The sequence below is a fragment of the Crocuta crocuta genome, unplaced genomic scaffold (assembly GCF_008692635.1).
Source record: "Crocuta crocuta isolate KB4526 unplaced genomic scaffold, BGI_CrCroc_1.0 scaffold235, whole genome shotgun sequence".
Lineage (NCBI taxonomy): Eukaryota > Metazoa > Chordata > Mammalia > Carnivora > Hyaenidae > Crocuta > Crocuta crocuta.
In genome coordinates, this window is record NW_027531285.1 from 9,112,445 (window position 1) to 9,256,623 (window position 144,179).

The window sequence follows — 144,179 nt, forward strand, 5'->3', positions numbered from 1 at the left end:
AACTTAAATTGATCTACAAAAGAGATGGATTAGCTGCTAGAAATAAGAGTTTACAGTCAGTTCTCAACTATCCATACTCATAAAAAGTGGCAGAGACAATCGAACATGGCAGGTAATTTTTAAATAATTACTATTTGGCTTTAGAACCCTTTATTTATGTATTTGCATCAAAGTTACTTTCCTAATAATGTTTTGCTTATATTAACATTTAAATGAGGATGGGGCTCCATTGCAAGCAGCAACTGATCGCACAGGAAGATAAACCCATACCCATACCAGCTAAGAGTAGTAGAAATCAAATGAAAGATTAAAATTTTACTCTGCATTAAATTTTCCAAACTCAAATAATTGAGAATGAGCTCTAATCCTCTTGAACATGACCTCTTCAGAAACCTCTCCCTGACCTTCCAGTTAAATACCCCTGTATGTGCCCCTCAATTCATACTCTGTAGCTTCAGAATGCCTACCACACCAATTGTAATTATTTGTTAAATCTCTGTTTTCCACACTAGAAACTGAAATCCAAGGAGGCAGAACAGAATCTGTCTTGGTCTACATAGTATCCCCGCACCTGTAAAGTTTCTTGGTACCTAGTAGGTGCCCAACAAATTGTTCATTGAATGCATAAAATCTGCATCATTCTTTTAATGAGAAATGAGAAAAATTTATTTAACATTACATGGAATATGTAATCAGGTCCCTAAGAGAAAGCTTCCTCTGGAGATGGATGCTTCCATGAGCTGAGGGACCCCAACTGGTCTTGTTCACTGCTGTGTACCAGCTTGAGGTGCAGTGCTTAATATCTTTCATGTGTGCCGTAAATACAGTATAATCAAGCCAGTGGCTCTGTCACCTCCACTCACCCAAATCATAGATGTTTTACCTCCACTTGAGAGGTTATCTCAATTGTGTCCCTAGCCATGGCGTCATTGGCCAGCTAACAGTCACAGAAGCTGTTTGGAACAATGAATGAGAATAACCAAGAAAAAGCTGCAAGTCTCTGACTGCACATCCTTCCCACCAAGTTGCAGAGAGACAAAAGGGAAACGTGACAGAATTTTAAAGAGGGCTGGTAAGTCTGAGAGATAGCATAGATTTGCCCATCTGGGAACAAACAGAACTTAGTGTTACTAATGCTTTTTTCTGTAGAAAAGGCATTAGGGTCTATCTGTTTCTCTCTCTCTCTCTTTCTCTCTCTCCTTCCCTCCTTGCCTCCCTCTCTCCTTCTCCTCCTCCCCTATCCTTTTCCCTCTCCCCTTGCCTATCTCTGTCTCTGTCAAAGTTAGCCTAATTTCTATTTATCTGCACTTGAACTATCTTCCTTGGGCATATCAGGACTTCTGAATCTGTGCAGCCAACCTATCAAAGTATTCTTTTTTACAAAATGTTTTGTTACTATCCCATCTTAGTGCTTCCTTCATGTGAAGTTTTCATAATGGTAACCTTGACATCAGAATAAAAGGAATCAGTGGCGTGCGGGCTTCTGCCCTGGAATCCAGGGGGGGACCTGAGAACAAGTCAATAGAGGCCTTACTAGGGAAATGAATGGCCAGGAAACTTCCATTCACCAAAACAATCTTGGAGACCCCCTAGTATAGTGTTGTTACTTTACAAACAAAGGAAATTGAGGCCCAGATGTGCAAAACGACTGTAACTTTGCAGAACTCATGTGAGAGAGGCCAGTAGTCATCTGGCTGACAAAGGAGACACTTTCTATTTGTGGCTACACTCTGACTCAACAGATAGCTCCTTCCCCTCATCAGTTAGAAAGACAAAAGTCGACTCAATATTGAAAGGGTACAAAAAGGTAAAAACCTGAACCTAGCTTCCTCTTCTAGCAACCATCCTAGGTATCCAAACTTTCATAACCAAACTGCTAGAAGTAGAATTTGGCACCTATTGATTTTATTTTCTTCCCTCAATCTATGGCCTTATCCAAGAATAGCTATTCTGAACCTCCCACTCCACTCCCAGCTCTTGTCCAGCTGCTAAGAGATTTGCTTCAGATTCCAGAATTTAAGTTACCACCCCCCTCCTTCCAGATATAGGGATTCACTTTTCCCCTTGGAAGATCTGCCAAAAGCCTAAGTATCAGTCCTAACAACCTTTCAATTAAGTAAGATAATACTTATTAATTTTAACCTAAACAACTCTTGTTCAACAGGAGTACAATTTCACATCTGTGCAGATAGGACCCAGCTGACAGTGGACTCAATAGATTGAGGGAGTCTTGATAAAATCACCTTCCTCTTCCTGATGTTTGAACAGCCCCCTTCTCCTGCCATATATAGCCAAGAAAATAAGTCAGAGCCTGGTGCTCTAGTGATGAGTTGGCACGTGGCTCCTGGGTTTGTCTCCCGAATAAGCAACTTCTTTATTCAAAAAAGTTTCTTTATTCTGCCTGCAGAATAGGCAGGGTGTCAGTCAAATAAATCCTGGCCAGTTATTCACAGCATTCAGACTATGTGACATCCTTGCTCTATCCATTGTCGTAAAGTCAGAAAGGAGAGGACAGGTCAGCTGTCGACCAGAAAAGTCCAAGCTTTGCTGTTGATATTTTCACAATGACCATCATCCTAGGTGGGCAAGGGAGACAAAGAAATGCCTCAGCCTCGACTCCATTGAAAACAGAGCCCGGACAGCAGTGCCTCATTTGAAAGGTGAAGTCCTGAGGCAGTGAGAGTTAATGAAAAGAGAAGTGTGACAAGGAAGGTTAGAGAGCCACTGCATGTCACTGTACTGGCCACTGCTTTACCATAAGCCTCAAAGACACACAGCTGGTTGCTCAGCAGGTGCAGCTACTCAGCCACCTGGGATGTCTCCAGACAGGCTGTGCATTGAAGCTGTGCAAAGCAGTCCCTTCAAGGAGGAAGGAGGGGGAATCTATCTGCATGGCTACTTCCCTTCGCTAGTCTCCTAAATTCATTACAAAGGGAGTTTTTTCCCCCAAATCCCAAGTCATGTCACCTTGCTCCCTCAGTAGCTGCTGAAGAAGCCCATCCCAGGACTGCAGAGTCCTGCTGTTTCCAAGCCTGGAAGTGGCTGGAGAGGCCAGAGACCCCACGAGTTCAGCTGACCTGCCTCAGGCGGCAAAACTGCACAGGCCCATGAAGGACCAACCAACCTGTGTCAGTGGCAGCTGGGGGGCTGGCAAGCAGGTGAGATTGGAGATGCTGATGCAGTGTTTCAGTTTATAGCAGACAACAGAAGCTAGGATCGCAATCATATTCAAAGCATAGAAATAGATCTTCCTTTGTGCTGAGAGCCTGGACTATGTTCCTAATGACAAAGGATAGCAGACATGCCAACCGAGGCATTACAAAATCTTAAGTCAAAATTATTTGTTCTGCTGGATGTGATGGTGTTTATGTGCATGCTATACCCTAGAAACAGGCCTTGTGATCTATCACAAAGACCACCAATGAGCTCCTAAGCACCAAATCCAATGGGTACCTTACACTGTTTACTTAACTTGACCTCTTTATAATATTTCACACAGCTGCACATTTTTTCAACAGGAAACATCATCCTTCCTCGGATTCCAAATACAGATCTCTTCTGATTCTCCCCTACCTTTTTTTATCTCCTTTGGTGAGTACCTTTTGTCTACTGACTCTGTGAGAACTGGTCTTCCTTGGGTCTCCTTTCTCATCCTGATGCACTTTTTAGTCTACATGTTCTTCCTAGGGAACCTCATTGTTCCTCTGTGCTGAGGATTCCCACGGCTCCAGACTTGTGAGGAAGACATGATCCTGGCCCTCCATGAGGAAAAAGACAAAAGATATCAAGTATTATGAGAGTGTGTATGAAATGCTATGCTAAGAAGTTTTAGAATAGCATGTGCATATGGAACATACTCAACCAGAAGAATTTTCTTAAACCAATTCTGAAAGGATAAGAAGGAGTTATGCTGACAGATGAAAAGAGGAAGAAAATTCTGGGGAAAAAATCCAACGAAACATAGGCCTAAGCCAGCATGGGATCTGAGAATAAGCGATGATTCTGAAAGGAGACCTGAAAAGGCTACAGATATACAACTAGAAAGGCAAGCAGGGGAGGGTCATAAAAGGCCTGACGTGACAAGCCACGGCGTCTGGACTTCATCCTGAGAGCAAGATCGAGGCAGGGTCAGTTTTTCATTTCATAAATATTCCTCTGTGAAGACTGTGGCTTGGAGGAGATAGCAAGGAGACCCACTGGGAGGCTGGGGACCCACCCAAGCAAGGCACTCTAAACCATTAAGAATTTGGCAGTAATGACCTTTGTTTCTCCCATCTAAAGTAACTTGCACAAGGTAAATCCTGAGCTAATTCCAACATTTTTGTCTGTATACTAATGGAATAATGAACTTCCGTCTTGACTCTCAAACGTGTACTTGGTTTCTGGGTATCCCAGGCAACTATTCGTTCAGGGTTCTCCAGCAACTCTGGGAAACAAAAAATATTTTGTAAGTGCCCAGATCATCTATTTTTCTATCATTTTTTATTCATTAAAAAGTGTTTATCAAATAGTTATAGGAGGAAAATTCCTCTTTCGGTTACTGTGAGTTATAGAAAGATGACTAAGACACAAGTCCCCAGGAAGTAATATTTCAGAAATACAGTCAGAAAGAGCATAAATTGTGAAGTGGGGCAAATAAAAGAGCAAAGAGAGACCAAGAGAGAGGTTCTGGCAGTGTGACATACATAGCTGCAGAAGAAGAAGGGGTTAACTAGGTTTGGGAGGTTTGATTTAGGCTCAAAATGACTAGGATCTCAACTAGGCAGAAATGAGGGGGCAGATATCCCTGATAAGGTCCCAAGGGCCTGACAGCACTGCTGAATGACCAGGTTTGGTCAAAGTAGCAGGTATATAAAGGAACACAGTAAAAAAAAAAAATGGTGGACAGTTCAGGAAGACCTTAAGATCCTGCTTAAGACAATAGCAATTGAGCTGTTTGAGCAGACATCTTTTGAAGCATCTGGGTGTCTCCATGAGGGACCAGAGCCATTTGCAGTGTACTGACTCAGCAAAATTATTCCTACAACTGCTTGAATGCAAGCAAATTGAATCCATTTTCACATGGACAGCACTGCCTTGTTATTAACCTAAAGAAGAAGAGAGCTTCTATGCAAGTACTACTGTCAGAGCAGTTACCTTGGTACATCCTCACACTTCCCCAGTCCCCTCATGATGCCTAGATACAAGACAGCTCCAGGTGCCTACCACGTGGTCCAGGTGTGTTATTGCTTCTCACTTAGAGGAAACTCCACTACTTTAAACTTTAGAGTCCAGGGCCACCGTTTTATGAAGTCTATGTAAAGTCCAAATCACCTAATAACACATCGAGATGTAATCTACTTAAATTCATGGGGCTGAAAATGCACAGATTAAGAGACAAGTTAAGAGGTTAAACCACCATCCTAAACTGAATTCACTGAAGAGACCTAGAAATAAATTTAAGGGGCTCACGCCCTTTAAGGGAACCCTCAGAACCCTACCTGAAAGGTATAACTATAGAGAAAAAAAAGAGAAAGAGAGAGAAAGATAACAGAGAATTAGAAACCAAGAACAATGTCTCTGACTTCAATAAAGGTCAAAACAATATACTCCAAACTGTTCCAGACAGATAAAATAATCTGTCCAAAATTAAATGGTATTATGTATAGTCATTGTGGTGAATCTTTATACAACTTGGCATGACAGAGAGAGACTATTTCATCTCTTAATTTGATGGCATAGTCTATCTACTTCATGAAATGTTAAAGTGAAAAAGTCTCATTAACTCTTTAATTGTTCATTTATATCTATCCTGGGTTTCTGTCTGGTTTATTGTTGTTGCTGTTTGTGTTTATTTTCAAGATTTCTTCATCTGTATACTGTAATTATACGTTTTTATCAGAGTAGAGTCCTTACTAGGTTCAGCTTACTCCTTACTCTGTTTTAATTCTTTCCTCCTTTTGTGTCTCAACTGCCTTCCTCTCCCCCAGGCCAAAATGGTGGACAGGAGGCAAGTACGAAGGAATCAGAAAGATACTGTGGTAAGTGTGCAGATAGAAATAGTTCCTATCTTCCCTCATTTCAAAACTAAAGATACCTTTACAATCTTGGATTTGGAATTTGGAACTACTTTATCCATCTTGTTTTCTCCCTTTCAGTGAGTTATTATCACCTCATGTGAGTGTAGAAGGATAGAAGGTGAGCAAGCTAGACCATGTTATACATGGCACCCTGGTTGTTGTTGGTGGTGGTGGGAGTTGGGGGGGGGTGGTTTGTGAGAGAAAGAGAGAGAGAGAGAGAACAGATAGTGTACACAAGCAGGAGAGGGGCAGTGGAAGAGGGAGAGAGAGATTCTTAAGCAAGCTCCACGCCCAGCATGGAGCCCAACGTGGAGTTTGATTCCATGACCTGAGCCAAAATCAAGAGTCAGGCGCTTAACCAACTGAGTCACCCAGGTGATAATTGGCAACCTGGTTTTACTTTGGTGTGTAGGAACCCCAGAAGTTAAAGGTTGCTATATAAGTTTTCTGTCACTGCTATAACAAATTGCCATAAACTGGCTGGCTTAAAAAACAAAACTCATTTTCTCACAGTTTTGCCAACCAAAAGTTCAAGATCAAAGCCACGTTCCCTTAGAAGGCTCTAAGGGAAAATCCTTCCTGGCCTTCCCCAGTTTCTGGTGGCTGCTGGTATTTCTTAAGTTCCAGGACTTGTGGCTGCATCAGTCCAATCTCTTCTATGTCTCATCATTGCCTCAGCTTCTACGTCTTTTCTTCTGTCTGTCTCAAGTCTCCCTCTGCCTTTCTTTCATAAGAATATTTGTCATTGGACTTAGGTCCTACCCAGATAATCCAAGATGATCTCTTCATCATCAGATCCTGAACTTAACATCTGCATTGGCCCTTTTTCCAAATAATATCCACAGATTTCACAAATTAGGACATAAACATATCTTTTTGGAGGCCACCATTTAAATGGTTTTACAACGTCCACATACATAGAGATAACATTCTTGTTGGCTACCAGAGCCTTGCCTCAGGGAGTCAAACACTCTCCCAAGGCAACTAGTGCCACAAATATCATCCCAAGTCTGAGTCAGAACACTAGACTAGTTAAATGTGTCCCCAAGAAAAACAAATGGCAGCCTTCTCCTATTTGAGAATTTAGACAAAGCCTGAGAAACATCAGATGAGCAATTCTTTCAGCAGAACATCGAGGCACTTTGAACACTAGGATTTAGGTACTTCATTTACATGCCACTTGTAAACTATTTTAATATGTATAGTCTATTGTTAGTGTGAAGTCTTTTGGAAAGAAATATGCTCAAAATGGTAACATTTTTCCCTCAAAACCCTTTGCTTTCATGTACATTACATTTCAAAAGAAGGTAGATATTATACTGTCTTGTACCAAATGCCCTCAAGACTTTTTTTTTTTTTTTTGAAACTGTAATATAAAACATCTTTTTCTCTGGCTCTAATCCAATTTCTTTGAGTGATGTGTAAACCTTACAATTGTTTGTAGCTCTGTGTCAGTATCCATTACTTTTGAAATGACCCCTACATTTCACATTCTATATAACATTTTCCTGTCCTCTCTGGGAATTGCAGAAGATCCTTCGTAGACACACTAATTGCTTGTGACACCCACAGTCCTTTTGAACACGGATGTTTTCTTGGTGAACCAGTAAATACTCTGTTATTTGGAGGGGACATTGTTGCCAAACACTTTCCCCGAATCTTGCTTTCTACTTAAACATCATAATCACACACGGCTGAGTTATAGCTTCACTGCTGCCCATGCATATTGTACTCTTGGCATTACAGGAGCTTCAGAAACTGCTCAGTCTGTCAAAGTACCAGTAATGATTTCTTTTGTGGGTATATTAATCTCACAGAAACTAAGCATTACGTTTTAGACAATAAAGCTTGCAAAAGACCTGTCAAATCTATATTTTTTAAATGCTTTCTATTATATTCTTCCAAAACACACCCCACTGCATTGACCTTTAAGCACATTAACCTCTGCAGGGAAATTTCTTAAATCCATATTATATGCATAAAACCTCTAATTCAGCATTTAGTGGGGAAAATAGATTGTAGTTGGTGCTAAAATGTCAGCGAGTCATCCACATCTGACAGTAGATTTGTAGAATGACAAACAACGGCATTAAGCTTGTCTTAAAAGAAAATGTAGCGTGGCTAAAAACACTGGTAGGTCCAAGGCAAATGTTCAAAAAATAGGCACTCTCTAACATACCAAAATCCAATTTACAAAGATTCCTAAATATAAATTGGAGGTTGCAGTCTGTCACCAGCACCAAGCACCATGATCTACTCAGCATTGCTTCCCCCCAACGCAGCTGCAGTTTCTGGTTTTTCCTCCTTTTGGGCCAACAAATAAATACCCTTGTTTGCTCAATCACTTCTTGGCTTTCAACTCCTCACAATTTGGTGGATTTTAGACAGGTCTTCTTTCTTATTTTTTTTAAACCGAAATATATTTCACATACAACACTCTTTAAGTTTAAGGTGCTCAACATGTTGCTTTGCTGCATTTAGATATTATAATATGATTGTCCTTGAAGTCTTGGCTAATACCCCTATCATCACGCAATTACCATTTCTTTTTTGTGTTGGAAATAATTAACATCTAATCTCTTAGCAAGTTTGATGTTTATAATACAATATCGTCTGTTATCACTGTGCTTATGCATTAGATATGCAGGACTTATTTACCTACCAGTTGTGTATTGGGCCCTCTCTCTGAGGTATCCGCATATCCTTATCTCCCTCAATCCCACCCTTCTTCTCAGCCCTCCTTAAAATCTTTCATGGTGACTTCAGAAACTATCCATGCCCTTTTTTTCTTCTCCTTTTACTTTGTTCCATTTACGAGTCAAATAAATTCACTATAGTCATGACTGGGAAGCATTAAGTGTGGAGTCCTGCAACATTGTAAAATCAAAAGAAGGGAAAGCCATACATTCACAAGTGAAATATGGCATAATAAGCAATCAGCATCTTGACCACTGAGCCCTTCAAAACACCTGCAAAGGCTTCTCTCTCTAATTTAGCATCAAATGTTCCTCTGGTTTGATCAATCTGCTTCAAGTGCAGACATTCGAAATAAATTCAAAAATTTTCTTGCCTATTTTTAACTTCTCTGTTTTATTCACTAACACTGTACACATATTGTCTTCTCTCCACTTTTTAAAGTTTAACTATATCCTAACTTGTTTCACTGTGCTAATAAAGCGTTGTAAGTTTTCAAATTAGTTCCATCACATTTGGGGTCTTTTTCCTATCAACAGACTCGGGTCAAGATGCAAATGAATGCCTAAATAGTGACCTACTGTAAGTCAATGCTATATTATCAGTGTTTTCCCATAGACAAACTTCACCTATTCAATGCTGTATCTAAGACTATGAGTTGCTCGTTTTTGCGTGTAGATTTTTTTTTTTTGGCCACCCAAATTTGAAAGAGTTAATGATTTCAAAGATTCAGAATTCCCTAAGCCCCTTCAAATTATTTTCTCTTCCTTGTTTTCACATAGGCAAACAGAATTCTGTAAATCTGCTTAAAAGGAGATCCTCAATTGGAAATCTGGGTATCTAGAGGAGGGCAATGTATGGTTAATTTGGTGAATCTAAAAATCTCCTATTTTATAGTACATGTGTATAGTCAACATTTCTTTATTCACTTACTTGCTTCTTTGTTGTCTTGTCTACTAAGGAGTGAGCAATGTAAGAGTGAGGATCTTGTCTATTTTGTCTTCCGTGTCCCCAGTACCTAGAACTTGTATAAAGTTGATATTCAAGAAACAATTGTTGGCCAAATAAAATATGTAATTAATCAGTTAATTATTTTGATTATTTAGGTTCTGGTTGGCTCTGCCTTTGCTATTTTATCATTTTAAAAAGAAAAAGAAGACCTGAGCATGTATGTATGTTAGATTTAGAATCCTAGAAACTAGAGCTAGAAAAGATCCTAGAAATTGTGTCATTTAAAATATTGATTTTATAGCTGAGGAGATAAGGTGATAGGGAAATAGGCTAAGTCATATAATGCCCAAGGCCCACCACAGCTAGGGTAATGGCCAGGATGCTATCCTAGCCCTTAAACCAGTGAAGTCCCATAGAATTAGCCCTCCTGGGGGACACTGAACTCATCCTTCCCATAGGAGGAGCCGGTGTGATCCTGTTCGCTCAGCAGAATATATGTAGATCTCTATTTACAAAATAAAGCAAAGAGTGAGGTAAAGGACTGTGTGATGGGAGTAGAACATTGTCTTGCATTATTTTCATTCAGCCAAAAAACTTTTATGTACTGGGCATAGTGGCTTGTGGGAAAACCCAAACAAAGAGCACAAGCACCACCATGTGCATGAGCCTTGACTAGGTCCAGGTCTTAGACACATCTGAGTTCAGGAGGGAATGCAGGGCCCCAACACATATACACAGCAGATTCCAGTAGACAAAGTATTTTCATAGTCATTATTTCAGTTCATCTTCACAACTACCCTGTAAGGCAGCAGGGAAGACATTGTGCCAATTTTACAAACAAGGAACCTAAAGGTGAAAGTCGTTGGTAAACTGCTCAAGGTCACACAGGTAGTTGATGATAAGAGATATAATTAAGTCCTCTTATCCCATGAGAGTTCAATGTATGTTTTCACTACTCAAATGCATGTACTTTCTTCATCTCCTACTGTCTTTTTTTTTCTTTTTTCTTTTTCTGAATTAGTTGGACTTAAACCTACCTTCTACATGTCTATCTCACCTGTCCCCAGATCAGGGTCTGAGCTCCTGGCTAAGATGTTTATATACTCTTTATTTTTTTTTGTCTGAAAAAAGAATAATAATTTCCTCTCTTTAGTGCTCTGCATAGGGAACACAGTTCTCTTCTTAGGAGTCTTCAAATGGTTAATTGAAAAATATCATAAACCCTAGAAAAATATGCAGCTTCAAGATTCTGTGGTTTCAAGGTATGCATTGCAAAATGTACACTGAACATTCCCCTTCTCTCTCTGCTACCCATAAACACATATATACACAGTGTGATTATACCACACTTCCCTTCCACTTGAAACTGTTATCATCTCAAGATAAGTGGATTAGCCCAAGGCAAATATAATAGAAGCCATCAGTGGGACTGAAGTCGAAGATCACTGGGGGTCTATCACAAGAAAATCCCTGAATAGATGTTGTGGTAGGAGAGATGTAATATACAATGCTTGGATCTCTGAAGTGGGACACTGGCAGAAAAGGAATATCCAAACAGGAGAAACCTTAGGAGATGCTAAAATAGGAGACAAGTTGCTGAGACTAGAACAAAAGTAGAATAAATAGTGCAATTACCCCTTGTTGTCTCTGATAATCTCTGCATTAAAATTCCAAACTGGGTACTTCAGTTTTTGAAGAAAACAACTGGAGAATGTTGGTAAGGAGGCAAGTTGTGTCTTCACTGTCTTTTTTCAGGGACCCAAGGCACAGACAGCTCTTCTCATGTGGCCATGACCAGGGCTGGCTACAGCAGTTGGCAGGGCCAGCACAAATAGAGATTCCTAACTGTGTGACAAGGCTAAGTTGTCCCATCCTCCCTACCCCTATCACTTGGCCCCTTTGAGATGCTGGGTGCATCCTGCATATCTTAGCTCCATTCACTCTTCTCCCCACTCTCACTCTCCCCCCCCACCTTGTCTACTCCTTAGATCTGTAGATGCACACACCCACTGTACCACATCCACTCTTTAAGAACAAATTGTTACCTTGAAAGCCAGCTCACAGGTTTAATCAGGAATTTTGAGTTCCCCAGAGCATGGTCTAGAAGAGGAACTAGGCACTGGGTGGGCACATCCCCTTGGCCATCTCCCCACTGTCTCCTGTCCCCAGTAAGAGCAACCAGAATATATCCCTGAGTATTATGGGACCAACGCAGGATCCTGAATGCTTGGATCTAGGGGTCCCATTGAAACTTGGAGCCATATGTGCAAAAGAGGAGATTTGTTGGTTTAGAAAACCAACAGTCGGAGATTTGTTGGTTCAGAAATCCTGATGTCATCTTCACAAAAACAGTCATTGTGACTTGCAGGATTTCTGACCCTGCCCCGCTTCCTACTGATACGATGAGGGGGGTAGGGAAATCACAGAAATTGTGAAGGATACAGTTAACCTGTAAACAAGTACCCATCTTTCAGACTTAGACATGAAATAGGGCATGAATGAATCCCCCAAATTAAAACAGATGTCTTAGACAATCATAGCCTAAAACTAAATAATCTCCCCAGCTTTATTATCGTATGCTTCTATTTTCCATTAATTTGAAGAGAAACTTTCAACTTTTGCTTGTAGAACAATTATGAGAACAATGGATGCTTCCTTTGGCTCTTCCCTGGAGGTAAAAGCATAAAAGCAGAGCTTTACAGAGCCTATCCAGCTTGTTTGTTAGTGTGGGGAAATGGAGGTTAATTAATCTAGTTTGGGGAATGCTAGATAATATCTATGTTCAGTTGCTTATACGTTATGCTGTCCAATTAATTCCTCCCAAGGACTTTTATACAAGATTATTCAGCTCAAAACTTCTGGCTTGAAACTTTTCAAGGTCCTTGGGGTGACCACGTGAAAGAACACATTTAAGAAACTATCACCTTCTTTTAGTCTTTCATCCTGGTTGGAAGCTGTGCTCTTCTCAAAGGTTAACGAGGTTGGAGAACCTTCAGGGAGTGTGGCCAGGACACCCATTTCAATTGCTCTCACGTGCTTCTCTTATTCAATTCTCAGAAGCACAGTCTGGAGCTTGTGTTCCAAGATGCCTGCCGTTCAGCCCACCAGGGCTCCCGTCAGAAGCTGGCTGGGCCCAGAAACAGTCAGACGCCCTTGGAATCTTTAAGCGTTTTTCTGACAGAAGGTTTGGCCATTTCTTCTCCCAGTGCTCATTTTAAAGTTAAGCACATGAACACACATTTTTTGAATCCCAAAGAAGACTTTTAATTGATTCCCTGAATATTTTAAGGTCTACTAATTCCATTGATGTTGCAAACACTGCAATTCATTCCAGCTGCTGTTCTAATCACATTCATTAACAAGCTTATTTTTACCTGCCAGCTAATATTTTACCTTGCATCAATAAATCTTCAGCTTTCTAGCAAAACTGTGTACAAAATAAAATGGATTGCCCCACCTTCTGATTGTTCCACAGGGGCTGGCTTAGCCAACATCCCTCCTTCTGAGATGATAAACTAAAGAATGCATATGCTACACATTTGTGACAGACAAATACAACATTAGATTCTTCCAAATGCAAGTTTTTCTCACATAGTCTACCCAGTTAATTTTTTCTTTTGTATTACATAAAGTAAAAAAGGAACATAATCACTCAGTCAGATGTAAATGAAAGATCTTATAGTAGGTTAAAATAACTCATATGCCAATGTCCTCTAGAGAACATGGTTTCTTTTCAGTAATGATGTTTAATTAGGATTTAACCATCCATGATGTCTTTGTCCATTCTTGTGTACTGGCAATAGGTTTATGGGGGAAAAAATGGCCCAGAATCAAATGTGTAGCATGTGTCATTAAAACATAGAGCAGGTAAATGACCCACGTGACAAACCAAACAAGTGTCTTGGGATCATTTGCTAATGCTGTGTGTACTGAAAGAAGAGGAAGTAGGAAATCCCATCCATAGAGTTCAGAGCGAGATTTCTCCAGGTGAACTCTCATTAAACAATAGGGTCCGAGAAATAACTGAATTCTGGTTAAGAGACCACATGGCCTTGACTTCCAGAATTGCTACATATGAGCTATGAGCTTGGGTAAGACAACCTGTGTGAAACCTACATTCTTATATCAAATATAAAATAAAATTTTGCTTCTAAGGTGCTTAATACATATAATAAATATGGTATATAATAAACCCTTTAAAAATGCAAGCTAAAAGGAAATAAAAGTTATATTTTGCATTCAACTACCATCACGTCTCTTAAACTGGGTTTTATGTCATAATCACAAGCCAAAAATTTTTCTACAAGGCTATAGAGACATTATTTGACGCCCAACTCACTACCTCATTATAAAAAACATCATTACCCTTCTCATTATCCATTTCTGCCCTCCCATACTCATTTAACTTCAGTCACACCAGCTTCCTACCTGATCTTAGAACATATCAGGTACAATTCTGGCTGAGAGTCTTTCCACGTACAGTTCCCTGTGCCTGGAAATACTCTACTAGCAAATTCCTTCATGGCTTATCCCCACAACTCCTGTATATCTTTGTTCAAACTTTAATTATTTAAGGAGGTCTTCCCTCATCAGCCTACTTAAAATTCTACACCTAAATATAGTAAAAAGAACTAAACAGATAAGAATAGAAATTAATAAAATAGAAAAATATATGATAAATAGGATTCACAAGACCAAAAATATTTCATTATAAAATCAATGTATGGATAACATTCTCCATAATATGGATCAAGAAAAAAAGAGAAAAGGCATAAGTAACCAATGTTAGATATGAAGTAAGAAACATCACAAAACATTAAAGAGATTATAAAACAATACTGTAAAAAAATCTTAGAAAAACATTGTTGGAAATATAGTGAAAAGCTTATCACTCCTTTTCAACATTGTACTGCCAATCCTTGCTAATGCAATAAGGCAAGAAAATGAAATAAAAGGTTCATAGATTAAGGAGGAAGATATAAAACTGTCCTTGTTCACAGATGACATGATTATCTACATAGAACACCTCAAAGAATTGACCAAAAAACTCCTGAAACTAATAAGTGATTATATCAAAGTTGTAGGATATAAGGTTAATATGAAAATATCAGTTGCTTTTCTATATTCCAGTAATGAACAAGTAGAATTTGAAATTAAAAACATAATACCATTTACATTAGCACTCCCCAAAATTAAATACTTAGGTATAAATCTGACAAAATATGTACATCTATATGAGAAAAACTACAAAAGTCTAATGAATGAAATCAAAGAAGAACTAAATAGACAGAGAGATATCCAATGCTCATTGGTAGGAAAACTCAGTATTATCAAAAATTTCAGTTCTTCACAACTTGATCTATAGATTCAATTCCCAAACAAAATCTCAGCAGTATTTTATGGATATTTACAAACTGGTTCCATAGTTTATACAGAAAGTCAAAAACCTAGAATAACAAACACAACATTGAAGAAGAACAAGGTTGGTGGTCTAATGCTATCCAACTTCAAGACTTACTATAAAGCTGTAGCAGTCAAGACAGTAACATATTGAAAGAATACATTAATAGATTAATGAAATAGAATAGAGATCCCCAGAGTAGAACTCCCATGAATATAATAAACTGATCTTTGAGAAAGGAGCAAAGATAATACAGTGAAGCAAAGATAATCTCTTCGACAAATGGTGCTGGAACAACTAAATATCTACATGCAAAAAATAAATAAATAAATGAAGAGAGAGAGAGAGAGAGAGAGAGAGAGAGAAAATGACACACACACTTTACTCTCTTTATAAAAATTAACTCAAAATGGATCACAAACCAAACTGTAAAATGCAAAGCTATAGAACCCCTAGAAGATGACAAAAAAGAAAATCTAAATGACCTTGAGAATGATGATGCCTTTTTTGACACACCACCAAATGTATGATCTGAGAAAGAAATAGCTGAAAAAAGAAAAGAAATAACTGATAAGCTGGACTTCATTAAAATGTAAAGCTACTGTTCTGCAAAAGACATTCAAGAGAATTGGAAGACAAGTCACAGATTGGGAGAAAATATTTGCAAAAGATACATCTTATAAAGGACTATTAATCAAAATATACAAAGAACTCTTAAAACTCAACAATAAAAAACAGCCAGATTAAAAAATGGGCCAAAGACCTCATCAGATACCACACCAAAGAAGATACACAGATGGCAAATGAATACATGAAAAAATGCTCCATAGTGTATGTCATTGAGGAAATGAAAATTAAAACAACAATGAGATACAACTAGATATCTATTAGAATAGCCCAAATCTGGAACACTGACAAAACCAAATGTTGGTAAGGATTTGGATCAATAGAAGCCCTCATTTGTTGCTGGTGGGAATGCAAAGTGGTACAGGCACTTTGGAAGACCATTTAGCAGGGTTTTTTGTTTCTTTTTACCGAACCAAACATAATTTTACCATGCAATTCAGCAATCATTCTCCTTGTATTTACCCCCCAAAAGGCAGGATTTATGTCAACACAAAAACCTGCACACAGATGTTTATAGCAGATTTATTCATAACTGTCAAAAGTTGAAAGCAACCAAGATGTCCTTTGGTAGGTGAATGGATAAACTGTGGTACATTCAGACAGTGGAATATTATTTAGTGCTAAACAGAATGAGCCATCAAGCCATGAGAAGAAACTTAAATGCATATTACTCAGTGAAAAAGGTCAATTTGAAAAGGCTACATATTGTCTGATTCCAACTATATGATATTCCAAAAAAGGCAGGCCTATGGAGACAATGAAAAAGTCATTGGCTGCCAGGGATTTGGGGGAGGAGAAGGAATGGATAGAGCAGAGAGAATCCTTAGGGCATACTCTCTATGATAATATAGAGACATACGTTATATGTCATTATACATTTATCCAAACACACAGAGAATATACCAAGAGTGAATCCTAAGGTAAACTATGGACTTGGGCAATTATGATGAGCCAATGTAGGTTCATACTTGGTAATAAATGTACTATTCTGGTGAGTGATATTAATGATGGGGAGGCTATGCTTGAGTGGAGGCAGGGGATACATGGGAAATCTCTAAACTTCCTCTCAATTTTGTTAAAATTACTGCTCTAAAAATAATTTTTTAAAAAAACATATACAATAAAAAGTCCAGATCCAGGTTATATTGCTGCAGAAATAACTACAATTCTACACAAACTCTTCAGAAAGTATTAAAATGGTTCATTTTTATGACACTGGCATATGACTAGCATTTTTATGAGGCTTGATGCCAAAGCCTGACAGAACCATTATAAGAAAGAAATTACGGACTAATCTGACTCATTAACATATGATTCCAGTAGTATACATAGATAGCAAGACTCAATATTATAGAAATATTGGTTCTCCCTCAAATTTTTTATATTATTCAAAGATCATGTTTAAGACTCTAACATTTAGAGGCACCAGGGTGGCTCAGTCAGTTGAGCTTCCAACTCTCATTTTCAGCTCAGGTCATGATCGCAGGGTCGTGGGATCCAGCCCCAAGTCAGGCTCCACACTGAACATGGAGTCTGCCTAAGATTCTCTGTCTCTGTCTGCCTATCTGTCTGTCTCTCTCTCTCTCGCCCTCTCTCTCTCTTCCACTCTGCCCCTGCCTCACTCCCTCAAAAAGTCCAGCATTTATTTCTGAAGAAACTAAAAAGACATTTTTCAAATTATATAAAAATGCAAGTGGGTAAGAATATGCAAACTGTCTTGAAGAACAAGACGAGAGAACTTGTTCCACTAGATAGCAAGACTTATTTTAAAGCCACTATAATTAAGAAATGTGATATTGGTAAAAGTTTCACAAATAAACCAATAGAACAAAATAGAAAGTCTAGAAGTAGATCCCCAAGTATATGGGCACTTGATTCATGACAACATAACAAGGCAATTAAGAGGTAAAAGGATAGTCTTTCCAGAGCATGGCACTGAATCAGCTGGATATTCTTTTGTTTTTTTAATTTTTTTTTTAACACTTATTCATTTTTGAGAGACAGAGCATGAGCATAGGAGGGTCAGGGAGAAAGGAAGACACAGAATCCAGGCTCCACGTTCTGAGCTGTCAGCACAGAGCCCGACACAGGGCTCCAACTCACAGACTGCAAGATCATGACTTGAGCTGAAGTTGGACGTTTAACCAGCAGAGCCACTCAGGTGCCACTCAGCTAGATATTCTTGTAAGCAAAAGGAAACTTCACTCCCACCTGCTGCCATGCACAGAAAATCAATTTCCCAAAAAATAAAGACAAATAATGACACTTTAGTATATGATATAGGAGAATACTTTCATTAGATTGAATTAGGTTTTGTTTTTGTTTTTTTTTGTTTTTTTTAGCAACACACATACCACAAGGAAAGACAAATCACCATGAAGGGGAAATCTTTGAATTGGACTGAATAAACTAGGAATTTTTGGGGAGAAGGAGGCAAGATGGCAGAGAAGTAGGGAGCTCTGTACATTTCACTCGCCCCCATCTCTCAAACGGAGAAGGCCTGAAGCCATAGAAACCCTTACAGAATCCAGGAATTTGAGGTGAAAAGGAGACAGAGTCCACTGAGAAAACCTTATAGCCTGAATGCAAACTAGGGAAGATAAAAATGGGCCGGGACCGGAGACAGGAGGGAGGGGTGGGAGCCCCCGTTGCAGGGAGCCACCGTGAGTCTAGGGGTAAAAAGAAAGAGCGGCAGAAACTCCTCAAGACACTGTCCCTGTCACTGGAGAAGAAAAAACCTTGGCTCGGACACAGAGGGATCCGTTTTCCTGCTGTCCAGCTGACCCTAGGCGGATGCACTTGTCCCAGGCGACCCCGGGAGAAACTGCTCCTGCTCGCCAGCTCGACCCGGAGGGAACGAGGCATTGCCTAAAGCTGCGCCTTTGTGCTTCTGGCTCGGCTCGATCCCCAGTGGGGAGGCGAGAGGCTTGAAACTGCTCTGAGGGACTCACCTGCAAGTTTATATTTCAGGCGATATCAATGGGGCGCGCGGACTAAGATCTAGAAACGAGGTGTGGCTTGAGACATAGAGCATGGCCCACCCTGGCTACGCCCACAGCACAGGGATATTGGACCCAAAACAGTGAGTTGCAATGCTTGGTTCGAGAAGGGACTGGGACGCCACCATTTTCCTCCCCACAACCACCAAGGTGGGACCTCAGGGAGTGGCCTGCAGGACGCAGTGGAGGCTAAGACCTGCCAACACCAAACCACGACCATCCCCGCTAGAGAGCTGCTTTTTTTTTTTTTTTTTTTTTAACCACTAATATTAAAAAATGTTTGGGGTGCCTNAAGACCTGCCTACACCAAACCATACCCATCCCTGCTACAGAGCTGTTTGGTTTTTGTTTTTGGGTTTTTTTTTTTTACACTGGAGTCCATGGAAAGACCAACATGGATGCACTGCTCTGATTAATTAATTCTGGTCACAGGCTTGCTTAAACAGTCACATTTAATCCATTCTCTAGATGTATATTCTACACTTCCACCTCTACCTTTCTATCTCTCTCTCTCTGGACTAATCAGTCTATATAGTTTCTCTGAGTAACATTATCTTCATTTCTTCCTCACCCTAACCATATTCTCCTCTTTCTCTCTCTGAATTAAGTCTCTTAGTGTCTCTGCCTGGTCATTTCATTTCCGATTTCACTTCCTCCCTGCCCTGTCATTTCTCTCTTTATATATGCTGTTCCATCAGCACTGCATACACCTGGCTCCTTATTTGTAGCTGGGAATTCTGGTTCTATGCTTTTAGGCTGTCCTTTGTCTTTTGGGTTTTTTCTTTTTTTCTTTTCTTTTCTTCTTTTTTATCTTTTATGTATTTTTATTTTTATAATTTGTCTTCTCTCCTTCCTCTTTTTTTTGGGGGGGGGTCCTTTCCTTTTTTTCTTTTTTTTTTTTTGTCCTTTTCCGTTTGCATGTTTGTTGTATTCATTTGTGCATCTGTGTGCCTTTGTTCCCTGTGTGTTTGTCTGTCTGTTTTCTTTTCCAGGGCTACCTCAAGAAACAAGCCAAAGTACACATGGTGGAGAGTCCCAAATAACACTGCGAGTAGGGAAATAAAATTACCAAAGTCTCAACAAGAGAGACCAAAAGACACCATTCAAAGAACATTTTCTCAAAGGACAGGCCATGGACAGTCAAAGAGCTTTCTTTGGTACAGCAGCACTCGCAGGTGCAGAGTGCATAACAAGCTTTTAAAACTAACTAGAGATAGAAAGCTAGCCAAAATGACAAAATGGAAAAACTCTCCTCCAAAGAAATTCCAGGAAGAAATGACAGTTAAAGAACTGCTCAAAACACATATAAGCAACATAACTGAACAAGAATTTAGAACAATAGTCATAAAATTAATCGCTGGACTTGAAATAGGCATGGAAGACATCAGAGAAACTATTGCTACAAAGACTATGGATCTTGAAAATAGTTTTGATGAATTAAAAAATGCTATAAATGAGATGCATGATAAAATGGAGGTGTCCAATGCATGGACTGAAGAGGCAGAAAGAAGAATAAGTGATTTAAAAGACACAATTATAGAAAAAGAGGAAGCTGAGAAAAAGAGAGATAAGTTGATCCAGGAACATGAAAGGAGAGTGTGAGAGCTCAGCGACACAATCAAACAGAACAATATCCATATCATAGGAGTTCCAGAAGAGGAAGAGAGAGGGAAAGGTGCTGAAGGAGTCCTTGAGCAAATTGTAGTAGAGAACTTCCCCAATCTGGAGAATGAAAAGACGTTGAAATCCAAGAGGCACAGAGAACTCCTCTCATATGTAACTTGAATTGTTCTTCTGCATGACATATCATAGTGAAACTGGCAAAATATAAGGACAAAGAGAGAATTCTGAAAGCAGCTAGGGATAAACGGGCCCTAATATACAAAGGGAAACCTATCAGAGTGGTGACAGACCTCTCTACTGAAACTTGGCAGGCCAGAAAGGAATGGCAGGAAATCTTCCATGTGATGAACAGAAAATATATGCAGCCAAGAATCCTCTATCCAGCAAGCCTGTCATTCAGAATAGAAGGAGAGATAAAAGTCTTTCCAAATAAACAAAAATTGAAAGAATTCGTCACCACTAAACCAGCCCTACAAGAAATCCTAAGGGGAACTCTATGATTTGAAACCCATTATTGAAAAATATGGGTTTAGAGTCATTGTGCCCTTTGTAGGATTCAAAAGACACTTCAAAAGACATAGGGTAGCAGAATGTATAAAAAAACAAAATCCATCTATTTGCTGCCTACAAGAAACTCATTTTAGACTCGAGAACACCTTCAGATTGAAAGTAAGAGGATGGAGAAATATCTATCATGCTACTGGAAGTCAAAAGAAAGCTTGAGTACCTGTACTTATATCAGACAAACTGGACTTTAAAGTAAAGGCAGTAACAAGGGATGCCTTATTATATAATAATTACAGGGTCTATCCATCAGGAAGAGTTAACAATTATAAATGTCTATGCACCGAATATGGAAGCACCTAAATACATACAACAATTAATCACAAACAGAAACAATCTTATGGGGAAAAAATGTGTTAATAGCAGGAGAATTTAATACTCCACTTACAGCAATGGATAGATCAACTAGACAGAAAATCACTAAAGAAACAATGGACTTGAATGAGACATTGGACCAGATGGATCTGACAGGTATATTTAGAACTCTACATCCCGAGGCCATGGAATTCATTTTCTTCTCAAGTGCGCATGGCACATTCTCCAAGATAGATCACATACTGGGACATAAAGCAGCCCTCAACAAATATAAAAGAATTGAGATCATACCATGCTACTTTCAGATCACAGTGCTATGAAACTTGAAATCAATCATAGGAAGAAGTCTGGAAAACCTCCAAAAACATGGAGGGTAAAGAACACCCTACTAAAGAACAAATGGGCCAATCAGGCAATGAGAAAAGAAATTAAACAATATATGGAAACAAATGAAAATGAAAATACAACAATCCAAACTCTATGGGATGCGGCAAAGGCAGGCCTAAGAGGAAAGTACATTGCACTCCAGGACTTTTTCTGATTCAAGAAATTAGAAAAAGCGCAACAAAATCTAACAGTGTACCTAAAGGAATTAGAAGGAGAGCAACAAGAGCATCCCAAGCCCAGTAGGAGAAGAGAAATAATAAAAATCAGGGCATAAATAAACAATATAGAAATAAACAAACAAACAAAAAACCCAGTTGAACAGATTAATGAAACCAAGAGTTGGTTTTTTTAAAAAATAAACAAAATTGACAAACCTCTAGCCAGGCTTCTCAAAAAGAAAAGAGAGAGCACTCAAATAGACAAAATCATAAATGAAAATGGACTTATTACAACCAACCCCTCAGAAATATGAGCAATTACCAGGGAATACTATGAAAAATTACATGCCAACAAACTAGACAACTTAGAAGAAATGGACAAATTCCTAAACACACACTCACTACCAAAATTCACATGGGAAGAGATAGAAAATCTGAACAGACCCATAACTAGTGAAGAAATTGAAACAGTTATCAAAAATCTCCCAACAAATAAGAGCCTTGTGCCAGATGGCTTCCCAGGGGAATTCTACCAGACATTTAAAGCAGAANACCCCTCAGAAATATGAGCAATTACCAGGGAATACTATGAAAAATTACATGCCAACAAACTAGACAACTTAGAAGAAATGGACAAATTCCTAAACACACACTCACTACCAAAATTCACATGGGAAGAGATAGAAAATCTGAACAGACCCATAACTAGTGAAGAAATTGAAACAGTTATCAAAAATCTCCCAACAAATAAGAGCCTTGTGCCAGATGGCTTCCCAGGGGAATTCTACCAGACATTTAAAGCAGAATTAATACCCATTCTTCTCAAGCTATTCCAAAAAATTGAAATCGAAGGAAAACTTCCAGACTCATTTTACAAAGCCAGCTTCACTTTGATTCACATGCCAGACAGAGACCCAGAAAAAAAAGAGAACTACAGGCTAATATCCTTGATGAATACGGATGCAAAAATCCTCAACAAGATACTTGCAAATAGAATTCAAGAGCACATAAAAAGAACTATCCACCATGATCAAGTGGGATTCATTCCTGGGTTACAAGTCTGGTTCAACATTCAATGTGATANACACATCCCCAAAGGCAAGGGAATCAAGAGCAAAAATGAACTATTGGGACCCCATCAAGATAAAAAACCTTCTGCATCACAAAGGAAACAATAAATAAAACTAATAGGCAACCAACGGAATGGGAAAAGATAGTTGCAAATGACATATCAGATAAAGGGCTAGTATCCAAAATCTATAAGGAACTCACCAAACTCCACACCCTGAAAAACAAAGAATCCAGNATGGTGTAGCCCCTCTGGAATACAGTGTGGGAGTTCCTCAAAAAATTATAGAACTCCCCTATGACCTGGCAATAGCACTGCTAGGAATTTACCCAAGGGATACAGGAGTGCTGATGCATAGGGGCACATGTACCCCAATGTTCATAGCAGCACTCTCATCAATAGCCAAAACATGGAAAGAGCCTAAGTGTCCATCAACGGATCAAGAAGATGTGGTTTATCTATACAATGGAATACTACATGGCAATGAGAAAGAATGAAATCTGGCCATTTGTAGCAACATGGATAGAACTTGAGGGTGCTATGCTGAGCGAAGTGAGTCAGGCAGAGAAGGAAAGATACCATATGTTTGCACGTATAGGAGGATTAGGAGGAACTTAATGGAGGACCATGGGGGAGAAGAAGGGGAAAAATGGTTGGGGAGAGGGAGGAAGGCAAACCGTGAGAGACTCTTGAATGCTGAGAACAAACTGAGGGCTGATGGGTATGGGGGAGAGGGGGAGGGGGGTGATGGGCATGGAGGAGGGCACTTGTGGGAGATGAGCACTGGGTGTTATATGGAAACTAACTTGACAATAAACTATTAAGAAAAAAACTAGGAAATTTTTTCACAAAAAGATAACATTAAGAAAGTGGAAAAGCAATCCATAGATTGGGAGAAAATGTTATATATACGTACATATATATCAAAAGGCTTGTATCAAGAATATATAAAATGCTCTAAGAGCTCTTTATAGCCTGAAAGAAAAATGGGTTAGAGACATTGACAGATGCTTCACAAAGAGAATATTTTAATAAGGAAACATATTCAAGACCACTTTAATAATCAGCAAAATAGAAAATAAAACCCCAATGATATACCACTATGCAATTAGTAGAATGCCTAAAAATAAAATGCCATTATTGATATTTGAAAGAACGTGGAGCAATGAGAATCTTATGCATGCCAATATGAATATGGTTTGCGGAAACATGTTGGCATTACATACCAGAATTTACCATACATGGAATCCATGATACTACAACCCACTCCTAGGGTATGTGTGTACCCCACAATAACGTATGCCTGGCCACATTATTCTAAACAGCCAAAGAACCCAAATGTCCACTAGCAGAAGAATAGATAAATGAATTGTGATGTATTCATTCAATGAAGTAATATATATCAACAAAAATCTCCATTGTCTCTCCAGAGACAATGAAACAACATGGAGAGCCTTCACAAATACAATGAGTAAAAAAGCCAGACCCAAAACCCACACACTGTGTGTGTCTCAGTCCATGCCAGCGGTATAACAGAATAGCATAGCCTGAACATCTTGCACAATATTTATTTCTCACAGTTCTGGAATCTGGAAAGGTGCTGGAACATTCAGTGTCTGGCGAGGGCTCTCTTCTTGGTTCATACAAGGCAATCTTCTCAACTATATTCACATGGGAGATGGAGTGAGAGGCCTCCCCAAGGTCTCTTTTATAAAGGCACTAATCCCATCATGCAGGCACCAGTCTGGTGACCTCACAACCTCCCATAGGCCCCACCTCCTAACACCATCACATTAGAAGTTAGATGTCAACCTGTGAATTTGTAGGGGACACAAACATGCAGGTTATAGCACTGTGTAAGTCAATTACACAAAGTGCAAAAGCAAGAAAAACTAATACGTAATGCAAGTGGAAGAAGGAAACAGGTAAGAAATGGAAGCCGCCAGGAATGGGCTCTTTCAGGTGGTGGCAAGTCGCTTTTTTTTTTTTAATGTTTATTTTTCAGAGAGAGAGTCAGGGAGGGGCAGAGAGAGAGGGAGACACAGAATCCAAAGCAGGCTCCAGGCTCTGAGCTGTTAGCACAGAACCCAACGATGTCAGGCTCAAACTCATGAACTGAGAGATCATGACTTGAGCCAAAGTTGGACGCTCAACCAACTGAGCTACCCTGGTGCCCCAGCAAGTCTTTTTTTGACCCAAGCAGTGGTTCTATGGGCGTTCCACTAGCAATGACTTATTCACCTTTCTTAAGTGTGTATTATTGAAGTTTTGTGATATATCCATAAAACCTTATTTCTAATAATTTTGTTTTGTAGATACAATGCAAATGCCTAAGCATATTAAAAATAAGGTGCAAGCATGACTTATGAAATCAAAAAACTGAAAACCAGAGTAAGTGCTCATCAGTTGATGACTGGCTCAATAAATTATGACACATCCAGGGACATGACAGAAATTTTAAAGGAATAAGGCATCCCTATGTGCACAAATATGGGACAATCTCCAAAATCCATTTAAGCAAACAGTAAGCAGGAAATATAAAAGAGAGCAGAGATGTCATCATTTGCTTTGTGTGTAAGGATGAGGTATAGCATATATGCATGTGTGTTTATAAATGTATATATTTCTAGAAGAATGGGTAAAATATAAAACCCAGAAACAGTGGCTGTCTCTGAAATGGGGAATTGGAATACCAGCGGTCAGGTCATGGATGGGAAGGAAACTTTCTTTTCAGTGTAACTATTGGCAATTGTGAACTTAGAATAAATTAAAAGGTGATATATGCATATACATATATATATATATGTATGTATGTATGTATGTATGTATGTATGTATATGTAGTAAGTTGAAATAATTTTGTGAGCCAAGTTCCCAATTGTTACATTTGGACATTTGTATGTATCATCACACCCTTTCTTTTGGGAACTGACATTGCCTGGAGAAGCAGGGAGACAAGTATGCATGAAGAGTAACAAAGACAAGGGGCAAAGCAAAGACAGATTCGAGAAGCCAGCGCAAGTGCAAAAGGCACCAGTCTGAAGAGGGCCAGTGACAGGGATGACAAAGCTATAGGAGAAGCCAGGATGCTCGGGTCAGGCATGCTGATAGAAGCAAATGCTTACTATGCAAAAGACCCAAGAAGGAATTCTGCACAGGAGGGGAAAACCCCGTCAATAGTCACTGCTTGCTCTCATGGGCCTGGTATTGCTGGCAAAGCTTAGCAGGTCAAGGAAGAGAAGATATCATGCTCTTACTCATTTATTTGTATTGATCCAAAATACGATCAGCCCCAGAAATGAAATCTTTCTCTCTTCCACAATACCTGTTTTATAGTGCTGTGCACACCATGGTCTTAAAAAGGAGCTGTTGATTCACCCCCATTTCCTCAAACATAAAAACATAACCCTTTCTTCCAAGTGGTTTAGTAGGTTTTCACACCGTCAGCCTGGCAGCAAGCCTGAGCCACTGGCTGATGGCCACATGAGCACATAAAAAGATACTAGCTTGGGGCCCCTGGGTGGCTTAGTCGGTTAAGCATCTGACTTTCGCTTAGGTCATGATCTCACGGTTCATGGGTTCGAGCCCCGCGTCGGGCTCTGTGCTGACTGCCAGCTCAGAGCCTGGAGCCTGTTTCAGTCTGTGACTCCCTCTCTCTCTGACCCTCCCCTGCTCACTCTGTCTCTCTGTCTCTCTCTCTCTCTCTCTCTTCTAGAAATAAATAAAAATATTTAAAAAAAAAAAAAAAGATACTAGCCTTTGACTATCTTTGCTTTGTGTCCCTAATCTGATCATTCCATATTTCAATTGCATATTCCACACTATTTCTGTTAAACAGATTCATCCTGTTAACAGCCATTATGTCACCATTTTATCTTGAAAATTTGTTGAAGGGATGGGGCTTTTGAAGAATATATTCCGGGATATCAAATGTCACACTAAGTGCTTGGATGCATCAGTCTCCAGGACCCTACAGACTCCCATGAGGGCAGAAAAGCATGTAGGGGAAAGCAACTGAAGAGAGGTACAGTGCCAAGGCCACAGTACAAAGGAGATCCACTTTCCAAGTTATCTTCTAGCCAGCAGGGTCCTTTTGCCATTTAACACATCCATAGCTCCTGTATAGTGATGCCAAGTTTATTCTCAGTGCAGTTTTCGTAAATCACATCCAAAATATGATTTGGAAAAAAATGCACCTTCTTATGAGCCCACTGTGTACTTGAAAGACCCAGTGCACAAATCATTTGCACCTGTACCATTTCCATCCAGTTCTAAGCTAATTTTAAAAAGGCTCTGAAAGCCTGCCAACAGCACATGTGCACAGAAGATAAAATGTAATAGCAATTAATCCAATCATCTCTGATTTAACGTTAATTTAACCCAGTGGATTATGCCTTGTTTTGTGTGCAACTGTGTTGATCCTGCTACATTTCAGAGAGCCCCCAAATCAATCAAGTCACAATCCCTAATTGCAGTCAAAATGGGGAATTCCACTCAGCAGGGTCCTTCTCTGGAGTATCTATTCCTCCCAAGGAAGAAAGGGAAGTCAAAGAAAGAGGCGTCTCTAATAGCAGGCTGCTAACATCACAGCTGATGGTGTCAGGACTGGCTCTGAAGAGTGGCCTCGTGTTTGCTGGCATATTCGATTGCACTGGGGCTTCTTGCCAGAATGAACAGGAAAGGGCTATCGGAGGAAAGCCAATAGAAGTATAGTTGCTGTTTGAACTAGAAACAAACAACATAAAAAATTCGGGTTGGGGGGGTACAATGCTTTCCTTTATCTTTATTTGCAATATTGATTGAATGACTATAGCAGTTAAAGACCTTTATTAGGACAGCTGTAATTGAAAACTAATACCATGCAACTCCCCACGCCCCAACCGCCCAAGTCTGATTTAACTGGGTTACTGGGTAGACCTACATTCTTGGAGTCAAGGCTGATTGGGAGAATATTTGTCAAGGAATAGAGAACTTTTCAGGTTGCTAATTCCTTCTGTTTGGGTTTTATGGAGAACTGAAATAATGAAAAGTGTTACCTAGGCTCAGGGGCAGCCCCAGAAGTTCAATTGTAGTTCAGCTTTAGTTAAGGATTAGTTAATAGATACTTCACATAAAGTGCTACCATGTTCTTTTTCATAATTTTTCTCTCCCCTCCTCCCTTCCTTTGCAGCTGAGAATAATTAACTGTTCTTTTGTGAGTGTCATTTGTTCTCAAGGAATTAAATGCCACCTTATTTCCCAGAACAAGAATTCAACTGTCATAATTATAGCTTCATTTCAGAAGCAAAAAAAAAATCATAATTTATTACAGATTGTTCAGCATGTGAGATAGGTTTAAATGTCAGTGGAAGTAAATTGTGGCATGTCATGAAGGGGTTTTAGCCACCACTGTAATTGATTTATAATTTCACATTTAAAATGAACAACATTCACCCATTGTTCTTGTGTTATATAACTCTGACAGCAATCCCTTGAGAATGAGGCATTCAACTTGGTCAATACACAATAATAATAATAACAATAACAATGATATGCCAATTTTAAAGATAAGTAGTGAAATTTGCATAAGCACTAAGAACATATGTGTTAAAAATGGAGGCTCAATCTCTATAATACAAGGTAAAAATCTATTTTAGAGGGAATGCATTTTGATATTAGCATTGAACTCCATAAAATTAAATGACTCTCAAGGGTTTTAATGAAACTCATAAAATTAAGGACCATCAGAATTAAGGTTTAAACTGTTCTCTACCCAGAGTTATAAAGAAAGATACAATAATTGGAGAAGGCGGAGATGAATTTTTCCATTTCTAATTTCAAGCAGATTTAAAATCAATTCCACTTTGAACAGCCATTTATTAGGTTTGCAGTGTGACCCTCAGCCCCTAGGATTACACAGTGGCCGTAGGTGGAACAGTGGAAGGATTATGCCGATACTTGATTAGACCACTAAGCGCCTACACACCTATTTTGTGCAAGATGAAGCGAATCCTATGATGGTTCTCATTCTTCAAAATCATATCCATGGGTTTTCATCACTTGCATTTGGATATAGAAACAAACACAAACTCACCCAATGACAGGGACAAACTGCTGTTTGTAACCAAACTGCGTGAGCCATGCTTCAGGCAAAAAGAGAATCTTCCCAACCTACTCCTCATCCCGCAACCTGTATATACAGCCTTTTGAAATGCCTTACTTTTCCCTCTGGGAAAGCCAGTACTTTATTCTTTGTTTTTAAAAAGTCAATACGATCGTCTATATACAGAAAAGCTTTTGAAAGGCAAGGCGTGGTAGGCAGAGTAGCGGCACCCCCAGATATCCCTGTCCTAACCCCCAGAAACTGTGACTATTACACTCTATGGCAAAGAGACTGGGCAGATGTGGTTAACTGAAGAATTTTTGAGACAGGGAGATTATCCTCGACTATCGGGGCAAGTCCTGAATGCAATCATGAATGTCATTATAATAAGGAGATGGAAGGAATTTTGACTACAGTAGAGGGGAAGACAGTGTGGCTACAGAAGCAGTCGGGAGCCTGGCTAGAACTGGAAGAAGCAGGAAACAGTCTCCCGTAGAGCCTCCAGATGGGACCGAGCCCAGGTGACACTTTGATTTTAGCCCCCATAAGACTCATTTTCAGAACTACAAGAGAATATACTTGTGTTGTATTAAGCCACTCAGTCTCTAGTAATTTGTTACAATGGCAACAGGAAACACACACGAAAGAACCTGATTCACTACAAAGTTTGTCCCAAGATTAAGTTATCTATGTACGGAGGACAACCCCCGGGTTTGAGCCCCACTCTGGCATGGAGTGGAGGCTTCCAGCTTCATTAACACCTGGACTCCTCTGCTGGTACTCAGGCAGTTCCTACAGCTGTCCTCACTGGGGAACAGGAATCCAAAAATTCGACAACATTGCCAATTTAAAAAAGGAGTGGCACTGAGCTTGATTTAAAATAGTCACTGTTTGAAGAGTTAAATAAATGTAGTGCTTTTAAATGAACTGTGATATTATTTACGGCTTATAGAAGAGAAATTGTATTTATTTGAAAACATTGATGTATTACAAGATTCCTGAAATATACAGCTTGTGATTTCTCCAAACAGCATTCTCCTAATCAGGTAAATGATTGCTCTGTAGTTGCTACTACCATTCAATAAACGTTTGCAATATGTCAGGGATTTAAGGTGCAAATTTTAGGCGCAGTCTTTGAAGTGGTTATTTGTTCAGTCTGCCATAATGAAAGGAAGAAGAAATAAGATACGTTTAGTAAACTGTTGGGACGATACATAAAAGGGTTTTATCTGGGTCTCTGGACAGTAATTTTTTTATTACAAATATGTTAGGAGAATTTTTGTTCCACTTTCTTTGATCCTCCACCAGGGGACACCTCTCAAGTGTTTTTGGAACAGTTTGCATCTCTCCCTGCCCTATCACTAGATCTGGGACCCCCACCACTAGACCTAACCCATTAAAAACCTAGGCAACCTCAACCTCAGGGAAAATAACCAAGACTGTCTAGTGTAATGAATTTCACTGAAAAGTGAGCCTTGTGGCCATCTCTCTAGCATCATTCTACTATGCATTAATTCACTCAACAAATATCTTCATTTTACTCTGTGCAATGTCACTGAGGGAGATAGAAGGGTGAAGCAAAGAAATCCTACCCAGTAGTACATAACTCTATCAGATAATGACTTTCATTTGTTGTACACTTCCTACATGTCAGGGATGGTGATAAATCACTTTACATAACTTATCAAATATATCCCATGAGACAGTTATTATTACCCCCTACTTACAAATGAAGCAATTGAGACTCAGAGGATAAGAATTTCAACCCAGTTTTGAGAAGCAGTTCAGTGGCAGAGCCTCAGTTCAAATTCTGTTCTAACTATACAAATCCTGTGGTCCTAACCTCCTTCACAGGATAAAACAAATGAGTTGCCCGAGGAGGAAGAGAAAAAGCATGGCATGAAAGTGTGGATCACATCCCCTAAGTGCCAGGAAGACTTTATGGGAGAAGGAGTACTTAACCTAGGTTGTGAAGACTGAGAAGGAGCTGAATTGATGCTGCTGGGAGAGAGGATCATCCCAGGCAGAGGCGATAACCAGAGCAAAGACACTGAAGGGGAAACGCATGCAACACCCTTGGGGCAAGGCTCAGTGCGCCTAGATGTGGAAGTCAACACAAGCACCATCATTTGGTGCCAGATCACAGAGGGCCTCCAGTACCAACTATGGGATTTACTGTGGAGAAGGAAGTAGAGAGCTAGCATCGAGAAATGGGTCAAGATTCGTTGGGGAAATAGGACATATCTCTGTTGACTAGAGTTCTGTAGCAAGCAACCGATTAACATATTCAAATGAATATCAAGCATTAAATATTTAACTGGGAAAAAATAATAAGGGCTTTTAAGTAATTAGATCACACAAACGGAAATACAACTGATGACAAAAAAAAACAAAAAGAGTGTGATATTCCAAATAAGTCTTCATTATTTCTGAAACATACCACCTCTGCTCTTCACTTCAAGGAAAACAAGTAATATGCTCTGGCCAGGTTCCAGGATTGTGAGAACACCAACCTTCCTGCCCTCCAGGAGTTTGTGGTACAATGGGGGAAATGTGATAGGCTACTCACTGTTCACAATAATTACTGCCACTCTCTCCCATGAGAATACAATATATCTCCACTTAGGGCTTGCTTTGGCTAAGGCAATACAGGTAGAAGCAATGTTTCTAGGCAGGAGTATTAGGGCCAAATGTGAGAAGTAGAGTCTAAGTAGTAAAGTGAGAAGTAGAGTAAGCATAAAAAAACAAACAAAAATGAACTGATAGACAGGATGGTGGGACAACAGAGGAGGGAAGATTGAGAAAGGCCTTGCAGGCCACACTAAGTCTGGGGACAGCTGGGTGGCTCAGTCAGTTGGGCATCCGACTCTCGATTTCGACTTAGGTTATGATCTGTGATTTGTGGGTTCGAGCCCCAAATCAGGCTCTGTGCTGACAGCAGAGTCTGCTCAGGATTCTCTCTCCCACTCGCTCTCTGAACCCACTTCTCTCAAAGATAAATAAACATCAAAAAAGAAAAAGAGATTTGGCTTTTATCCTACAGCCAATCAGAAATCTGGGACATAGCATGGTCAGGTCTGCCTTTTGGAAAGATTTCCTTGGCAGCTCTAAGGAGGAAGCATGTGAGAGGGCTTGGCTCCTCTTTTGGATCAGGGAAGTTAGTTAGGAAGCTCTTGCTACAATCCAGGTGAGAAGCTGAGAGGGTCTGAACTGAGACAGGGCCTGTTTGCTGCTCTGAAATATGAATGAAATAAAGCTTTTCAAAAACATTTAAGAAGGAAATTAGCTCATAACTGGTGAACTGCAAAGCCAGCAAGGAAGCACCAAAGCTTTTCTGATTCAACTCTGCCTCAATGAAGATCTTTGAATTTTTTTTTTTTTGCATTCACATTGTATCTTTTGTAATTAAGTTCCAAACTCATAACTTTATTAGTTATAAAATTATTCGCCTACCCTTTTCCCCTTTCTAGGCCCCTTTCTCCACTCATACATGTAAATATGTTCCTAAGAAATGTGTTCATTCATTCATTTGTCCCCAAAATGTTTATTGACTGCCCATTATGTAGAAGGCACTCTGTAGGTGTGGGGTACATAAGAAGAACAAAACAAAATCCTTGCCTCAAGGAACTGGCAGCCTACATGATAAATATATAAGCAAATAAATAATTACAAAATGCAAATTTCTATGAATAAACCAGCAACAGAATGCAAGACTCAGTAATAGAAGCTGTACATGTATACTCATAGAAACGTCCTGGAAGGCTCATCCAAGAAGTCAATCAGTTGAGATATAGGCACTAATATGTTTATATTTAATTTATATCAGTATCATTCTAGGAAAAAAAAAGTATTAGTACATCTAGGCTGGTGCTATTATCCCCCAAACACTAGCATTTAAAATACAAAGTCACAGGGGTGCCTGGATGGCTCAGTCAATTGAGCATTTGACTGATTTTGGCTCCGGTCATGATCCCAGGGTCATGGGATCGAGCCCTGCATCCAGCTCCATGCCAAGCTGAAGCCTGCTTAATATTCTCTCTCTCCTCCTCCTCTGCCCCTTTCCCCTGCTTGTGCTCTTTATTTCATAGATAGATGATAGATAGATAGATAGATAGATAGATAGATAGATAGATAGACAGACAGACAAAATACAAGGTCACATTCTTCAAACAGCAAGCAAGGTCTCCAATTGCAGGTGCAGGAATGGGAGTTTAGGAATAGGGAACCAAAGCCCTTTCTATCTCTGGGCACATTGAGGCCATAAAGCCCCAGGGGATCTCTGCAAGGGGCTTAATGGAGCACCTTGGTATTGACCGAGCACCTCAAGTAGGTCTCACAAGAGGCCATGGTAAGGCTGGCCCTGGAAAAGGTGATACACTTGGGGCTGAGGTCTGAACTTAGACTGGTCTGCACAACTGTGGCTCATTTTCATGAAACAGAACCAAAATCCCTATTAATGCTTCCTTTTTAAAATGTCACCAGTTAAAGAGAAATTCAGTGAGTTCTGCCTTAGTAAAAAGTTCTCTTTGTTGATCAAGCTCAAAGGTTCAAAGTTTCAAATCCCAGATCACTCAGCCAACTGCATTAGTGCTGGGCCTTTCGGCAGCAGCCTGTTCACAGAGTAGCTCCTGTCACCTAAAGACAAAGAGTGTCTGCTAGAGAGCTGAGCCCAGTTCCCACCAGGGGCCCAAAATTCCAGGCTCTTCTGAAGACTGTGGAGTCAGCTGACAACCGGGCTCTGGCCACCAGCCCACAACCAGCAGGACAGTGACCACCCTCAGCCACCAGCCAACAAGGTTGGATTTAAACTACTGACCAATAGGTAAAAGGCCCTCTACTTCATCTTGGCTTTTCCACACCACCCTTTCATCTGTCATATTTCCCCAGGCCCAATAATTTGATAAAAAAAGGATTTGATTAAGTGCAAGATTTATGAGATTCCACACTGAGGCAAGCGGTAATTCAATAAAAGCCCATTCTAGAAAGATGGCTAGAATATGAACCAAATTCTTTATTTCTTTATCTACATCTCTACATTCACACACACACACACACACACACGTGCACACATACATGTGCACACACATATTCAGGCATACTGTTTGGCAACTTGTCACTCAGAAAGACTAATGATAATTATTCACTTTGCACATTTGGCAGATATAATGGGACACTACTTTGGCAGTGATGAAAAATCATCTTCCTTTACTGTTCTTAATCAAAAATTTATTTCCCATTGACTAACCCCAGGAAAAGGTTATCATCCACTCAGTATGTACTTATTTCTCTACTAACAAGAGATCCTTTTCTCTCCCATCCTCAACAATGCAGAATTACCATCATTCCCAAGACCTCTTTGGGTTCCTTGACCAGAAGAGGCATTTAGCTATGTCATCTATGATGTATTGCACATTTAATTGCACTATGCAGCTATTCAAAAAGCATTCAGAAGTAATCATTTAGCATTAATATCCCAGGGCAATCCAAGGTCACAGTACATTAAAAACTAATTCACAGTGGTTCAAGAATGCATTTTTCATATATGGAGTAACATAATTCTTTTATGATAAAAATGATAGTGGTGTTACAGAATGATGAGACACAAGATATTCTGAATATCCATCATTGGACCTACTGTACAAATGGCAAAGTCAGACCTTTGCTCTTCTCATAACTCAACACACCACCAACCTGTATTAAATACTATTGACCATGTTAACCTTTTATACAACTGATCGTGTTTTAAGGAGCAACAGCTCCTTATTTGTTATCATAGACAATACAAGCCTTGTAATACTTATTGTGATAATTTCTCTCTCAAACCTTATTTTTTTTCTGTAGTCATTCTAACATCTAAAATTATAATATCCTCATGGATAACTAAAGGCTCTTCTGTGTGTGTGTGTGTGTGTGTGTGTGTGTGTGTGTGTCCTATCAACTGTCTTCCAGGAATGCTGTAGGAGATGAAATTATTATAACTTACATCAAACATCTATCATGCTTAAATAATAGTGTCCTGAGGCTGCAGGCCCTCTATACAACGTAGAATAAGCACACTCCAGAACCTATCATCTCTCATCTCCCATACCATTAGCAGTGCTGTCTCACACTTTGCTGCCTTTCAGCAGGCAACATATCAGGAATTATTTCAGCACTTCACAGGTAATATTGTCATTTGTTAATATGCTATACTCTGCATCCAGAGATACCAGATTACATTACTAAACCACTGTTTTTTCCCCTATTTCTTTATAGTTCACTTCCCAAAATCTACCTTTCCAATCATTCCATATAGACTGGACAGAAGTCAGAACATTTGTCCTATTCAGAGGGTCATTCAAAATGATCAGTAAGTATCATAACCTTGCATTTAGGGCACTGTTCTAGATCCTGAGTGTGAGTTGAGGTTGGGCATTCCTATAATGGAGATAAGATATCTAATCACAAAACACAAAGAAAATGTAAGCTTTGGCCAGTGATAACAGAAAACTGGAAGATGTACTACATGACTAATGGTCAGTGAACAATGCAGGTGTTCCAATGCTGAGTTTGGAAGCAAAACATCACTGCCCTTTCCTTCAGCCCCCAAGACAGTGCTATCGCTCCTGGAATGTGTATTCATGGTTCACCACCTGAGCTGCCTTTCTTCAGACCTCTGAGAAGTTCTTTTTCTAGCACTGCAAGGGAAAGGAAAAGCCCCAAGGATCTGATGAAATAAGAGACATGAATGGGATCTGGGAAACTATCCCTAAGGTGAGCCAGGGGAAAGACCATTTAAACTACTAGAAACCTCTATTTTCAAACAATTTTAACACATAAAGCTACCTTTAGGTAAATTAGGAAAACCATTAGCTCTGATTACAAGTATTTTAAGTAGAAAGGCTCTATATCTATATAAATGATGATCAGCTTTCCTAGCTACAGTCCATAAATCCACGGTCCAATGAAACCTAGGGGATTCTTCAAACACATATACAAGGTGTTCGGGCCTCTTACCCTCTTAGTGATGGATACTGAAGCATTTCTTCTCCCAATTCTTCCTTTTTTTTCTTTTTTCCTTTTCTCTTTCTCTAACTGGAATCCCAATGAACGTACTGTGAGGACTAGGATTATACCAAACTCAGAAAAGAGGAAGTTAGAAGAAATGGGATAAAATATGGCTGATAACACAAAATTTTCTCAAAGGAATCACTGCTACATTAGATCAATCTCTACTGTTTCCAAGTAGTCAGATTCTCCACCATAGATTTGAAAAAACCAGTAAAACTGATTGAAACAAATAAATCTAACATTCATATTGATTGGGCTCCACATTTTCACATTTCCCCTTTGAAGAGTATCTTAATTGTGCCCTTCCCACCCTCCTATCAATCAGCAGTCTTGGGCAAATCTCACTCAGTCTTAGCCTTATAGTGGCCTCCCTCATGAACAGAGCCAGGGAAGCAGAACTTCCTAATGAAATAAATTCCTTATAAAATAAAATAACTTCTATAATTTCTTCAGGCATATTTATTGTTATCTTCACCCTCATCAGCAGCAGCATCATGAAAATCTCCATGTGTCTATATCTCTAGCAAATGACACAGAGAGAAGAGAGAATAAAGCTGAAAAAAAGTTGTCAATCCTGAGTTCTAGTATCCATCACTATCAAGCTTTCTGATAGTCTCCAAGTCACTGAAACACTCTGGGCCTTTTCATCATCTGGAAGTGTTCGATAGGCTCTTGTTTCCCTTCTAGATTTAATTTTCTATAATTTTTTATTCTACTTTAAAAAATTATGGGGCACCTGGTGGCTCAGTCAGTTAAGTATCCAGCTCTTGACTTGGGTTCAGGTTATGATCTTATGGCCATGGAGATTGAACTGCATGCCCAGCACCATGCTGAGTAGAAAGAAGCCTGCTTAAGACTCTCAGTCTCTCTTTCCCTCTGCCCCTCCCCCACTTGTTCATGTGCATTATGTGTACAAGAAAGAAAGAAAGAACAAAAGAAAGAAAACAAAGAAGGAAAGGAAAGGAAAGGAGAGGAGAGGAGAGGAGAGGAGAGGAGGGGAGAGGAAAGGAAAGGAAAGGAAAGGAAGCTCTAAACAGTTTAATTACTTGCCTGACCAAGGTCGTTAAGTTTATAAATAATGGTGTCAGTAATCAAATTCTAATAGGGTTGAACAGAACCTATGCAGTCAGATCTGGACTTTCATTTTGGTTCTATTACTTGTTGTGTGACCTCAGGCAACTTGCTTAAGCTCTCTGAGCATTGATTTTCTCATTAATACAAATGGTAATAATATGGCAGCTACCTCTCAAGACTGTTATGACATATGAACAATACCTAGTTAGTGCTTGACATATAGTAGGGATGCAGAAGGGTTAGTTTCTTTTCTTAGCTACATCATGCTCATGGTATGCCAAAGGGAAGGTAAGTGTTAGATCTAACACTGAGTAGTTGTTAGCAACCATTGTTGTAGTGACTGGTGGAGTGGGATTTAATCACTGTGTCCTACTGCCCTCTTCTGGATCTCAAACATCAGACCTACTTCTGAATTTAGTTTGTTGGTTCATAATTGAGCAAACGCTGGATGTGACCCAATAACGCCTATCCTATAGATTCAATGAAAGCAGTTACTGGATGCAACAAGTGTACATTTATAGCAGAAAAATTAAAGTGATTCCTAACTGTCATGGTTGGTATGTCGAAGCTATGATGAGGTGGCTTAAAGCACACTTTCTTTCACGTGTGTGTCAGGTACTCTAACTCTGTCTGACAGTTCCAGTTAGTCACAAACACTGACTGAATATGTGGCTAAACAGATATGCGTAACCCACCAAACACTTTGAGATTGACTTGGAAGGGAATCCTAACCTATTTAAGGTTAGTTATAACTCCTAGGCCAACTGTTCAGCCATTTGGTTTTAGTGCATATTTTACTGCAAGCTTTTAAACCTTTAACTATATTTATTCACAGAAATATTATCCATTTCTAATTCACTTACATCTTTTGTAACAAACTGTTGTTTTGTACCAAGTTGATGTCCAAAAAGCCAGACATCCTTATAAGTGGTTCAGATGTTTAGAAGTTTTTCTTAGGTAAATACGGTGAAATGTATCAAATGGGTTACAAAATATTTGAGGTCCGAGTAGTAGGCATACAAGAATAATTTATTTGAAAGAGGTTTGAAATATTTGGAGAGTAACACTCATTTCAGGCAAACACTAAAATTCAGATTTATACCTGAAAATGAACCAAAAAGAAATAATCTGTTGTGTTATCTGATGGTTTACCGCAAGTATAAGTATATGGGCAATCCAAATTTATTTTTGAGAAAAGTGGAGAAACAACTAGACAATATCTTAGAATTTTCAATACTCAAGATTAATTTTTAAGTTTGTTGTACTCAATATCAGTATAACTTTAGGAAAAAATAATAACTCTTGACTTGAAATAGTGAATGGGTTACTGGGTTGGGTGGATGGATGAATGGTTTAACAGAAGGGATACCCTTAGAATTTTTAAAATTCAGTACATTTTTTTCCAATTGCTTCCATGATTCATACATTACAAACACAAATTATTTTTCTCTGTTATTTCAAATATTTATATTATAATCAAGAGTAAATGGAGATACACATTGCTTTAAAAAGCAAAACATTACATAAAAAAGTAAGTCAAATTACAATTAAAATGCACTGAAGAGAAAATACAAACATTCTGAAAATAAATCCTCCTATAAAATGAAGAGTGAGTTTATGTGTCTAATCATAGCCTTATTTATGTTTTCTAAATCTCTATTATCACACATTATATAGGTTTAAAGAGAACTTTATATTTCGATGCCTCCAGCTTTACTTTTCTTTTTCAAAACTGCTCTGGCTATTCAGGGTCTTTTGTGGTTCCATACACATTTTAGGAATGTTTGTCCTAGCTCTGTGGGAAATGCTGGTGGTATTTTGACAGGGAATGCAAAGCTGGAGACATCACAATTCTGGATTTCAAACTATATTACAAACTTGCAGTGATCAAGACAGTGCGGTACTGGCACAAAAACAGGCACATAGATCAATGGAACCAAAAACACAGAAATGTACCCATAATTATGTGGTCAACTAATCTTCAACAAAGCAGGAAAGAATGTCCAATGGAAAAAAACGACAGTCTCTTCAGCAAATGGTGCTGGGAAAACTGGACAACAACATGCAGAAGAATGAAACTGGACCACTTTCTTACACCACACGCAAAAATGAACTCAAAATGGATGAGAAATCTGAATGTGAGACAAGAAATCATCAGATTCCTAGAGGAGAACACATGCAGCAACCTCTTTGACATCGGCTGGGGCAACTTCTTACTAGACACATCTCCAGAGGCAAGGGAAACAAAAGCAAAAGTGAACTATTGGGACTTCATCAAGATAAAAAGCTTCTGCACAGCAAGGGAAACAACAGAACTAAAAGGCAACCCACAGAATGAGAGAGGATATTTACAAATGACATACCTCATAAAGGGTTATTATCCAAAATCAACAAAGAACTGATCAAACTCAACACCCAAAAAAGAAATAATAGTGAAGAAATGGACAGAAGACATGAATAGGCATTTTTCCAAAGAAGACATATAAATGGCTAACAGACACATGAAAAGATGCTCAACAGCACTTATCACCAGGGAACTACAAATCAAAACTACGATGAGATATCACCCCCTACCTGTCATAATGGCTAAAACTAAAAACACAGGAAACAAGAGATATTGGCAAGGATATTGAGAAAGGGGGACTCCCTTACACTATTGGTGGGAATGCAAACTGGTGTAGCCACTCTGGAAAACAATATCAAAAATTAAAAATAGAACTATCCTATGACCCAGAAATTGCACTACTAGGTATTTACCCAAAGGTTACAAAAATACTGATTTGAAGGGATGTTCCCTGATGTTTATAGCAATATTATCAACAGTTATGAAAAGAGCTTAAATGTCCATCAACTGATGAATGGATAAAGAAGATGTGATGTGTATATATGCAATGAAATATTAGTCAGTCATCAAAAAGAATGAAATCTTGCCATTTGCAATGATGTGTATGGAACTAAAGTTATTATGCTAACTGAAATAAGTCAAAGAAAGACAAATATATGATTTTATTTAGAATGTGGAATTTAAGAAACAAAACAGACTAACATGGGGAAGGGAAAGAAAAATAAGATGAAAACAGAGAGGGATGCAAACCATAAGAGACTCTTAACTATAGAAAACAAAGGGTTGATGGAGGGGAGTAGGTGGAGGATGGGCTAAATGGGATTAAGGAGGGCACTTGTCATGAGCACTGGGTGTTTGTTATATGTAAGTGATGAATCACTAAATTCTACTTCTAAAAATCAGTATATGTTAACTAACTAGGTTTAAATAAAAACTTGAAAAATAAATAAATAAATAAATAAATAAATAAATAAATAAATACTTTTTAAAATAAATAAAGAGGACTTTGAAGAGCAGTATTATTTATTAGAAAACACTAAGAACTGCTTAGACTTGAGGTTCAGGATAAGAAATATTTCCAACATCACCTAGCAAAGAAGGAATGGAGTAGGAGCCAATCTTAGGACTGCAAGTACACATTTGCTATGTTCCTTTCAAGAGCACCTGCCTAATTCTGAAGCACACGTGTGTGCACACACACACATATGCATACAATTCATATACCCATGTATTCATTCAGCAAACACTAAAGGTCTATAATAAAGACCCATATCAAAAATCATCATCTTAACAAATCCCCAACATGCTCCAACAGAATGGGTGGTCCTTTGCTCTGTGACCTGACCCACTCATTCATTCTTCTATCATTGCCTTTATTGCACTATACTTATTGTTTACATGTCTGTCACTTATCCAGACTATGAACTCAGAAAACCTATGGGCTCTATGTGTTATTCATATTTTTATCTCAAACACCTCGCCTGATGCCTAGAATATAGTAGATGCTTCAATGAGTGTGGTTGCAAACAGGTAACTTGTTTGAAATTCTCTAGTTGTTTTGTCTGTATATTGGATGCTACATATCTGAGTCCACTGACTTGTAAAACACTTTTCTGCCCACAAACAGTGGCCTTGTTACAGTTGAGTCAGTGGAGCTGGTGGGTTTTCAGTCACAGAGCAATTTCATCCATAGACTGAGCAACAACTTGGTGGGAACCAAAACATGAAATAGACAATCACACTAGATCACCTTTCAGGTTCCTTCCAAACTTGATCTCTTGTGATTCTAATGTGGGATGCTTCCTTTCTCATCTGCTCATTTACCTTCTTCTTAATTTGTGAGAACCACTGAGGCAAGGACACTGGATTACTGAATAGCTGAGATGATCTGAAATACTAGGGAAGCCGAAATGTACTTGTAAGGTAGATCTGGCCCTATAACTCACGGAGGAAACTGGGTTAGACTGTCTCCTCTCTCCTTTGGCATCTCCCAAATTCTAAGTTGCTCACCATTTTTTACTGATTTTGACTCAGACTCACTTTCACATTTCCAAGCTCAGGCTCTTTCTCTGTCACTTACATTGGCATTCTTTAGTCACACTGACTCTCCAACCAGTTTTGATCACAGCTAGCACATGCACCACTGTATCAGAGGCACTGTCCTTACACTTTATACCTATTCTATCATTATGCTCCAAAGAGGTAAATACACTGTGATTCCCACAATAAAGGATCAGGAAACCCAAACTGAGAAATGTGTCTAATCCCTACCACTAAAAAGTAGTAGAGCTGCAATTCAAGCTCATGGCTTTCCTACTCCAGAGTGCATGTTCTGGACCACTCGGCCAGTGCTTCTCACACTTTGTTGTGCATGTGAGACATCTGGAGATCACCATCAAAAGCAGATCCTGATTCAGTCTATCTGGATTGGGACTGGAAGCTCTGCATTTCTAACAAGTTCCCAGATGATCTGCTGGCCCTCTAATTACTCTTTGAGTAGCAAGGTGTGATGCCATTTGCCCTTCCTAAATTCCTCCTTGCCCTCAGGCTTTGAACAACTGGGTTTTTTTTTTTTTTGGCTTCATCCCAGATTTGGAGCACACCAAGAAGATAACCTAAGGGTGTGGCATGTGAGCTAACCATTTCTGGCAAACATGCAATCTAGCCCAGGCAGTAGTTATCTACCACAGGGCTAACAAGCACCATGCCTGACCACACAGAGGTGCCTTGCAGACTGTATCAGTCTATTAAAGAATGGAGAGAAAGTCTTATACCTCTTTCTTCTCTGACCAAAACCCGCCAGAATTTAATATTAACATATCAAAATAAATAAATAAATAATGCGTTGGTCTATTTTACAATATAGTATCCGTAAATAGCTACTTTTTAAAGAACCTGATACTAAAAATGTAAGGTTTTTTTTTAAGCTAAACAAGAATACCAACCCTGAAGGAAGATCAGGACAAGTAAATTTAATGACTTAATGTTGCACGATATAAAATCATTCCACTTGAATAACTTTTAATTAATTATAGTGCATATATGCCAATTATGCCTGATTTATTAAGAGTAGTTCAGCAGCACTGCATCCTGATATATAAAACTGGTTGCCATGACACCGAGCCTCTACAAGGACATCTTAAGGATCATGATGCTGGTGTCAGGTGAGAAGTTTGACCTTCTGTGGATTTAATGATAGATGATGGTCCCGTTATAGAAAATACCTCAAGCACAAGATAGAAACATAAAGGTTTTGCATATATGTGCCTTCTTATTTTATTGAAGATAGAATAAAGAAACTACATAGCTTAAATACAAGATTGCACATGTGTATGAGGGTATACACACATGTACACTTATATACTTACATATTCATATATTATGTGCATGTGTGTACATTTAATTAACTATTCCATTCATCATTATATTGAAGTAAAGAATGAATCTTGCAGGAGGAAATAGCAGGTGAAGCACAGGGGTTTTTGAGACAGTAAAACTATTCTGTACGATACTATGATGGCAAATACATGACATTAGGCATTTGTCAAAATCCACAGGACTACACAAAACAAAGAATGAAACTTAATATGAACCATGGACTTTAGTTAATAATGTATCAGTATCAGTGCACTAATTGTAACTAAGAGACTTTACTAATATAAAATGATAATAAGGGAACTCTATTTGGGGGCAGAAGGATATGTGTATGTGAATTCCACCACCTGATACCTGATCCATTTTTCTTGAAAACACACACACGCGCACACACACACACACACACCACCCTACGGGAACCACTAGAGATAAAGTTCATAAATTAACATGGCATGATCAAGAAATAAGAAATTTTGAAATCTCTGTCTTACAAACTCTCCCCTTTTCATCTATCACTCGGTGTCACCTGTCTATATTCCCCCTACACACATGCATGCACATGTAGAACACTCACGCAACCCTGTGCTTGACCAGCACCTTCCATCATCTTCACCACATCCTGACCGAAGTCCATCTATACTCCAGACCTCAGCTTACCCATCAAAATCTACCCAGCCTAGGCCCCACTCCCCCCAGGCTGCTCTCCTCACAGAGATGATTGAAGAGGAGAAAGAAGTATTCTGACAGCATTGTACTGAACACATGTATTCACTCCCTCCAGATAATGCCATGGCCCCATGGCTTGGCTTAGTAAAGATGTATGTCTTCAGCAGGCTCCCAAGAAATAATTTTAATGGCATGAAAAGTGGCTTTCAGATTCCAAGAATAAAGATGGAGAGGCAATATTTTGAGGCATGTGCTCCATATGATGGCTTCAAACCCACCACAACCACCTCGGGAGCTGTTCTCTCTGCCTTTCAGTAAAAATAAATAAATAAAAGAAAGAAGGAAAGAAGGAAAGAAAGAAAGAAAGAAAGAAAGAAAGAAAGAAAGAAAGAAAGAAAGAAAGAAAGAAAGAAAAGAAAGAAAGAAAAGAAAAGAAAAGGAAAGAAAAGAAAGACAGAAAAAAGGAAATGTATACTTTCTCTGCCAAGTCTCAAACATATTGATGAAGATTACCACGTGAAGAGAAGACAGCTACTTTACATATGTGTTTATTTCGTTATGGTTGTTCTGCCTTTGTCATTGTCATTACCCTACTAGTTTTCCAAATTTTATCAGTGCTTCTAAAAGCTGTCCTAATTTTAGTCTCCTCCAGGGATTGCTACTGAGGTTACTGGGATTGGGGAAACAGATGTAGGAGAAGGTTGGAGGCTGAAGAAGAAGAAAAAGAAGAGAGAGTAAAGGAGCAAGTTGTAGCTCTTCATGAGTTAATGAATAGCTCAACATACTTCCTGTAAGGTCATCCTATCTTTTAAAAAAATCTTTCTCTTGGATATTTTCTTTCTGTTCACATTTTCTTTCCCCTTGAGTCCCAGGTGACTGTCTCTGAGCTTTATAGGAAGCATCGGCCCCAGGGTTGCACAGTATTGCTCTATTCCATTTCAGTGAGGGGGCCTGGGAACTGCAGTCTCTGAAAGAATGATCCTCTGTCTGCAATTATTGTTATAAATGTTCCTCTGGAACTCACTAGTGGCCGTATGGTCTTTAGTTTTATTTGAGAACATTCTTGGCTTGTTTTCTATTAAAGGCAAGGCAGGCGAAGAGCATAGTAAATGAAAAGATATTTCCAGCCGGGTTCTCAGTGAGATTTACTTTTCAGTAAATAAAGTACCCCTGGGAATAAACTGCTCATCCTTTGAGATGTATTACTATAGTTCCTATCATATCTGTCAATTCAGGAAAAGAGACAATTTGCTAAGTATCCTGTTTCCCTGGAAATTAATTCTTATGTGAACTGCTTCAACCACTTTGTCCTTTTACCTCCCAGATCAAATATAGATTCTTGGCCTCCTCTTCAGAGCCTCCCACCACTCCAGCTCCTCTTGCAGAGACTCTCTCGCCCTCTTGACGGGCTGCACTGTGACCAGCCATTCAGCCTCTTTCTGGTTTTCCTGCTTGTGCATTTGACAGCCTCAGACTCACTGAAAATGCCAACTGCCTCACCACTAGTTGATTCTACCCTAGAAGGCGACCCAAAGTGATTACACTAAAATGTCTATTTCTTCCTGGAACACCCCATCAGCTCCTTCCTGTCTGCCTTCGGAGCAAGTAGACTGTTGTCCATTTTCTGTTCTGGGAATAGTCTTTCATGTTACAGATGGACTACCAATGGGATCGACTTGAACTACCAATTCCTACCAGTTCCAGTCCTGACCTCCAGCAAGTACTGAAGTCAGCAGAGTTAGCCTTTACTGGTACCTAGGGTTGGGGGTGTCTGAGCAACCAATTTTCCCCTTCTGGGTTCTTAATCTATTGAGAGCAGACAATAGCAGCCAGAGGAGAATCAAAATCCCTGATCAACTTTATAGTTTCAAAAAGCTGGATTGGAGAATGTTGCAAGGCTTCTCTCCTCCATCCCTGAAAACTGGGTCCTATCTTCCCCTGACTTAAATAGCCTGTGACTAACTGGAGGAGCTGGAATAAAGTGAGCAGAAATCTAGCCTGGCCTGATAAAAATCTGGGCTCTCTGAGGGCGCCTGAGTGGCTCAGTCAGTTGAGCATGAGTCTTTTGATCTCAGCTCAGGCCATGATCCCAGAATCATGGGATTGAGCCCTACATCAGGATCCATGCTGAGCATTGAGCCTGCTTAGATTCTCTTGCTCTTTCCCTCTGCTTCTCTCCCCCACTGGCACACTGTTTCTCTGTAAAACGAAAAAAGAGAGAAAGAGAGAGAGAGAGAAATCTGTGATTCTTGGCCTGTTTGCCACCAGAGACTGGAAACACAGATTTTCATGATGCCTGGGCTCAAGCAGGTCCAAGAGATCAAAGTGGAAAAAAAAAAAAAAAAAAGCAAGTGACAGATGCCAATTGCTTCATCCATGAGATGATTCCATGCTACAAGTAATGCTGTGGTAACAAACAATTCCCAAATCTTAAGTGCTTACAAACACCAAGACTTATGTCTTGCTCATGTCACCCAGCCATGTTGGGCCAGCTGCAACTCAGCTCCTTGCCATCTTCACTCTAGACCCAGACTTACTTACCTGCAACATTGTTAGTCAGATGGTAGGGGGAAGGAAACAGCAAATCTTACCCTGGTGTTTAAAGCTGCTTCTCAGCAGTGATCCAATTCACTTCTATGTAGTAAAGAATTTGCCCTTGCCCAGAGATATAAGTATTTTGGGTCAATAACATGGGCAATCAATTAAACATGCTGATATAATGGAGGCCCAGTGAAAACTCTGAACTCAAAGCTCAGGTACACTTTCCTGGTTGGCAATTCTCCAGGTATATTGTCTCACATTAATGCTGGGAGGGTGACATGTCCTGAGTATAATGGACACTTTACATTTGGAACCCTCCTAGACCTTGCTTTATGCATATCTTTTCTTGGCTAATCTTTCATCTGTATATTTTTCCTATAATAAACTGTAACCATGAGTACAATAGCTTTCAGTGAGTTCTTTGAGTCTTTCCACAAATATCAAACCTGAAAGTGGTTTGAGGAACCCCTAAACTTGCATTTGGTGTCAGAAGTGAGGGTGGCCTTATCTGGATTTTCCCTCCATTGTAGTTGGACCCTACCTCCTTGTAGTTGGTGATAGAAGCCTTGAGTAGAGTTGGCAGTCTCAAGGCTGTGCCCTCAAACTTTGCTGTCTGGCTAACTCTATTCACATTTCCTTAGCCAAAGCAAACCCTAGACCACACCATCTGAATTCACTGAGGGAAGACTGTAGAACTCTCCCAAAAGAAGGCTCATCACAGGAAAGGGAACTGAAATACTTTGGGGAAGAGCTGTAAATACTTTGAACAATAAGGTCTACCACAATAGTTTTGGTAAAGAATTATAAAGACTTGAACTAAAGTGGCATCAGAGTGAAGACAGAAAAGACTAGATATGATAGAACAAAACCCAAATCAAGAAGATGTGATGGCTGATTTGATGTGTGAGTAATGCAATTGGACTGAGAATCACTCACATTTGGAGATAGTTGGTGACATCATTCACTGAAAAGAACAGCACTGGGGATAAAAGGTTTAATACTGAACATGTTAATTTGAGGATAATCCAAGATGTGATGTTTGGTTTGATTATACTGGTCTAGAATTCAACAGAGAAATGCCAGAGATAGATTTAGAATTCATCTCCCCATAGGGGGTAGTTGTGTGAATGAGATCACTAAGAGTATCAGATCTGGAGGGCTGAGGATAGACTCCCAGGGCAGTACTTCCCATGCATTTTTTCATGTCAGTACAAATAGGTATTTGGGCATCCCAGTGGGGTCAACAGACAAGACAGCTCAGGTCTGCAGGCAAATAGCCTGGGGGCTATGGTCAAAGCAAGAACTAAGGGGATCACTCTTTTATGCTGGTTGGGAAGCTCAGTCTTATGGAATAAACACATTTAGGCATTTGGAAAAGAACAAAGGAAACCAAGAAGTAGCCACAGAAGAGGAAAGAACTGTTAAAAGGAATTTGAGAAGGGGGCATCTGGGTGGCTCAGTCGGTTGAATGTCTGACTTCAGCTCAGGTCATGATATCTTCGTTGGCAAGTTCAAGCTCCGCATCAGGCTCACTGCTGTCAGTACAGAGCTCGCTTCAGATCCTCTGTCCCCCCTCTCTCACTTCCCCTCCCCTACTTGAGCTTTCTCTGTCCCTCAAAAATAAACAAACATTTAAAAAAGGGGACTTTAGAGAATTTGCATAGAATGAAAACTGAAAGGTGTGAGCCGGTTTGGGCAAAGAGTAAGTCACTGCTGAACTGAGAGAAGGGGGTTTTGTGGAGAAATGGTATGAAGTCATGACTTTAGGGGGCTGCAGAATGAAAGTGATGGAAAAACCACAGAGCATGAGTCAAGTCATGACGGAGATGTGGGCCATGAAAGAGAAGAAAGACATTGGCAAGAGCTAGAATTTGTCAGCAGGTTAATGGGGAGTTGTTTTGAGATGGGCAAGACCTGAGTCTTTCTAAAAGCTGATGACAAATAACAAATGGAAGAGGGGAAGTTGACAATAAAGAGAGGAAGTAGATGATTTATAAACAAGAACGCTCAGAAGATGGGACCCTGAGCTCACAAGGGCAGGATGAAGGACAAATCTTGCCTTAAGGAATAAAAATGGAGGTCATGTATTGATGAAAGCAGATACAATTGAGTCATAGGTAGTGGGTGAGAGTCATGTTGGACTCTTTTCTCTCTGAAGTAAAAGTTTCTGTCACCTATGGAGCATGGAAGGTATGAGGCAGGGCTTCAGGAAATACTACAAGCAAAGGTGCACACAGTGCTTCAGGGTGATGCCTCATTAAACTGGGAGTGTATATCTGCTACCTTCTATGTACTTATGCTCAAATGAAGTAAACAGGGATTATTCTTTAAAAACGTCAGTCTAGAAAAAAAACAATCTGTCCTTTTTCAATCCATCCAAGGCCATTCTTGGATTCATCTCCTCCATTTTCTTCCTACTTCACTCTGTTCCAGAAACATTGGCCTTCTTGTTCCCTGAATATGATAAGCATGCACCTGGCTCAGGGCCTTTGCACACGCCATACTTTCTGTGGAGAAGCTTCTTTGTCCAGTCTTTGGCATGTCATCCCCCTTCAATCGCTTTGTATCTCTATTAAAACTTATTTAATAAATAAGTTTTATAATAATTATTATTTACATAATAAATTATAATATATTTATATCATTTGTATATATAAATACATATTTATATATAATAATAAAATAAAAAATAAAATAATAAAACCTTATTTTAGAAGATCCCTTGTTCAATTATTTTAAATAACACCTTCCATAATACCTATCCTCCTTTATATTTCTTTGCTGGACTTGTCCTCATTGACATATTTTTCTTATGATTGCTTGCTTAATGTCTGTTCCTTCCTCCAACGTGGGCTCCAGAGCACAGAGATGTAGTCTGTTTCATAACCTGTTCTATACCAGCTCCTAGGAGAGTGCCTAGCAAATACAGAGTGTTCAATATTTGCTGAAGGAATTCCAGCTCCCTTTTCTACCCTGTGTTCTCATCAGTAAATCTTTCTCCCACTTTCCAATGCCCATGCCTTTTAACTTCCCTTTCTTTCTGTCAGATCAGGAAAAGATCAGCTATTAGATAATTGTACCACAATTGCTTGATTACTCTTCAGTGTGATAAATGTGGGTCATTGTATCCTTACATATCAACTTACAATTCCAACTTTTATTTCTAATTGTGGGATAAATTTTGCTCCAAATTAAAATAAATGCCATGGGGCACCTGGGTAGCTCAGACGGTTGAGTGTCCAACTTTTGACTTTGGTTCAGGTCATGATCTCATGGTTCGTGAGGCAGGGCTCACAGGATCAAACCTCTGAATGGGGGCCTCTGTGCTGAAAGCACGGAACCTGCTTGGGATTCTCTCTCTCAATCTCTGCCCTTCCCCATTTCACTTGCTTTCTCTCTGTCTCTCTCTCTGTCTCTCTCTCTCTTAAAATAAATAAATAAATGTGGTTTTTTAATGAAAATAAAATAAATTCCAGCATCATAAGCAAAAATTCAGAAATATTCTCAAACATAGGCATTTTATGTTGGGTACGGGATAAGAAAGTCAATGAAGAGAGTCTCTCTCCTAAATAATCCTACTGTATTGTGCACCATTTCAGAAGCCTTTTTCTTACAGCCCCCATTCTTCCCACCGCTGCAGCAACCCACTCTGCCTGGGCTCCAAACAACTCCACACAGGGACAGCCTGACAGAGCTTTGCCTTAGGCCACACTGTGGGTGTCCCCCATCACTTCCAGGTTCTCCCTGCAGAGAATGAAAACCATCTGCAACACTGTTTATATTACCATGACTTTACTTTTCACCTGTCTGCATTCATAGGACTTTAATATTCCATGAAAATTTTTCAGGGAAGTTTTCCAAGAAAATAACGTTGCATTGTTTTTGTTTCAGGAACATTCTGAAAATCCATTTCTCCAAACAATGAAAAACTCTACTACCCTCCTCAGAGTTAATAGCCCCTTCCCCAGACAATAGGCCTCCCAACCAGACTCACTGCGTGATTGTTTATCCTTTAAAATCCACCTTGTTAATCCTAAACAGTCACATTGTGAATTTTGCTCAATCCCAGTCAGGTCCCCATACTGAAAAGACTTTAAATCATACCCCTAAAAACCTCATAAATATCCCACTTTTGCCCTCTTTCTTTCAAAAAGGTTGTTTCTCTTACTGCTTTGTTTTCTCAATGGTGTCTTTTAGTGTCTTTCCAGGGAATTTGACAGTCAATGGATTTTATATTCTTTTTATAGAACACAGAAACCAAATAGGACCCGCTTCTGTAGTAATTTCTATTTTCTATCATTTTAACATTAAATGCTCCTGTAATTGGGCCTATTTGTTTTCCCTTTTGTTCCAGCCACAGAAGAGAAACTTTTTGGGGTTTTTTAGCGTCCCCTTCCCCCGCCAATCTTACTGCATTCTGAGCTTTTTAATCTTTCACATATTGTCTCTCCTTTCACCTCTAAGCTTTGTTCTCCTCTCGTTGTCGTTGTCGCGAGAATACTGCCTGCATCACAGGATAACGGAGAGATTAAGTGAGATAATGTTTGTGACTATATAGTGCTATGTAAATAATAGGGACAGAGTCTTCCTTCATTTTCCCTTAGCTCTTTGCATTTATCTCTATTTTGGTACCTACATCTGGCTCTCTCTTTCACTATAAACCTCAAAAAAAAAAAAAAAGTAAAAGTTGCGATCTTTTTATCTACCTCAAAATTTTGCACAGTATGTGATCCAAAGTTGGTTTTGTGCAATACAGGACAGAGAAAAAGGAGACCAGACAGCAAAGGCATGACAGGCAGACTAAAGAACAGACAGATGAGTTTCCAACAGGCCCGACTGAAGTGAGAGACCTGAGGGCAACTGGGTAGGTGCTGAACCGAGGTTAGAAACAAAAGTTCAAGTCTGCCCACAGACGCAAGTGGCACCAATTGACTTTTGGTCAGGAACGTCCTTGTCTTAAAGGGACCATGTCCCCACAAAGAGCAGATGTGTTCCTGGATTGCCCTCCCAGGGCCATAGTCCATATTTCATTTTTACAGCTTCCTTCCCCTCTTGAGTACTATTTCTTTCCATGGTTTCTGGCAACAGAAACCATTATGTAAACTCTTAAAAATTCTCTTTCTAACCTTAGTACCTTGTCGGACTCTATCTAACATTTTCTTCCTTTACCATTAGCAACTCCAAGATAACCAAGTCATTTTCTCAGAATATCCCACAATATATGATTGGAAAAGAAATCAGACCTACCCAGGGCCACTGAAGAGAAAAGGACTGTGTCTAACAATTATTTAATGGACAGGTGTCTACATATAAGTCTGAGCCTCATCATTCAGCCAGAGGACATTCATTTACTCTGGGCAGTGTTCAAAATTCTCTGGACAGGAAAGCATTCTGTTCTTTCCCTAAGGGGCAGTATAGTACCCTCAGATCAGAAGAGCAAATTCATGTAACCCAAGGATGCACATATTTTCAGAGCCGAGCCAGGCTTCTGTGAGCTGATGCTGTTCGACTTTTACCGTTGAACATAATAAATAGCAAGAAGACTAAATTATATATAAAAAAAAAAAAAGGACAGGTGGGAATTTTTTCACTACCAGACACAGAGAATTGTACTACAGAATTTGCTTTAAGTTCTTTTTAGTTGGGGTGCTTTATTTAATTATATGGTCTTGAAATCTGGAATCTAGCACCAAAACTAATTCTTTACCTATATATGCATACATGCATACACACAGGCATGCAGATCCAAGTCCCTTAAAACATCCCTCTAATGGATAGATACCTCAACAATGTTTCTGATCAAGAGTTACAAATTCAAATGCCTTGAGGGATAAGACGGGCACCATGTCGGGGAATGTGCTATAGTGAAGACAATGGCAAAGCTGAGAGTACATGGCCTGTCTAAAAATACTCAAATTTACTTTTTTCCAATACTTACTTTGCTAATTAAAGCTACTCTGAGCCAAATTCAACCCTGGGGCCCCAGTCTGTGATTCCCACAACTAATCTCTGCCAAGACTCTGTGAGAAGCACATTATATTTCTCTACTATCTCAGTTGCTCTAAATGAGCCACGAAAACAATTGATTTCGGGCCTTACATATAGCAAAACTTTACTGGAGACACATCACAGCCTGAAATCTAATCTCTAATATATTCTCCAGTTGTGCCACCAAGAGTCACAAACAGCATTCTATTAGCTGGCCCCCAAAATATTTTCTAGAGACATACTCGAGTTAATCAAGTTTCCACTACTAATAACAGTAATAGGTAACTTTTATTAAGTGCTTATTACATGCTAAACATAAAATCATTGCTCTCCGTATGTTTCATAAATAATGAACAGTCTATAAGGCAAGAAGAGCTGCCATATAACTCTTGATTCAACTGACTCATGAAAATACATGCTCTATTGTGTGTGTGACAATCACTATTGTCTTTAGAACCGCCAGTTTGGGGCCCCTGGGTGGCTCAGTCGGTTAAGCGTCCGATTTCGGCTCAAGTCATGATCACACGGTTCATGGGTTCGAGCCCCGCATCAGGCTCTGTGCTGACAGCTAGCTCAGAGCCTGGAGCCTGCTTCGGATACTGTGTCTCACTCTCTCTCTGACCCTCCCCTGCTCACGCTGTTTCTCTGTCTCAGAAATAAAGAAAACATTAAAAAATTAAAAAAAAGAAAAAACGAACGCCAGTGTGGATTTCAGCCATTGAGTATGGGGGCACATGCACAAAGTGTGTGTGTGTGTGTGTGTGTGTGTGTGTGTATGTGTACATGTATGTGGCAGAGAGAGAGACAGAGAGAGTGAGAAAGAAAATGATATAATCTCCAGGTAATTTTATCTTCCAGTGTGTAAATACGTGTTAGAATAAATAGCTGTCACGTAGTTTTACCCAGTACACATTCAGTTCTCATTATCATCCAAGACGTCTCAAGGTGCTTTGCAAAGTCATTAACATCATATCACTTTTATGTTAACATAATATTTAAAATTTCTTTCTCAGCTTAATGAAAAAACTAATAAAAGTCTTTTTTTTTTCTCTTAGTGAATGATTCTGATTGTGTGATAATATGTGGTCTGAGTGAGTTAGAAGTGAGGCCAAAGACTCAGGTGTTAGCGCTGCTGTGGAAAGTTAGTCCAGCCTGCAGTGTTCTTCTTAGTGAGGACTAATTATTTGAAACAAATATGCTCAGTAACAAGTGGCTATGAGATCGCGATGTCAGGAAGTTATAATTGAAGGCTTGGAATTCCTTTTAAAAGTCTAGGAAGACATGTGGGTATGAGCATAAAAATTCATCTTCTAGAGCAAGGGTGGACAAATTTTCACTGTAAAGGCCAGACAGTCAATATTTTAGGTGTTTCAGGCCAGACAGGCTCCGTGGCAACCACTGGGCTTCACCGCTTTTCTAGGGAAGTGGCCTCAGAAAACAGCCAGAGACCACACGCAAATGAATGGGCATGGCTGGATTCCAGTAAAACTTCAAAGACACTGAAATTTGAACTTCATATAACTTTAATATGTCACAAAATAATATTTTTCATTTGATATTTTATAATCATTTAAAAAGATAAAAATATTCTTAGATCATGGACTGTCTAAAACATGCAGGGGCATAAATTTGGTCCCCAGGTCATATTTTCCTGTTTTAACAATCCTAAAAGCTAACCTTAGAAAGGACGATTTCATGAGTTCTGCTGTGGAGGAAGAAACATGCCTAAGTCAGTTAGGTGAGTAGTGTTCACACTCTGCCAGCATCATCTTATTTTAACTGCCCAGGAAGACAGAAAGGGGCCGCCTCCCTCCTCTCTACATAAAGCACTTCTCTGTAACCATTTGGACCCTACAAATAACCCTCTCCCACCCTGAGCTGGTTCACTACCTCCTTCCTCATATAAGAAGGTTAAAATATGACCTATGATCTAGCCAACTTAATAGTTAAGTTAGACGAATGTTTTTGAGAAATAATTAATACTATGGGGAAAAATGCTCTCAGATGGTTACGCAAAAGGATCAGAAAACCACACCATATGCACAACATGATACCAGTCCTGGGAGGGGAGGGTTACCTTTTCTTGAAGGTGGTTTGGATTTTATCTAGATTGTTCTCAGTCTTTTCCAAAGTTTAATAATTATTTAAGAATAAAACACATTACGTTCTTCATTTTCATTCTAAATATCATTGCAATCCTTGAAGCCGATCTCCCTCCCTTACGTGGCTTCGGCTAACTGATTTGTATCTCCCAGTCTTACATCCCAATCCTTAATACTCCTCGTCCATCTGAAAATAGAATCTCTAACAAGAGCTGTTATAAATAACCCGTTGTGGCTCTAAAAGCTGCTAGACTGTTCTAGGGAAGTGAGGCCTTGTTAAAAAGAGACTTTTAAAATCACTTTGTCCTTGTCTGTGAATGGCTTTATTATTTAGCCAAGTTACCTGATAATTAACACAGATCGACCAATTAGGCTAACATTAGTGTCACCTGATGCTGGCTCTGAATCCTGGCTTTTCTGTTTAGTGCAAATTAAAGCCCACTAATTAAATAAATTTGAATGCCAATAGGTAAAGCCTGGCAAGAATTGATTCAAAAAATACTATATGCAGTGGATTTCTTAATGCTTCCTTCCTAAATTGATATGAACTCAGAAGGAAGGGGGAGGGCATCAAATTTAGCATCCTATATAATAAAAAGAGTAGGTTGGAATTTGCAGAACTCAGGTAAAACTAAGCAACACACTCTACTATTCAAAGGACTCCAATTCCATGGCAAGCTCTTAGGTAATGTAAATATATTATAAATTAAACAGAGTTCAGATGCATTAGCTCGTTGCTTTTGCTACGCATTCATGCCACATGCCCAGTGTTCTGGGGACCAGGTGTCATATAGCGGGAGGCTCAGAGCATAAACTACAACACTAGCATGATGAGCTAGTTTTAAACTTGTGGCTAAAATTCATTTGATGTGCTTTAGATTAAAGGCTTACAGCTCTGTGCTGATTTGTTTAAGCCTGAATTAAATGGGCAAGAGGACATTTTAATCCCCAAACCCTTCCAAATCTCTCTTACAGTTATTCTTTCTTCCCGCATTAGAAACCACACTCTCGACTCTGCTACAGCCTGCTAGCTCACGGGTCTCTGAAACTGGTCTCTCCTCTCCTCTCATTCAACTCACGTATTACCAGGATAGCTCCGATCATTGCTCCCCTGTGTCAGAATCCTTTATGGGCTCCCCTCTGCCTACTGAATAGATATTTTAAAATAAATTCAAGGTTTTTTTACAGTTGGCCCTGACTCTTCCTAATTGTTTTCTCCTACTTTTGCATGCATAGTTTCAGCTTCAGTCTGTCCCAGAATGGGCCCTGAACTTTCTTTCCATTCACTTCTCTTTTGTGTTACCCTATAGTAATCATCATCATCATCATAATAGCCATCATCTAGTGAGTCTTACCTATATCCACATAATTTCCTCACTACCTCACATACAGTACCTCATTTTTGTCCTCAGAAGAACCCTAATACAGTAGGTATCATATCCCCATTTTATGGATGAGACTTAGAGAAGTTAAGCAACTTGCCCATGTTCATCTACACAATTGTAAGTGGTGGAATTAGACTTTAAATGCAGGTCTCTGAATTATGCACTCATTCTCTTAACCACTTCATTATGCTGCCTCCTACATCTTGCTCTATTCCAAATGTCCTCATGACCCATTTCCGCATAAACACACACGCACACACGCACACACACAGAAATTCTACCCGTTCTTCAAGACCCACCTCAAATGCTAGCCACCTCCTGCATAAAGTCTTCCCTCCACAGCTCCAGAATATATCCTTTCTGACTGAGGACCCAATATGCCCCCGAGTTTCAACAGCTGGTGATCTTAAAGTAAAACTATTTATTCTTTTTTCTTTTTAAGTAAGCTCTAGCCTCAGCATGGGGCTTAACCTCATGACCCCAAGAGCAAGAGTCCCAGGCTCTATTGACTAAGTTGGCCCCACACCCCACTGTTTATTCTTCAATAATAAATTTGTAATGACTCTAACTTTTGTCCCATGAATCATAGGACGTCTATTTTTTGACCAGTTTCTCTCCATGATAACTTCTGGGAACCCCTATAGGATACATACATCCTCCAAATCTATCTTGTGTCCTGCCCCATCGCTCATGTTCAGAATTACTGCTGCATCAGAACTTTCCTGGGGATCTCTTCAGAGCGCTCTCTCTTTCTGTAGTGATTGTTCCACGACTGGACACCGGTCCACTTTGTTGACTATCAACTTCCCCAACGAGACCACTGGAGAAGCTGTTGATTGAGCTAAGTTTATCAGACTCATTGCAGTAATGGAGATAACACCTTGACAGCATCTTCGCAATATCTCACAAGACAGAGATCAGAAGACATTTCTAGGATTCTGGGATCTGGTTTGAGGGGGAGCCTTTCAAGACAAGAGATTCATTGAGATTAGACAAAGTTTATGACACAGTAATGTAGAATTGATGAATACAGAAACACTCATGTATTAAAGCAAGTAGTGTTAACTACTGTCTGGTAAGTGAACCATTGCCTACACGAGCAATCTCTCATCCTGATAGAACTCTTTACCCATGTGACCAAACTCTTTGCCCAGATAAACTAATTTGCAAGAATTTCTGGTAGCAAACAGTAAAACCATTTACTAGTTTACAGTATTTTATTAAGGAAGAATCACCTAGAACAACTTGGTCAGTTGTCAGTTTGTCTGACTTCCAAACTTTTCTCTGCTTCCTGATTCACAGCTAGTTTCAGGCTACGGCATATATAACGGAACTTTTTTGAATTCTTATAGGATAATGGAGGTACAATGCGGAGAGCCCCACTTTTGCTGCTGATCACAATTTTTCTTGGTGCTCACAGACCCTAAAGCAACCGTAGAGTCACTGCTTAGCCCTCAGAATAAGAGATCGAAGAGAATGCAGAGGTGGAAATGGAAGTCTGAAGGGTAAGGTAGTAAGCAGATCAACGGGAAACAAAAGTGAAAACATCAATGTCTGGGGCATCAGTCATGAGTTGTCACGATCTTGGGTTGTCGACAGTTTTGTTAGTGTTTTTCTGTTTGAAGCTCTTTGATAGCATTTCCCAAGTGAAGTCTCCAGGTTCACGTCTACTAATGTGGGAAGCCCCACCATGCTGAAAGGGGATATTGAGGTCATGTGATCTACTCAGTATGTGATGACTTCAGAACTCTAACCATAATCACAAGCCAGCTCTCAAATCCCTTTCCATTCTGCCTCGTGCATGTATCTCAATGTGTCGCTTTTCAAACTTATCCCCTGAAGTGTCCCTAATGACAAAGAGCAAACTTTAACCTTACTGTGGATAATACTACTACTTCGGGGGAAAATAACCATATTTAAATTAGGTTTTCTGAAAAACACCCCCATGGCCACTAATTGAGAGACACTGCCTTACGTTTACTTTGTATATAAATACAGTATATAAAATTGTATATAAAATACAATATATAAAAATATATACAAAATGTATATACAAAAATGTACAGAATGTATATATAGTACAATATATAAAATACATACATATAAAATTGTATATATATAGTATATATAAATAACAATTTATTTGTTATAATTCAGAAAGGTTAAGACACTGTTATTATAGCTGCTGACATATTCATTGTTCCCCAAAGCAGTTTATGAGAACCTGCTTTATGGAAGATTCTCTTCCCTATACACTTGAGGTTCGATATCAGCTTACTTTTATTTTTAATTTTTGTTTTACATCATCTCTCAGTGCAGTAAACAGAGGCACGCGTGTGCACACACACTTTCAGATCCTGAGGCCTCAGGGGGCCAGGCTGACGGAAAAGGCGTCTAAATGAAACCTCCCCATGGAGCAGCACAAACAGGCGTCACCTCTTGCCCTTTTCCTCCTGACATGACACCAACTCTTGGGGGCACAACAGAGGTGAAGGAGACGAGGATGAGGAGGGATCCGGTGGAGAGGAAAGGGAATGCCAGCCCTACTCCCCAGAGGCCATCTACTCAGACCCTCAAAAGCCCTCCGAAGTGTTAAATCAGGCCAAACCTCACGTTTCTAGGTATAATGAAGGCTGCAGAAGTAATAGAAACATACTTACCACTGTCAAAACGAATCTGTTAATAGGAAAGTTTGTGGCAAGTGTTGGATAACTCATATCTGTGAGGAAACTGGTTTCCTATTTAGAGAAAATGGAGCTGTTATTCTTAAGCAGAGAGATGCCTATTGTGTGAGTAATTACAAGGAGGCCTGGCTGACCTGGCAATGAGGTAGTGTAGCTAAATACCTGAAGGCAAGGGGAGCGACAGAAATGAAAGCAGAGGCCCCATCTGCCAGGCTGTAATGATTGTGCTATTTGGAGGCAGAAAGGTTTGTCTGGAGCAGCTGGTTTCTCTCCAAGTGACCTTTTAGCATTTCTGCTTTTGCCGTCTGACAGATGTGTCAACTCAATAATTTCAAAAGCCCCTGAGTAAATAACCAATTGTGAGCAAGGATGACCCAAAGCGATGACAAAATGGCTGCACGCGGCACATTATGGAGCATAATGCCGAGTGACGGAACCAGGAACATTATCAGAAGGAAAAAACATTTTAGTCTTTATTTTTGACTAAACGGCTTTTTTGTTTTTTTACCCACACATGAGTTGTTTTTGAAGGAGGGAAGAAAAGGGAAAGGTGGATTGAGCGGCGGGCTTTGTGGCGGCTTTGCCCGCGGAAGGTCGCCTAGGCTGGGAGCAGGCCCCAGATGGCGTCTGGACGCTCCGAGTGGACCCCTGAGCTCTCACCCCCACGTGGCCGCGACGGAGTACTGAAGGCAAGAGCTAAATGGCCTCAGGAATGACCCGGGCGCTGGGGAGGGGCAACTGCGATCAGATTAGGTCTGATGGCGTTCCAGATCTCACAGAGTTTTCAGAGGCAATGCTGGTGCCACTGGGCTGTCTCTGGGAACCGAGGGGGCGTGGGTTCAGAGGCCAAAGTTGAAAGGGTCCCTTACAGCAGGAGCTGAGTTTCACACAAATACAATTGCCTGTGATTCCTCCTGGGGCACACAGAGCACCCTTGCATGGAAATTGGATTTATTCAACATACTCGTATTTTTCCCCAGGCTTTGTAAACCCTTAGCTGCTCTGCTGGAAAACACCACGAGCTAAGGTGCGACACTCCACCCAGCCACAAAGCACTCAGGGGCCCCTCTGTCAGCAGAGGACGCATCTGGAATCACATTTCCTAAGACCTGGATGTTCACGTGCTCTTTCTATTTGCTCTAGTGAAGGTGTCAGGGATTTTCTCCTCCTCCTCCACCACCACCACCCCCATTTCTTAATGAGTTACATAAATTTAGATTAAACTGAATATTATACTTCGAAGGCAAATCTTCCATGCCCCAATGACCCTCTTCCCTGAAACAAATCATTATTGAGAGAATTGATGTAGTAAACATGAGCAGTGGTATGTTGAAATCAGCTCATATCAGCTTGTGAGAGTCAATGTCAAATTTCCAGGAATTTTGCAAAGTGGCTTTTAAACCCATGGTTGTCTTCATGTTGATCACAGTGGTAGTATTTACACCATGGAAATCGGCAAACACTATAAATCAGGGATTTTTTTTCTCCCTAGAGAGTGTTGGTTGTTACCCACTCATCAGGACACTACTGACACAAAGGAATCTCAGCATCAGAGAAGACTTACACTTGGCCATGAGATCCAGCTTTCTCTCTCCTTTTCAAGCTTGTATCACAGATTCTAAACTCAGTAGCATTTGATCAATGCCATAAAATATTTTGTCATTTGAAAGAGGTTTGAGAAATGTTCAAGGACTATGGTTATGTTTTCAAAATTTAAAAAAAAGTGCTGCCTATACTTTAAAGACAAATGCTTCAAAATAGCATACAAAGTTCTCCATATTTGGACCTTACTTCCATAACCTTAGTCTGATTGGTCCTCAGAATTAAACTCCTGCTCCATTTTGGCTTATCCAGCCCACAAAATGCCCAGAATACTCCACATTCATTCCTGCCACCAAGCCTTTGTTCATTATATACTCCTGGTCGGAACAGCATGTCTCTAGCCTATCACCTGAGCGATCCTACACATTCTTCAAAGTCCACCTTAGCCCACCTGCCCCAACTCTTTTCTCACAACTCTTGCCCAGGATTTGTCTTCTTTACCTATAACTTCCATGTATGTGTGTGTTTGTTTTTTACTTCTAATGCTCACTTGGGCTCTTAATCATACAATATACCACCGTGCATTTTTAATTTGCTCTTTTCCATGAGAATGCCTTGTCTATTCAAAGTGTTACCTCTGGCAATGACTTTGTGGTACATTAAGACACTGTGTGTCTTCCTCAGTTCCTGGCACAGAACTACTAAACAGATTGTAAGTACTTCCCAAGGTAATCCACTCTCTGACTATGGATTCTCTGAGGGAGCTTTCAAGAGATACCACCCCTAGACTTCATTCCTCAGAGATCCTGATCAAGTTGGTTTGTTGTGTTATAAAAGTTTCCAAATAGTTCCAAATCCACCTACTTTATTGCTATTCAATCCAGAATCCCTCCGTGATTCTAACACACAACTATGGTTGAGAGCCATGACTTAGAAGATATATGGAAGAATGGATAAAAAGCTAAATCATGCAAAAATAGTTATCAGCACCTCTTTTTTGCCAAGGTTGATGCACAGCTAACTCAAATACAACACTATGATCTTTAACATTTTCTACTTGACCCTTGACCGTGAGCTCCCTAAGAACAGAGAATAAATCATATTTACAGCAAGATCTCTGTCTATCACAATGACTGGCACCAAGCAGGTCTGAAAGAGAGAGAGACAGAGAGAGAGAAAGAAAGAGAGAATATATGAGTCCTGTCTCCTCTACATCCATTTATATTCCTCCTACCCCAACCACTTGGCTGATAAAACCTTCCAGAATGTAACTCAGATGAGACCAAAATAAGAATGTTGTTATTATTATTGTTTTAAAGTTATATTTTTAGGGGCACCTGGGTGGTTCAGTTGGTTAAGCTTCCAATTCTTGATTTTGGCTCAGGTATTGATCTCACAGTTCATGGGATCAAGCCCCATGTTAGACACTGCACTGACAATGAGGAACCTGCTTGGGATTCTCTTTCCCTCTCTCTCTGACCCTCTCCACGCTCTCAAAAAAATAAACTTAAAAGAACAAAGTTATGTTTTTAATAATAAGACAAAGGAATGATAAGTTAACTGCTTGATAATGATGAATGAAAAAGAGCAGAAAATTTCTCTCTTTGGTTTGCTTCCATTTTTCCTCCTCAGAGGAGAGTAATATTGAGGTTGCAATGGATGGAACACAAATCTTAGTAGGGGAGATAGTAAGAGAGTGTCTAGCAGCTTTAAAATGTGTTCAAGTCCAGATGCATTACATCTAAGACAATTAAAACAATTTGCAGCTGTTATCACAGCTGCTAGTGTCCTGGGAAAAAAAAATCAGAGAATGGGAAAATTGCCAGATCAGAGCTAAGCAAATGCCTCAGATTTCAAAAAGGGAGATTTTGTATTCTAAAGCCAGAAGAGTTTGACTTTTGAAGCCAGCAACATCCTAAAGTGTATTCTTCACTAGATAATTGATATGCTCTTAGAAGGGAAAGAGGTGAGCATCAGAGGCCAGCACGAGGTTGCCAAAAACAATTCAGTGCAAACTACTTTACTACATTAGCAGGAGAGTAAATGGAAAGACTATTACAAGTAAAATGTATTCAAACACCAGTCAGAATTGATTTTTCCAAAAAAATGTGTTTCATCCCTACCATGTGCTAGGTACCAGAGAGGCTTTGGGGATAAAGTGCCCAGTTCTTGCCTTCTAGGGGATTTCAGTCTAAAGGGAGAGCTAGAAAAGAAAACAAGGCCAGCCTTTATGGGGTTAAGTACAGATGTAATGGAGGAAGATGAAGGAAGCTCTTGGAAGTGAGAAGATAGTCTCATTGTATGAGGGGAAGGACAAAGAGAAATAAGTGAGGCCAAAAGGCATGGGGACTGGGGACCAAGGACACACCATTGGAAGAGAATCAAAGGTGAACAGCTTTGGAGTGATGGAGGGCGATGGTTTATGGAGTTGTGAGTAGTTCAGAAAGACTGGAACATAGAATTCAAGTGGAGAGTGAAGAATGAAGAGAGAAATGCAGGAGAAACAAGCAAAATCAGAACTGAAAGCCGTGTTGAGGAGTTTAGACTTTATTCTGAGAGGAACAGAGAATCTCTGTAAGATCTTCAAGCCAGAAAACACATAATGATTTCACCAAGACATTTGGTTGACTTTCATAATACTACTGTAGACACAGTGGAGTGCTGTGGATGGGCAGGAATGAGGTAGGTGGATTTGTAACTATTTGGAAAATTGCTCTATGGTATGACAGTGCGTAAAATGGTTAGCAAGTAGAAAGAGGTTTGTTGGCATTTTCTACACCCTTTCCTTGACTCTCTTTTTATTCAATGAATGTATCGAGAATGAGGGCAAAATCTTTTTACAGATGACACAAAGCTGGGAAGGAGGCAGATGTATTGCCCAGCATTATCAAGATTTGGGAAGCTCTCAAAGTAGGCTGAAACCAGCAAGACAAAATTTCCAACTGTATTCACATTTAAAATATAATCTACTGTAGAAGGATAAAATGGGTAATCCCCACTTTTTATCACTTTGTGTGAAATTTTAAATTCTAAGGTCAAAAAACTGCTATAGTAGAGAGGCCTATGAGCCCCTTGCTAGGAGTTAAAAAAAGAAAAACAAAAACAAAAAATCCCCCAAGACTCTGTTGATGATATCATTGTATTTGAATCAAGATCAGCAATGGCTCTCCTAACACTAGCAGCTCACATCTGGAGAATTCTGTCTAGGTCCATATCCTGATACCAATGACAAGGAATTGGAAGACCTGGAAACTATATGATATTGAAAAATGGTAGAAAGATACATATGAAAAAAGATAGAGGTCACTAAATTTTTACAAGAACAACTCCAGAGCACATAAAATAGGATCACTGAGTGAAATCTCTACATAAGTAAGACATTTTTCGAAAAACTAATTTTGGGAGGTTGGGAGGATTTTGGACACTGGTGGACAAGTACTTAGAATTTGTAAATGGAAGGGACAGCCTTACAGCTATGATCTTCCTACTCAGAGATGTACACTAACGATCGTGGCTAGTCATGAACCTGACTTACCGGAGATGTTCACCCAATTGTTAGGGAATTTTTTTAATTGAAGGAAAGATTAGACTCTTCCCACTTTGAGACCCTATTATAAACAATTTATCATAACCATACTGACCTCTGTGTCACTAAAAGACTAAAAGGGAATGACTTTACCACGTGCCAATTTTGTTGCTTTAGATTCATCCTCACCTTTACTTCAGTAGTTATCTTACATTTTGGGGAATTGATTCCTCTTTCTATTGGACATTCTTTGAAAGGGTCTCAAACATCTCTTCATCACTTTTTATGTTCCCTTAAAATGTCAGGTACTTCCATTGTCTCAGATGTAGTAGTATAAATAAACAAGGATATCTAAGCTTTGGGGATGAGTTACTCTTAAGGAATTCTAAAGTAAGAGCTAGTCGTTCCAGTCATGAGCCATGAGTGCCTTTGCTTCACAAGACCCCTGCCTCAGTGTTATATATATACTTTTTGGGAAACAAGTCTAAAAGTGGTGCCCTAGTCACTTTGGACCTCTCACATGTAGAACAATTTCTTTTTTATTCTTACTCTTTTTTAAGTTTATTTATTTTGGGGAGAGAGAGAGAGAGAGAAACTACAAGTGGGAGAGGGGTGGGGGGGAGGGGCAGAGAGAGAGGGAGGCACAGAATCCAAAGCAAGCTCCAGGCTCTGAGCTGTCAGCACAGAGCCTGACGCCGGGCTCAAACACACAAACCATGAGATCGTGAAGTTGGAGGCTTAACGAACTGAGCCCCGCAGGTACCCCTGTAGAGCAATTTCAAATGCAACCAAAGGTATCTCTCATACATTTGTCAGAGTCACCATTTCCTACAACCCCACCTGCACTACTTGAAACTATACTTCTGCCACGCCTACAGCCCATTGCCTCCAGTCTCCTTCCTTCACAAAAACTTCAGTATTCAAAGCTACTGGCAAATTTTACTTCAGGCTCTGAGAACGATCTTCCCATACCTATGACCTTGGAATTCCATTGTGATACAGACTATAATCTGCATCTTTTTTTAAAAAGCTTCAGGGGCGCCTGGGTGGCTTAGCCCGTTAAGCGTCCGACTTTCGCTTAGGTCATGATCTCGCGGTTCGTGGTTTCGAGCCCCACGTCGGGCTCTGTGCTGACTGCCAGCTCAGAGCCTGGAGCCTGTTTCAGGGTCTGTATCTCCCTCTCTCTGACCCTCCCCTGCTCACGCTCTCTCTCTCTCTCCTAGAAATAAATAAAAATATTAAAAAAAAAAAAAGTGCTTCACTCCATTACTCAATTCAACTTCCAGCCCTTGCCTTCCTCCTTTTGTTTCTTTGCTTACACTCCATGTTCTTCCAAGAAAGTTTATGGAATAATCCTGCATCGAATCTACCCACCACCACATCCTATCAAATTTTATTGTCTTGATAAAAATCCCCAAACTGGCCCAAGATACTTTTCTTTCCATCACCACAACATTCTTAAACTCTTCTTTCTCCTTGAAATCTTAATTTACAACCTCTCCCTCCCCCACACAGCATACTGCAACTTCATTGAAGAAAGACTAGTTTCTTTTAAAGGAAAATAGTATTTGTTCTATTTGTTCTTTTCCTATTTACTCCTAAATCTATTGCAATCTGATTTTCTGCCACAACTGTTCCACTAAACTGGTTCTCACAATGGTCAGTTTCATCCTGTGGTTGACAAATGCAATGGACACGTTCCAGTCCAATTATTACTTTATGTTCCTGCAGCGTTTGTCATTTTTGACCATTCCCTTCCTTTTAAAATTCCCTTGTGCTGTAACCTTCAAGATTTTCCTTGTGACTGGCTGACTCTTCTTTCTGAGTTCCCTTGTCTCCTTCCAACAGCTACTTAAAAATTGATCTTTACTAAGATTTTACTTGCAGCGCTTTACTTATCTCATTCCTCATATTCTCCCTTGGGTAATCTCTTCCATGCACAAACTTCAACTCGTACCGTCGATGATGACATCTGACCTCCAGGCTCACACCTCCACTTGCATATGCTATAAGCTTATGACTTCAAAGTGACCAAAGCTGAACTCATCATTTTCCTTGTCCCCAACCCATCAAAGAAACAGAGCAGGGAAAGTCCTATTGTAAACCTTAACTGTCCAGTTTTCTTATCCAGCTTCACCTTCCTACCAGGATTTTAATTAATGAATCTATAAGCAATGAATTACTAAGATGAAAAATAATAGAATATTAAGGACACTTAGCAAATCGAGATTAGAAACTCTGTTCTCAGAAAGTGATCAAAAACCAAGCGTTTCTTTAGATTCCTTCCATTACTGAAGAAATGAAATTAGAAGGGTAGCTATAATCACACGCAGTCAGCAGCCCATAATTGCATTTTTTTTTAATAGGCAAAAACTCGGACTCCAAACTGAAACCTACAGACAAAACTCTGAGAATTCAAATGTTCCATTTTCAAAACACAAAAAGGATTTTTATGAATAAGTCTGGTACATTGAAGCCCACTAAATTCCTCCTTCTCTCTTGGCAGTTTACATGACAAAACCATTCAAGCTCCTGTGTTTCAAGAAAAAAAAAATCTTTAAAAGTCTCCTAATGCTTTTGCTGTAAACACAAGTGAATTTGTTGTCTAAGGTTCTCTTTTTCCTTTGATGAGTGAGGCTAAAATCTTCGCTGATAAGGTCAGTCTCTTTTTTCTGCTCTGAATGAATCCTCAGATGGAGGCTGCCACAACAAAAATGAAGTCATAAAAGGGAAATCCCAGACCAAGACTGCACACACCAAAGTCTCATGCACCCCAGCATATGTACAGAGTGCAAACCTATTATCCCACACCTGGTGCTGTGGCGGTGCAAATTCTAGAAGTACAGAAATAAACAATTATTTTGACAAAGCAGTATTATTGGTTGGCATGCAGTAAATTTGCCTGAAATTCTGTAAAGAATATCCACCCACCTAACATTCTTTCTTTAGATGAAATCTTATAATAGCAAATCTGTGATTACATTTCCTATTTTCATTTTTTTTCCAAGAACACTGTTGGCCTCTACTGTGTAAGAACTATAGTGCATCTATCTCCATTAGCGTTGTCACGCGGGTTTTATAAAATCATATTACAAAATGTGGGTCAGTGATCACTGAGTCATGTAATTTATCAAGACAATACCCAGATGCACTGTTTGACATTCGTTTTGCAGGGATGCAATCTACTGGTATAAACAACTCTGCAATGCCTACCATTCTTCAGAAGCAAAGGCCATTTATGACTGGGGGCAAAATCAATATCCAGAGTTCCACTATCAAATACTTAATGTCCCAATGTTTTATAAGATAATATATCAGTGAAAGCAGACAAGGATACCTCCATTTGATAATATATCACATCTTCAGCTTGACATGCTGATTATGTTTCCAAATTCAGCATTTTAGAACCAAATAAGACTTTGCCTCTTATCCCAATGCCCTGACTTACCAATGACGACATGGAAGCACATAGTATAAGTACAATATTGAAGGACAAGTAACTTGCCCCGCAGTTGATGAAGCCAGTTGTGAACTAAAGCTTCCCTGATCACAAATTCAATAAACACCAATTCAGTTCTTTTCCAATTTGTGTATCACATTATTTCTCCACTTCCTTCATCACATTATTAGGATAGAATTAATTTCCTAACCCTTATTACATTTAACTAAGTCAACATTTTTTAGTGCCCACTCTAAGCTAGGCACCAAAATAGATACTGGAAGTAATAGGGGTACTTTTCTCCTATGTGCCACCAAAGCAGGACTTTGGAAGGTAAGATGCAAATGTGTCCCTCTTGTCTTGCTAACAGTTCCTTCTCAGTCTTATTTGCTGGCAACTCTTCCTCAGTTACTCCTTTAAAATTTGCTTCTCTCCTTGCCCATTTTCTCTTATGACACCCCCACTCTCCCTAATGATATCATCACTCACAAGATCTTGACTATGACTTCAACCCTGATTACTCCTAAATATGTGTCTTCTGAGTCCTGCTCCCATATAACCGGGTGTCTGCTGCATCTCCATTGGATATCTTGCAAGTTCCTTAAGCTCAAGACGTTGGGGTCCTTATTGGAGGTAACAGTTACAACTTCATGATGCAAGTGCCACATTTTACCTGTAAGTTGTGATAATCTATCTCTCCTACTAAAGTTCAAACTCCCCGAAGGCAGATCTTATCTTTTGTCTCTTAAGTATCCTCAGCACTCTCGACTTTTCTTGGGACCCATAGATATATCATAAATATTTTTTTTGGATTTTTTTTGAATGGTAAAACCATTGTCTTTGCAACACTCAAACTAAAATCTTGGATTTCCTTGGAAGACACATTCTATTTCCAGTGATTTAATAAGTCCTATATATTTTACTCTAAGATATTTCCCAAAACCATATCCTTCCTTTTTATCAAAACACTGCCTTGGTGCCTTTGTTTAAGTTCAATTATTTTTTTTTCTGGAACCAATCTCACATCTTCTAAATGCTCTCCCTCCTTCCAGAATAAGCCTTTACCACTCAGTCTTATACATGGAACATTCTGAACCTCAACTCAGATACTATTTATTCTTGCCTACAACCTTTCTGCGGCTTCCCACTACTCAAGGGAAGAGCTATGATAGTCCGGCATCTATTGTGATCTTGCTCCTGCCTACTTATTCATCTCTTGCTCTTATCCAGTCTCACAACTCTCCACTCCACCCACACTAAACTTCTGGCATTTCCCTTTGTACCCCATCCTCCCATTGCTTGAATGTCCTTGGCCCATTCCCAGTTGACAAACTTTTACTGCAGTTTTCAACTAAAAGCTTATCTCTTGGTTTCCCTCCCAAGCAAACTTTAAAGCTCCTTCTTGACATTCCCAATTGTGCCTTATACACAATTATATTTCCATTACATTAATTGTGATGTTGAAATCCCTGTGTATATATCTCTCCTCCACCAGACAATGAGTTCTTTGAAGGCAGACACTGAGTTTTTCCTACTGTGTAGCCTTAGTGCGTAATAAAGCTCTTGACATGTAAAAAACATTCAGTAAATAATAATGATTATTATGTAGCCTATACACAGCCCTAAAGTCTTTTAATTATCTCACATATGTATTTTTAAGATTTTATTTAAATTTTAGTTAAAAACAATGTAATAGTTTCAGGTGTACAATTTTGTGATCTAATAATTACATATAATATCCAGTGATCATCACAACAAATGTACTCCTTAATCCACATCACCTATAAATCAAGGCTTTAGTTCATATTGTCTTGTCCACTTAATATTACTAGCAGCAATATATGCCGCAAGATATATATAGGAGACTGAACAAATAGTGGGCAAAGAAAATGATCAAAAGACAAGGCCACAATATACATTCAGGTCTATCTTCGCATCTGAAGAAGGATGAGAAATAGAAATGAAACAGTGACAGTTTCTCAAAAAATTAAAAATAGAATTACTGTCTGACCCAGAATTCCACTTCTGGGTATATACCCAAAAGAATTGAAAGCAGAGTCTCAAAGAGATATTTGTATGCCCATGTTCTAGCAGCCTTATTCACAAAAGCTAAAACATGAAAGCAACCCAAGTGTTCTTCAATGGATGAATGAATAACCAAAATATGGTATATTCACACAATGGAATACTACTCAGCCTTAAAAAAAAAAAAAAAGGAGGGGGGTAATTCCGTTAATGTTACAACATGTTGGACATGGATATTGGATATGGGTGAAGATGGATGGACATCATGCTAAATGAAATAAACCAGGCACAGAAAGACAAATATTATGTGATTCCACTTACGTGAGGTATGTAGAGTCATCAAAATCATAGAGACAGAAAGTAGACAACCACTCTGGTGGTTGCCAGGGCTGGGGGCAGGGAACAATGGGGGGTTTGTGTTTAATGAGTATTGAGTTTCCATTTTACATGACGAAAGGAGCAATGTAGATGAACGGTGGTGATGGTTCCACATTATTAATGTATGTAATACCCCTGAACTGTACATTTAAAAATGGTTAAGATAGTAAATTCTGTGTAAGGGGTATTTTACCACAATAAAAAAAAATTAAGAATTAAAGAGAAAAAAAAAACCTATGTTAAATTAGATCATAATCCAATTTCAAGCTGAAGAATGTAAATCACTCTCCAAGATACTTTTCATGTCCTGCATGGGGACTTAGAGTTCAGATGATTTGTGCAAACAATTCAGAGGCTCAAAGCACTGGTCTGAGCAAAATGTGTGTGTTCTGCATCCATCGTGTGGCAAAATGAGTTTCCCAGCCTGACCTCCCTGCTCTGATTCTCTTAAAATATCGCCATGCAAATAGTCTAATGGAGACCTCCGCTCGATGCTGCAGTCAACCACAAAGGTGAATATTTAAGCAGGCTCTAAAGTAGATCATTCATTTGCCTATCTCCTAGGGGGGCTTTACAGAAGACGTTTTCCCTCTGAGTTTAAAATTGTGCCATTTTCAGAGCTGGGTAACTCTAGCTCTAATCTCCACAGACTCCATCAACTGTGCCCCTAACCACTGAACATTAATGCGTTGTTGGTTAAGACCAAATGGGAAAGGGTAGTTTTGTGTCCTGTGGACTCCTTTTCATCGGATGGAAGAAAAGGGAAATAATTAATATAGAGGGAAAATGAAGAAAACAGGAAGCAATTATATCTTATGGTTCTCCAGTGCGCGGGTAGCCAAACGTATATCCTTTGAGAAAAGCGCTCACTCGCTGGCTTTCAGATCAGGCCAAACAACTGGCTCCACGCCAGAAAAGAGACAGCAAATGCTCACATGCTAGGAAATGTTCAAGAAGATTATTCACTGGGGTACCACCTCTCCACCCCCACAGACATAGGCAAGCATGGCTCTCAACCCTCAACCCCTTCTCTGGCTCTTACTAAAATATGGATTTCTCAAGACAGAAGCTGCTAGGCATGTGTGAAGTTTGTTTTCCTTCACAAAAGTGTCACCGCTCCTCTCCAGAGAGTGTATTACTTCTGCTACATCTGCCTCAGTGCTCTGCTCAGCCCTCTTTGCTGCTGAGGCGTCAGCCTGGAGTATTCCGCCGACACAGAGACTCTCCATCACCGAACACGCTCTCCGTGTATTTGAGTGCGTCTTGGAAAAAGCACCTCAGCCTGGCAGATGGAGACACAGGTCCTGAGATGAATGAGCTATGCAGGCCAACGCTGTCATTAAAATTCCCAGAACTGCAATGCCAGGGCCTGCCTCAGTTGCTAATGTCTGGAACTGTGTGGGAATGTGTGTGGCTGAAGCCAGGAAGAAATAAAAATCAATATACCTTCTTGTTGTGTTTCTTGGCACAGCAGTCAGGAAAGTGAAGACTATGCTGTTTATTTTTGCACATTCTTACAGAGGCAAGATATTAAAGGCAGCATCATTTAATAAAAGAAATAGGGTTGAGGGTAATTTTGGAGGAATAAGGCCAGAGAACCTTGTCAGTGTTCAACAGACAAACGAAAGCAGTGTTTATATACAGCCAGACAGATGGCTGCATCCAAACTGACTGCCCAGTGTGGGACTGGCCTCGGCAGGCATACAGGTGAACAGGTAGCACACAGGCTGGCCACTGAGACCCACAAGAAAATACGCAGGTGGAGTAAAGAGGGACAAAAATTATAATAGGGAAAATAAGAGTACTGAGGCAGCAGGGAGCCTATAGTAACTATCAGAGATATTTCTGGAAAAATGATGAGAGCTACACAATTGTAAACTTCCTGTGAGAGCTGCTCTTTGAAGTTTTGGTACGGATGGATAAGGGGGTAGATGTACAAAAGGATGGATGGGTGGATTTATGTCTTCACCAAAAAATATATATATTTTAGCGGTTTTCTGAGTCCAAAAAAAATCAACCAGAGTCCACATAATTCCCAAGGAGAGGGCGTTCAGTCTCCACCTAGACAATGTCAAAAATATACAACAGCCCTTCTCATAACCCACTGGACCAGGCCCCCAACACCGTCTCCACTGCTGGTAGACAGCAACTCCTCCTGTCCTTCTAAGGTTTCTCTCTCTCTCCCACCCTCTCTCTTCCTCTTTCTCCCTTCCTACTTCCCTCCCTCCTTCCCTCTTGGTCTCTCCCTCCTTCTCCTCCGTTTCTCTCCCTGTCTCTCCCTCTGTCCCTCTCTCCCTTCCTCTTTGTCTCTCCGCCTTTCTCTCTCTCTCTCTGTCACACACATACACACACACACTTACAATTGGTCACTGCCATAAAACGATTGGAGATACTGGTTATAAGCATGTTGCCAGAAAACGTCCCCTTCCCAATTCTCCACAGATGCTGGGCGATTCCAAATACCAACTCTCCATCTTCCTGTCTCGGATATAGGTCTCAGTCTAATGGGGACAGACACAAAGATGGGGGTGTGGCCATTGCTTTGAAAGCTGCCACTGCCTGAAGGGAGCTAGCAATTAGGAGACGAGAAAATATTAGAACTTCTTTAGAAAACATTAGAACATCATTTTCTTTCTGTTCAGTTCCAAACAAAAACTAAGATCTTATACCAATATTTGGTATATAGGTCAAGTCTGGTGCATAAATCAGTCTGTCTGCCGGTGCTCACATACAGCCCGTGAGCGTCCTGGGGGGATAAAGAGGCTCTCACACTTCAGCAGTTCACAGTGGAGCCTTCCCTTGTTCTTTTATTTCAGTATATTGCGGTACGTGTCAGTTTACCTGGTAGGCAGTTTACCTAGGTAGCTACAGGTGATGTTTTAACAACATCAAAAGTAAGTGCTTTAGGGGCACCTGGGTGGCTCAGTCGGTTAAGCACCTGACTTCAGCTCAGGTCATCATCTTGCGGTTCGTGGGTTCAAGCCCTGCGTCGGGCTCTGTGCTGACACCTTAGAGCCTGAAGCCTGCTTCAGATTCTATGTCTTCCCCTCTCTCTACCCCTCCCCTGCTCACACTCCGTCTCTCTCTCCTTCAAAGATAAATAAACATTAAAAAATTGGAGGGAAAAAAACCTAAGTGCTTAAAAAAAAAGAATGGTTAAGGGAGCATTTTGAAACCAGTCATTTGAAAATATTTGCATAGTTATACGGTTTCTATTGTCAAAGACATAACTTAAGTGTTCCATAAATCTCCTTTCTGGTGTCACTTCACCTCTCTCCTGCCCAGCCACTCCCTGGTACGTGGGCACTGACCTCCTTCAAGCAGACACAGGCTGACAGTGCCCAGCCTTATACCTGCTTGGGATGCTGCTTTCTTGCGTCCCAGCCCGGGTGTTTCCTGTTGACTTGGAGGAGTGGGAAGGCTACAGGGCCCTGCTGGGCACCCACCACAAGTGCAACCCAAAACTGACCTTCTGAACTATGGAAGATAGAACTACAGAATACAGTTGCTTATTCCTTTCCCCAGAGGGACTGTCCCAGGAAGCAGTCGTTTGCACAGCTTTTAGGAAGACTGTATCTCAGTACTGAGTAATCAGTCATGCTCCATACAAGACAGTGGCCAACTCAATAATGAATCCTTGACAGGACTTCCCTCCCCTTGTCCCTCCCTCTTGCTCCCTGGGATTATACGCTTCTAAATAAAGCCCCAGCTCTGCTTTCTAGGAAAACCAGTCAACAGCGAGCAGGATGGGCCCTCTAAAATCTCCCATATCTATATCAAAATTAAAAAGTAGAAACAATATTTTAACCAGCTTCAACATCCTCAAAATAATATAGTAGTTGGTCTTAATTTCACTTGTTGAAATGTAAAAGGGCACCGTCTTCCAAGAAATTTGCAAGAGCAGCTGATCAAATCAGAAATGATAAGAGTTATTCTGTACAATCTAAACAATCACAATTGATTTTTAAAAAATTTTTAATGTTTATTTATTTTTGAGAGAGAGAAAGACAGAGGATGAGTGGGGTGGGGGGGGAGAGAGAGAGAGAGAAAGAGAGAGAGAGAGAGAGGGAGAGAGAGTCACAGAATCTGAAGCAGGCTCCAGGCTCTGAGCTGTTAGCACAGAGCCCAACCCAGGGCTTGAACTCATAAGCCGTGAGATCATGACCTGAGCCAAAATTGGATGCTTAACCGACTGAGCCACCCAGGTGCCCCTAAACAATCACAATTTAAAAAGTCTATGTATAACAGATGGATGATGACAAACCGATATCATAATGAAGGGCAGCTAATGATGTACACCTCCCATAAGAACTATCTGGGAGGCATCTTTTTCAGCTAAAAATTCAGAAACAAATATTTGAATAGTAGAATCACAAAGTATAGTCCATGATTTGAAACAAAAAATTAAGAAAGCATATGGAATCACATTTATGAAAGCAAAAATTTTTGAACTGCTAATAAAACTTTAAAATGAATATTTAAATACTTCATCTTTATCTTTTCACTTTTACTTTCCATTTTATGGATGTTTGGTAAATTACACCCTATTATTATATTAATTTATACATATAATTTTAAATCAATAAACATACATATCTTGAGATTAATGTTCCAAATTATTTTATTAATGGGAGTATGTTCTAAAAATGTTTGGTGACCATGGCATAGTCTGCCTGTTCTTGATTCCTAATTCTGCTTTGTACTACATGTGCCACCTTGGGCAAGTTCATCTTTCTGAATTTGCCATTTGCAAAATGGGAATGACAATAATATTCGCCTTATAAAACTGCCATGAGGACCATAGGTAAGAGCCTGAGAAATGCACCTGAGTTTGTTATTATTCTCAAAACAATACTAATGTAAGTACAATATGTTCTTTCCCTCCCGACAGAAAGACCATTCACGAACACAGGCAAAGGACTGGATACAAGGTGCTTTCAAAAGCTCAGACAGATATCCCAGAAAATAAAAATCCCCCTAGGAAAGGTAAAGAGTCTTCTAGAAAAGAAAGTCTTCAGGTTTGAAAGAGTTTTAGGGATTTGGTCCAACCCATTTATTTTACAAATAAGAAAAGTGACAATCAAGGAGTGGATTAATTTCTCAGGACCATGTGGCATATGGACAGTAGAGCCATATGCACCGTCATTCTGCAGACACACAGAGGCCCTCAGCCAACAGAGGCACCTCGTGCTTCACTGCAGTGAAGGTTTCTCCACCAGCACCTTTCTCAGTTGCGAAGTCGTGAGAAAAATGACATTGGTGTCCCCTCACAACAGGTTAGGGACGACAGCTCTAAAGAATTCCAGTGAATGTTCAAATATGTTCATTCTCCAACTAGCTGCAACCCTAGTAGCCCATCAGCGAGTAGAATCAGAACACATTTTCTTCCAAAAGCATTATGTAAAGGCTGTGGTAACCCCAACACTCCCTAACCCCCTTTCTGCCTTATTTTTCTTCCATAGCAGTTAGCAGTAACTACCATGCTCTGTATGTTACTCATTTGTCTTGTTCACTGACTGTCTATTCTATTATAACGCAAGCTCCATGAAGGCAGGGGTTTTGTCTCTTTTGTTCACTGCTATGTCCCCAGCACAAATACTTTTGACTGAATGGATATGATCTTTTGAGTCACTAATGCCACTTCGTTAACCTTTGGCTTCTATGAATATACAGAGATATTGATTTCCTAAATTAAATTTTAAGTAATCCCACTAGACACCCAATCACATTGAATCAGTTCTTCTACAAATAAATATCTGATTTCAATGACTTGATTAAAATGTACTTTCTCAGAACAATGTGTGAGCGAACACCTACTAATTCTACCAATGCCAGCTAAAGCATCATCTCCTGAAGAAAAACATCTCGAACCCCCAAGTCTTGGCATTTCCCATTTTAATGACTTTCATTACACACTGTAATTTTTCTCTTGTTCCACTTACCACAACTGTAATTAAATCACTCTGGATGTCATTTATTTGTTCAATGACTACCTTCCTTACTAAACTGTAAGTTGCATGAAGAGAGGGATCATATTGTTCATCCCTGTATTTCCAGGACCAAGTAGAGCCTGACTTATAGTAGGCACTCAAGAAGCATATGACAAATGAATAAATAAGCAGAAACCTAATAAGAATTCCGGCTTGCATAGACTTTGCAAAAAAGGATTTAACAGCACATGATATAAGCTGTAAATTTGGTCCTCGAAGTCATTTAAGCAAACTCTAGAGAGCTGAGTAATTATTCCTTCAAATGAGGCCAGGTCCCAGATTTTTCATCTAAAGCTGATGATATACAGTTACTTCTAGGAAGATATTTTAAGTTATTTCTTTTATATTCTTCAAATCTTAATATTGCAGGCTTAATAAAAAAAAATGATCTCCCAGTAATTGTGCCTTTGACCCCAAGTGAATTATACTGTCCAGGTTCCTGGTTTCCTTCCAAAATCTATATCTGGTTTTAAGATAAATTTTCCCAAATAAGCTATAAACATGATTTTGATGGTTGAAGAATATTTTCATTTTAGATGAATAAACCAGAGGTAATTCAGACATTTAAATTTCATGACTTATGTACCTATGCATACTTGTTTTCATTTCCAAGTTTCCATCACTGTTAGCTCTTAGAGTGAAAATAATATCCTTTTTCCTCTTGAGTATTTTTCCTGGATCCTAGGAGAATAAAATAGGAGCAAACTAAACCAAGCTTCTTTTATGTTAAAGAGATATATATAGGCACAACTATCACCCCCTACCCACATCCATACACACGCTTCTCTGCCAAGATAATATTGTGTTCATCTTGCAAATATCCTTAGAGTTTAAGAATTCACAGAAGATTTAACATCATGGCAGAGAGTACTTGGAGCTAGACAGTCTGGAAAGAAGGAATGATCTGTTTAGTCCTGGCAATTCATAAACTTACCTGAGAGTTTCAGACATATAGAGACACTGTAAAATAATGTACTTGCTATAAGTGAATTTTAAAAAATTCAGGTTTCAATTTAATTTAACAACTATGTATTTACCTCATACCATATGCCAGGTTTGAAAGACCTAAGAATTTCAAGCCCGACCAGAAAGGACTTTCTGCTGGGGTAGCAGTGGTTTGAATATGAGCCACATACTTTACATTTTAAGCACAACTACTTTATTTTTTGACTGACAGCCATGTTGGGGGAGAAATGAGAGTCTTCTCACAAATAGGAAAAGTAGAAAAGAAAAAGACCTGGAAAGAACAGCCTTCTTATTGGCATTGTGTGTCTAATCTAGTCCTTTCAACCTCAGAATCAGAGAGGCATGAAAGCTCAGTACCTCCCAACTTACTAAAAGTAGAGATTATGGAAGGTGATATAATTAATTGACTAGAGCAATGGCCTTCCACTTTGCTACACAATGAAACTACTCCAAGAACTTTTTTAAAAAAGCACTGATGCCTAAGACTCACCCCCAGAGATTCTGATGTCATTAATCTGGGTGCAGCCCAGGGCATCTGAGTTTTTCAAAGTTTCCAAAGTACAACTAAGATCAAAAACCTTTGTGCTAAAGGGATGATTGGGATCCAAGAATTCAGAAGCCAAAAGACTCATTAACACCCAAGTCCAGAGAAAACAAGGAAGATATGAAGATCAAAGTAAGTCTGTTTCCGTCATTGGAACCTGACTGGTAAAGAGAACTATGCTTGGTGCACCTGAAAAATGGAATGACCAGGAATTTCTGTTAAGGTGCTAGTACCCCTCTCTCGAAGAAGCCTGACTGACCTCTTTGTGAGTCCCTGGTTAACCTAGAAAAGATAAGGCTCAAGCTTGTTGGCAGTAAGTAAAGCAACTATATCAAGTCTTCTATGTCAAAGCAATGAGGCTTCTCTTGTTTTAAAAGAGTACCCGCTGGCCCACACTTAGAGATCTCTCTGGTATCAGAGGAAGAAGTAGAAATTGCTGGTTTTTTAATAACTATCTTTTTGGCAGTCATACTTTCTCAATGATATAATGCAGATTATATATTATAATGATATAATTCAGGTTTTCCAGAGCAGTGAGTAATATCTCTCTTTTGAAGATCCCAAATTGTCTAACTCCTACACAGAAAGAATACCTTTTTGGGGAGAAGTGTACCTATTTGGAGAGGAATAAAATGCTAAAGGAAATAAGACAAGGGTAATTAGCAGAGAAGCCCTCAAACAAAAAGCTGAAAAACTGGAAAGAACAGGAAGAAATGGTAGACTGTCATGCTGTTATGCTTTAAAGCAACTTTCAAATTCCCAACAGTGGCATACCAAAGTATTTCTGTGCACCTAAATAGTGTACTCCATTCCAGTTTAACATCATACCTTTAAAATCTTCTTAAATGTTAACAATATCAATGGTCCTACATCCAAAAGCCAAAATGTGGTCTCTGAGAGGTTGAGAACAACCTCCTAAGGAAATCAGGCATATTAAGAACTATTCCTATGCTCAGATGATCAAAGAGATAGTAGTAAATTTGCAAGGTGCCCCCAAATTTGTCCAACACCAAGAAACTAAGCCAAGTACAAGTCAATGAAGTTTGACAACTGGTAAACACAAAGAGAGAAAAAAGAAAGTAGATAAACAATAGCAAGGTAGAATGGTTCACACAGAGTCTTAGGTAACTTCATAACCAAAACACTTCTAAGGACCTGACAACCACTCGTAGATATTCTGGCAGCCACAATAGGCAGAACCTCTGAAGAGGCAATACACTAAAAAAAATAATACCAGGACTGAGGCTTAACATTTAATTCCCTACCGTGCAAAGACTAAACAGTTACGCAAGGAAGATGTGGGCTATCTATGTTGTCGTTCATTGTATAGACCATAACTGTACGTAAATAAACTGCATACGCAAACCATTGGATTTTACCCATTAGTCTTTATCAAGTAATCCTTTTGTTTCCAAATCCAAAAATAAATAAATAAACAAACTCACCAAGTCAGCAGTTTTCACACTTCAGCAAACATCAGGTTCTAATTCAATAGATCAGATGATCTGATGGACACTAACATTTGGGAACAGCTGATTTTTTTTTTTCTTCAAGTGGAAATACCTGTAAGTAGGTGACCCCAACCAACAAGCTGGATAAATTTTGACTCAGAAGTGGAAGTGAGGCAGAATGGTGGAGGCTTTGATTCTGCCAGGCTTCAAGTTACCTAGATACACTTCATGTTACTCGAACATGAGCAGTACAGGGTTTGGCAGGTATAGCCTGGCGCACATTACCTATGGCCACAGCAATAATGTGTAACAAACCAAGACACCTCAGTGGCATTTAACGATAAATGTTTATTGCTCACAGGTCTGGAGTAGTTGGCTAGATGGCTAGATGTGTGTGTCAGTGTTGGCTGGCCGTGAGCTGATCTAGGACAGCCTCAGCTGGTACACCCGGAGCAATTCAGCTGTGATCATATTCTGATCCCACCTCTGTGTCTCAAACACCTAGTAGAGCATGTTCTCATAACCAAGACATAGGGGCAAGAACAAGCAAACCCAACCAAGAAAAAATGTACTTTTCAAGCTTTTGATCGCATGATGTTTACTAACTTCCCCATTGGCCATAACAAGTCACATGGCCCAGGCCAGCATCAAAATAGGTATATGCTATAAAGTTACATGGACAAAAAAATGTAGACATGGAGAGGAGGGTGAAGATTTGGAACAAACTGATAATCTAACATATCAGATTACTGTCGTTTTTCAGCACCATGCTAGGCACTGTAGGAGGTTCAAATTTCATGGAGTGCCCTGTGTTTGAAATGTCTTAAAAAATAAATCTTTTTTCAAAAGGCGGACCAAGACCCAGTAGCGGGCTACTAAATCAGTTTAGTGGTTTGTGATTAGGATTTCTTAATGGGATGGAATGGACTGGAATAGCAAAAAAGAAAGGCAGAGAATGGAATAGAATGGAATGGAACCTAATTAAATTGAATCAAATAGAAAGTATCAGAGTCTATCATCCAGAAGGTCGGTCTTCCTTCATAAAACCTTGACTGGAGTGTGTGCATGTATACACACAAGCTAGGTATGATTGAAAATATATTTTCTACTGCCATCAGTAGGAACCAACGAATGATGAGCACTTCAGCAGTAGTGAAACCTAGATCTTCACTAAGCAGCGTCCAATGAGCAAGGAGGAAACATGGGGTGTGGTGAAAGTGGTGAAAGTCTTGCTGGTAGAAGACACAGTCTCGCAGGCTCACAGGGTGCCGTAATAACATAAACTAATACATAAGAAAGAATTCTAGAACATTACTAAGTTGAACATGTTATAATTAGGTGATAATTGAATGACAGCGTTTGCAAATAGCTTTAAGATAAAATAACTCCCAAATACATACTTATAATGTGCCCCAGGACTAATTTTTTTTGAGCTTGTACTTCACACTGAGAACTTAGCCACAAAGCTGCAAAGGGGATATTATGGTTATCAATTACTAGCTTTGTGATTTGCAGCATATTATTTAATCTCCAAATCCTCACTTCCCTATATGTAAAAATAGTAACCATAATACCCATTTCACAAAAGTCCTGTCAAGTGTTTGTCATTAAGTAGGAGTCTAAAGAAAAAGCTCGTTTTCTCTTTATTTATCTTTGTAACCCCTCACAACACTGAGAAGAGTACCTAGCACATAGTAGGTATTCAGCTAGTCAGCTTATAAAAAAAAAAACAAAAACGGATTGTACTTTCCAGATCCAGGCATACTTCCTTTGGTCTTCCTGGCCCTCTCTGTCAAGAAAGGCTCCTATATAGGCAGAAATTCTCAAGGAGTATTTATCTCCCCATCTTAAGATAGAGAGCAGTCATTTACTCAGCCACCTTGGGGCATTTCTTATCTCTTTTACCACCAATATTACCTGAGATGATCTCCTTCATTCCTCTTGCCTCCTCAGAAAACAATGCTTTATGACTTTTCTTAGGCTAGGGCTCTGTGGTTCTATGTTAGCATCTGACACTAAATCTTAATCATTTTCTCTATGCCATAGGTGGTTCTGAAGCAGTTCTTAATGAATAAAAGCTTCACACCACGAACCCAATTCTGTGTTCCCCAAGACAAATTCTGACTCTTCTCGTGCATGTTTTCTGTCTTTGTGTGGAAATACATTTATAGAATTATGTGGTTCACTGACTTCTTTTGCAAAATAATAGTGTAATTTGAAAATGTTAAGTTTCTTCACAAACTCACATGAAAATACTTAATATGAAAAATAAAATATACCATAGTTGTCCAATAGAAACTATATAAAAATAAACATATTTTTAAGTATACTTACTTACTTTGACAGAGAGAGAGGAAAAGAGAGAGAGCAGGGGAGGGACAAAGAGGGAGGGAGAGAGAATCCCAAGTAGACTCTGCACCTAACTAGGCTCAGCACAGAGACTTCACATGGGGCTCGACCTCACCAACTGTGACATCATGCCCTGGGCCAAAATCAAGAGTCAGACCCTTAACCAGCTGAGCCACCCAGGTGACCCGAACGTATGTTTTTAAAAAATAAGAGGTAAAGTAAGGCTCTCTACCTTTTTAAGTACTAATTTAACTGGTTAATATATCATTTTCCTTATATAGCATTTATCTCTTTGCAGTATCACAGTCTTCCAGTTTCCCTGAAAAATATAACCATCCTCTTAAAAACTATCTGATACTGACTCTATTTCAAATAAATAACCACATATGTAGAGAGAAGTGTTTTGGGGGGGTGGGTGTGATTAGTAATAACTCACATGCAGCTGGGTTCAAAATAAAGCAATCATTTTGTAAGTAAGAATGTATTTCTAAGATTTTTAGGATACAAATGAATACTGGAAATGGGACTTTTATCACACAATGGTTCTGCCTCCTAAATAAGACAGACCATGCATGTCTTAGATACATATTTTACACCATCAAATTACATTTATTTGTATGAAATCTACCTTGTCCCACTTCCTATTATTTGCATTGCACATGTTTGTTTTCCCCTTTAAAGGAGATAATATTCAAGAGGCTTGAATTCCAGAATTGAAATGATTCTTCCGAATGGAATTCATGGAAAACCTAAGCTAAAAGATCACTATAACTGTAGGAAAACCTATGCACTTGAAAAGGTCAGCATTTAATCCAATTAATTTGCAATCACACTCATTTCAGTAGAATCTTAATTTTGGCAAATAAAGTGTTTACAGTTTTGAGCACTTCTGAGTGACCCTAAAATTTCAAACCATGTCATCATTTGTAACGTTGTGCATATGTTAATTTGAACTGCACGTACTGTAACATGGTCTTACCTAGAACAATAACAGTGAGAAAGATAAGCAATCAGGTGGAAGGGAGAAGAGCTCTGATGGGGCATGAGGGCACTGAGCTTGGCTCTGTTCTCTTATCATTGAATGTGAACAGATCATGTAATTTTGAGTTATACAGTATTACATTTTATAAAGGAAATCATATTCCATAGGAGTAATAATAAGGTTATAGCCTTTGAGAATGTCAACAATCTAGTCCACTGTTAAATGACAACCTGAGAATCCTCCCTTACATTTCTAATCAAGAGGCTCTATACTTGCAGAGTATTGCCCCCAACATGGCACTCAAGCTTCACCTTCAACAGGCCAGTCCAACAGTCTATTAGATCAACAGATTCTGGATAGTACAGCATGTGATCCTGCCTGTGGATTTTATGATAATGGGCCCATTCCAGCATTTCCTTCACCTATAAATGCTATGGATCAGGTAAGACTCCAGACAACAGTGCTGGCTGAACTTTTGTGGGCAGGAAAGGTAAACTCATTTGGAATAGATATTTGTTCTTATTAGAGCAAATCACTAGCACTTCCAGAATGACAAGGGTCCAATGTAGTCAACTTGTTGCCAGCTAGCTACTTGTGAGGAATAGTTGCATGTTAGGAGCTCAGCCTTGAGATCTGCGGCTTGCAAGCTGAACACTCAGAGATGGCATAGCAATATTTGTTAGGCTCACATGTGGCTTTCACCTCTGCCTCTGTGGCCTCTTCATTCATGTGCCCAGCGTTCAATCTCAAAGCAGCTGATGAAAAATCCCAGCTAATGTTAACTGTCTGAGTTATATTGATTGTTTTAGTGCTACTTCAATGATAGGTGCTTCCTGGTAAGCATTAATTAACACATGATACAAAAACCTCATTTCATGCCAGCCTCCATATGTTCATTCACATTACCTCTATCCCAGACTTTTTCTCTGATCTTCTAGTTTAGTTTTGTTTTGTTTTCCTTCTAGGTCAGCAGCCAAACTGGCCAGGCTATTCATCAAGGCCAAAATGAATGGACCATCTCTTCATGCTCATAAAGTGGATGACCAGATATAGTATTCAAAGCTCTACTATGGAAAGATTTTTCTCTACATGATCTTTCAAAGCTGCCCCTACTTGTGGTTGCATTGCTTCTGCCATCCACTTTTGGCTTAGACCCATATACCAAGCCAACCCATCCATAAACCAACCTCAGGTTTATCTTCCTTCTTCACCTGGTTGTGTGTGCCCCCTCCCCATCTCAACCTCCTGTTAGCTTTGAGCTGAAAGATAGGTGCTGGTGCAGACATTGTGGCTGATATGGGGGGTCTAGGCTACTTATGACCTCTGCTCCCCAATCTTAAACATATCATTTCCATTTCATGATGAACTGCTGCTGGGTCCACTCAACTTTAAGACTTCATGCTTCCAACAGAACCCAGCTCATAAGTTCTTGATGAATACCACTTAGGTTTGTTGAATTTTATAGCCTAAATGACAGAGCTGCTTATATCACAACCTGAATCTCTTGCAGAGCCCTTTCCTATTCCAGGCCGTTCTCAAAACTGACAGTCTTTGGGTCACATGATATATGGGCTGGAGCAGTATTCTTGGATGTAGAATGTGTCCCTCCAGTACCTTAAGAATCTAGCAGGCATTGTGCTGTCTTCTTTGTGAGAGTGGATGAAGGTTAAAGCATGTTCTCTTTTATTCAGGAGATGTCCCAGCATGCCTCTGGAACCACTGGACCCCTGAAAATTTTACCAAAGTGGCAGGTTCTAAAGCCTTTGGAGAATTTATCTCTCACCCTTTGGACTAAACACAAATGTCTCCGGCATGCTAACTTGTTTTGCACACCCTGCCTGGTCAGCATGATGCCGACACTGTAATCAATCAATTGATATTCTGTAGAGTACACCAACAGTCTAGATATGTTCAGACTATATTATGGCAGAGGGCAGGAGACTTAAGATAGTCCTGGGCAAAAGCATAAATGTATATGGTTTTCCCTCCTTGTGAAGGTAAGCTGTTTCCAGCTTCTTACCTACAAAGAAAAGAGCTCCCTTATCAAATTAATGGCTGCATGTTGTATAACAAAGATATGTTAACCTGCTCTAGCAAACTAGATCCACTCTGCCAGTCAGTCTCTGTCGATCAAGGCTACTATTTGAGCTTCTGGTAGTCTACAGTCATTCTCCAGGATCCATCCAGTTTCTGTCAAGGCAAGATTGGTAAATTAAATAGAGATATGTTGGGGACCACTGCCCACATCCTTGAGATCCTGAAAAGTGGCACTGATCTTCACCATCTCTCCATAATGTCACATTGCTTTCTGTTTACTATCTTGGCTAGGGACGTGGGTAGGTAGTTTCAAAGACTTATTTTATTTTTAATTCTTACATTCACCTCATAGTTTAAAAACCATAGAACTTTCTCCAGCTCAAATCCAGTTCCCCTACTTATTAAACCTCACTCAAAATTTGTCATCAGCTAGACCCCAAGACCTGACCTTTACTGCACACTTATTGATACTCACTACCTTTGATTCCCACATTTTTCTTAAGCTCTTCTTTCCAGCTTATCTCTTACCACAGGTAAATGGAAATCGAAACCACCCCTCAAGCAATAGTGGCTGCCCTGAGAAGACCTCCAGCCAGCCCAGACCACCCAAACCAGTTTGAATGTAATCTCCAAATTGTACCTGTGCAGATGGACCCTGGAGTAACATCTAGAATGACTAAAAACTACCTTTAGCTCATTATAATACTAAAATCTCCACCCAGTGAGGAGCACAAGCTTCATTTACATAACAAACAATGTCTGTACAGACATATTTCCTTAAGGCCCTTGTGAGGCCCATGCGTTCCTCTACATACAATGACAAGGCTTTCGTACCTAAATATTCATTGTAACCCTAAGTAAAGGAACCCATTCACCTTTGCTCAGGGAGTCACAGCTCTGGATGTTATTTCCTGTGATCTCCTTATTTGCTTCAAATAAAGTGTCCTTTGTGCAACAACTCCACCTGGTGTATCTGTGATTCACCAAGGAGCAGATTCACATTGGTTGGGTTGCAAAAGGACTGTTTTGAACTGTGTAGGACAAATCCTATTTTTGCCACCACGAATCCTATTCTACATTGCAAGTGTGAATCCATACAAAAATTATTTACATAATCACGAACAGTGTAATTTCTATGAAACAGACCAAGAGAATACTCTGCTATTAGTAAAATTAAATAGGGTGGTGGGGGGGACAGTCTTTGCTTATCACCCAGCAATCTTCCGAATACCCTTTTAAAAAATCTTTGCTTTTCCACACTGCCTATCTGGGTGTCTCAATATAATAATATCCTACAGGAAGAGCACTAATACTTTAGAAATAGCTTTTTCTATTATGGACTATTACTACTATGCTCTATTTCTTCTATTAAGGAAAATGGTTAAAAATAATTTGAGACTTGTGGTGTTTATTACTCTATTGTCAGCCTTTGATTTTATAGACAGAAACCATTTAGGGGCCACGTTGCATAATCTCAATATCGATCTCTGGCTTTTAATAGTCCTTCAGAGCCTTTACTGTAACATCAAAAAGGGATCAAAATGGATGGTAAATGGGCTCTTGACAGAGCAGATTACAGCCTCAAATGGTACAAATGTCGCAGCCCACTTACTCCTTAATTTTCACCCAAACCATTTGATACATCTTTTGATGACCTGGATACATGACCTCCTATCACAGCATCCTCCTTCATACTGATGACACAGTCCTATTATCATTCTCAGAGCGGCCTCAAGGAGCCACTAAGCTCAGTGGGCAATTACAACTCTGAGGAATAGCTCAATATCAATTAGACCAATACTAGGATTGCTGCTTTTGGCGAACACTTTTTGCATTTTGATAGCACATATAGAGCAACTCCATAAAAAGATTAACTCATTTCATTATTTAATGGAGCATTTTGCAACTAACTCATCCAAACAGGCTCATTGGAATGCAATCCAACACAAAATTAGATATTCTATAAGTTCTACTAGGATAGAGACAGACTACTTACAAGGCCAAGTTTCAAAATTCTCCTGTCAGGACCCACTATCAAAACTGGAACCTGACACCAAAGCCAGAAGGATGAAGATGATAGTGATAGAACCATGCAGCTTATGTCATTGTTCGACCAAGATCCACTCTGTCCTTTCACCCTTCTGGGTGCCCCTTCAAAGCTTCTGTGTGCTTTGGCTCCTAATATCCAGCACTCATAATGTGTCTTTGAGGGCCAACCCTCCTGGTATTGGAGTGGCTTTGCTCTGCATGGGCAGAGAGCCAGAAGTGCCTGGGAGTTTTCATCCCAGCTCCTGGCCCCACCACAGGGAGTCATTGTCAATCAATCTGAATATTGGATGCAAGCATATAAAAGCCCAACTCTTCTGTCTCAGGAAGAAGAATTTCTGAGGTATAAATTACATCCCAGAGTTCTTTTGAGGATCAAACAACATGATATATATTGATCAGGGTTTTCCAAAGAATCAGAGTCAATAGTATGGATGGATAGATGGATGGATGGATGGAGATAGATAGATAGATAGATAGATAGATAGATAGATAGATAGATAGATAGACAGGGATTTATTATGAGGAATTGGGTCACAGAATTATTGAAACTGAGAAGTCCCCAGGAACTGGAGGAGCTGGTGGTATAAATCCCAGGCTCAGGGCAGAGAGAATGAGACCTGTTAAAGTTCAGCAATGAGACAGGGAAAAAAAAAGACAACTTCCTCTCCTTCTGCCCTTTGTTCCATTCAGGCTCCTAATGGAATCAGTGATGCCTAAGTAACCTCGACCTTGCAGAGGGCAACCTACTTACCAAGTCCACTGATTCAGATGCTAGTCTCATTTATAAACAGCCTTCCAGAAACACCTAGAAATAATATTTACACTGCCCCCCATCCCATCCTGGGGCTAGTCATGTTGCCATAGAAAATTAACCACCACATTACCTCCAAAGAATTCTCCCTGAGACCTTAGGCTTGCTTGGCTTCCTCTCCTTCCCTGCCCTGCTTCCTTCTCCCTTTCTTCCAGGGATACTTCCTTAATAAAGCACTTACATGCAAACCCACATCTTAGGATCTGCTTCAGGAAAGCCTGACTTAAGACAAACTGCTAAGATTTTTCCACTTAGGGTCAGTTTAGCCCTAAGAAGTGGGAGGCTGAGTAAGGGTCACATAGTACCAGCCGTGGGGAGAAGGAGGGAGGGAGAAGTTGGGAACCCAACTTAGCCTGATGTCTCTATTGAAAGCCAAAAAGAGCGAGTTGGAATTGGAGAGGGAAATTAACATTCTTCTGAAAAGAAAGAACTCATACATTTCAATCTTATTTTAAAAGGCCCTGATCTCAAAATAAGCCCTATAAGAAGCATGTAAAAAGCATTCCAGATGGCCAAGTGGACAGATGTGTTCACAGCTCTTCTGTCACATCTCTTCTCTACAGGAAGCAGAGTCTGAGATGGAGATTATTATGAATAACATTTATTAGAGGGTATTCTTGGGGTCAACTCATATGGAAAGGAAGAGAAGAAAAAACAGATAGAGGGAGAAGCTGAGATGAATGTATTCTCAAAAAAATCTTCTCCCAACTTCAGGAAGTACTGAACCTGGGTGGTCTTTCAGAGTTGTATCAAGTTGAGTGAGAAGATTGAGCCTTGAGTAGATGAGTCATTGGATGAAGGCTCTCCTAGAAAGGAGGCCAATCTTGGGCAGTTGGACAAATAAGCTCTTCAGTCTTAAATGTGATCTCAACAGCACTCAGAGCATCCTCTATGCCCCCCTTCACAAAAATCTTATTGAAACCATGAGCAAAATATAAAAACAAAAGTGAATTTATAATAAACTCAGATCAGGAGAGTTACCTCTAACAAAACTGAATAAGGAATGAGGCGCCTGGGTGGCTTAGTCGGTTAAGTGTCCGACTTTCGCTTAGGTCATGATCTTGCGGTTCGTGGGTTCGAGCCCCGCGTAGGGCTCTGTGTTGACTGCCAGCTCAGAGCCTGGAGCCTGTTTCAGAGTCTGTGTCTCCCTCTCTCTCTGACCCTCCCCTCCTCACGCTGTCTCTCTCTCTCTCCTAGAAATAAATAAAACATTAAAGAAAAACTGAATAAGGAAGATTTTCTTGAATAAATCAATGGGAAAAGATTGACAGAATTGCCCATAGAGCTAAGGAACCTGTAGTGATATTGAGGTGTCAGAAAAATATCTCAAAGAAATCCCAAAACATCCCTGGCAGAACCCAGAATAATCCCAAGATCAGAAGTAGCAGAGGCTGAATCAGGATGCATATCCCAGGCATTGAGCTGGATAATTAATTGCAGAGTGAAACAATCAAACCAGTCCCCACACTGCCAGAGAACCCAATGCCAGTCTTTGTTGAGAAAAAAAAAATCAAGAGGGTTCAGTATCTGAGAAATCAAGTCAAGAAAGTATCCCAGCAAAAGATTGGGGGTCAGCAGCAAGGGAGCAATGAATGATAACCTGAGCCACATGCTGCCAGAGATGAAATAAGGACTAAAAATTCACCACCCCATTGTACAGATAAGGACAGTGAAACAAAAAGGGATTCAAGAAGTTGGCCAAGGTCACACAGCTTCTTTTTTTAACAACTTCATTGAAGTATACTTTACATATCATAAAATGCATCCATTTCATGTGGACACTTAAATGATTTTTACTAACTTTACTAAATTGTTGCAATCATAACCATAATTAGATTAAGAACATTTTTACACCAATGAAATTCCTCATACATACAGTTAAATCCATCTCACCCCCAGACTCAAGCATCCACTAATCTCTTTCTTTCTCTAGAAACTGACCTTTTCTGGACATTTCATGTAAATTGAATCATAGAATATGTGCTCTTCTGTGCTTGGCTTCTTTCCTATAGCATAAAGTTTTTGAGGCTCATCCATTCTAAGGTTGCATACATAAGGTTTCTTTGTATTGCTGAATTGTATTCAGTGAAATTTCTACCAATTTTGTCTATCTGTTAACCAGTTGATGGACAGTTAGGTTGTTTCCAGTTTGGGCTATTAATAATAATGCTTCTACAAACACCCGCAAGTTCTACAGCTTCTAACTGGCATTACCAGAATACAAACTTGGTTTGAAGAAGTACACATTCCATCTTTATACAACTTGTAGTGAAACAGCTTTCTCTGATTTATTTCCACAAAGCCGTCTTCTCGGGTCTCAGTCACCAGCGATGGGGTTCATACCATGCTCAACCTCATCCCTGATAAAGCCAAACCATTAGGCCTCCAACTGCGACAGGATATGAATTCACTCCAGCAGGGGACAACTTGGATTTCCTGGCTAAAATCATTGAAGGCAAAATGAATGAAACGGATGTAGGTAAAGTCCATAGAACAACACCGTGACCATGTGTCACGCTCAATAAGTGGTTGTCATTATGGTTAGTATCCATTTAATGATGGCTGACCTAATTTTGTTTTATTTTTTGAGATTGTAACAAATGTATTTAATTTAATTTAATTTATTTAATTTATTTAATTTAATTCCCAGGCAAGAAGAATATTTCTTATTTATGAAATTACAAAATCCAATAATTAATTACAAATTACAGTAAGCTTGAAATCTAGGCATTACCATTTTAAACTCCTATAGAAAAACTTAATATGTGGTTGGAACTAGAGACTGGTGAGAAATAAAATTGGTCAGTACCTCTCTTCTGAACCTTTTTCTTCTCCTGGATCCTCTGGCATTTCCATCCATCCAACCACAAACCCAGAAGTCTGAGAGGCATCCCACCCTTCTGGATCTCTCTCATTCCCTCTATCTACCCAGCTGGCCATCGTCTTCCCTCCCTTCTCTCCTCCCATTGTGCCACAGCCCCCTGCCATGGCCAGCCCCCATCACATTTCTCCCAGACGACCCCACAGTTTCCAAGCTCATTTGACATCAGCTACACTGTAGATTCTAAATGATCCACCATGAGCTGGCCCCACCCACCTCTCCAGGCCCATCTCCCACAACTCCTTGCCCTACACTTGATCTTTCAGAAACATCAAAGCACTTGCAATTCCCCACCCAGTACTTTTCACAAGTGATTCTTCTGTCTCGAATCACTAATATACCTCAATCTGTTTTCAGTCTCATATATTCAAGAACAACTATCTCCAAAGTGCCTTAACTGAATCCCCAAAGGTGGACTGAATCCCTCTGCTCTTCCCTTATCCCCAGGCATGCCTCCATCATTGCATTTATCACTCTCTAGTGCAATGACCTCTTTGTGGGAAGTACCCAAGTAAACAGCCCTAACATTTAAATCTGGCTCTGTCTCTTACTAGCTATGTGGTCTTGAGCAAGCCCTTAGCATCTGAGTCTTGGTTTCCTTGTCTGAAAATTGGGGTCATAAGAAGATTAGGTGAAATGATGCATATAAAGTACTTAACACAAGGTCTGGCAAACTGTAAACCTCAAAATCAAAGTTCTCATTATTTTAAGTCTCTTCTCTTGGTAGACTTACTTCACTTTACATATAGGGCATCTGTGTCTGACACAAATAAGTCCCTCAAATGAATATTGACTTGATGGATCCATGAAGAGTTGAGCGAGGAGATGGGTGAATGAGAGCACCAGTCACCCTTTTACTGATTACGATAGAGACCCTGGGTGGTGCCCACAGGGTTTAAGGGTGATTTGTTTCTTGAGCACATCACACTCATCTTTCTGTATCTGCCTAAGCCATTTTCATACGTCCCAGGTGCCATGTGCCCTTGGCAGCCTCTCTAGATTCTGGGCAGGAGTAGGGCAGAGTGAGCTGCTTCACACAGCACTTCGCTAAAATTTGATGCAGTTTTCTGAATGTAAGAAACTTCTCGGGGCAATAAACTTAGAGTTTTTCTTTTCTTTTTGGAACAGAATAATAGATATAGATAACAGGGTGAGAAAGGAAGAAACGCTCTCTATTCTCAGAGTTGAAAGGGGACAGGTGCCTGTAAATGAGAACTTTGAGTCCCCCAACTGAGAAATAAAAATAGAGAGCCATTAGGCCCAAAGTTGTCACTTGTGTCCCTGCCTCTCTACCTCTGCAAGGAAGTGAGCTCCGAGGGAGCTGAATGGCTCTTCTGTCTTCAGGGAAGGCCCTTCTGCTGCCATCCTGGCCCATTTCTCCTTAGTTACCACTCTTCTCCTGACAGTGGCTCCGCAATGGTGCCCAAGCGTCATTAACTTCATTCGTTTCATTTATTCATTCATTCCAATTGTAAAACAAAGAATACAATCCCAAGATTTTCCCTTCCAATCTACTTTCTTAGCAAACGTGTTTTTATAAGATAAAGTAAATGCTGCTAGGTAACAAACTTGTGTTTTCCTCTACCAGTCGGCCACCTGGCCCATTTCACACAAGGCATCAGACTTCTGTCCTTCGGCTTTCGTGGTGAGGTCTAAGTGTAATATAAAATATTGTTACTAAAAATTATACATATACTGTACTACAAAAGTGGACAGATGTTTATTAAGTGAGTAATAAGTTCTATTTTCCTCCAGTTTTCCTAACAGGTTGAGTAAAAACAAACATACATCTGTACATATACTAGACCCTTTTCAATAAAAGAATGTAACTGGCAGTCAAAAAATTTTAGAAGTGATAAAACAGATTTTTCCCTCTTTTCATTGTCTCTTTATTTAGACAACGTCAAAATTTTGCCTCCAAGTCACTTAATACCATAACAAAATGTCAAACTACTACAGAATACACATCTACACATGCATATACATACACATCTATGTGTACATAAGTATATGTGTATGCATGCAGACACACACATGTAATTTTTCAGCAAAGATCCGTTCATGTCCTCCGTGTACAAGAGAGGTAAATTGAAGGAAAAGGGGAAAGCTGGAGTATTTTGATCCCGCTTTACATTCTTACCCCATGCTTGAAACGAGGCTTCAGAGACACAGAATATGGGAGCCAGAGGTTCCTTTGGAATCAAAGAGCAAACTCCTTTCACCACTGAGGAAACCAGGGCCTAGAAAACTAGAGTGACTTCCCAAAACCACACAGCCAGATGGCTGAAGAGCTGTCAAATGCATTGATATATTCTGATAAGACAACTCTAGGGACTCAAGGGCTTATGAAATACTAGGTAATAGTTGGGAGAGATACCAGTTAAACTCTCAGCTGGAGGAAATTTCCTTAAAACCATCAAGACAGAAAGTTATAAAGTCAATAATCTTTGAGCCTGACCATGACATTGTAAATAATGCCAGCAGTAATGCTGGCAGTGGTCAATAAGCAGGGTGTGTATGTTGGGGGGGTGGGGAGGGACTACTGTGCAAATGTAGGAATGGGTATTCTGCCTCATGAATGTGGTCACAAAGGGCATGCATTGCCACAGCTTTCTCCTATTCTCTTCTCTTCTAACACCCTTCCTCTTGCTGCCATTTTTCTCCTTTCTTTTCCTATTATCCCACCATTTCCTAAACCACTCCTCTATACTCCCTGTCTGCACATGGTCAGTCACCGTCTAGTGACTTCTGTGACTCCAACCACTAAATCATATCAATGGTTCAGTGATATAATTCATGACACAGGGCCCTAATGTTTAAAGACAGCCAGGCTCTTCAGTTTCGAAAAAGGTGGGGGAGGGCAAAATAATTACATCATACGATATATTGTTCACTTAATCAGCAATAATTTTCGAGAATCCACTGTAATTGGGCGTCTTCATCAACTGTAGAAGACGGCAAGTGGCAAGAGGCCACAGCAGGCACGTGGCTCACATTTGCTCCTAGGGCCGCACTCGGAGCTCACCGAGAGCTCTGATGGGTAACGAGAAAGAGGAGATGGAGAAGAGAGGGGAAGAGAGGATTTGTTGCAGAGCTCCCTTGCACAGGTGACAGAATGGGTGCTTTATATGTGCAATCCCAAGGTCAATCTGAACAAAGACCAGGAGTAAAACAGCACAATAAATCCCCTCCACCTCATAGAAGCACCACTTATTATACACATACAATTAACAAAATCATTTAAATGCATTTAACATTTAAAGAATTCCAGGGGCACTTGGCTCAGTCAGCTGAGCATCAGAATTAGGTTCAGGTCTTGATCTCATGGCTCGTGAGTTCTAGCCCCGCGTCTGAGCTAGAATCTGAACCTGCTTCAGATTCTGTCTCTCTCACTCTCTCTCTTTTCCCCACCCCTGCTTGCGCTCTGTCTCTGTCTCTGTCTCTCTCTCTCTCTAAGAATAAACATTTAAAAAACTTTTAAGACTTCCAGTGGGCAAAACTTCAATTCTATTCTATCACAGGAGCGCTAAAAGTAGATTAACCAGGTTGCAATTAAAAGAAAAGTTGGATTCTACTGCTGGCCTACAAAAGTTTTCAGAGATAAAAAAGATGCTTCTCAAAGCCAATTGCATCCATGAGTATGTATTTGTCAGATATGTACATTGTGAATCTATACTCCTACATCAACATTCTACATTCAATATGTGTTTCATTTTGGTCCAGAAATTGTCATGAGATCATTAAATTTTACTCATGGCTTCTAAAATGGATAGATGATAGACAGATAGACAGAGACAGATATTGATCTTTGGTGTGAAGGGGAGGCAAAAGAGCAGATTTTTATTAAATGAAAGGTGAACTAAATTTTTTATTTGGAAAAAAAATAGATGTTAGCCATAGAGTAAAAACCCTTATACTCCTGATCTAAATTACACTTAAATTCACTATCTTTGTTATAAGAATTTGATAAGCAAAGATATTAAAGTCATTGTTCTCTTAAAGTTCTATAATCTTAAATACTATTCCAAACAACTAAACTTTAAATAATGAAAATTTCATTTTTCTACTTTAGGCTGACAATGTGGAATGGAAAGAAGGCTAACATTCATTGAAAGCTACCTGGTACCTGGTGTTAGATGTTTTACAACCATTATTTATTTTCTTTTAAAGACATTTCTATTGGAACCAAAATCATGATCATTTTGAAATATCTGCAGATAACTGTTCCAATTCTTGCAAATATTGTAATTAGAAGCCAATTTTAGTGACTCTAAAGATTTTGAAAAATAAAAGTATATTTGGTTCATCAATCTAGTGCCTCTGATGTTGTTTTTATCTATGGAAAACACCGGAATGCTTGAAGCATTGGATCCACATTATATCAAATTACAGGCAATACATTGCAATATTTGGTGCAATTAACTACACCAAAAATAAGGACTGAATTCTCTTGCTGGTGAGGAGGAAGAAATTGACTTCTTTTGTTTCTCTTTTTATTAAATAAAAAAGTAATAAAAGCCTATTAATATAAAGTGACACATTTCAATGCAAAAAAAAAAAAAATGCAGGCTGTGCAAAGCTTGAGGTTCTCACTGTACTAACAACAGACCCACATTTCACAGATGGAGTTCCCTTCCTTATTCGCCTCATAAATGTTAAGAGTAGCACACACAGCTTTTCACTGTAGATGAACACTTGGTAAACACTATAATTGAGACCTTTAACTTGTGTGTTTCCCTAGGCTTGGTGTGACTGTTTGTAGCCTCCATGTGACAAGAGTAAAGCTTTTTCATTGAATACATATATCCCCATAATTGTGGCACATTCTCAGTGGTTGTTCTCAGCACATGGTTAGTTGTTAGTTTTTGTTTCTTCTTCTTTTTTCTTTTTTGTTTTAATTTCAAGAAAAACTAATGAGTTTCCAGAAGCAGTGTGAGTGCTTTGGGGCTGAATGTGATTTAGAACCAGCAGTAAAAGAAAAAGAAGACAGAGAAGGTAGCTGGTTAATTGACCTTTATTGTGCCTTCTGGTTCATTTAGAAATGGAAATTAAATTAACATGATAATTCAGTCCTACTGTGTTAAGGCTGCTATAAACCCATTAAATTTTATGGCCATTGATTTAGCATTTTTTTCTATTAACTGGGTTTAATTTTCAAAATTGTCATGCAGGTTCTGAAAAGTGGTTCATCCACTCTGATTCTTCCAAGTTACTAATGTGTAGCCTTTTCCTTAATAGTATGCACTTAATTATTCAAGCGCAGAGGGCACAACTGCCCTCAAATGCCTGGGTTAATTTCGAAACTAACCCTACTGAAAGTCTTTGTAAGAAGCAAGGAGAGTTCAGGGATGGAGAAAGTCAGTGAAATTTCCCAGCGCATATATCAAGTTTCCTAAAGGTTGCACCCAAAAAGTAAACTTGACAAGAGGAAATGTTTGGGATTTTTTTTTTTTTTTTTTTTTTANCTTTTGACAGCTTCTTGGTAACATGACACCTTTTAATCTGCGACCATTGCTTGTATGTCAGATTCCCAAACACCTTTTTAGCTGCTAATTTGGAATCATGACCAGTCAAAGTGTCTATTTTTGCACTTCGAAAAGGTATCCATTTTTATTTGAAGCTGAAACTATTTTCTTGATTCTAGCTTTAGCAGATGTAGGTCTAAGTGTAAAGTTTTCAGACTACTGCAAGCACGGTTTTAGTTACTAGCTCAAATATTAAAGTTTTATTTCAAGGTTTATTGACATCTGCTGTCTCTTGAGTTTCAAAAAGATCTCTAACTTAACTTCATAATATCCCTAAACACTAGAAACGCGACGATTTTACCTTTTTGATTGTTTGCTACTAGAGAACAAGAAGGTAATTGATGGGCCTGCAAACCCAGACCCAAAATTACTAGGCTTGTCAACAGTCCTAGACTTTCAACTCCAGTTTATAAATTCAAAGAAGTGATGAGTGACCACTCTTTTTTGACTGACTTGTCAACAATTTTTCATTAATTTTTAATGATATGTTCAATTAAAGTAGCTCAATTTTTTTAATGCTACATCATGGCTGCTGTGTTCATATTAGAGTCTAAATAGCTGTTTTATGTATGCAACATGCTTTCGATAGTTTTAGCAATTGGCAATCATAATTAAAGGCCCTCGGGGTTGGAGGGGTGGGTCGGTGCCTGGGTGGGTCAGTGGGTTAAGCAGCTGACTTAGGCTCAGGTCATGATGACCCAGTTTGTGGGTTTCAGCCCTGCATCCGCCCTGTGCTGACAGCTCAGAGCCTGAAACCTACTTTGGGATTCTGTGTCTCCCTCTCCCTCCACCCCTCCCCTGCTTGCATGCTCTCTCTCTCTCTCTCTTTCTCTCTCTCTCTCAAAAAAAAATAAGTAAACACTTAAATAATAATAAAAGACGGAGCATCTGAATATATTGCTGTTGGAAAATCGCATATAAATAATTCACTCCCTTCTCAGCAGAGTAAACCAAGTTCTTCATTATCCAGACACTCTTACCTTAGATGATGTTTCCACTCCAAGTAAAAGTTTTCATAGAGTTACAAATACTTCCTTGTTCAATGAACAGCCTGATTTGGAACCTAATAGAAAATGCTGCTCTATAAGAGGAGGTAAATGGAGAAAGGATGGATTATTTCCTTAAAGATATAGCACAAAATGGAATTATAAAAAAATATTCAGTTGAAGAGGTGTTAGTAGTACTTGCTGATACACACTGCGGAAGAGACCCTACCTGGAAGATCTTTTATACTTCCTAGTATTTAGCACAGTATCTTGCATATACAAGATGTTTAGTATATAAAGCTAATAATTGCCAACACTTAATTATATAGCACTGATGGTGTGCCCATCACTGTTCTAAGGATCTTATGTGTATTAACTCATATAATCCTCATGTGATGTGGGTACAACAAGCAAAGAGAAGTATAAAGGGTAGTTAAGTAAGTAAAGCAGGATTTGAACCCACACCATCTGGCTACTGACGTCTGTGTTGAATGACTGCTATATTCTGTGTCTGTTGATTTCATTCATTCCCATCACCATGCTTGGAAATAGGGCCCATTTTGAACTTATCTGTCATCAGTGCTGTCTGTCCTGCACACCTCTTCCCTACCTCATCCTTCAACACCTCGCCTATCCTAAATCCAAGATCCTGATTACTTTTCATTCTCTAATCATGGAATCTAAAGACACCCCCTTGAGAAGGATTCCTAAATTATTTGATTGTGTTAGTACTTCAAAACGTGAAGTCCCCGACCTCTGCTATGAGGGTAAGAGACAGGATGAGAGGGGAAGAGAGAGGAAAGAGCAGGCATAAAGGGGAGAGAGCACTTGAGCATCACTTCCTGGTGTTTGTATGGGTTTGGGTTTGTAGGACTTGTTACAGTAGCATGTGGTCTCCTTCTCGAGCACCGTGCCTGCACGGTGGGGAGCCGCCGAGATAGAACAGATTCATCTTTCCCCTCTTCTTCCACTGTACCCCACGCTCACCTCCGGCATGGTACCTAAACACTCTATTCTTCACACAGTGGTCTTTTTTAGATTCCCAGACTCTGGAGTTGAAGGGTGGTGATAAAGTCTGTAACCGACTCAGAACTCTATCCGCAAGGCCTCCAATACTGTGTGGCTCATTAGTGTTCAATACATGATTGATGACTGAGTGGGTTAATGAATGCATGTAATAAACCAGTCTTCCCCAAGAAGCATAAATGAGAGCAGAGATTATGTACTAGTTGCATTTTTCTCCAGAGAAAAAAATGTTTGAGATAAATGTAATATCGATTTTTAAAAATACTGTTTACTCATGTTGCACTTTTTAAAAGAAATAGAACAAGTAAATATGTGATGAAATTTAAGAGAATAATTTGCTTGCTAAATTCACATTACTCAGAAATGACTAGATGTTCTAATTCTGGTTTTATCTTCCAGACCTATGTAGCAAATATAACCTGGCTTTTTTCTTCAAGCCAGAGCCCTTTTGTGACAGGTGTTCTGCTGATGTCTATCCCTGGGGACCTAAGGCTGTATACAGTCTTAAAATATCTGCTTGCATTTTATAAGAGCGTAGGCATTCATTTCTCTCCTTCATTCTTCAGGGGCTCACCTTCCAAGCAGTTTCTCTGGGAACAAACCTCATTTTCTTCCTCACGCATTGTTTGCCATGGTTTGGTGTTTTAAAATCCCCTGAATTTCATAATGTCTTAAGTCCTTTTCCTTACTCATAGCAGAAGAAGAAGGAGGAGGAGAAGGAGGAGGAGGGGGGAGGAGGAGGAGAAAAGAAAGAAGAAAAAAAGAAAAAGATATGCCTTAAATTTACACAATGTTGTATGCCTAATATATTCAATTTTTAAAAGGAAATAAAAAGTATTATCAGAAAATTTCTTTTAGCTACTTCTAACTCTGAGGTGGTCTTCTTCATATGCCTCTTCAAATAACTCATCTTTTTTGCACAATAACACCATAATTTCCAAAGAATGTTCTATCTTTGCAGAAGCAAAATTCTAGAAATTTTCCAGCCCAATCCACCTTTCTGGCACAAAATATTTACCGGGAAATATCACTTGCTGCCTATTGAAAACGGATATTGAGACAGAATATGTATGTTTTTTCTTTTTTTTTAATAGTTTATTGTCAAGTTGGTTTCCATATAACACCCAGTGTTCATCCTATGTATGTTTTTTTCAAATAGAGTTATATAATCCTATAATAAGCATCTCAAAACAGAGGCCAAAAATAAAAGCTCATTTATACGTCCTAGCGCATCTGGGTGTCACCAGCAAGTCCTGGACAGAACATGTGGCCTGCAAGGACACAGCAGAGGAGCAGCTATTTCAAGAGCCAGATCAAGCTGAACACATTACTTCTTACATCATGATCACTGAGTCAAGGAGAAAATGCAATAAAAGCATAACCAAGAAATAGGGCCAAATTTGGAAGCCAGGAGAAAATTATACATCAAACTGAAAGGCAAGGTGAAGGCATGCATAGATGAGAGAGGGGAAAGGTCAGTAACAAAGAAAACTAAAAGCAACTTGTGAAATAAGTCAGTAGAGATACATATATGTATTAGCTCTGTCCACCAAGAGAACTGAGAAGTAATGAGACCCTGGAATCCACCAGCACCAGCTCCCGGACCTTGGTTTCTAATACCATTCTCCAATAAAAGGAACCAGGGCCCCTCGGAGACATGGCTGATTCTGGGACTGGGACAGAATATACAAAATGAGAATGAGGGATCTTATAAAGCCACAGTGTAAAGAAGTGCTCAAAAAACAAAAAGATAGGAGTTTGGCAAAGGTACAGAGGAACCAACTGAAAGAGCTCTCAATTGCTAAAGCTGAAACGGTTTGAGGAACAAAATAAATAACGTAGTGCCTGCTTATAACCCAAAGTGAAAAATGAATATTCATGTGCCCACAATGACATTAAAAAATAATTGAGTAGGGGTGCCTGGGGGGCTCAGTTGGTTAAGCATCCAACTTCGGCTCAGGTCATGATCTCATGGTTCATGAGTTTGAGCCCCGCGTTGGCCGTCTACTATCAGTACAGAGTCCACTTTGGATCGTCTGTCCCGCTCTTTCTGCCCTTCCCCCACTCATTCTTTTTCTCTCTTAAAATAAATAAATAAACTAAAAAAATAATAATTGAGTAAATACATGGAGAAGAAGAGACAAAGCTCCCATACAGGAGAATTCCAAATAATTCGTATAGGTACTCCTCCCCTCAAGGAGGTGAAGCTCAACCCCCCCACCTCTTGTGTAAATGGTGCTTAGTGACCTGCTTCAAAAGAATAGACAGAGTATGAGAAGAGGGAGGAAAAAATAACTTTACAGTGGAAAAACCCAGCAAACACTACTTCAGGTCGGTGATCAAAGTTAATGTCAAAAGTGGTAAGTCATGCAAATAGTATGCCCCCTTGATATTATGTGATGAGAATGACATTTTACCTCTGAGGCCTTCTTCCCCAAATCGCATTGCTCCAATCTAACCATGAGAAAAACATCAGAGAAACCCAGTTGAGGGAGAGTTTATAAAATACCCTACCAGCACTCCTCAAAACTGTCAAGGTCATCGAAAGAAGGAAAAGCCCAAGAAACTACTAAACAGGAGGAGGCAAAGAAGTCAGTGACTAAATATAATGTAGTACCTTAAATGGGATCCTAGCAAGAAAAAGTAAAAAAGGTTTTTGGGAAAAACTCATGGAATCCAAATACGCTGTGGCAATCAGTTCATGGTAATGCACAGATGTTGTTTCCTTAATTATAACAAATGTACCATAGTGATGTAAGGTGTTAACAACAGGGGAAACTGGGTGATAGGATATATGAAAACCCTCTATACGATCTATGTGCCTTGTCTATAAAAAATACTTTAAGATTTTAAAAAGTTTATTTTTTAAGTTTATTTATTTATTTTGAGAGAGACCGAGGACGTGCAAGTGGGAGAAGGGCTGAGAGACAGGGAGAATCTCAAGCAGGCTCCATGCTCTCAGCTCAGAGCCTGACATGGGACTCAAACCCATGAAACTCTGACATCATGACCTGAGCCAAAATCAAGAGCCAGCCATTCAACTGACTGAGCCACTCAGGTGTCCCTAAAAAAAGTGTTTTTTAAAGCAATAAACAAAAGCTCCTTAATGAAAGGAGCAAGATATGGGCTTAGAATCATATACTAAGTTCAGCATCTAAGTACCTGAAAATTGAGTATCTTCCACAGATTTCTTTTACACCAGTCTTGGTGCATCTCAGTGGACATAGAAAAGATATATAGAGTTAAATTGGTCTGGACACATGATAGCCTTTTTAAAATGCATATTTGTTGATCCTATTGCAAAATCAATGACAACATTTTGATATAGATACCTGCTTTAATTATCATTTCCTGTTGCAAACTAGCCCCAGGAACCACTTCCCAAGAAGGATTCAATTAAAGAAACCCATCATCCACAGGTGCTTGTATGTGATCTAAACTGAAAAGTCAGAATCCTTAACTGCCCTGGGCACAGTGATTGGTCCAAGGGTGAATGCTGAACCCAACTAGAGCCAAGCATAGGCATCTTGGGTGTCCTGGTATAGACATTGAGTATTCTTCTGAAAGTGTGATCTATATTGGACTATGAAAGCCTAGACCTACAAGGACCGTCTTTTCTAATCACGTAGAGAGAGCCTACTGGATAAAACACTCCAGAGGAGAAAAGAGACCTGGAGAGAAAGAGATTTCTAATAGTATCATCTGAGGCCTGGATCCAATAAGCCATAGTTAGCACCACTCTTCAGACTCACAGTTATTTGAACTGGCAAATTCCTGTCTTTCCTTAAGGGATTTTGAGCTGTGTTTCTTCTACAACAACAAAAATAAAACACTGATAGGGACACCCGTGTGGCCCAGTGGGTGACTTCGGATCAGGTCACGATCTCATAGTTCATCATGGGTTTGAGCCCCACATCTGGCTCTGTGATGACAGCTCACAGCCTAGAGCCTGCTTCAGATTCTGTGTCTCCCTCTCTCTCTGCCCCTATCCTCTCACTCTCTCTCTCTCTCTCAAAAATAAACAATAAAAATATTTTTAAAAAAAGAAAAACTCTTGATGAATAAAGGCAATTCAAGATTGAATAGATGAATACTCAACTCGTAAATTACTTATTTATTAATTTTAGTTATTTACATATTTAAATACTCAACACTTATGGAGTACCTTCTATTTGCCAACAGCTGTGCTAGGTCCTGGAAATATAAAGAGATACTAATCATTCGCTTCCTCAAGAGCATATAGTCTGCGGGGAAACTGATAGACAGACCAACAACCACAATACAATGTGATAGACACTGATAAATGTATTACTGCATGCAATGGGCCTCCCCGGATAGGCACGCAGTGCAGACAAGGGTGACATTCTAAGAGATATCTGAACTGGCTTGAGAAGAATGATTTAGAGGAGTAAACAAAGCTGAGTAGCGGTTGGGAGGAGAGTGTCAAATGGGAAGAAGCAGATAGCAAGCAGGAAGTGCAGCCCTGTGGCACAGAGTTGTCAGGAAGCCTGACTGCTTTGGGGAACTGTGAACAACTCAACATGACTAATCTGTGGGGACAAGAAGGAAGTGGCAAGAGATGAGTCCAGAGAGACCCATAGGGCAGCTCATGACTTAGAATTGTAGCCTGAAGACAATCAAGGACTACAGATAATGGTTATGTTCTGACAATTAGCTCTATCGGTGTGGATGAATGATACATAGTTTGTAATGTTCACACACACACACACACACCTACCTGTAGCTCTCTCAGTATCTACCTGCATACTCTTCCAAGTCCTGTGCCATCTGGCTCTCAGCTCAAAATTCAAGCTCACTGTGCAGGGCTCAGCGAATTATCAAGATAAACATGATTCCAGTTTTAGCAGATAAACTGTTAGTGGATAACTTCGAACTCAAGTAGCAGCTGAAAAAGATACCTTAGAGCTGATATTCCTTCTTGCACATTTGATAAGCACAGATCAATTCCTGTATCAACACACACTTCAAATTCCCAGTGACTATTTCTGTAAAAGTTTTCCTTGGATTGAATAAGGTAGGTATTCATCACTGTCTTTTCTCCCTTAGAAAATGTTCACGAGCCTGGCAAGGGCTCACTTACTACTCGAGGGTACAGACAACATGTTACCACTGGCTCATGAAATTCAGTGAGAATTTACTAACAAGAATTGTGGTGTCTGAGGACCAATTTTTTTAATGTAGAGCTGGTTCAATCCAACAAATACCCATTAAGTTCCTACCCTGCAAAAGCCACTATTTTGGAGACTCTGGGGTACAAGCTGAATTCCCCATACAAAAACAAATTTTCTCCATCATGCAATGAAGGATTCTTTATATATCAAAGTTGGCAGGAGATAGAGGACTAAAATTGTTTCAAACTGTTGTTGGCAGTAAGCTTCTGTCTGTGTTAATTACACTCTATGTTTGATGCTCATCATTCAGTCAACAGTCAACGCATTGTAGCCTTTCTGTGATTGACTAAATACCAAATTACTATGTGCAGCCTTTTGGATTTCTGAGTATATCAAATTTATATCATTCTCAGACTTTGATTCTAATAGTTTGGGGATTTTTCCAGCCCTAACTCCTTTGATAAACAACTAATTAATGAAAATCTTGGGTACAAATACAGACACACTCATGAGGAAAGGCTTAAAGGTTTATAACTCTTGGAGTGCCTGGGTGACTCACTGGGCTAAGCGTCCAACTTCAGCTCAGGTCATGATCTCATGGTTCCTGAGTTTGAGCCCCTCATCCCGCTGACAGCTCAGAGCCTGGAGCCTGCTTCTGATTCTGTGTTTCCCTCTCTCTCTCTGCCCTACTCTCAGTCTCTCTCTCTCTCTCTCTCTCCCTCCCTTTCTCAAAAATAAACAAACATCTTTAAAGAAAGGCTTAGAACCCTTTAGAAATACAGATTTTTAAGGAAGCTCTCCTAACTTTAAATTTGAAAGGATAGATGATTTGTGAAGAAGAAAATTTGCACAGTATTTTAATATTGTCTACTTATACACAGTTACATAATGCACACACATTCAACTAAAATTCAGCCAAAAACATTCAACCAAATTGGGGTGTATGCATATACATCCTTGTGTATGCATGCATTGGGTATGAGGGTGAGAGAGGGCTCTTAAAAATAATTCAAAGATCCTAATGAACAGAAATTAAATAGAAAACACAGGCTTTGTATTCCCTACTTTTAGGTTCAGTATTCAGTTCTCAAAATATATGTTATAATAGGCATTTTAGCACAAAAAGGGCAGTTTGCACCCCACAAGCCGCTTACACTCAGAGATGTGCTGGAGCCAGCTTGTATCACTTGCTAGGACCAATTTTGTGCATCTTTTCTCAACTCTATGTTCAGCAATTTACTAAGGGTAACTTGAAATAGTCATGGTGGGAGCCGTTATACCACAGAAATTGGCAAATGCTATAAATCCAAGTGCTTTTCTTTTTTCCAGGAAAACTGATTGGTAAACAATGACCAAAAGACAACTTTTAGAGACACAGACACATTAATATTTATATATGTATACAAATATGTGTACATCTATGTGTGTATATGCCTATATGTATAGGCATATACACACAGATACACCCAAAACATATGTTATGGAATAGAAAGCTAGACAGAAGTATAATGTAGGGATTGTTTTACTTTTGTACCTACACATTGGACACTAGGCAGCTTTTTCTCCTTAGTAGTTATAGATACATAGATAGATGATAAACAAATGATAGCTTGATAATGAGAGAGAGGGAGAGAGACAGAGGATGACTAACTAAATAATAAAGTTATTGTTATAAAGGAAAATAGGAATAAAATTGGAATTAAAGGCATAGTGGCTGATAAATGTAGAAAAAGTGTAATGGTTTCACTAAAGAGAAAGAAAAATTCATAAGGGTTTCATAAGCTTGTTAGAGCTGGGAAGACAGTTTAGTCTATGTCTAATCTAACTACCCACTGCACCTATAAGAAGATTGAGGCACACACATTTAAGTGACTCGGCTGTAATGGTAAAATGAGGCAAGTATCAAAAGCTGGGACTAGACTCAAGTCTGCTCATTCAGGCTCCCGAGAGGTCTATTGGGCCTATTGTGTTCCCTTTCCTGCCATCGTAACAGAATGAAATTGCCAAAACAAGATCGATTTTTCCAGTGAATGTTTTTCATTATTAAAACAAAATACTAGTTGCTTTAAGCCCTTTCAAGAGAGCGGAAATAAATGACAGATGTTTCTCTAAAGCAGACTTCCCACAGATCCCTCCAGGTCTGGACTAGGGTCACTAGCACATTCTAGATGAAAAGACTGCAGCACAAAATTTGAGATGTTAGGATGATCTAAGTACTTTGTCTTACAAAATTTCTCTTGAATTGATCGTGCTTGCAGTTTCTGCCATCATTTAATGCAACTACACGGACATGGTTTTCCTCATCTCGGAATATTAAACTAATGTTAAACCCTAAGGAGAATTAGAAGCTGCCTGATGTAAGATATGAATTTGTTAAACTACTAATATAGATTTATAACTAATCTATGATTTCCTGATGTTACCTAAAATACTCTGTTCAATGGTAATGCTTATATATTACCGGTCTACATTTCATAAGCTGCTAGATTGCTAGAAACTTCACTCCTAGGAAGAAAAGAAAGCCAATTGCCATCTTCCTTCCACACATAGATCCCTCTCATCAGGCGTCTCTGATGGCACTCAGTCTATATTCTCTGCTAGCTAAAACTTCCATTCATTTACTAAAAATAAATTGAGGTAACAGAACAGAAAGAGTAGATTTTAGAGCCACTCAGCTTCAAATCCTAACTCAGTTACTTCTTAACTGTAACCTTAGAAAAGGTACTTAACCACTCTGAGCCTCAGTTTCCTTATCTGTAAATGCATATAATGATAGTGACTAGAATTGATTTGATTTGTTACGATTAAAGAGAGAACATTTCTGACGTATCTGACTATATGTGGGGCATAGTCGATATTGGATAAGAATTAGATCCTTCTTTCCCATCTCACCCCTCCACTGACTAGATGTTGGAGATATAAAAATTAATAAATCATAATCCCTACACTCTAAGTATTTGTTAATACAGCAGGAGAAGAGATTTCTAAATGACTAATTTCTACATAATATTACTTGGTGAATCAATTAGGATCTCATCAGGAAACAGATGGTACCTCAAATTGGATAATCTGAGGAGAGTCTAATGAAAGGACTATTTTCAAAGGTATGGGTATTGTGAAGAAAGCCACAGAAGATAATTCAGTGTCCCATGGCTAAAAAGTGTGGCACAGCCTTCCTCACAGGTCCAAAGGGCTGAGGGAAGAACAGATACAATTATCTACAAGAGAAAATGGAACCACGAGGTGCTGGAGCTGACTTGTGCCACTTTGAGAGAACAGACCATGTGCATCTCTTCCCAACTCCACATTTAATGACATCACATTGGTTTCTTTAAACTGGTCATGGTTGAAGTATTTACACCACAGAAAAGGACAAAAACTGCAAATCAGGAATTCCTCAACCCTCAAGCTGGTTTTTAACCTATTACCAGCACATCACTAGGTATAATCTTCATTGTGGGAGGCAACTATCTCAGAGTAATCTCACAGAAAGGAAACTAGGGGAATACATAGCCCAAATGTAATCTCCTTATTCTCTCTCTTCTCCTGAAAATAGCCAACCCAATCAGAAGCAAGAGAAGAGAGATAAGTCCATCGATATTCATTTGGTCTCGGAGAAGAGAGTTCATTGGTATCCATTCAGACTGACTTCCCAGGCAACCAGCAGGGCAAACAGGCTGAGAGAGTAGATCTGAAGGGGAAAGCAGGAGCATATGATACATATAACAGAAGAGAGGGAAAAGATCTATTGAAGTATCAAGGAGAAAATTATGGTATTTTTTGAGCAGGTCAGGGAAAATAGGAGATGAGTCTTGAAGGTTGAGTAAGAGTTTGCCAAATGTGAAAGACAAGGGACATTACAGGCCAGAAAAACTGGAAGGGGAATTGAAAAGGGCTTTGACACCTGACACTGCTGAAGAGCTGGTATATTTAAAGAACAGCAGGATGGAACATAGTGTTGGGGGTCGAGAACTGGGAATTAAGGAGGATGAGGGTAAAAAATATTCTGAGGTCACATTGAAAAGCATGTTTTAAGACATGTCCACTTTTTCCCAATTGGCAGCCGCCAGCATCTCTCACATGGATGACCACCATAGCCCCTTCCAATGCTTCACACTACAGACAAAGCCATATTCCCAAAAGACAAATCTCATCTTGTGTCTCTTCTGCCTAGGAACAATGAGCAGCTCCTTACTGCCCTCGACATAGAGTCCAACTACCCTGTATGGTTTGATTGTCCCCTCCACCCTCTCCTCTCTCATCCTGATGCTCTCCTCCTTGCTTTTCCATCCCACCAGTCTCCAGAAGCAGAGTGGTCTTTCAATCCCTGAAATGGCGCAGGCTTTCTCTCCCCTTTCCTTCCCTTCACCTGGCCAACTCTTTTTTTTTTTATTCTTTTCAAAAGAGACAGCATAAGCAGGTAAGGGGTAAAGGGAGAGAGATAATCTTAAACAGGCTCCATCCTCAGCACAGAGCCCGACATGGGACTGGATCTCACCATGGGATCATGACCTGAACCAAAATAAGAGTTGGACACTTAACTGACTGAGCCATGCCACGCAGCCCTGGCCAACTCCATCTTAACCTTCAGATCTCAGCTCTGATGTCACTGCTTCCTCAGACATCCCCGCCTTCCCCTGCCTTCCCTGAGATCTATTCCCTCCCAACTTGCCCTCTGCCTAGTCCTACTGCTCATCCTGAGTTCAGTTGCCAGCTCCTTTGTGTGTCTCCTTCTTTAAACTCTGGAATCCTTAAAAGCATAGTCTTTCTTGGTTACATAATCTCTAATGGTAAAATATGAGGCACAGAGACAGGCATCCTGATATTTGGTGAGATATTTTTGCTGAAGGATTCTTACCACTAACTATGAAGGGGATGCCCTCCCATTCTGGCACTTGGACTGACTAAATCCAGAGAATGTGTTGGCCACTGACCCTACTTCTTGTTGTAAGGAGCACAGACAAAGAGTGTAAGACACCACAAGTGACACACAGTGTAAGCCTTAAGTGGGATCTATTGAGGAAAACATAAGTCGAAAGGCAAAGGAGTGTCTGTAATTCTTCAAGCTCATGCAGAGAATGTGGCTGGCCAGCACAGGATGCAGCATGGCAAGTGCTCCAGAAGAGGTATCTGCACCCCAATGCTGCTAGAAACTTTTATCAAGAAGTTGGGAGAGGAGCACCCATGACAGGGAGCTTCTAGGATGAGGGTCAGGGTGAGTACATCCTTCTGATGAGCTAGCTCCCTGCCAAGCCACCTAATGAAGACAGGATACAGTTGGCAGGGTCACTAACTGATAAAAATGTATGTTTCATCACATGTGATGCATCAAGATGCTAAAAGCTCAGTCAGAAACACAGTCCAAGTACACACAATTGTCTCAGCTGCTCACTCTTTTAGACGAAGTAGTTTGGGAAGATAGGGAACCCCCTTTTTCAGAATAAACTGGGAATCAAACACCGAGTGCGCCCTCCTATAGTATACAGCTACTCTCAAGCAGTATAAATTGCAGGACACATTTCCAGTTATATACTGCTGTGTAACAAATCATCCCAAACTTAATGGCTTAGAACAGCAACAATCATTTTATTATCTCTGCGTCAATGGGAAGGCCATAGCTGGCTGCTTCCAGCCCAAGGTGTCTCGTGCAGTTATGGTCAGACAGTGACGGTACTGGAGCAGCTGGTGGCTGGGCCGGCATCTCTGTCCAGGAGTCTCACAGTCTCTCCAGGTGGTCACTGGGCCAGAGCTAGACTGGGCTTCCTCATGACACAGCGGACTTGGGGCACTTGGGTTGCTTCCCCAGAGATCTGGAGCAGGTCTTCCAATGATCTATGCAGAAGCCACACCACCTCTTATAATCTAGCCTTGGAAGTCTCAGGATGCCAGAGTGACCACGGTTACAGGTCTACCCAGATGCCCGAAAAGGGAGCACTTCTCACTGTGTCACTCTGTAAGAAGACCGTGGGGGAGGGAAAATACCATTGCAGGCATCTCTAGAGCATACAGTCTGCAAAGGCACTGAGAAGGTGCTGGTCCGAACAGCTCTCCTCTTCTACCAGGTCCTTGTGTGGTACCCAACTTCCACCAGTAATTTTCCATCAGTTACTACTCTTACATGGGTAAGGCCCCATGGAAAGGGGGTATCAAGTACCAAATATGGACCCCAAATGTAGCAAGATGCCAAAAAGAAAAAAAAGATTTTAACACCTTAAGCAATATAGGAAGATTTTTACTTTAGAATACCAGATAGCTGTGCTGTGGAAAGTGAATTGGAGAAAACAAAACTAAGGTAAGACAATCAAATAGAATACTGTTTCTTATATTTGCCTCTAATCTAAGTGTGCCTTAGTTTTCTTGTTTCTAAAATGAGAAAAACAATAGCACTTTCCTCAAGGAGTAATTGTGAGAATTAAATATAGGTATCAGGTACTTGGTATAAGGCTAAGTGTTTTACACACACACACACATACACACACACACACACACACACATTTGCTATTATCATATTCTTAATATCCAGGTGAGAGATGAGAATGGCCTAAACTAAGGAAATGGATAGATTTTGAATATTTATTGTGTGGAAGGTGAGAAAGAAGGAAGAATTAAGAATGACTATTCCATTTTGACTTTGAGCAAATAGCTGAGTGATAATGGATAAGGAACATGGAGGGAGACAGCTCTCCTAGGCTCAGATGCAAGCCAAAACACTCCCCAGGGCTTGCTTTCAAAACATTCTCCTTGGTTGTTAAAGCTCTGAGAAGCTGACAAATTTCTCAACTGCTCTAAGCTTTATTTCTTCATCTGTGAGGAGGAGATAACGATAAAGTATAAGTGTGTACTTAATTAATGTGAATTTAACTCTATGATCTCAGCAAAAGAGGGAGAATAAGAGTAAGTATGAGCATAGGAGAAAAAATAATGTATATTATGCAACCATAATTTAAACTATTCCACTCAATGAGCATAGCTCAGAAATGAATTTGATAAGGACGAGAAGAATCTTCTATTGTCCCAGTTGACTATGTTCTCACACTTCTCCTACATTAAGTTTGACTTTAAAGGTTAAATGTACATCATGTTCCAGATGATATGGCTCTAAATTAAATCCAATACAACTTGGTTAGTTGATCAAAACATTATTAAGGCAAGTAATTATTAAAAAAATAAAATACATATGTATATACACTTTAATCATTTGTTTTAACTTGAAGCACATAATTGCAAATTTAATAATCATATATTTTGCTTTAGAGCCAAGATTTTAAACATTTTTTAAAATTATTTTTTCTTAATATGGGTCCACTGATTTGAGTTCCACATTACATTCCTAGAGTAAAATTTAGTACTTTTCAGTTTAGGGCTACCTGGGTGGTTCAGTCAGTTAAGCATCCGACTCTTAGATTCAGCTCAGGTCATGATCTCATGGTTTGTGAGTTTGAGTCCCATGTCAGGCTCTGCGCTGACAGCACAGAGCCTTTTTGGGATTCTCTCTCCCTCTCTGTCCCTACCCCCCAAAATAAATAAACATTTTAAAAACTATTCTTAAAAAAAAATACCTTCCAGTTTCCAGTAACACTACAACTTTAAGGGTCAACACTATCAAGGCTGTGACCAAAGAAATGAATAAGGTGGGATCAGAGCTCTGATCTATGTGAGTTTAAAAGCCATTGCCCTTATTCAGTTTCAGCCAATGACCTGTGTCTTTGGGATGATATCGCACACTTCTTACAGTGTGTCTTGTGCCTGTACACCCTTCATGTGAGTCCTAGTCCTGGCTGGCAGATCGTCACCCTCAGTTCAAACACCCCAGATTACATGAGCTACTGGTAGGTAACATGTTACCATGTATTTCTCCTTCCACTCTATCTCCTCTGGATTTTAATAACTTGACATCCAAGTGAGCAACTAAACCCCCTAACGTGTCTCCAAAATAAAGTACAAGATTAATATGACCTCATTTCAACTTCTCAGACTAAACAAATAACTATATGGTTAAGCCACGTATGATAAAGATGGAATCCTCCCTGCTCATCACCTGGTCTTGCCCACTAGATCTCCATCCCAGGATCCCCACACATGCTCATCCCAGCTCCAGCGCCATTCAGCCCAGTACTAGAGAAAGATCGCTATCTTGCTTCCAGATTCCTAAAACAACAAAATATAATCAAATATTTATATACAATTAATCATTAAATTTTTGCTTTGATAAAGCCATGCATATTTTCTCCTAGGAACAAAAATGTTATGTTGATCCTTACTTATACATGACTCTTGAGATGACATCATAGTTATTATTCCTAAATAGTATGTCATTAATATTACAGATTTTTTTTTTACTTAAGCAATTTGTTCTTTGTAGGAATACTCTGGTTATGCTAGTTGCCAAAATAAAGTATTTGTGGCACACTAATGATGTGAGACATCAAGCAGCGAGTAGTATTCATACACCCGCCCCCCATCTCTGCATCTGAACCTGGAGACACTGACTTGCCCTTTGCCTTGGGGACATAGTTGCTCCCATCATCAACTCAGCATCAACCCAAGAGAGGAAAGGAAAAGCTGATTTTTTATCCTAAATCTTAAAGATAAACATATTGGACATATTACACATGTAGGAAAGTAAAAAGGTATGCCCAAGTCTTGACTGGGATACAATTTAGCCAAAGCAGGCAGCTACTCCCCACCCTATCTCCCAGCCCAATACCACTACGAGAAGAGGAGAGATGGAGGAGTCCATCTAAGACAGAAAGATGGAAAAACTGAGCAGTGGGAAATTTTGTAATCTTTTTCATCTCTGGCCAAACTAGGGGCTTGGAGGGTACCAGGGATTCTCCTGTGATGTTTAGAATATCTGGGGGTGTGGGAGAAGCCTGCTAATACTTTTTACAGGTACAGAGCGGCAGTCTTTGCAAGTCTATCCAGCCCCATGACATTTGCAGGAAACAAGAGTGTGGTGACACTTGAGTGGTTGTCCAACACCATCATGAACCACAAACTAAACCTGAGGAATGGCAAGGATCTCATGGGCCTGGAGTGAAGACAAGCCAATGAGTGGCTCTAAGAGCCTGTCTGGGAGGGGACCCTCAATGGCAGAAGGAAGGCAAGGAGAATGCAGCCACCTGCATGAGAAGAGGGACAGTTGCTTCTCTGTGTGATTCCTCCAGGCGTTGGCCAAAGCAGGATAACAGACTCCAGGGACATCAGCAGAACAGAAAATGGATGTGACTTCTCTCCACCTTCAACATCATGTGAGTAACCCCCACTCCCCTCAATGTAACTTAGAAGTTAGATCAGGAGAAAAAGAGAGGAAGAAACTTTGGATGTGGAGACAGTCTTGATACAATTGAACGCTGAACTAGACAATGTCCATTTTATAGATCTTGACCAAGAAGTGAGTGTACCAGACAGCTTTACTTAGAAAAAAAATCTGAAGACTCAGAGGCAGATATTAAAGTCAGTCGAGGAGTAGCTCACGGGCAAAGATGTTAACTTTAAGTTCTCAGAGTTTCAGTTGTAAACAAAAATGATTAAAACATTCAGTATAAATAAATAAATAAATAAATAAATAAATAAATAAATAAATAAATAAATAAATAAATAAAAAATTAAAAGGGTCAAGAAATAAAGCTACTCTTTGGAGCAAAAATGTGGGTTAAGCAACCAACTTTGGCTCAAGTCCTGACCTCATGGTTGGTGAGTTGGAGCCTCACTTCAGGCTTCCTGCTGTCAGCACAGAGCTCGCTTCGGATCCTCTGTACTCTTTCTCTCTGCCCCTCGCCACTAACACACCCTCTCTCTCTCTCAAAAATAAATAAACATTGTTTAAAAATAAAATTCAATAAATAAATAAAATGTAAGACATTATAGTTAATACCAATTAATTACACATATCACACGCTACAAGATAATAGTAACTTCCTAGACAGACAAGTTTTGACCTGACTAGTTTGGAGGTGAGTGAATGAGATGTTACCATGATAAAGGGAATGCTCAAGAGGCCCATTTGATAGAGAATACAGACACTATCTAATCATGGAGTTTGGTTTGCCAAGAGGAGCCCGGAGGCATGAGACGGGGCCAGGTGATTCAAGATTTGAAGTGTCGGTCTGGTAAAAAGCAAGCCCTCCTCTATGCAATGGCCACCCAATAGAGGAGGGGACTAAAAGTTTATTTTTTTTTTTTATTCTAAATCTGAGAACAAATGGTTGATTCACGGCTGTAAGACATCTTCCTCTCAACTGAATCCTGGTCCCTCCAAAGATCTGCTTTAATTGTTAGCAAAAGTGCCACTTGAGAGAATTACAGTAATCTAATCTGGCTGCAACCAAAGCAGGCAACTTTGCTTCCAAATCCATGGGAGCCAACCAGGAGTTCTCTCGTTCTATATTTTGAAAGTGATAATATGTACATTAACTATATTAAACTCTTCAAAGCTAACAAAAGAAAGCTGTAGTGCTCCACCCTCGCCCCCCACCACCAGCCATTCCAGCTCCTCATGAGAAAGAGAGCGAAAGAAATCAAAAGCAAAGACTATTTCGCTAAAATCCGTGAAACCCAGGCTTCGGCTAGTTGTTTTTACTGCCAAAAATCAAATAACTGTCCTCTCCCACCTCTTTACCGCCTCCAGCTCTGGCTCCTGGCCACTGGAAATCAGCCGGGATTCACACTTCAGCACTAACAGGGTGGGTAGGGGAAGCAGGGGGGAGAGGGCTGCCCGGTTGGCATCAGAACCAGAACATTCATAAAGGCGTGCATCATCTGCAAGCCAAAGTGCTACTTCTCAGGAATGGCTCCTAAGGGCAGTACAGAAGCAGCAAACAATAAAGAAGCAGATACCAGCCAGGCAGCAGGTGGAACAGGTGCAGAGAGATGGGCACCCAATGTCAAGGTAAAATCGGTCACTCGGATATTCTTTAAAGAAAGCTTACACACCATTTGAAAAGGCCCATGCAGCTCTCCGAGTGAGAAATACTCCGGGACTGTTATTATTTATCTGGGGCCCCAGGTGCACACTGAGCTCGGTAATAGGTAGCATGTGCCAAAACAAAGAGCAGAGCCCTTGCCCTGAAGAGTGTGCCGTCTAAAGGCACATTTGGGTACAGTTATACTCCACGAATCGGCAAAGCAGAAAATAAACATAGCACAGACAGACACGGAGGAATAGATCTTTGCTGAATGTGTCAAAGCTTTCAGAAACAGGAGGGCTTTTAAGAGAGTTGTGGTTTTTGTTTCATGTTGTATTGGATTTTTAAAAAGAAGGAACAAAAAAGAAGAATCTGCTGTTAGTAAGGATTTTAAAAGATCTTGACAGGCTAGAGCAATAGGCTAAATATAAAAAGATGACTTTAAATAAGATCTATGGTGTAATGATCTACATCAGGGTACAAAATAAAGGGACCGTTAAGGAGCGTATCGCTAGTTAATACCACGCACACCGTGTTGTTAAACTCCCCAAACAGTAAGTTGATCTTAAGGTGAATCGATAAAAGGACTCTCTAGCTCTAGAATGAGAAAGGTGATGGTTTGGCTCAGGGCAGCCTATAAGGAGAGCTGACTCAGATGTCACATCCCAGAGTAGATGACTGAGAGCTGTGTGGCACAGCGCATAAGAGACCAGGCTCTGAATTCACATTGACAGATTAGAGATCAGCTCTCTACCCGCCACGAACTTGAGCAAGTGAATTTGCTTCTCCATGTTACAATTTCCTCATTTGTTAAAAGAGAAAAGGGAAGGTGCAGCAGGGGTTGGAGGGGGGAGTGGGTGCCTGGGTGGCTAAGTCAGTTAAGCATCTGACTTTGGCTCAGGTCATGATCTCACTGTTCATGGGTTCGAGCCCAGAGACACCCCCCACCCCTCGCCCTGCATCGGTGTCTGTTGACAGCTCAGAGCCTGCTTCTGATTCTGTGTCTCCCTCTCTCTCTCTGCCCTGCTCATGCTCTGTCTCCTACTATCTCTCAAAAGTAAATAAACATTAAAAATTTTTATGGAAAAAAGAAAAGGGAAGGGAGGGAGGGAGGGAAAAACCAACAGAAAAGAAAAATGCTAAGAACACTTCATTTTATGTGAAAATCTAGAGTCTTAGCACAGTTTCTGGCACAGAGTGAGCTATTATTTCAGAGAAGCCTCCAACAGCCTCCTAGTCTCTCTCTCTCTCCTCCACAGAAAGCCTGCATGTTTAACTCAGTCCCCAGCCCTGTTCCTGAGCTGTGGTTCCAATAACCCACCTCCCCACCTCAAGAGTGGGAGGCAAGCCTGTAGAGGCATGACACTCCATGAAATGCCCCTCCCCAAGTCTTCCTGGTTCTTGCATTTTAGCTTGGTAAAAATTCTCCCATATATACATTTCTGTAGGGAGAAAAAAAAAAACAACAGAAGCAGAGCTTAATGTCTTGCAATTTACATCACTGATTCTGCCTGTTATCGTGGCTCATGATTAATTAGCTTCCAACAGTTTCAACATTTCATTCTCTGTGACTTTGAGAAATGGGGGGGGCTACACTGCAGTGTAAACGGGAAGTTTATGATGCGGAAGCCGTGTCGCCCACCATTCTGGCCCTTGCCTGGGATGGGTGCCCTGCCTTATTCTCACCAGAGCCTCCTTTCCTTCTGGATCCTGAGCCTCTGCCATCGACTGGCAGGATCTCCTTGAAAGTCGCCCTGTTCCTCTGCCCCATCCACCTAGCAACACACTTCCCTCCTCTGCTACGATCCCTCTGGCCCTACCCACCCCCCCAGCCCCCACCTGGTCCGGGCCTGCAAGCTCCCCTCTCGCTCAGGCATCGTGCTTCCCGGCAAACAGTCTCCAGGCTGGCCAAGCTGCCAAGGCTCCACTCCACCAAATCCCAAACTGCCCCACCTCAATCAGTGTCCCAAAGCCCCTGCCTCCTGCAGTGGACACTTGTCTGATGGCAGGAGACAAACCTTCAAACCTCTCAAGCCTTCACTGGCGACCACAGTGAGGGGAACACTGTGTCAACAGAAAGGGCTCAACTACAATTGCTCATAGGGGCCACACGTTGATTCCAATGTTATGAAAATCATTCGTAGTGGCTGAGGAGTGCCTGGGATAACGTTTTCTGCTTGGCATTTGTTAGTTTGCCCGCGGATTGTGCCCTTCCAGCCCGTTCAGAAACGCAGCATCACTGCCCCGTCGTGCATTTCACAGGCCGTCTTCCTCCTTTCTCATTATTGGGTGACTTTTCACTTGGCCTTTCCTGCAGATAAGCCCCTCAGAAGATGTCAACTGAAAAAATGAAGACTGAAAACACTGCTTTAAATTAAAAAGATAAAAAAAAAAAAAGTAAAAGGAGAGAAAGAGACTCTTCATCACCCGGAATTAGGTCCAGATTTCCCACTCTGTCACCACCTTTACAAGAGTCGGCAGTCTTCGGATGCTGTCCCCATTTCTTCTAACTATGGCAGGTGGGGGGTGGGGGGGAAGAGAATGAGAGAAAGAGAGAGAGAGACATCCAATGCATTAGATAGATTTGGCTAGATTGATGTCATTGCTCATTAAGAAAACAGGCAATCTGCTTCTCGTTCTCATTGGAGAAAATAAATCTGCACGGAGCCCAGCCAAATAATGTGTAGCAAATGATCAATGTTATCTGAGGGAGAAGATGATTGATCCTTTATTTTGTACGTCCTCTCATGCATAATGCATAAAATCCAGGATGTCCTCAGCTTGCCTCAGGACCTAGCAGTGATGTACCGCATTACCATGCAGAACACTCGTTCTGAATTTCTAGTGACAATCTCCATACCCCTGAGAAAGTGGGAGCCAGGAATGCTTCAGAATTCAAGAGTCCCTGATAGTGGCATGATGGATTTTTGAATCCCTTCCAGGCCTTTCCGCAAACACATGCATGACTCAGGGAAAGTCTCAAGGAATCTCAGGCCTCAATGTCCCCTAATGCAAAACAGACTTGGTAATATTGGGTTCTTTCAGAGTAATCAGATTGAAGTTTAGAAACAGAGAAATTTTTTGAAGAACCAAAAATGAGGTAGATGGTTAACAAGGAACACAAACTGTGTTTGTTTTCATTAGAATGATTAGGTTTCAGAGATAAAGGGAATCCTTGGTGATTTTTGAGAAATATAGGTTCTCAGGTGCTGTATCTCAGATTGAGGTTATTTTGTTGCTTTCTACACACACATTAAATAATGATAGTCGTGACAATGAGCATGGCTATAATGGCAGCTAACATGTTTAAACACTTATTTGCCAGGCTTTGAATCAAGCGGTGTCCATGTGTTATTTCGTGTAATGTAAATTTAGCTTTGGAGAACTTACATAACTTGTCCAAAGTTCACAGCTAATAACCAATGAATTCCAGAGCCAGTACTACTAATCTGTACATAAAATGCTGCTGTGCTGGGTTGGGATCAAAACAGAGGAGTTAGGGGCACCCAAGTGGCTCAGTCGGTTAAGCATCTGACCCTAGGTTTCAGCTCAGGTCATGAACTCATGTTCATGAGATGGAGCCCCACATCAGGCTCTGTGCTGACAACACAGAACCTTCTTGGGATTCTCTCTCTCTCCTTCTCTCTCTCTGCCCCTCCCCTACACTCACTTTCTCTCTCTCTCCCTCTCTCAAAATATATTAATAAACTTTAAAAAAAATAGAGGAATCAGAGTATCAAAGTGTAACTGTCCATCTTTCAGAACTAGGCTGATAGAAGACTTTGTAAACTAGTAAAAAGTTGAAAAGAACTGATGAGTTTTAGCCTTTACTATAAGCCAGTCATTGTACTAGATTCTTTACATAGATTTCAGTGATAATAATAATGACGAAAGCGATAACCAAGTGCGGTGGGCAACATCATCCCTGTGCTGGTCATTAAACGATTATGTCTCGGTTTCACACCAGCCTTCTCTGCTCTCCCTAGTGCTGGGGCTGGTGCTCTGCCCGCCTACCCTGCTTCCCCACCATCAGAACCTGCTGCTCCCCCCTCATTCCACCCTCCCACTCCCCCCCCCCGACTCGGCTCTGTCACCAGGGGTCACCAGAGAGAGACCACAAGACTGGAGACCAGAGGAGGAAGGGTTTACTCCCTTCCGGTTTATCGCCTGTTCTTGCCCACGTGGCTCAGCAACACTCGTGAGCTCTGGCAGCCCAGCTCACTCCACTCACAGAAGCTCTCCTTAAACCAGGAGCAGGGGCGAGTCAGTGTGCAGTTTTTCTTACATTCCTAGAACCACCCTCGTGGATGCGGCCTTTGGGCAACACCAGCCCAGCCAGCACACGCTCCTCAGAGATGTGCACCCAAGCCAAGCCCGCAAGGCCCTTATTCCAATCTTCCAAGTATCAATATTCCATTTTCTTCCTCCTGTTTCCCCTGCTGAGGGATGGTCGCTTCCCTCTACATCTTCACCTCCATGATTCCGAGGAGTTCCACTTTTAACCTTTTCATTTTTCTAATGCCCAGTTAGTAATTCTTAATATTAAAGGTTCTCTGTTAATATAACTCATATGGCTGCAGCCTCCTGACTGGAACCCAAGTGATATAATCCCTAAACCGGAGATGAGACTAAGTTGCTTGCATTCACTACTGAGTGATTAGAGTATTTGGGGTGGAGTTCAACTCCAGGTCTGTCTGGTTCTCAAATACCCCATGATGACTCCCCACAAGGCAATGGTATCTACTTTGCCTACATCAAATACAAGGACACACATGGTGGGGCGCCTGGGTTGTTCAGTTGGTTGATCTGACTTTGGCTCAGGTCATAATCTTCCAGCTTGTGAATTTGAGCCCTGCATTCGGCTCTGTGCTAACAGCTCAGAGACTACAACCTGTTTCAGATTCTGTCTCCCTCTTTCTCGGCCCCTCCCTTGCTCACGCTCTGTATCTCACTCTCTCTCTCTTTCTCAAAAATAAACTAACATTACTTCTCAAAACTAGAACAAACTATCCTAAATTTGTATGGAATCACAAAAGACTCTGAATAGTCAAAGTAATACTGAAAAATAAAACCAAAACGGGCGGTATCACATCCCAGACTTTAGCCTCTACTACAAAGCTGTCATCATCAAGACAGTATGGTATTGGCACAAAAACAGACACATAAACCAATGGAACAGAATTGAGAACTCAGAAGTGGACCCAAAAGTATACAGCCAACTAATCTTTGACAAAGCAGGAAAGAGTATCCAATGGAAAAAAGACAGCCTTTTTAACAGATGGTGTTGGGAGAACTGGACAGCAACGTGCAGAAGAATGAAACTAGATCATTTTCTCACACCATGCACAAAAATAAACTCAAAATGGATAAAGGACCTGAACGTGAGACAGGAAACTATCAACACCCTAGAGGAGAAAGCAGGAAACAGCCTCCTTGACCTCCACCNAGATGGGCATGGAGGAGGGCACTTGTGGGGATGAGCACTGGGTGTTATATAGAAACCAATTTGACAATAAACTATTTGTAATAAAATAAAATAAACTAACATTAAAAAAATTTTTTTAAAGGGGGCAACTGGGTGGCTCAGTCAGTTAAGCTTCTAACTTCGGTTCAGGTCATGATCTCACCGTTTGTGAGTTTGAGCCCCATGTTGGGCTCTGTGCTTACAGCTCAGACCCTGGAGCCTGCTTTGGATTCTGTGTCTCCCTCTCTCTCTCTGCCAGTCCCCCACTCATACTCTGTCTCTCAAAAATATACAAACATTAAAAAATTATATTAAGAAAAAAAATTTTTTAAAGGGCATGCATGGAAACCATATAACGGCATGCAAATAAAAGCCTAATAAATATTTGTATATGATATAAAATGATGAGATTACATGCATTAAAATTGTTATCAATATTTGTATTTCTAATAATGACTATCATGTATACAAAGTGAGTTCTATTGCACTGAAATGCCTTGTTTAATGAGTTAACCTGTTTCTGTGTTCAAGACAATATGAATCCCTCTTGGTGTCCAAAAAAGTGTCATGCAACCCTCTATCTGCTATGACCAGTGATTACACCAGAATTGATTCTAGCTCTGCTAAGAATCACAGCTACACTGTGAGACTTAAGATGGTTGATGAATCCAAAGACTAAGAAAATTGGGAGCTCAGACTCAGATGCCAAGAAGTCAGAAGCCACTCCCAGAAGGGAACATTAAGTCCTCACCTGAAATTGCAGGACATGATGTGTAATACAGTAAATTAAGTTCATTTGGATAAACAGGTCTAGAAATATTTACAAGTCTTAAATTAACCCAGCTCCATAGCACATATACTGAAATGAAAGTAGAAGTTCTTATGCCACATGAGATACAAACACACACACACACAATTTCTTTCTCTTTTCTCAGAAAACCTTGCTTTCTTGCTTTCTCTTTTCTCAGTAAAGACTATCTTTTCTTATTATATTTGCAAATTCGCCCAAAGGCCATGTTGCAGGGAGCCCATCTAAAGCACATGACAAACACACTCACGTTTCTAGGAAATCCTAACAGAGTCCAAGGGACAAAATGAGTAATTTGACCAACCTGGTGGCCAAAACTACAGTGAAAGGTGGAGTGGTGCATTATAAAGAAAAATTGTCATCCTCCTCTCCTGTAATGCTTCATTCTAAACAAGTGCCCTTGGCAGCACCTACCACAATGTCACACAGCCAGTGGCTACCTAATAAATACTGGTTGCCTCTGATAACGCTGGCAGAACACAAAGGCATTATAATGAATAGTGGGTGATAAAAAACTATATAGGTAATGGCTCAGTAGTGGTTGTGTCTTTCAACAGCATTTTGGAACAATAAAGCCTGCTATTATATTATAGATAGATAACATTAGATGTGAAAACTATAACTCCCTTGTCTGGAGTCACCCAAGGAAAATGGAGCTAGGATGAAAGCACAAGCTTCGTTTTAGTAGCGTGAAAGAAGTCACTGCTCATTTGGGGGCTGTAATCAAGAACTCACACCCTCTGAATTTGGTGACAAGGTCAGGAAACAACCCCCCATTGAAACAGAAGGTGGTACAAGTCAGCATACAAGGGATTAGCATATTCAGTGGTCCTAAGAGTTGGTGTGTGAATGTGTTGCTGCATGGACTTAAGAGACCTACCAAGCCCAACAGCTAAAGGCTAGAATGTAGGGAATGAAGGTTATAACCTAATCAACTGTATTTGCTAACAAGTATAAAGAAGAGATGTATTAGCAGAAGAAAGGTGTGTATGTAATCAAGGAAAAGAAGGCCAAAGAATGTGAATTTGTCAGTGTTCATCCAACAGTGAAGAGGTAATAGGCATTGTACTAAGGAATAATTGTTCCTGTTATTAGAAGACTTGCTCAGTTTGGAAGTGCAGGAATAATCTGTCCAGCACTGAGAGGCTGGCATAAGGAATAGCTACTAGGTTAAGAAATAGAAAAGGAGTATAAGACGTTAACATAAGTCACATTAAGTTATTATAGTGTTATACAGTGTATTAAAGGCAGGCTTTATAATGAATGGGAAATTCACATTCATAAACAATTTATGCGACTAGGACTCCTTAAGGGAGAAGGCACTAGCTAAGTTGCAACTTCATCTGGGCATTTTCAGTGGGTACCACCCATCTGATTTAGGAACCTTGGACATCATAACAATCAGTAGACAAAATATGAGAAGAGGGATTATGCCATGTTTACAAAAATGGTCAGCAGAATGCAGATTTCCATGCTTTCTGGACAGGGCACATGATCTGAGAGTGAGCCCTATTTCATCAGACTTGTGCATCTTCTCGGATCAGATAACCCAAAACCATGTATTTCCTGGCTGTGACTCCAGATCTGAACTGACTCTAGATCAACTGGACCACAAAACTGAGAATCAGTTACTCAACACTGATGACCAAATCAAGCGACTGCCCCCCTGAAATATGTCTTGAGCAGTCAGCTGCCCTACTCACACCTCTGTACCCACCACAGCAGCCCTAGCCTGCCTCCTTGGAAGGGGGAGGGTAGGAATGTGCACGTTCACCTTCTGGCATGTCATCAAATCGTCTCCCTTTTCATGTTTATCCTTAATCTCTCCAATCAAGTCATGAACAAAACCATGAGAAGGACCACGTCCTAAATGTCCTTCTATTATGATCAAACAGTTATTGTTAAATATACTGTATTCCAAACTGCACAAAGAGCTTTACACAGATTATTTTACTTGTCACAACAACTCTGTGAGGTATTATTTTGTTCATTTTACACAGGAAAAAATAAACACATAGGAGGAGTGGATAATTTACCTGTGATTATATATGTAGTAGGTGACCGGGTTGGACTCAAGTCCATGCATACATTCACAACTGTTATGCAAAGATGGTATTGTGCGGTGTCTAAGACAAAAGGATATGCACTTTAGTTGCTCACTGTATTATGTTTGAATTTTTTAAAAAATATGATGCTATACCCCTAAGAGTAGATGGATTAATAGGAGAGTGAATCCAGAAACAGACCTGTATGTATCAGAATTATAATCTCATCAAGACAGCAACTCAAAACAATAATGAAATGATAGAAAATTCAATATGTGATGATGGAGAAGGTAGTTAACCATTTAAGGAGAAAAGGTTAAGCTCCTAACCAGTGCTGTATACTGGAATGTATGAAACATTTCATATAGATTAAAGATTCAAACACGAACAAATAAATCATAGAAGCACTAGAAGAAAATATCAATGAGATTGATATAATCTTGCGCTGGGAGTTATACCAAAGATAGAAATCATAAAGAGAAGAGATGAATAGATTTTATTACATATCATTTTCTAAGCTTATTTATTTATTTTGAGAGTAGGAGAGAGAGAACATAAATGTGGAAGAGGCAGAGAGAGAAGGAAAGAGAGAGAATCCCAAGCAAGCTCTGCACTGTAAGCATGGAACCCAATGTGAGGCTCAAACCCACGAACTGTGAGATCATGACCTGAGCTGAAACCAAGAGTTGGATACTTAACCGACTGAGCCTGCCAGGTGCTTCTATTAACATATCAATTTTAAAGTTTCTTTTTGACCCAAAAAGACATTAACAAGGTTTTCAAAAAGTCAGTTGACAAATTCGCGGTCCATGGGGAAGAATTCATGACAAAATATTAATATGCTTAATACAAAATGAACTTAAAAATCAATAAGGAAAATATAAACAACCTAAAAGGGAAAAAAATGAGCAAAAGTCAGGAAAAAGCAAATGGTAAAGGAAAGAATATAAATGGTTACAAGCATATTAAAATGCTCTATCTTATTAGTAATAAAATAAATGCAAATCAAGACAACAAACTGATAATATTTTTAATTTAATAGATTAATATAGATTTAAAAAAACACAAAACCTAATGTTGGCAAGTGTTTGAGAAAACACAGGAATTCTCATACTCTATTGGCAGGAACATAAATTAGTTTAACATCTTTAGGTGACAGTTTGGCTGTAGGTATCAATTTTTTTTCCAGAAACTCTATTTTCTAACATAATTTGTCAAATGTGTAAAAAAAAAGATTGCAAAGGTATTCATCATAGAGTTTGTTATAATCACAGAATAGCAGAAACAAATTAAATATCCATCTATAAGGAATCAGCTTAATAACTAATGATAAATCCATACAATTGATTCCTATGCTTAGGCTTATGAAACAAGACCATGATATTATCAGGTGAAAGCAGCAGATTATTAATGACATGAATGTGGTTATTTTAAAAAGTTATTATTTTAAAAAGTTAAAGTCTATGTGGAGGGGGTGGTTTACACACACATATGAAACAATACGGCAAAACACACACCAAGCTGTTAACAATAATTACTCTTGGATCATGGAATTACAATTCAAAGATATTTTATTTCTCTTTTCTTTTTTCAATTTTTTCTTTTTTTGCTAAAAAGATTTTATATTATATTCAAAAGATAGACAAAAAGTGAGAGTACTTAAAAAAAATGAAACTTAACTTCTACAATTCCTTTTGTTAGAGCTCTTCTTAGGCTAATATGTGACTTGCCCACCAAAGGGCAACGAGTGTCTAATCACTGGAAAGGATCAAGCCCTGCACTTGGATGACTGGGAAGCCATGTGTCACCTGCTAGACCATGAGTAAAGTCAGGCTTCTGTAGATCAGTTTGTTGTTAGCAGAAGTGCTGAGATGCTGTCCCGAGAGATCATTTGAGTGAACTTCCTCTTGTTCTCTGCTCATGAAAACTCTCTAATGGGCAAAGTATTTGATTCATCTTCTCAAATTTTCCATTTGTTCCCAAGTTGTTGATTGGCAGGTGGCTTAGCCCTAAGCACTGAATTGTTCAAGGAAAGTCAAAGACTGAACTCTTAGGTCAATTCTCATGCCGTAAGTGTCTTAAATTTGGAAGACAAAGGAGAAATTAAAACATTTTGTGACCGTCTAATCTGCCACCTTCCACACTCCCTGTTTATCCTTACACATATCAATATACATCCATAGACATCATTGCCATCGCCTCTCGGAGGGCTCAGCCAGAAAAGCCGAAGCTGTCAAAGAGAATCCTCCTTGGGGTGCACCATGTGTCCCCACTTGAGCAATTACAACCTTGTGTTCATCCAGGCTGGACAGGCTGACCTGTCTCTTAAGTTCTTTATTAAACAACATCTGTACTTCACTCTCCTATTGTGGTGAGGTAAGAGATAGATTCTCATGCAGTTTGATAACAGCTGTTTTATCATTCCTTGTACAATCTATGAGAACACCAAGGAAAAATTCCCAACTGTGAAGTAAGGATGATTGGAAACACCCTGAACACCAGATTAAAAGCGAGAAAATTGCACCAGACTTCAGAGAGATTTTTTTTCCTATGCCTCACACAGAGGCCCCCCCACCATCACTGACTTCTGGATTAAATTGTTAAAGTTTAATGAATTATTACCATGTTTCTGTGGAAAACTATAATCTAGGACTTTGTTTTTAACTAAAAGCTCCATGCCCTGACTGACAATTTCCCACCAATGCTGATTTTTAAAAAAGAGTATGTCTTTCACATAGAAACCCCCCCCCCACACTAATCATTGCATTCCTCAGGCATATTTCACTCAGATTCCAGACAAGTAACATTACAATTCATCCTCATATCAGCAATTGTTACATCAAAAAGAAAAGAGAGAGTGATAGCTAAATGAATTGCACAGAGAAAGCCAGGTAGATAATAAGAGACAAGTTTCATTTACTCATTTATAAAGCTCAGGAATCTATTACAGGGTAAAGAAACACAATCTGAAAAATTATTTACCCATATTTTTTCATTTGTTAGAAAACTTCCGTTTTAAAACAGGTGAGGAATAAATAGGGTGACTGGAGAAGACTAGATGGTGAATTATTCATTCTAGCAGGGCCATTCCAGGTCACAAGACAGGAGACTTCTTATAATCTTAGACATAATAGAGATCGAGGATGACAGAGCTCTGTTAAATCAACTCATACTGCATTCAATTCTTCAGAACACAGAGCTGATAAGACATTGGTAAACCCAGGAGAGAAACATCTGAGATGGATTGTCAGGTATCAGAGAAAAGCAGGTCAGAATGCAAGCCTGTTTTTTAAAGCTATTTGTCCAGAAGACCAGACAAAGGGAAAATATTGTGGAAGAGTCCTTCACTTCCCCTGATTCCATGCCACTATTATTAAAATGACAATCAGCATATTTTTAAGGTGGAGGAGAATGAAAAATAAATCAAGCCCATGACTGGATTTTCGAACATTTTAAGTGACCATAAAGATATTATGTATGTCCAGAGGCAATTTTTGAAAATATAGAAAAACAAAATAAAGAAATGATCTTTCCTCTTACTACTCAGAAATAAAAACAATCATTAAGACTTGGTGAAAATATTTTTGGTCTATTTCATGTAGAGATGTGTGAAGTTGATAGTAATAATACTCTAAAGCATATATATTGTCCCCAAAACTGGATATACATACATATATATATACATATATATCCTCATATATACATGTATATCCTCAAAACTGGATCTTTATTATAAATAGGCTTTATGACCTGGTTTTTTCACTGAACATTCTTAAGTATTTTAATTACAGTGTCACAGTGTGCTAAATTTATCATCACTATCAAAAATGGCTTAAGGCACCAATGTGCATATTATATAAAGGCTTTAAAAAACCTTGATAAAGGATCAAGCAATTTCCCAGCATATGAAACATGTATACCAAATCTTAGTTCTGTAATATCCACTGCAGTATCATTAATTGTCTAGAAAAAGAAGACAAGTTCCATAATCCCTGTAAACTCCAGTTTCCTTACCTGTAAAATACCATTGTATTGTTTCAGGTTCCTATCCTGCATAACTCAGTCCTTTTGATATAAGCAAAAATATCAGTTTAAAGGGGGAGTCCTAAAGTGATACAAACATACCATAAATATTTTACAGTACCTTAACATATGTAAATGAACATTCATCAAGCCTATGAAATCGTGTGAAAGCCTTTTATTTTCTTTCTTGCACAAACCACACCGATAATGTCTCTATAATTTCCAGTTTTACTTTGTTTAACAAGAAACAGAACGTGCAGACACGTGTAAAGCAGGCTAAGTGTAAAAACCTTCTAAATTTTCTCCCCATACTAAATTAAACAGCAACTTGTTTACTGAATGCCTTTATTAAGACTTTGTAAATATTCAACTTTGTTTTCATAAAAACAGTATCTTTCTTTCCCATCTATATATTATCACTTTACATAACATTTAGTCAATTTACTTAATTTCGACAACAAACACATTTGGGAACAAAGCTCAAGTGGTCACTCTGAGTACATCCCTCTACCAAAAGTGCACAACACTTCGGTATTTTGAAAGAAATGCCAAAACTAACAACATCCCCTTCTGCCCTTCACTCATCATCACTGTAATCTAGTCAATGCTCAACCAAGAGCAAGCAAAGAGAACCTCAAAGTTGAGGGTTTGTCAGGCTAGTCCTAACAGGACTTGAATATGAGGATCTGGCATAAACCAGATGCAGCAAACCAAATGTACTTTCCAGAACACAAGATGTCTGGCTCCAATGATAAGTTACCATCGGACACACTGGATCCCAGAGTCAGATGACACCATGTGAACTCACAGGCCAGAAAAATGTTGGATCAAACAAGCTGAGTATCAGGAAAGAAAGACACTGACTGGGAGCATTCAATATTAGGCTATGCCTTTCAGCCCAAACTATCTGCTTTATTATCTCTGGGAGTTTTCCTGTTTACATGTGTAAATGGCTGCTTCGTGTCTTCATTTCTCCTGTCAACCACTACCAGGAAAGGAAGCACCCGTGAAAATTTAACTTAAGAGAAATTAAAAAACTGCATCATCCTGGCTTTAATCAATTTTTATCACCATCCTTCTCTATCTCAAGAAATGTCTTTCTTGCCACCAGGCTAAGTAGAGCTGTTTTCTATTCAGTTTTCCCTGCAGCAGAGAGGATGACAGCTAGCATAGGGCTGCAATGGGCTGCATTTTGCGAACATAGGAAACACAGTGCAAGAGTAAGTAGAAAACTTAATGGTCTATAAGACACAGGATTAGCAGCAGACACAAATAATCAGCAGAGGAAGTGTCAACAATGTAAATAAATAAGAACAGTATGAGAAATACAGTCAAAATCCTTGAGAGCAAGAGCTCTCAAGCTTGTTATGGATTTCTCTTGTAGCTAATGGATGTTGAAAAGTCTGAAGATGAATAGAAGTTAGAGTCCTAGGACCAGAGTTGCAACTAATAAGTAAGGAATGTCCTCCAAGAACTATTGCTGAAGATTTTGTGTGAAATGCCTGTGAGGTAGCAGAAGAAAGAATGAGAGAAGAGAAGTTTCTTTATAGGACAATTTGGAGCAAATAACTGGGTTCCAAGCCATATTTGGGTCATGTCAAGTTAGTTCAGCCTTCTCATGATCACGGTTCCCTTTAATAATCTGTGAGGAAGCTACAGACCTCAAAATAGTTTTGCAATGTCTTCTAAAACTATATGCACTTACCATGTGACCCATAAGTTGCACTGTTGGGCACTTATCCCACAGAAATGAAGACTTGTCCACACAAAAATCTGTACACTAATGTTCATAGCAGTTTCATCCACAATAGCCAAGAACTGTGAACAACTTAAATGTTTTTCAGTGGGCACATGTATAAGCAAGCTGAGGTACAATCCTACTGTACCACATATTGCTCAACAACAAAAGGAAGTAAATTTCGGGTACATTCAACAACTTGGATAAATCTCCAGGGACTTAGGCTGAGTGAAAAAAAAATAATGAAGCAAATCTCAGAAGACTACAAATTGGATGGCTCCCTTTATATAACATTCTTGAAATAACAAAATTACGGAACTAAAGAACAGGTAAGTGGCTGACAGGGATGAGGGATGGCAGGGAGAGAGGTGGATGTGGTTATAGAAGGAGTAGTCAGAGGAGACTTATGATTGTGGACAGTTCTGTACCTTCATTGTGGCAGTGGTTACATGAGTAAGTACATAGCACAACTGCATAGAACCCTCCCCCCCACACAGGTATGTGTGAAACTGGAGAAATGTCATTAAGCCCTGTAAACCTCAATGTTAGTTTCCTGGTTTTGATACTGTGCTATAATTACGCATGATAGTACCATTAGTCTCAAAACACAGAACCTCCCTCTACCTGTTCTGCAACTTCCTGTGAATCTATAATTATATCAAAATAAAGGTTTTTCTGAAATGGTTGGTCTATACATACTGATATGGAAATATAACTTTGTATCATTAGAATAGCTGTCAAATAGAATTGTGGTGTGATCCTCTTCTAAGGAAAGAAACTGAAGATATAAAGAGTAAAAAGTGAAGAAAAAACAAATTCTAAGTTTTTACTTGATATGTTTCTGTGCTGGTTGAATTTTTTTACTTGATATTCTGTACAGTTTGAATTTTCTCACAGTGTGAACACCTTACTTTTATCATTTAAAAGGAAAATAAGAATGATATAACATTTTTTAAATCTATGGACCTTCTCCCCCCCCCCCAAATTCATATACAATTATGTACAAAATTTTAGCAATCCCGAAGACCCTGAAGCCCATCCATGGGTCTTCTTAAGGGTATGTAGGCCCCTGACTAGGCACCCTCGCTTTAAAAAAAAATGATGCCTGCAGTCATGGAGAGAAGTAGGATCAGGGGACCTATTAAATATATTCTGTAATCACCCTGGGCTCCATTTGCTATGATGCCCAGCCACCCTCAAGTGGGAAATAAAGATTCATTTCTTTGTTTCTTTGTAAGTGACTACATGTGGAACTCTGAATTGCGACTTTAGGAACCACACCAAGGGTGATCATAACAAACATGAAGGAATAAATTAACATATAAATAACTTATTACTAAGAGTACTTAGAACAACATGAGGAAATAGAATGGTTCTTTGAGCATTTGTTTACTAGCCATATTCCAGGCAATATGCAAGGCACTGGAAATAAGGCAGTGAGAAAAACAGGCTTGTTTCCCACCCAGAAACTTCTGGGTGCCTAGAGGCATGGGAATGTTCTTGGCCTGCTTAATGCAAGGCATCGCATCTTGTTGAAAATCTTCAGTATATAAACAACGTGTATAATTGATATATAAGGGTTATGGAACCAGAGTAGAAATGTTTTATATCCCTCCTAAAAGAAATATAACACATAAATACATAAAGAAACATCAGATAGATGGAGAGATAGAGATATAGAGAAATAGAGAAATGATAGATAGATAGATAGATAGATAGATAGATAGATCATAGATAGACAACCCACTATCAAATAGCTATGTTCATCCAGAACCCTTTCAGACAACCACTAGTTTCAATCTTTGACTCAAACATGGGAGAAAAAGCCAAATGATTCCATAATCCAGACAAATAATCTTATATTAAAAAAACTTTAAAGAAAGTTTGGTGGAGAATTAACAAGAATAGGACTGATAGAAAGACATATGATATATTAAAACACTTGAAGTTGAGAAGTAGTATAGAATACATATGGCTAATAACCTAATAACACATCCTGCAGCCAGACCACCTGGGTCGGAACTCCAAATCTGCCACCTAACAGCTCACTCTCTGTGCCTCAGCTTCTTTTGAGGACACATGACAGATTGAATGAATTCAAGTTCTATAAATGTATTTGTCAAATAAACTTTATAGCAAGCATTTATTGGGCTGAAACCAAATGTTATAGGTATTCACAGAAAAATATTCCTAGGAAAGGAGTTATTCAATGGGTAGGAATGCACCACGTGGTGTCATGGGTAGGTGCTCCTCCAGACAGAATCCAGGCAAGACCAAGGCAGGAAAGTGAGAACAGGTTTGGAAAAACCTGTCCTGGAAAAGTGTGACAAGAAGACAGAGGCTGGCAGGGGGGTGGGGAGATGGTGCTTGGCTGGCTCAGTCAGTGTAGCATACAACTCTTGACCTCAGGGTCATGAATCAAGCCACATTGATCTCTACACCATATTGGGTGTGGAGATTACTTGAAAATAAAATCCAAAGAAGAAGGAGAAGGAGAAGGAGACAGGGACTGGCCTGAAGGGGCAGATTAGAGGCTCAGCAAAAAGAGACCTGGTCTGTCAAGTAAGGATTTGGGTTTTACTTGATAACTAATGCTAACCCCTTGAAAGATTTTGAACAAACAAGAAAACTGATCGGTACTATGCTTTAGGAAAATCAACTTGTCCCATGATTGAAATGAGTAGATGGGAAAACCAGTTATAAAACCATTATATAATAAATGGTTATACACCAGGAGAAGTATAAGCAAGGCCAAAGCAGAATGATGACAGTGAAGAGGAATAAGAAACAGAATAAAAAATAACTAAGCAGAGAGACAGAGAGATTGGAAAAATGGCTAGGCCAGCAAAAAAATAGAAAACTATGAAAATAGCTCTCAGAAATTACTATGTGCCAGACACGCTAGGCAATTTCCCATAAGTTTTTGCAAGTAATATGCCAAACAATCAAATGAAAATAACCAAGGAAACCGGTAAAACTATCCCTTTGTTTACCCATAAGAAATCGAGGCTCAGAAAAGTTCAGTTTTTTTGCCTAGGTCATGTGGCCAGTGAGAAGCAGAATCAAGATTTGAACCCAAAGCCCCCTGACCCCAGGCCAGATTTTGTACTATCTCCACTAATCCATGCTAGTGCCAGGGATGGATGGGGAGAAATTTCAACTCTGTGTTTGGATACATTGTTGGATCTCTGGATGAATTTTTTCAGCAGGCAGCTAAAAAGACACAGGCAAGTGTCGAGGTGGGGGCAGGAGGAGCGGACATCAGGGTTGGAGAATGGAATTCAGAAGCTTCACAGAGGTTTTGTAAGGATTAGTGAAGTCACTGAAGTGAATAATCAATAACAGATCATTTATAATTATTAACTTGCATGTTCATGTGCTGGGATGTAATCATGTTTGTCTGAAGAGCCAACACAGCAGTTTTAAAGGGATTCGCAAACAGAAGAAAGCTGCTGTTCTCTCCAGTAAGCAATATTTTAGTGGCAAAACACCCTGTGAATGGTTTGTGAGTACAAAGCAGCAAGCATGTGAATAGCTTTTTACAATGTCACGTTCTCTCCTTCCACTTGGGAAGGAAGCACAATGCTACCATAAGCAGATACTAACAGCACAGATGCTGGCGCTGATGTGAGCATAAATGCTGTCCCGCACCAANAAAAAAAAAAAAAAAATCCCAAAGTACCATGCCTGCATAAATCTTATATTTTTATGAATCACTGCTATTATGGCAACCACACACTGCAAATTTGTGTCTTAGGATGTGAATGGATCTTTCTTGATAGTTTAGCTTATCTCAGGCTCCTCATAATTTATACTTGTCCATGTATCATATCCAAACACGGCTTTGCTTCCTAGGTTGCTCGAGTGGCAGCCTGTACCCCGGACAGCCAAAGCGCAAAAATAGAGTTTAATTGTAATCCAGAGGAACAAAATCTTTCTGATGCCCCTGTTGCCATGTTGTAAACATCCGGCTACAGATTCAACATTAATTTTTCCATTTCTTATCAACAGCAGTTTTCCAGAGCCAACAAATATATTCTACCATTCAATTTTATGCTTTGTAAAAGGTGACCTATACTTTCTTTTCAAATGCAGTTCCTTTAATGAAAATATTGTAATGTCAGTCCATGCAAAGCAAATGCATATTAATATGCGTTTACATCTGTCTCATATTAATATTCATGCCTGAATCCACATCCCTACACAAAGCCAATTTTCTGACCATCTGTGTGATGGCTGGTGGATGCAATGAATAAATTTTATTTGTGAGGGGAGTGATAAATCATGTATCTTCAGTTTTTCACCCACAATCTTTCCTCTTAGGTGCAAAAATGTTTTCATCGTGGTTTGGAATATTTAAGTAAACGAAACAGATTAACCCTTTAACATTCCTACAGTTACTGACAATTTTATAAAGGCCATGGAAATGCAATCTCAACACCTCTAACCAAAACTAGGGAGAAGAGACTATAGATTTACGTGGTTGGATTTGACATCTCTAACTCTGATGTGAGTTCCAGTATCTTATAATAATTTTCTGTGGTATTTAAAATGCACCTTAGCTGTTCTGAAAAGCTTCACAGATGAAGAGAAGGCCTTTGCAAAAAGGGTATATTCCTGAAGAAAGTCTTTACAACCATCAAGTATCTTAAATCATATGAAGTGTAACCATACACAATGGAAAGGTTTCAAACAGGGAAAGTTTATCAGTATTTGGATAATGATCTCGGTACTTTACATTTTATCCAAATGAAATATCAAGATTTCAGCAGTAACAACTTGTTTGTAAATTTGAGGATCTTTGGGGGAAATATTGCATCCAAATCTTAAAAATAATCAGGATCTGAGACAAATGCAGTTAATTAACCTGGCAAACAGAGCCCAAAAGGAAGGATTCAATTGAGAAACAATCATATCATGGTAGAGAGAGCCTAAAAAATATTGCACACTGAAGGAAGAAGTATGATCTGGTGGCCTGGATAATGAAAACTGTGTTGAGTGGTCTAAGATGGTTTCCTTGCCTCTTTCTGGAATGCTTCCTATGAATTCGAGATGATTGGGCTACTAGATTGAATCTAAACCCAAAGTTTCCATCCAATTTAGTTTACCTCCTCTGAGTTAGACAGGGCTTTCCTAAGGTCCCTAAGAATGTCACAAACAGCACAAACCATACCTTCCAGGTCAAAGCAGAAATAAATTGGAACTTAGTGTTCTCACTTACAAGCTGCCAAAAGTTTCTACATCTGCCATGGCAACACTGAACAGAGTGACAAGGTCAAACAGGGACCCTCAAAGCTATCAATCTACGGTACATACAGCCCCAGTTAGCACATAGATATTCAAACCACAAATGGAGCCAGTTCAGAGAAATTTTGTCCCAAAGAAGCAACAGTTACTGACTAAGCACCTGCACCCTGCAAGGGGCTATGCTGTCCCTTAGAAAGCTGACCACTTAGCTGGTATGAAGATAGATGCTCCCACAAGAAGATTCTCAGCCACTAAGTGGGTGTGTGATCAACCTGAATTGAGTATGACAAAAGCAAGTTTTAGAACGTTGATATTTCCATAAGCCCAGGAAATCAAGGAAACTCACCAAGAGGAATTTGAATTCAGTCTTGAAGGCTGAAAAGATTCAGATGGTCACAGAGAAGAAGTCATAGCAGATGGGAGAAGCTTTACAGAGCCCAGAGCAGGAAGTATTTCGTTGGGAGGAAGCAGGAGTAATGGGTGAAATGGTGAGTAGCCTCCTCTGGTTACATCTTGAGAATTAATGATCAACACTGTGGAAGTGAAGAGAAATGATTTTGAGTAGTACACATGTAGGCATTAAATAATATTGAATTATAAAGTCAGAAAAATAATCTCCTACTAACTCTGTTAATTCTCCTAATTGCCTCAAGAAGACAGTCTCAGTTTGGTGCCAATATATCTTTCATACCACTCTAGTACTTGCTAAATCTCTCATTTTCACAAAGAGAGTCAGCCTCAGGCCCAAAGTCTACAGACTGGAATTTGTTTGCTTTCAGAATGTTGGTTTCAGTATTACTTTATTCTATACCAAGTAGTATTTACCGGGCTTCCATTTGTGGTGGTAATATAACATTTCCTTTTAAGGAAAATTTATTTAAGGCTTTTTTAATTTGTTGGGTTTTTTTATTTTTTATGTTTATTTTTATTTTTTGAGAGAGAGTGTGTGCACACACGAGCTGGGGAGAGGGGCAGAGGGAGAGAGATAGAACCTTAAACAGGCTCCACTCTTGGTGTGGAGCCCAACACAGGGATCGATCCCACAATCCTGGGACCTTGACCTGGACTGAAATCAAGAGTCAGATGCTCAACCAACTAAAAATTAGTTGTTTTTTAAAAGATAAATAGTAGAATCAGTGAGTGTGACCAAGAAATGATGAAAGTTTGGAGAGGACCAATGTGACACAGTAACTGGCAAGACAGAAAGATAGCTTGGACGCAGGCCGGAAATGGCTCAATATAGAAGCTGACTGGATTAAATTACAGCCTTTGATTTCAATTCCATTGGTAATTCTATGTATCTCTGTTTCCCTCATACATGGGCATTGCTGAGGTTATGTTTGTAAAGTCTCTTCCAGGCCTAGAATTTTTCAAAAATATATCTAGATGTTTTCATATAAAGGCGAAAGAAATATTACCTAAATAAGAGATGGAGAAATACATAATAGGTCACCAAGCCCTATCCCTCACTGATTTAACCTAAGAGATAAAAACATAAAATACTTCACCAGCAGCAGAAGGATATTGCTTTCATTATATCGCCCAGGATTTCACACCATATACTTAAGTGTGATTTAGCATAATATTGATACTTGTTTATATTTGCCACCTACCTATTTCACAGTGATGTTGTAAGGATTAGTGATATAATATTTCTTAAGCCCTTTCGGCTCTTAAAAGAAAATATGCACTATAAAATCAAGGTAATAGTAATAATAGTCATCATCATAATAGCAATAACTGCTCATGCATTTTCAAACGTGGGCTCTGTGTTGATGGAAAGGGAAATTAGGCTGCAAGCTAAAAATGCGTGCCTATCAGCTGGTTAGAACGCCAAGACTTCGAACGGGATAATAGTGTTACTATCTACAGTTACCAAGGTCTGGAGTGAGGTCTGAGATTCTGCAGTTTAGCCACTCCTGGGTTGCTGATACTGCTAGTCTGAGGCCACACTGTGAGTAGTAAGGCCTTAAACCACCACTCTTCCAGGGTCAGACCTAAAAGATATGCCATTGACCATCAGCAGATTTAAGGAAGCATGTCTACACTCATCTTGGCAAATCTGTCACTGCTGCTGAGGCTGCCCCCATTTTTGCCCCTTTGTGACTGGTAGTCTATCTCCATTGTCCAGTTCACCACCTATATGAAAACTCTCTCTCTCTCATTGTCTTCCTCTCATTCCCAAGCCAGACATGAACTCTTTAAGAGCAGAAACCCATCATATTTATTCTAAAAACTGATCACGAAGTTTGAGCAAAGATCTATGTTCGAATTGACTGGGTGGCTCAGTCAATTAGGCATCCCGCTTCAGCTCAGATCATGATCTCTCAGGTTCTTGAGTTCAAGCACTGCATCAGGCTCGCTGCTATCAGTGCAGAGCCCTCTTCTGATCCTCTGTCTCCCTCTCCCTCTCTGCCCCTCCCCCACTCATCCACATACTCTTCCTCCCCCCCAAAATAAATAAACATTAAAATAAATAAATAAAAATTAAAAGTAACAAAAAGACTGGGATTGGAGGAGTCAAGCCCTGGGTTCCTGCTTCCTGAATCTCTTCAATGTGCCCCACAGGGGGACATGGCTCTTGGAGATCTGGGGTCTGAACAGTCCCTTGTGAGCCCTGACATCAGGGAGCCTCCACCACTGAATGGTCNGAGAAATTTCAACTCTGTGTTTGGATACATTGTTGGATCTCTGGATGAATTTTTTCAGCAGGCAGCTAAAAAGACACAGGCAAGTGTCGAGGTGGGGGCAGGAGGAGCGGACATCAGGGTTGGAGAATGGAATTCAGAAGCTTCACAGAGGTTTTGTAAGGATTAGTGAAGTCACTGAAGTGAATAATCAATAACAGATCATTTATAATTATTAACTTGCATGTTCATGTGCTGGGATGTAATCATGTTTGTCTGAAGAGCCAACACAGCAGTTTTAAAGGGATTCGCAAACAGAAGAAAGCTGCTGTTCTCTCCAGTAAGCAATATTTTAGTGGCAAAACACCCTGTGAATGGTTTGTGAGTACAAAGCAGCAAGCATGTGAATAGCTTTTTACAATGTCACGTTCTCTCCTTCCACTTGGGAAGGAAGCACAATGCTACCATAAGCAGATACTAACAGCACAGATGCTGGCGCTGATGTGAGCATAAATGCTGTCCCNAAAAAAAAAAAAAAAATCCCAAAGTACCATGCCTGCATAAATCTTATATTTTTATGAATCACTGCTATTATGGCAACCACACACTGCAAATTTGTGTCTTAGGATGTGAATGGATCTTTCTTGATAGTTTAGCTTATCTCAGGCTCCTCATAATTTATACTTGTCCATGTATCATATCCAAACACGGCTTTGCTTCCTAGGTTGCTCGAGTGGCAGCCTGTACCCCGGACAGCCAAAGCGCAAAAATAGAGTTTAATTGTAATCCAGAGGAACAAAATCTTTCTGATGCCCCTGTTGCCATGTTGTAAACATCCGGCTACAGATTCAACATTAATTTTTCCATTTCTTATCAACAGCAGTTTTCCAGAGCCAACAAATATATTCTACCATTCAATTTTATGCTTTGTAAAAGGTGACCTATACTTTCTTTTCAAATGCAGTTCCTTTAATGAAAATATTGTAATGTCAGTCCATGCAAAGCAAATGCATATTAATATGCGTTTACATCTGTCTCATATTAATATTCATGCCTGAATCCACATCCCTACACAAAGCCAATTTTCTGACCATCTGTGTGATGGCTGGTGGATGCAATGAATAAATTTTATTTGTGAGGGGAGTGATAAATCATGTATCTTCAGTTTTTCACCCACAATCTTTCCTCTTAGGTGCAAAAATGTTTTCATCGTGGTTTGGAATATTTAAGTAAACGAAACAGATTAACCCTTTAACATTCCTACAGTTACTGACAATTTTATAAAGGCCATGGAAATGCAATCTCAACACCTCTAACCAAAACTAGGGAGAAGAGACTATAGATTTACGTGGTTGGATTTGACATCTCTAACTCTGATGTGAGTTCCAGTATCTTATAATAATTTTCTGTGGTATTTAAAATGCACCTTAGCTGTTCTGAAAAGCTTCACAGATGAAGAGAAGGCCTTTGCAAAAAGGGTATATTCCTGAAGAAAGTCTTTACAACCATCAAGTATCTTAAATCATATGAAGTGTAACCATACACAATGGAAAGGTTTCAAACAGGGAAAGTTTATCAGTATTTGGATAATGATCTCGGTACTTTACATTTTATCCAAATGAAATATCAAGATTTCAGCAGTAACAACTTGTTTGTAAATTTGAGGATCTTTGGGGGAAATATTGCATCCAAATCTTAAAAATAATCAGGATCTGAGACAAATGCAGTTAATTAACCTGGCAAACAGAGCCCAAAAGGAAGGATTCAATTGAGAAACAATCATATCATGGTAGAGAGAGCCTAAAAAATATTGCACACTGAAGGAAGAAGTATGATCTGGTGGCCTGGATAATGAAAACTGTGTTGAGTGGTCTAAGATGGTTTCCTTGCCTCTTTCTGGAATGCTTCCTATGAATTCGAGATGATTGGGCTACTAGATTGAATCTAAACCCAAAGTTTCCATCCAATTTAGTTTACCTCCTCTGAGTTAGACAGGGCTTTCCTAAGGTCCCTAAGAATGTCACAAACAGCACAAACCATACCTTCCAGGTCAAAGCAGAAATAAATTGGAACTTAGTGTTCTCACTTACAAGCTGCCAAAAGTTTCTACATCTGCCATGGCAACACTGAACAGAGTGACAAGGTCAAACAGGGACCCTCAAAGCTATCAATCTACGGTACATACAGCCCCAGTTAGCACATAGATATTCAAACCACAAATGGAGCCAGTTCAGAGAAATTTTGTCCCAAAGAAGCAACAGTTACTGACTAAGCACCTGCACCCTGCAAGGGGCTATGCTGTCCCTTAGAAAGCTGACCACTTAGCTGGTATGAAGATAGATGCTCCCACAAGAAGATTCTCAGCCACTAAGTGGGTGTGTGATCAACCTGAATTGAGTATGACAAAAGCAAGTTTTAGAACGTTGATATTTCCATAAGCCCAGGAAATCAAGGAAACTCACCAAGAGGAATTTGAATTCAGTCTTGAAGGCTGAAAAGATTCAGATGGTCACAGAGAAGAAGTCATAGCAGATGGGAGAAGCTTTACAGAGCCCAGAGCAGGAAGTATTTCGTTGGGAGGAAGCAGGAGTAATGGGTGAAATGGTGAGTAGCCTCCTCTGGTTACATCTTGAGAATTAATGATCAACACTGTGGAAGTGAAGAGAAATGATTTTGAGTAGTACACATGTAGGCATTAAATAATATTGAATTATAAAGTCAGAAAAATAATCTCCTACTAACTCTGTTAATTCTCCTAATTGCCTCAAGAAGACAGTCTCAGTTTGGTGCCAATATATCTTTCATACCACTCTAGTACTTGCTAAATCTCTCATTTTCACAAAGAGAGTCAGCCTCAGGCCCAAAGTCTACAGACTGGAATTTGTTTGCTTTCAGAATGTTGGTTTCAGTATTACTTTATTCTATACCAAGTAGTATTTACCGGGCTTCCATTTGTGGTGGTAATATAACATTTCCTTTTAAGGAAAATTTATTTAAGGCTTTTTTAATTTGTTGGGTTTTTTTATTTTTTATGTTTATTTTTATTTTTTGAGAGAGAGTGTGTGCACACACGAGCTGGGGAGAGGGGCAGAGGGAGAGAGATAGAACCTTAAACAGGCTCCACTCTTGGTGTGGAGCCCAACACAGGGATCGATCCCACAATCCTGGGACCTTGACCTGGACTGAAATCAAGAGTCAGATGCTCAACCAACTAAAAATTAGTTGTTTTTTAAAAGATAAATAGTAGAATCAGTGAGTGTGACCAAGAAATGATGAAAGTTTGGAGAGGACCAATGTGACACAGTAACTGGCAAGACAGAAAGATAGCTTGGACGCAGGCCGGAAATGGCTCAATATAGAAGCTGACTGGATTAAATTACAGCCTTTGATTTCAATTCCATTGGTAATTCTATGTATCTCTGTTTCCCTCATACATGGGCATTGCTGAGGTTATGTTTGTAAAGTCTCTTCCAGGCCTAGAATTTTTCAAAAATATATCTAGATGTTTTCATATAAAGGCGAAAGAAATATTACCTAAATAAGAGATGGAGAAATACATAATAGGTCACCAAGCCCTATCCCTCACTGATTTAACCTAAGAGATAAAAACATAAAATACTTCACCAGCAGCAGAAGGATATTGCTTTCATTATATCGCCCAGGATTTCACACCATATACTTAAGTGTGATTTAGCATAATATTGATACTTGTTTATATTTGCCACCTACCTATTTCACAGTGATGTTGTAAGGATTAGTGATATAATATTTCTTAAGCCCTTTCGGCTCTTAAAAGAAAATATGCACTATAAAATCAAGGTAATAGTAATAATAGTCATCATCATAATAGCAATAACTGCTCATGCATTTTCAAACGTGGGCTCTGTGTTGATGGAAAGGGAAATTAGGCTGCAAGCTAAAAATGCGTGCCTATCAGCTGGTTAGAACGCCAAGACTTCGAACGGGATAATAGTGTTACTATCTACAGTTACCAAGGTCTGGAGTGAGGTCTGAGATTCTGCAGTTTAGCCACTCCTGGGTTGCTGATACTGCTAGTCTGAGGCCACACTGTGAGTAGTAAGGCCTTAAACCACCACTCTTCCAGGGTCAGACCTAAAAGATATGCCATTGACCATCAGCAGATTTAAGGAAGCATGTCTACACTCATCTTGGCAAATCTGTCACTGCTGCTGAGGCTGCCCCCATTTTTGCCCCTTTGTGACTGGTAGTCTATCTCCATTGTCCAGTTCACCACCTATATGAAAACTCTCTCTCTCTCATTGTCTTCCTCTCATTCCCAAGCCAGACATGAACTCTTTAAGAGCAGAAACCCATCATATTTATTCTAAAAACTGATCACGAAGTTTGAGCAAAGATCTATGTTCGAATTGACTGGGTGGCTCAGTCAATTAGGCATCCCGCTTCAGCTCAGATCATGATCTCTCAGGTTCTTGAGTTCAAGCACTGCATCAGGCTCGCTGCTATCAGTGCAGAGCCCTCTTCTGATCCTCTGTCTCCCTCTCCCTCTCTGCCCCTCCCCCACTCATCCACATACTCTTCCTCCCCCCCAAAATAAATAAACATTAAAATAAATAAATAAAAATTAAAAGTAACAAAAAGACTGGGATTGGAGGAGTCAAGCCCTGGGTTCCTGCTTCCTGAATCTCTTCAATGTGCCCCACAGGGGGACATGGCTCTTGGAGATCTGGGGTCTGAACAGTCCCTTGTGAGCCCTGACATCAGGGAGCCTCCACCACTGAATGGTCTATGAAGATTGGGACCACAATGGGCTGAAGACCAGAAGCCCTACCAATTTTTCCAGACTGCACAAGCCCTCAGGTTCTTTTACAACCTCAAGGGAGTCACTGACCAACCCAAGACCAGATAAGGTAGGGGCTAAGTCTTTTTTAATGGGATGAGGAAAATATTCCTTAGTGTGATTTTTTTTCTTGCATTAAAATATTATAGGAAAGTACACATACATATACATGTACAAATATATGTGTATATAAGTGAAACTCTGGAAGGATATACTCCAACATGTCAATGGTAATTAACATTTTGTTGGTTTACAAGAGATTTTTTTTTGTCTTCACACATTTCCATATTTTTCAAAACTTCTGAAAAACACCTAAGTTGCTTTTAGAATTAGGAAAAGAAAGTACCAAAAAAATGTCATTTTTTAAAATCGAGGCACATATTTTATTCACCTTTTTTATATGCAGTACCTAGCACAGTTATCGATCACACAGCAGGCGCTCAAATAAATAACTAAATAAAATAAACTATTAAAAGCCCATGCCATAATGGTAAGTTAATACAATCACCCTGGTATACAAAAAACTGTACATGCACATATGAAAGAAAGAAAGTTATTCTGAGATAGATATTCTGAGAATATCACTTTATATAAGACTATCAAAATTATGATGAAAGAAATATCATGTGAGTGTTAAACAAAGGCAATGTGGGCTCAGCGACAGTGGCCTTGATTTGGAGACAGAGGTTCTGCTTAGGTCCCCATGTTACCCACTAAGTACATCCCTTTGGTAAGTCACTGCCCTTTGCAAACCTCCAATACCTCATCTGTAAACATAATTTCCATCAACTTAAACATGGCATTGTTAAAATCAAACAAACGGCAGAATGTGAAAGCAATTTTGAAACTATGATGTACTATACCAGACTACTTATCTCTAGAATATGTATTTGGCAGGATGAAAAAGAAGGACTAAGAATACAGCTAATTCTTTTAAATTATTTATCAAAAAAAAACCCCAAAACTAGTCTTACTGTTTTAAGCTGTTGAACTTTGGGGAAATTTGTTACACAGCAAGAGCTAACAATACAAGGATGCTGAAATAAACTGGGCAGTGGTTTGAAAAGACCTACTTGAGGAGATTATATTTGTTCTGAGACCTAAAGAACATGAATGAGCTCTGCAAACAGCCAAATAAACAAAACCCAGCTAAGTTAAAGGACCAGCCAGCGGAAAGGGGAAGGGACCTGGAACATTTGAGAAGCAAACAAACTTTTCTCCCCAGTCTGTTCATTGATTAGACAAGTCTCCATTCAGCCCCTCTACGTCTCCTACTGCTGGCAATTCTTATTTCCCGTTCCCTTCTCTACTGCATTTGTGCTTTTTCCTTCTGGTGTTTCTTAACAGAATTATCAGCATTTGGGGTAATTCTCCATAGTATAGGATTACCCACATATCACAGAATATTTTGCAACACAGGCCCTTCCCCTAAATTCTCAATCTCCAGTGACAACTCCCGTGAGAATCTCACGTGAGAACCCAAAACTCTCTCCTTCCTCACTTTTCAAAATAGCTTCTAGGAAGACATTATTGTCCCCGGTTTAAAACTCCACGATCTAACCTACAGAAACACAGAGTGGTAATGACTAAAAATACTCTTGGGCACCAAAGGTTGTTAAATATGAAACTTCACTCCATCACTTATCAGAAATCAAACTTCATCTTTCTAAACCTCATTTGTTCATTTGTTAAATAAGCCTTCCAAAGATTAAATGAAATGTCATATGTAAAATAGCACAGGCATGGCACATGGGAGCTAGTATTAAATTATTTCTCGTGGCCCAGCCAAATCCCTCTCACTCTTTCAAATCAGACTGAAGCCAGATCTCTTCCAAGAAGCGCTGGTGGCTTCACTTACCCTCTTTTTTGAATTTATAATGGATGTGTCACCAATGGACACATTCCTTGTAGGTAGGTGGCACATGATGGCTATTGTTCTCTATGGTATCCAGTGCAAGATTTTAAGCTATGTGGCAGTCTTCCTTTTCCTCTCCTACAGACCACAGTGATGGAAGGTCTGCTTACCTTTCTGCTCTTCTATACCATCCTTTTCAGGTGTTTCCCCTTCAGTGTTGGTTGTAGAGTTGGACAATCTCTACATTGCCCACCCCTTCCTTGTTACCACAAAATAAAACACGGGGCCTGATAACCCAAATGTCAACCGCCTAGGTGTCTCCATAAAACCTTCTGGCACTGAGGAGGCAAAGATGGTGTAACAGTCTTAGCATCAGTTTAAAAAATGCTCAAGCATTAATTAACATCAACCCGGGATCTCAGGACTCTCAAAAGAACTCTACTTCCCCAGTCTCCCTTTGCTTGGATTGTCTGCTTTCAGTGACTTCTCTCGACCCCTGTTGTGTCTTGTCTCTTTCAGTCACTCTCTCTTCTCCAGCTCATATCCATACTAATGTGAAATGTGGCTCCTGTGTCCTTTTCTCTGTCCTACAAATGAGGGAGAAGGCAGAGCTTTGGGAGTGACACGAGAACTTCCAGACAACCAGCATAGCAAACACCTGAAGGCTTACTATTACGATTCCTGTTAGTAACATTCCACCATCTCCAATCTCCTGAAATTTGCTTTCCTCACTTGAACACAGTGAGAATCACCATGGAAGAAAAAACAAAAAGAAATAGAAAGTGTATGGAGTAAAAAATATTCTAAATTTCTTAGCATGGACCCTACACCTATCATTAGGACTCTTTCTCAAAGAGCATCAAAGCTGTGAATCAAAGACTTACCTCCTTTTTCTTGTTGCTGCTGTTGTTGTTTCTCTAAAGGATTGCCTTTTTCCATGGCTGCCTACCCTACATTGGATTGAACCCTTAATTTTTTTAAAGAACCATGCCCACTGTAATATGAAGATGTCAATCAGAGATGTGAACTATTGTCTTTGTGCATGACTACCTTCCTCCAGTGTGTGATTGACATTTCCAAGTACCTCCACACTAGAAAGTCCCACCTCCAAGGATTCCAAGGTTCACCTACCCTGACTGACCCCTACAGCATAGCCTTACTTCCCCTGAGAGATGAGCAAACTCTTTACCAATCCCCTGCTAGATTACCAATCCTTTGGGCCATGCACTCAGAGTTTTTACATTTTTGTCCTGTGCCCCCCAATACCTGGTCCCAGTCATAAAAGAAGGCTTTAATGTCTTTATTGACTGATTGATGGTTGAAACCACACCCTACTTATCAATCAGTTTTTGCTTTCTTTATAATTGACCTCATCCACAAGTACTCATGGCAAAGGCACCATATGTTAGTGCTTATGTTGGACTAAATAAAGAAAAGAAATTTGGAAAGAGCTTCACACATCATCTGGGTAATTATCCTGTATTTATAATAGAGCAGCTTAATGTCCCTGCATTAATAAATGACTCAAATGCTGCTACAAGGGCTAAGCATGATTATTGGAGCTTATTACTTAACCCACTCAATTTAAAAAATAAAAAAAGCCTGGGGTCTGATATGGCAGAACAGAACTTAAATGTTCTCTAGTTTCAGCAAGGAACAAAGCTATTTACCGATGTGGGGGGTGAGGAGTGGTCAGCTGGGGGATTCTAGACTTGTCAGTTACAAGAGCCCTACAGACAGGGTGGTTTTGGGGTCTGCTTGGTTCCCTGCCTCGCTTCCTTCCTAACATTTGAACCTAAATCCACTTGGGCCTTTACTTTAAAATCTGGCTCCACTCCAGCCTTGGGCACCAAACTTGTCCACTTGCCCTAAACTGAGGAAGGACAAGGAGCCTTACGCTACTAGCTTTATTCTGGTTTCCAGGTTCACTCTGGCATTGGTGCCCTAATTCCGAGATAAATAGGTTTCTAAGTGGCAGTATCTTGCCCTACAAATAATTCCCAGCCCCCATGCCCACAGGCCGAAGTAGAATTTCTACCCCCAAACTCCAGGATTCTTGGGACCTGAGAGCTGGATCACCCTATAGGATCTCCTGCATTGCACAACCCTGTGTTGGCTACTGCCCCTGAGCAACTTTATGGCAAATAATTTGCCTTCCTGGAACCCTAGAATGCACTTATACTGTCCCTGCTTGGGTTTGAAAAATCTTGAATTCAGGCTGAGCTTTTTAAGGATACTTTTCCTATCACTTCTTAGCTCCACAATCCTCCCCAACATGTACCTAAAGTTCTCAATCCTTAAATCAGTGTTTCCCAAACTTTTATGCATCATGGCACACATAGAAGATAAAATGTGCTCCTTTTTTTGAAACATAATTGACATATAACATTAAAGCAGTTTCAGGCGTACAACATAATGATTCAATATTTATACATATTGTGAAATGATCACCACAATAAATCTCACTACCATCCATTGCTACACATTGTTACAATTTTTTCTTGTGATGAGAAATTTTAAGATCTACTCTCTTAGCAACATTCAAATATACAATACAGTATTATTAACTACAGTCACTATGCTGTACATACAAGATTTGTTCTTAAATTGTACAGATGTTCTTGTCAAAGGCTATTGGACCAGGGAAGGGCCTCCAGCCACTTCTGACCTTCTTTGGCTACATTCCAGCTGTGGGTACCTCTATTTGAGTGTGCTGGTAACCCATCATGGCCTGCTTGCATGCCAATTGTATGGACAGTGCAGCCTTAAGGGGCTAGCTGGCCCCTAGTGTGGTCCACCATTTTAATAGTTTACTTTTGGGTCAGCCTAAAGTTTTCAGGCTTTCTTATCTTTAGCCCTGATTTTCTCTG

At 39.7% G+C, this 144,179-nt stretch overlaps 3 long non-coding RNA genes across 3 annotated transcripts in view; 1 reads left to right on the forward strand and 2 right to left on the reverse strand.

Moving 5' to 3' along the window:
- Window positions 1-3,604: 3,604 nt before the first annotated feature.
- On the reverse strand, window positions 3,605-75,712 carry LOC144237576 (uncharacterized). Its single transcript, XR_013336897.1, has 4 exons — window positions 75,624-75,712; window positions 35,925-36,002; window positions 30,004-30,084; window positions 3,605-3,758 (listed from the first exon to the last, which is right to left on the reverse strand). It is a non-coding gene; the product is annotated as an uncharacterized LOC144237576 (long non-coding RNA).
- Window positions 75,713-80,495: 4,783 nt separating this feature from the next.
- LOC144237564 (uncharacterized) lies at window positions 80,496-82,526 on the forward strand. Its single transcript, XR_013336889.1, has 3 exons — window positions 80,496-80,560; window positions 81,608-81,771; window positions 82,295-82,526. It is a non-coding gene; the product is annotated as an uncharacterized LOC144237564 (long non-coding RNA).
- Window positions 82,527-137,149: 54,623 nt separating this feature from the next.
- The window catches only part of LOC144237577 (uncharacterized), a 77,165-nt gene continuing 70,135 nt past the window's right edge, over window positions 137,150-144,179 (reverse strand). The window contains exon 3 of the long non-coding RNA XR_013336898.1: window positions 137,150-137,284. This is a non-coding gene — a long non-coding RNA (uncharacterized LOC144237577). The remainder of the gene's footprint in view (window positions 137,285-144,179) is intronic.